Source organism: Pithys albifrons, chromosome 14, assembly GCF_047495875.1.
Source record: "Pithys albifrons albifrons isolate INPA30051 chromosome 14, PitAlb_v1, whole genome shotgun sequence".
Taxonomy (NCBI): domain Eukaryota; kingdom Metazoa; phylum Chordata; class Aves; order Passeriformes; family Thamnophilidae; genus Pithys; species Pithys albifrons.
In genome coordinates this window covers 16,112,534-16,234,429 of record NC_092471.1, presented here as the reverse complement: position 1 = coordinate 16,234,429, position 121,896 = coordinate 16,112,534, and the positions used below count along the sequence as shown (strand labels likewise).

The 121,896-nt window shown below is 50.8% G+C and overlaps 2 protein-coding genes across 17 annotated transcripts; both read right to left on the bottom strand.

Annotated features, from left to right (window-relative positions):
• Positions 1 to 439: 439 nt before the first annotated feature.
• On the bottom strand, positions 440 to 77,875 carry DLG3 (discs large MAGUK scaffold protein 3). 14 transcript variants are annotated; one of them, XM_071569137.1, is made up of 24 exons: positions 77,567 to 77,875; positions 75,487 to 75,618; positions 67,298 to 67,446; positions 65,547 to 65,702; positions 38,785 to 38,838; positions 30,859 to 30,909; positions 27,700 to 27,824; positions 27,071 to 27,240; positions 26,596 to 26,732; positions 26,135 to 26,279; positions 25,836 to 25,995; positions 20,972 to 21,128; positions 20,513 to 20,615; positions 14,985 to 15,099; positions 11,192 to 11,368; positions 10,423 to 10,498; positions 9,735 to 9,834; positions 6,834 to 6,875; positions 6,061 to 6,111; positions 5,164 to 5,265; positions 4,820 to 4,992; positions 4,155 to 4,264; positions 3,086 to 3,177; positions 440 to 1,414 (listed from the first exon to the last, which is right to left on the bottom strand). In XM_071569137.1, the coding sequence occupies exons 1-24, from the start codon at positions 77,580 to 77,582 to the stop codon at positions 1,308 to 1,310; spliced, it is 2,700 nt and encodes an 899-aa protein (XP_071425238.1). In that variant the 5' UTR covers positions 77,583 to 77,875; the 3' UTR covers positions 440 to 1,307. The 14 variants fall into 14 exon arrangements, with proteins under 14 accessions (XP_071425238.1, XP_071425251.1, XP_071425243.1 ...); XM_071569150.1 differs by lacking the exon at positions 77,567 to 77,875 and adding an exon at positions 71,276 to 71,386 and having other exon boundaries at positions 75,469 to 77,479; XM_071569142.1 differs by lacking the exon at positions 75,487 to 75,618.
• A 97-nt stretch (positions 77,876 to 77,972) lies between these two features.
• GDPD2 (glycerophosphodiester phosphodiesterase domain containing 2) lies at positions 77,973 to 95,248 on the bottom strand. 3 transcript variants are annotated; one of them, XM_071569152.1, is made up of 16 exons: positions 95,188 to 95,248; positions 86,587 to 86,735; positions 85,395 to 85,498; positions 85,228 to 85,321; positions 84,928 to 84,987; positions 84,476 to 84,574; positions 83,994 to 84,087; positions 83,403 to 83,548; positions 82,847 to 82,929; positions 82,165 to 82,315; positions 81,412 to 81,627; positions 80,416 to 80,567; positions 79,915 to 80,062; positions 79,594 to 79,676; positions 79,128 to 79,156; positions 77,973 to 78,824 (listed from the first exon to the last, which is right to left on the bottom strand). In XM_071569152.1, the coding sequence occupies exons 2-16, from the start codon at positions 86,698 to 86,700 to the stop codon at positions 78,772 to 78,774; spliced, it is 1,626 nt and encodes a 541-aa protein (XP_071425253.1). In that variant the 5' UTR covers positions 86,701 to 86,735; positions 95,188 to 95,248; the 3' UTR covers positions 77,973 to 78,771. The 3 variants fall into 3 exon arrangements, with proteins under 3 accessions (XP_071425253.1, XP_071425252.1, XP_071425254.1); XM_071569151.1 differs by lacking the exon at positions 95,188 to 95,248 and adding an exon at positions 89,324 to 89,407; XM_071569153.1 differs by lacking the exons at positions 77,973 to 78,824; positions 95,188 to 95,248 and adding an exon at positions 89,324 to 89,488 and having other exon boundaries at positions 78,831 to 79,156.
• Positions 95,249 to 121,896: the final 26,648 nt, after the last annotated feature.

Genomic DNA, 121,896 nt, shown 5'->3' with positions numbered 1-121,896 from the left:
TACTGATTTGGAAAATGTGACTGTCCATCCAAGGCACAGCTGGGGGCTTTTCCTGCCAGTGGCTAATGCAGAAGGGAATGCCAGTGTGCTGCCACAAGCTAGAATGGGTAATTTCACCTGCACCCACAGGTACAGGGCCAGTCCAACATCCTAGGTTTTCCACAGCAACACAGGACAGTGAGTACATTTGTTCCATGTGGCTAGTAGAATATTTCTTAACTAAACACCACAGATCTAGAGTCTATTTACAATAGAGCCAGCTTAAAAAATAAGTTAAAAAACTGGATTTTATACCCATTCAGTTCATTATTAACAAGAGAAAAATGGAATAATAATAATAATTAAAAAAAATCCAACACAACAACACAATATGGTTTTGGTTTAAAATCAGCTTAAAAAAATAGAACCAAAAGGAAACCTCTCATGCAAACACATAAGGTGGTGTGTAAAACAATGTGCAATTTAATATGTAGTATCATCCATTCTCTTGCTCTGCAGCCTCCTGCTCAGTTTGTCTCCCAGCCTCTCTCAGACCAGCTGCAGCTCCTTGCTCTGGTCCCTCCTGCACAGGCAGTACCAGTCTCTGCTCTGCCTCAGACCCAGGGTGGCTGCAGGGAACTGGTCTGGATGGGAGATGCTTCCAAAGCACCTGGTACCATTTTGAGCTCTTCCTGCCCAAGTGGACTCCCTATGCCCAGTGGTTGGGACAGAGGAACTGAAAGAACCTTGCAATAACACAATACCTTTTCAGAGAGGTCCCTCAGGTTTCCTAGTCCACATACATATATATATATAATATATATATAATATCTCTCTATATATTATATATAAATTACATATACAGATAAATAAAATGCTTTCTGCTGCCCATCTGTCGCACTGTTCAGAGCTGCTAGACAGTCACACTTGGAAAAATGCCCCTGGAGCTCTGATACCAGCTCATGTGTTCAGAGTCCACTGTTTCACTTGTTCCTCACATTAGTCCTTAGCCGCTTCCTCCCATCTTGATTCTTTGTTTAGTTAATAATAATAATATAATAATAATAATAAAAACCGACGTTGAATGGGTTCTCATCTGTCTCTAATGGAGCAGTGGGAAGGTCCATGCAGGAATGGTGGGAACAGTCACATGATGAATGATAAGAGTTCATCCCAACAAAAGAAACAGGACTAGAAAACTCAATTTTGCGACGATCTAAAAAAGGGGGCAGGAATAGTTTTCATATCCCTTCCCCTTGGGGCAGAGGGCTTGGATGGGTGGGACTTCAGAGATCTTCTGCTCACAGGGAAGCAGGAGGGGGACATCTTCAGAGCTTCTCTGGGGATGGGACCCAGATGTAGTGCCCGGACTGGTCCTCGATGATCTGTTTGATTTTGCTGTAAATCTCTTCAAGAGAGTCTCCTTGTACAATGGCTGGAAGAGGAGAGAACAAGCAAGACCTTGAGCACCAGGCAGCACTGCCCCTTCCCTGCCATCAGCTACAGCAAGGCCTTCCCTCTGCCCCAGAGGGGCTGGAGGGCGGGGCTGGCAGGGACTGAACCAGCCAGCGTGTCAGAGGAGCTGCAACAGGCCCACTGCGACACAGAGGGTTAAATCAGCACCTCCCCGGGGATTAACCAGTGCTGATCCTGCCTGGCAGAGCTCCTCCATGTGTGCAGGGCTGGCTGAGTTCTCCACACCAGGCTGCTAATCAGCTTTGCAAACTGTGTCAGGCACCGCGCTGGGGCCGCGGGCGGGCCTGGCACAGCCACCGCTGCACAGCGGTGAACCGGAGTGAGGGGACGCAGGGCCGGGGCAGGTCAGTCTGCCCCAAAGTGCTGGGTCTGTCTGCACCCTCTGCCAGCTCCTGAGGGCTCCTCATGTTTGCTGCTTCCTCTGCTGCAGGGGGGAATCGTGGGCTGCCAGGCTGGGAAAGGCCAGGGCACGGCCGGCGCTCACAGCCAACTCCTGCTCAGAGAGCGGCAACATTCTCGCTGCTTAGCACAGACACAGCACGAAGCACTTCACTGTGCTTCCTACATCACAGGAACGTGCACGTGGAGGGCCAAAGCTTTCCTGTAATCCTGCCTGCTTCTGTACTCTCCAGCGTCTCTGTTCCCTCATTCTAAGTTCCTGGCACAGAACCTGTGACAGTGACCATAGCTGCCCATTATCTGGTTCTTTCAATAACACATTTCAGCCAAGAGTGTTTCTTCCCCAGGTCAATCTCAAACCCGCTCTCCAAGTGCACAGGGGCTGCTGCTCAGGACAGGAGGTCCAGGGAAAGCTCTTACCCTGTTTCTACCCAGACATTTGCTCATATGAGATCAATTTTTGAAAAAGGTTCTGCTTGGGATTTTTCCCAGTAGCTGTTAGGTGGGTAATGCAAGGTTTGGCAGGGTTATGACTCCTCAGCTTTAGAAGAAACAGTTCCTGCACTAGAGAAAAGATGGAAGACCAGTTTCTCTGCATCTTTGCCTGTCCATGATTTTCCAGAATTAATCATGGTACAAACATTAGTTCCTTAATGCATGAGGATGCCTCTGTCATGAGCAGCTCATCTCTACAGCCACCAAGTGCCAGCAGCCCCTGACTGGCTCTTCAGCAAAGGCTACTTAGGAAGTCAGCCAAACTTCCAGTCTTTTTTGGGAGATGTTTTGTAATAACTCAGGACTGTCTCCACTATTTAGGTCACTAATTTTTTATCCTTCCTCTTTAAAAATGACTCTTTTTTTGAAAATGTTCCCCTTTTCCCCAGGCAGGGAGTTTATTGCCTGTAGACTTGTGGTACCCCAAATGTCTGCTGGGCTTCCCCTGCCTGGGGATTCTTTTAGTATTATTAAAGTTGGCAATAAGCTTTCACAAACTCGGAAAATCCTGCCTGACAACTTGTCTCCTTCTCTACAGCTGGTTTACTCTTATCCACTGATCCTGGAGCAGTTTTCCCCTTGCAGAGCCCTCCTGGCAAAGTGCCATTTCTTTTTTGCTTTGATGAAGCTGGACATTTTCCCATGACCCTGCAGTAAGACAGTGCTGGTAGAGAGGTCACAGCTGCCAGATGGAAAAACGAAATAAATCAGATGCAAGCCTGCTCAGGACACTCACCTGTAAAATACTCTCCAAACTCTTGCTCAAGTTTCATGGCTTTATCAAAGACCTTGTTGGCCTGTTCATATGTCTGTCTCCTGTTCATCTCCCTGCCATGCACAAAAAAACAGAAACTTGTAGCTCTTAGCAATGAACAGAAGCAAAAATAGCCCAAGGAGACAGGGTGCCTGGGAATCCTCTGCTCACAGGAATGGAAGCTGTGCAGGACCCAGCTCTCAAAGGCAGGGCCCTCCCTTTGGCACTTCATCTCAGCTTCCAATGGTTCTTCCCATTGTCACCACCTCCCTTGTCCTGCCTTCACTGTAGCACAGAAGTGAACTCAAATCCAGACAATTCCCTAAATTTGCAAGATCACTGCAGAAGCCTTCCTGCTTTTCCACAGCCTGTCACCAACTCCTTGCCTAGGTTTCCTCATCTTCATAAAACACCTAAATAAGCAAATTGACCCCTTTTGCCTTGAGAAGGGGTTTCCCAGTCCCCTGGGTGCCAGCAGGGTCTCTTCTGACCTCAGAGTCAATCTCAAGCTGTCAAATCTCCTCACAGATAATGTTCTCTGCTGCTGCTGCTGCTTGAAGAGATGCAAGCTCAGCTCTTACATCCTTTCCAGCCTGCACCCAGGGCCAGGAACAAGAGGACAGGGAGAAGGTCCCCCTTAGACACACAGCAAGCATCTCCTCCCTGCTTCCCAGGGCTGTCCAGGCTCAGCCCCCATCCAGCTGTGATGCAGCACTATGGGCTCTCAGCAGCTCTTCTGGCTGGACTTGGGGCCCAGGTGAGCAGCTCACACAGGTGCATTTGGGAGCATTTTTGCATTTCCTGTGGATTTTCTTTGGGATGAATGAAAGGTATTAAGCCAGAGAAATCCATGAGACCTGGATGCACTGTAGCATTATATGTGGAGGAATACCATACAGACAGCAATGGGCCCAGCTCTACTAACAAGGGACAACTTCAGCACCAGAAGCAACCTCTGCTGCTTTCTAAAAAGCAAAGGCAGGAGACACAGACCCCCAGTGTGCCAGAGCTCCTCGCCCTGGAGAGACACCGAACACGGTGCTGCACTTACATGAGAGCTTCAATGGATTTTGGTTTGATGAAAATGGCAATGGGATAAAGTTGTGCTTGTCGCAACCTCTTGATGGCATTGCCAGACACATCCAGGATGCAGTGTTTCCCCTGGAAAGGAGACAGTTGGGATCAGACCTGCCCACACAGTCTACTCTGTGCAGAAAACAACTTGCTCATACAGATGTGCTTACAAAGGAGAGGAGCTGCAGAGATGAAATCCCAGTCCTGAGCACAAGCCAGCTCCCAGTGGCCTCAAATTCCTGGCTGCTCAGGGCGGGACAGCAGCAATGCAAAGGGACTGAATTTTGGGATGTATGAAACAATTTACAAGCCCTTGGTAACTCCAGCACTCCTGCAGAGGAATGCTGCTGCTTCAAGGGCAGCCAGGGACCTTTGTCCTGTGAGCTCCCAAGCACAAAGCTGGTGGCACCAGTGCCGGGCTTTTGGGTGCAGTTTGGATGACAGAGGTATGACACTGAGGTAGAGTCACAGCTGAGAAAATCAGCCTCATGGCTTGGCAGGACTCAGGGCAGGAGAGGCTCGTGCCGTGCTTGCTTGATGTGGTTACAGCTCTTCTCACACAGGGAAAGGAGGGGAACTGCCAAACATGTGCAGGTTTGGGCTGGATGTGTCTGAGTCCCAGGAATGCCACCTGACACTCACCCTCTCTGCCACTGCTCGCACTGACTGAATGCTGGTCCCATAGAGATTGTCATTGAACTGCCCAGCCTCTATGAACTTGTTGTCCTGGATGTCTTTCTCCATCTGTTCCCGGGATACGACAAAGTGGTAGTCCTGTCCATCCACCTCGTTCTCGCGCCGAGGCCTGGTAGTGTCTGGAGGAGAGTGGGCAGCAAGAGTGACCCTGAAGTGACACATGCCAAACCAGGAGGGAGAGAACCCACCGGTGCTCCCAGCCCCCTCCCCATGCTGTGGATATCCACAGGTAGCAGAGTCCCCCGCTCCTCTCCATCCAGCAAGGACACTAAACACCAGCTGGGACTTACGAGGCACGCAGGAACCAAACTTGTGTGGGAATTCTGAGATGAGGTCATCATTAATTCGGTCCTTTGTCGGCCCCAGGATGATCACCGGCCTCGCATAGTGAACTGCAAACAAGAGCCACAACCTGAGGCCCCACCTGTGCTGTGGGCAGCTGACCCCACCGCCACTTTCGGCATTGACCTGCCCTCTCCCTCCTGGCAGTGGGTGCTCTTGCTCACATGGGCACCCAAAGGTGCCTCCTCCATGTGAGTTTATCTCCTCCTGGTCACGGTCAACATCTCCTTCCCATCTGACCCAAACCATCTGTGTGGCCCTGGGGAAGGTGCTCCAGGGTCACGGATGAGCAAAGCTGCTCCCTTGCTTGGGGCAGGAGCCAGGCAACCACGACAGCTGGGTGAGGATGCCACGGAGCTGGGGGAGTAATGGGAGCCTAAGAGTCAGATCCAGCTTCTGGCAAGGAGAGACCACCAAGGCTGGGAATATTCATCCTGCAGGGATTGAGCATCAAGCAGGGTTACAGGCTGAGGGCTGGGGCCAGGGCAGGGGCATTGCTCTGAAGCAGGGACCTGGTCTGAGGCAGGAAGGGATAATCCTGTCCTCAGCTAGGGACCAAAGCCCAGCTATTTTAGCTCTGGATCTCTCCCTTGGTCTTGCAGACCATGTCACAAGTCCTTTCTGTCGATTGAAAAGGGGCAGTCGAGGCCAGGGCAAGCCCAGCCAGGCAGCATGCACTCCTGGCTCCCCTGCTGCATGCAACACACAGGAGACTCCACCTGTGTTCCCCCAGTGTTGTGTTGAATGGCAGGAGGGGAGGAGGGCATCTCAGTCACCCTGGCTGTGCTGGGGACACAGGTGGCCACGCTGGAGCGGGAACGGGGCAGGTCAGCACCAGGACTTACTTTCTTGCCGCGTGACCGGCTCATATGACAGGATGGTGTCCTCTTGTCCTTCTGCAACAGAGTCAGGGAGAGGCAGGTGAGCACTCACAGCAGCTCCCCAGACCCTCCACACCCACAAGAGGCTGACTCCTGCCCCTCCAGCAGCTCTGGGGACACTCCAGGCTGCCCACATCCTTCCACTCACGGATGTGGAGCATGATGGGCATGCAGTCAGGCCCTCAAGCCACTTTAATTATTCATTTTTTAATTATTCATGTCCCAGCTCTGAGTCAAGCCTCCTCTTTCCCTCCCCACCACTGCAGGCTCTATGCCCACTGGACTGCGCTATCCTCCCTGCAGGGTGGATGGCAGGTGTGCTGCAGGTATTTAGAGGACCTGTTGGGGACAAAGGTAGAATCTGCTTCAGCTGGATCCCATGCTCTTGAGGAGTCTTGGGCTCCAGGAGTCACATGTGCTACAGACCTGGCCTCCAGCCATTGCTTCCTGCAGCAGGCACCAAGGATGGGCGATCACCACAGCCTGGGAAGCCACCACCCAACCCTGGAGCAGAGAGCCCTGCCTCCAGGAGTGGGCAGTGAAGCAGGCAGGTCTGCTCCTGCCCCCCAGCCCCTGCTCTCCCTGGCTCTGAGGAGGGAGCTGGCTGCAGCATCTGTGACACCAGCAGGAAGGACCAGCCTCCGAACAGAACCACCACAGGGACAAGACAAGATGGAAGTGCCACATTCATACACACACACATACATGGGGTGGGAGAGCAGGTGAGACACACTTACTGGAACTGCTCTCGCTGTCACTGGTGTTTGATGTCACGCCCTCTGCAAAGCAACCAGAGAGATCCCCTTCAGAAGGAGCATGGGTGGGAGGCACAGGGGCACCATGGCTGTCACCCAGCACTACTGATCCAGGGCAGGACAGCACTGGCCTCCCAAAAAACCTGTGCCCCAGCACCCACTGGGATAAGTCTGCGCCACATGGGCAAGGGCGGCATCTTTCACCCTCTGCTGGGAAACAGGACATGCAGGGGATGCCTGGCTACTCTGGGAGAAGGCAGGGATGCCAGGAAGGGCCTGCCTGGCAGGTGTGGGCTGATGTGGCAGCACTGGGCTTCCCAGGCAGAGGGAAGGTGAAGTGCACAGGGAGGAGGGTGCTGGCAGGGGAGCAGGTGCAGCATGCACACAGCAGGCAGGGAGGGCACGGCTCCACGCCGGCACAGGGAGAGGGGAGCCTATCTCTGGGGATGGGGCTGGGACGCACAGAGACGAGACAGTGACAGGATAAGACAATTTGGGGCTTTGCTTGCACAGGCTGATCCTAGTGCTGCGACCACCTCACAGAGGCTTGCTGGCCACTGCCTGAGTCAGGCTCTGCACTGGTCAGGGAGTGATGAGCTTAGTGGGGGACTCATGCCCAGCTGGGAGAGCCATGGGGCTCCCACCAGTGTTGTTTTGCAGCTCTGGGTACTGGTAACTCTGAGGAAAGTGGAAACACTTCAAAATGTTGTCATCAACCCCTCTCTGAGCAAGCCCGTGATGGTCACGGCCACCTCCCACCCACACTCCAGTGCCTCCAAGTGCTAAAGCAACATCCAGCCCAGCTAGGAGCGGGAAGAAAAGGATGAGGAGGTACAGCTCACCTTGGGTGCAGCAGACAGCCCTCAGCTCAGTGCACTTAGGGCATGGCCAACACCCCCAAGCAAGCTCCCTCATCCTGTCCCACGTGCAGCACTGGCACCTCAAGCCCCGCAGCCTCTGCTGGCAGACCTGGGGTCTCCATTAGCAGAGCAGCACCCGTGGGGCTCCTCCTGCCCCACACCCAGAAAAGCACAGCTGCCCCAGCCAGAGCCCGGCCATTCCCCAGGCACCACTAGCAACAGAAAGGGAACAATGTGCATTGGAATTCAACTTACTCAGGTTCTTTGCTCCATAATAATCGTCACTTAACCCAGGGAAGTCCTGATTTCACAGACAGCAAAAAGGGAGAGAGGGGGAGAGAAGAGAGCGCAGGAAAGGGGAGTCAGAGGGATGGGGGAGACAGAGCCAGACCAGCATTAGTGACAGGAGTGCAGAACAGCCCAGAGCTGCAACTGCAAGTGAGGTTAAATGTTTTCAGAGCTGATGCCATCAGCCCACTGCCAAGTCTTGCCTTGTGCAGCTGCACCCCCCGCCCCAAGCTCACCCTCTTTGCTACAGAGCCCCCAGGGGCCACCCTGGGTCTGGGGAGGGCAGGGCAGCCCTGGCTGGCATGAGCAGCTACAGCCCCAAGCTACTGGTACAGGCAGGGGCGCCCAGGGTGTTTCTCCTTGCAGAACATAATGGCAGGGCACAGTGGCTCTGTACTCCCCCGGCACAGCCTGGCCACTCTGGGGCCAGGCAAAGCAAGCCAGTCCTTGCAAGGGGCAAGGGGACACGATTTTCCCCACCTGTGTGTCAGCTGGCCCACACCCCAGTGCTTGCAGGGGCTGTGAAAATGCGGGCCAGGGACCCTCCCCTGCAAGTTGAGATGGACAGTGGCAGAGCACAGGGAGGGAGCTGGCTGTGGGTCTGTGACGCAGGCTGGTTAAGAGTGTGGACTGCCACATTCCCACACTGTATGTCATGTCACTGCAGGGATGGCCAAAAGCAGGGTCTCAGTGAGCCCCCAGCTTCACCTTAGAGTTGACTGGAGTCTAGCCATGTGGAGACACTACTAGAGATACCCAGACACACAGACATAACCTTCAGCACAGACCAGAGACTTGTGCTGGCTGCTAAGATCACTGGAAGCTGGCACCAGCCTGGCACAGGCAGCAGAGGGATGTAGGCAGCATTCAAAGCAGCCTAGACCTCCTGCCTCTGTATGATACCCAACACAACACCAGAGGGGAAGGAATATGCTTGCTGTGCTGGCACTGGGGCAGAGACACTGCTCTGCCTTGTCCAGAGGTGCCAGGACTGCCACAGCCTGGATGCTCACAGAAGGAGTGGATGCAGTTTACCACCTAGGAGGAGGGGCTGGGTTTGGTGAGCAGCTTCAGTGCTGCCCACATCAGGATTTAGGGCAACAAGCTGAATGTTCTGCCTTTGCTGGGAGTCCCAGGGTGCTGCCAGACAAGAGCTGAGGACCCTCCAGTGTCTACAGCCAGCTACCAAAGACGTGCCTCAGTCATGGGTGGGCAGTTCCTCTACCAGCAGGGTCATGACTCCCCTGTGCACACAGGGTTTTACCAGCTGGAAGGGCTCTCCAGTGGGAATATGGATCTGCAAGTCACTTCTAGGGGAGATGGAGCTGGAACCTTCCTAGGCCCTCAGCCTTGACAGGAACAGGAGAAGCTCTGCAGGAGGTAGCCAGCCCCTCGCTCAGAGGGAAGCAGCCCTTGGCAGGCAGAGCGGAGGAGCAGAGCCCACAGCAAAGGGTGGAGAGCAGGGGGAGGCAGAGCAGGGAGTCAGGTGGGTGTAAAGTTGGATGAAAAGATGAAGACATTGAACATGAGAGAAAGGAAGAGAGTGCCAGCCTGCAGCTGTTGCTTTCATTTCAAGCTCTGGTTTCTTCCTAGCTGCTGGCACGACTGTGGAGCACAGACCCAAAATCCAGGCAGGTGCCAGGACTCCTGGCTATGGAAATGTGCTGAATCTGTCCCCTCAGGGAAGGTCACCTGAGGGTTGCAGGCTTGCCCTCTCTGGCCAGCTGCTACTTACGTTCCTGTCCGCTGCTCTCCTGGGCCAGGTTCTCTTTGCTCTTGTAAAATGGAAACTTTCGAGAGAGGCGAAAACTCTTTTTACGTTTCGTTTTGATCGACTGAAGAACGTGGAGATGGAAGGGAGGACAGAAAAAACAATGGTGTTTAACGCATGTGGGAAAAATGAAAATGAAGAGACAATGAGGAGCTGTGTCAGGGCAGTTACCCTCAAATGAAATCATGGAGATTACATGAGAACTGTAATGCAGGAAAAAAATTAAGCATGGAGAAAAACGTGTGGTAGGGATGCTGGGAAGCTGATGGGGCAATCAGCAGCTCTGCAGGGGTAGCCAGGCAATTCTCCCTTCCTTGTCGGCATATTAAGCTTTGCTCATGAGGTGTGAAGGCAGCTACCTTCATGAGCTGTCTGCAGGCAGCTCCCAGCCATGGGCTCTGCTACCCCACCACTCCAAACAGGAGTCCTTCCCCAGTACTTCTGCACCATCCTGGGCTCTTCTGCTCAATTCCTACACAGTCATGAAAGGTTTGTGCCAAGCAGATGTGGGCCTGGGACAGGTCCAGTCATACTGCTCATTGCTTTGGGATTGTTCCAGCTGCCCCACTGGGAGCTCTGGCTGCTGGGACTCATCCTGCCCTCGCTAGTTACCAGTTCCAGGTGCCCTGCTGTGCCCCAGATAAGCACTTACCCTGTTGGATTCAATCATGCCAGTCCTGGCGTGGAACTTCACTGTTTTCAATCGCGCTCTCTCCTTCTTTTCCACCCTGATCAGAAGTTAAAGGGAAGAAAGAGCTGCTAGTCCCATGCACGTGCCCTCCATGCTGCCCACATGGTTTCTCAGGCAGCAACAGGCACCCTCAGTTGGTGGCCCCATTGGCAAAGGGCAGCTCCTTCCCAGGGAGGGACAGATGTGGAGCTGCCTGCCCAGGGTCTGCCAGTGTCTGCAGGAGCAGGACAGGGGACAGGCCAGCCTTCCTGAGAGGGATGGAGGACAGACATGAGGCTGGCTTTGCAGGCCTGAAGGCAAGGGCAGCCAGTTCCTCTGCTCTCTGCAACTTCCCAACTCGCAGAGCTGGGACCTGGCTGGCAGAGCTGGGCAGATTGACAGAGGACACAAGGAGCAGCCCACAGTCACTGCTGCGAGTCTGCTCTCACTTGGAGCCCTGGCCTGGCTAACACCAACTCCCCATCCCCACAGGGACCACAGACGGGGCTGAACACTCCTCTCCTCACCTGGAGTCTCACCCAGCTTTGGAAACCACCTCGCTAGGGAGACCTGCACCCAGCCCCAGCTTGCAGCCAAGGTGCCCTGCACGCTGCACAGCCACAGAGGAGCAGATGGACTGGGACCCAAGGAGATCCCAGAATGAGAAGAGCCCTAAGGGCCACAGCACTAAAGGAGGCTGGGGAGCTCCAGGATGCACCACGTGTGACAGCTCCTGCTGACAAACACTGACCTCTTCTTGCTGGGGATGACCCCGATCTGCTCGCTCTCGCCGTGGGGTGTGACAAGCCTGGCTTGCCACCACTCATCATCGGAGGCATTGATGACGTGCAGGATATCTCCGTAGGAGAAGCTGAGCCCCTGGCTGGGCAGGCAACTGTCCCGGGTCCGGTCATAGTCAAACAGGGCTCTGTGGAGGAGCAGAGAGGAGCGATGCCTTCTCTGAGCACAGCAAGGCAGCAGCTCTGCCAACCTCCTGGGGCACTGCCACCTGCATACCTCAGAGGATTTAAACCAGAACTCCACCAAGGTGAGCAGCACTGCCAGACACCAGCACACCCCTCTGCTGGTGGGCTCAGCACAAGCCCTGAAGTGTGCAATGCAGGAACAACAGTGCTGGACCAAAGCAAGTGGCTCCTGACCTCAGCTGCAGGACACACACGAACCACAGATGCACTGCAGGCGTCTGTGGTTAGTGAGCAGGTGAGCTCACGGCAGCAGCCTGCAGGAGGACTGCTCCCCACCAGCCCTCTGTGGCTGTGGCACCAAGGAGCAGGATGGGGAACATCACACCCCACTGCTGGGTGGTTGCACAAGCAAAGACCACCAGACCACATGGCTTTGAACACACTTTATGTACAGGGGTACGTAGAGTTCAGAGCCCGTGAATTAGGAATGCATCTGAGGGTATATATATAACTGCTTCCATAACTGATCCTTTTCAGTCTTCTAAATACCTCCCATGAGAACAGTTTATTTAGCTTAAAATTATCTTCAATATTAAACTAATCAGCTAAAGATTTTTTTTCACTAGAGGAGCATTAATACTCTTCCTGCACACACTTAATTGCACACAGAATTGCAGCCTCTACCATAAGTTGCTCTCAGTGGCTTTGTGTGCAACTCATTTTACTATGTCAGATTTCAAACTGTGTCTGCTTTGATACATCAGCCTTTCAAAAAACCAAACCAAGGGAAGAGACACAAGTACCACTGCCGGCAGCACAACCTCTGTGTTTGCTCTTGGGACACTGGCCCTATGCACTCCCAGCCCAGCATGAGCCCAGGCACCGCAAACACTGGCTGGCTGCTGGTTTAATCCTGGTACTAACAAGCCTTCCTCATGCAGGAGAGACATCCTCTGCCCTGCTCATTAGCCCCTTCCACTGTGGGGACTCTGAAGGGGGTCTAAAAGCACACAGTGTAAGCAGAAGGGCTGAAGGACTATGTGGCAGGTTCCCATGGAGCAGCAGAGCTGGGATGGCACTCCTGCCATAGCTGGGCTATGAAATCTTTTAGGTTATTTGGGACTGGGTCTTGAATGGTAGTGAGATGAGGTGCTGCCCTGTGGCCTGGGGAGGGTTCTTTGGGACAAGACCAGATGTGTCCTATGCACCCAGACACATTTAGCCACCAAGTCAGTTCTCCTTTCCCAGCTTATTCAGGGCTGGGGCTGCTCTCGGACTTAGTCCCTCTGCATGTCAGTGCAGTGCACTGGAGCCAGCAGCAAAGCACCAATGGACGCTCTGGCTGGAGGTAAACAAGCCTTGCAGGCAGGTCCTGGCCAAAAGATAAGGCTGCATGTGGCTGGCAGGCTGATTTGAGGCCAGAGCAGCCGGCCAAGGCCCCAGGGAACTGGTCAGGCTGGTTCCCAAACCCAGGGAAGACCTGCCCACTCCATGCACCCTGCCCTGCAGAGCAGTGCTGGGCTTGTGGCTGCTCCCACAGCAGCCACCAGCATCCCATGACAGGCACACCAAGATCTGTGCAAGGGCTGGACACATGCAAAGTCAGTACATGAGGTATTTGCTTCCCCAAGGGATGATACTCGTGGAGACCAGTCCCTGGCTGTGTTGGTACCCAGGACCCACCATGTCTGGGTGCTCCCCAGGGTGCATGGGCCAGACGGTCGCTCTGCTCTGCCCCCAGGCCAGCTCACAGCACAAACAGCCAGGAGAGCAGATGGTTTGGCTGGAGGGCAGGGAAGCACTGCCAAGGACTCCCATGGCTTCCTCCGGGTGCCCAGGCACAATGCCTGCCTGACCTCCATCCATACCCAGCACAGTCCCAGTGCTGGCAAACTTGGCCCTGCAGCAGTGCAGGCAGATGACAGGGAGAACGTGAACCTGCCTTGCCCCTGCCCACACTGCACAAATGCAGCTTCTGCACCCCCAAACTGGCTCCAGCACCCCAAAATCAGTTCCAGCAGGCACTTGGGTGCCCAGCTCCAGCCCACTGACAGCCCACAGGATGCAATGCAGCCACATGGGGCTGACTCAAGCACTTGGGTAGCAAGTCCTGTAATTGATGTCCTGTCCACAGCACAGCAGCTCAGCTGGTTTCGGGTAAACTGTGCTTGAAACTACCCCGCCCAAAAAGGGCTGGGGCAGCCTGGGCACCCAGCAGTTCCTGCAAGCACATTTGCAGGGTGTGTGTCGACCAGAGCTGGAGTGTGTTGTGAAGGGCCACACTGGGGGAAAGCTCTCCCCTGGGACACTCTCTCAGCAAGGCACTGCCCACTCCACCTGGGTATGTGGGAGGGGACACAGCACTGGGGAGGCCTCCAAAGCCACATGGAGAGATGTACCAAGGGATAAGGGATGCTATGACCACCATGGAGGCAACAGACAGCTCTCTGGTTCCCAAGAATACTCCAATACATACAGCACCTTTCCAGGGAGGGAACAGGCTCAACTCAATCTGGACCCTGGCTAAACCCTCCTCCACACATGAGGGTGTCCATAGGACAGCAGGGGAATGAAGGCAGGACTAGCAAGATGATGTTTATTCAACACAACACCCAGCTTGTCACACACCCCCAGGAAGTCCCAAGATACCAAAACCAAGCAAGCTGCCTGCAGAGACTTGTGGGAAGGTGTGAATTGAAGGAACCCAGAGCAGCAGCTCTCCCCTCCTTTCAGGCCAGGCTTGCATCATGTTCACCTTCCCCGAAGACCCTCAGGGACAGCCATGCAGTGGGAGATGCAGGCTGAGGCTCATGCAGACTCAGCCCTTGCCATCCTTCTCACAGGGAAGGAGAAGCATGCCCTGCTCCTGCCAGCCCCACCTGCAACAGGCTGTGCAGGGTGAGGATTTACAGGATTATTTTAATTACCAAGTTAAAATTACTCATTAGCTGTCACCCCACTGGCACTGTGGCAGGCAGGAGGTGGCAGGCAGCAAGCAGAGGCTGTCCTGGCTGCACAGAACTCACAGCAGCTAGAGCTGCATGGCTGTTTAACCCCTGCCTGTCCCATGACTGGCTCCAGACCACAAGTGCATGGAGGGCTCAGAGCAGTAATCCTCCTAAGAGCTCATCTCCCATCCAGCCAGATCCTGCCACAGGAATGGCAGGAGGCAAGGAGAAGCCTGTTAGCTAGGAGTGTTTCAAGCAGAATGCCCTGAAAGCTGCCACGAGCTGCCTGGGGCAGAAGCAGGTCTGGATGCCCATCATTTTCCTGCTTTCCAGTGGTCTTTAGTGGGTTGGCCTGGCCACCAGCCCCCTAGAGCTCTGTAGAGACATCAGTGCTTTCCAAAATGGAGCAGCCCTTCCAAGAGGCACTCAAGTGCAGAGCTCCCAGCACTTGCAACACAGTCCAAAAGCACCACTCTCCCTGCAGCACCCTCTGGGCTTCGTGGTGCACCTGTGGCACTCACTGCCCTGGCCTCTGAAACACTGTCCTCAGAGGTGCTGCACAGCCATCTGAATGGTGCTGAACCACCCACCCCTGCTCCCATCCTGGGGGGATATACCATCCCATCCTGCTGCCAGAAGCCAAGGGAGTGGGGGTGGCGCTGAGCCTTACCGGACATAGAGGGATCTCTTCTCGCTTGTCCGGAGCGAGCCGGAGCCAGAGCTCATGCTGCTGTTCATCATCTGCTCCCGCAGGTCATGGATCTTTGACTCGAAGCGGCTGTACTCTGTGGGGAGAGGGGTGGTCAGTGCAGGCAGAGTTGCTCCCGGGCTGAGCCTCACACTGAGCAGGGCACAGCTGGTGAGTGCCAAGAGAGATCTGTCCACAAGGCATCTTGCCCATGAGCCTGTCTGTCCCTGCACACGAGAGAGGGCAAAGCTAAAAAGGTTACAGCCCTCTGCAGGAGTCCAGGCAGGGCATCTGGAGCAGGCAGGGTACCAGCTGCTCCCAATCCGACCCCAAACACCCACACAGGCAGCTTGGGCAAGAGCTGTCAAAACCTCCACTGCTACCGAGCTGCAGCAACACGAGGTAATGGCTTGCTAGGGCTCAGCAAGCTGATTACCTACAAAGCAGTTCAAAACATGCAAAGAGAGTGAGAGCCCCTCCAGGAGGTCATCACCCACCAGCTGGAGCAGCAAGGCATGACTGCAGTCATTGGAGGAGGCCCCACCTACCCCTCTGTTGGCAGCAGAGCCCCTCTCCCCAGCAGCCATGGGGAAGGAGAGCAAAACGCAGTCCCCACCCTTGGAAGGGGAGCAGGGAGGATGAATTCACCTTTTGCTCCTACATCCCAGCGGCAGAGACCTGCAGGAAGAGCTGGGGGACTCTCCAGAAGCCACTGGCAACTCCCTGCCAGGAGGCTGGGCAGGAGCAGCCGTCACCCCAGCACCCGCCCTGCGCCGCGCCAGCCCGACCTTCAGCCGAGTGTAAAGGTCGGACCTACACACGGAGGGTGGAGGCACCAGGGCCTCCCTACCCAGGGCCAAAAGAACCTTTGCCAGGGTGACAAGCAACTGCAGCACCAGGGAAGCTGCCAGCACTGCCACAGCCCACACCATTAGATCTCCCCTCATACCCCTAATTTTGTCCCTTGGGCATATGCTGCAGTTACAGGTGAGAGAGGACCAGCTTCATCTCTGCTCTAAGACTTTCCTAGAAAGCCTCATCCACAACCCAGCAGTTTAGAGGTGGTTTGGGTTTTAATTTTGGGGAGGGGATCACAGCAGCTCCACTGTGGAGGCAAGTGCTCACTGCAGAGCCCCACACTGTGATGCACAGTGTGGAACAGAAACACTGCTAAGACAAGCTCTGTGGGCTGTGTTTGGGAACCAGCCCCTCTCCTGTGGACTCCCAGTGCAGACAAATGAAGGGTTGGGATTATGGGATAATGTAGCTGCAGCTCAGCATTTCCTGACTCTCCAGCCGGACCTCCCTGGGGCATCCCCATCCTGCACCCAGTTGCCAAAGATATATTTTTACTCAAAGACTGGAAAAAAAGGCAAGACACACAAAAACTACCACATGGCATAGAGAAACTCCCCATGAAGCCCCTTCCTCTGCCACACAACACCCAAAGGTGCTGCAACACTGGGCAGGGTCAGCTGCTTAACATGGAGATCACCCAACCCCTGGCTGCCCCACTGCCCCACCTGCCTTCCTGCTGGCAGAGGAAAACACAGAAGCAGCAAGGCATGGGCAAGGCTTATTTAATAAGGAAACTGAATTCTGACACCAAAGCAGCACCAGCATTTTACGAAGCTCCCAGCAAAGGGAAGTGAGCTTCATTCTGCTCCACACCTCTTGCCCCACATAGCTCACTTTGCCCCAGGATGCCCAAAAGCTCTTATATCCCAGAGGAGCATCTGTCAGAAGCAGGTACAGCTGCTTCGTACACCCTCTTTGGTACAGAAGGGCTATTTCCCCCAGAAAGCACCACTACAACCCCTGTCCCCAGCTGAGGCCTCCCAAATACTGCTGAGGGGAAGCATTTTCTGCACACCTCATGCCTAAGGGACCACTGCTCCCACCACACAGTCTCACATTCCTCCTGTGCCACTCTCCTCCACAAGAAGCCTGGTGTGGAGGATGCACTTCCCAGGATTGGGCAGGAAACAAAAGGCAAAAGGAGGTTTATCTACCACTACCATCAGGGCAGGGGTGTCAGGAGGGGAACCTTGGGGTGTAATTGCCCTGCCAGCAACTGCATATGCATTTCCTGCATGCAGCCCAAGGGCAGAGCTCTCAAATGCCCCCACATCACCTGGGGCATTACACAGAAAGGGACTTTCAAAATTTTGCAGAAGTGGCCATACTCTTTGGAGGGGTGGGAAAACCCCAACAGCATGACAAGAAGCACAAGCCAGGCTGGTTGTGGCAAACTGAAGGAATGCACAGGGGCTACTCTGGCTTTATCCTCTGTAAGTGAACACAGTCCTGCCCTAGGAAGGGTCTCCCAAGGAGACACCAATCCACACTTGCCTCGACTGTGGGAGGGCACAGAATGGAGAAAACAGCAGCCCCAAAGCAAACCCACCACCTCCTTCCCAGACAAGAGGAGGCAAAGTTACCCTGGAATCAGGTATGGGATACTCCAGCTGTCACCAGCACCCTCTTTGCTGAATGCTACAACAGTCTTGGAGATAACTACCAGCAGACCACCCCCAGCAAGCACCACTCCTCCCTTTGCTCCCCAGCTTTGAACCACTGTGCCTCTGCATGCCGACCATCTCCTGTGCAGCTGAAGGTCTCCCAGGAAGCTTGCCCAGGGTGCAGCAGGGAGGTTAGCCATGGCTGATCCCCACGGGATTGGGTGTTGAACATGTTCAGGACATGCTTATCAAGACTGAGAAGTATGTAACAGGTGACCCGGCACCTCTTGCTGTGAGTGCCATCGCGACGCTGCGTCGGGATGTTTGCTCTCTTCACTCAGCAACTCGGTAAAAACACTGCTCTACCCTCCCACTGCTCTTGTTTTTCCAGGGTGCTCCTGGAGCTGGGCCTGATTCTGTCCCAGGGGGTGAGTTTGGTATGGGGAGCACACTACAGCCCTGCAGCTGTGAGTGCAGACTGCAGACCATTATCAGGGGCTGCCTGCCTGCCCCAAGGACTCCCAGAACCAGCACACACATATGACACACCTGCCAACATGCCCAGCAGAGCCAACAGTGGGGCTGCAGCTGATCTCTGGGCATCAGAAGACAGCACAAAGGAGAAGATGCTGGCAGAGAGGGGAGTTGCAATGGAAACCAACCCCTGATCATGAACAAAGCCCTGCATGCACATGTGCCCTGCTCGCTCCAGTATCCAAACACTCCTGCCCAGGCCTGGGCAGGCTCTGCTGGGTGATCAGCAGAGCTCAGAGATGCTCAGCCAAAGGCTTCAGCTCAGGCATCTGCAAAAAATACCCACAGCTTCAGTTTGGCATTTTAGTGCTGGGTTAAAGTAGAGATACCTCCCGCCGGAGGCCCAGGTGAGCAGAAGGGAGCACGGCCACAGGAAAAGCTTGGAAGCTTTTAGAAGTCATTGCACAGCCCTGGCACATCTTCTTGAGCAGCCAGCTCAGAGAAATGACATCATGTGAGTTTTGGTATTTTCAGGTGAGAAATATCAAGGCTTTGTTGCATGGGGTGTGAGGAAGGGGATTGCCAAACCCAAGCACTGGCCTTAGCAGCAGGTAAAGGTTGGGAGAGAAGTGCTCAAAGGGAAGAGACTTCACAAAAACTCAGAGGAACCATCACTCCTCCTCCTCCTCCTCGACAGCACAGCAGTGGTCAAAGGCAATGCACCACGTGCCCTGAAGAAAGAGAGGACAGCAGCTCCTCTTTCTAGCCTTCCTTGGTTTGGTCTTTGCTTCTTTCCCCTTCCAGTGCCTGGCAGGACACCACAGGGAGGGCCCCTCAGCTTCTGAGACCTGCACAAGCAACCCCTCTGCCCCCCTTGGAGCCCCAGTGAGGCTGGACACAGAGCACATGTGCCCTCATCCAGCACTCCAAGGCAAGCCCTACCCATGCTCAGGTACCAAAGACAGGTACCATCCTCTGCCCCTGAAGTAGGAACTTCACAAATTCCCTTTCCACCAGCATCTCCTCCCTTGGGCATCCTACAGTCCAGCTCTCCCAGTCTTCCCACAGTCATGATGAACACAGAGAAGCCAAACATTTGGGACCACACGTCCCCTGGAGGGAGCCCAGCTTCACCCACACCCAGGAGACCTTTCTCCACGGCCTTCAAGCCTCTGGAGCACTGAGAGCAATTTCCAAGATACAAGAGCCTGTATTCCCACAGCACCAAGACTGCCTTCTGGGATGGCTGCAGCCTGTGCCGGGTGCTGCTGCCCACACACACCAGGAGCCATCCCGGACCCGGAAAGCCACCAGCTACACAGCATTGACATTTCCGCCTCAGTCTAAAGGGGTTTCAAAACATTTTGTCCTGTTTGACATTTAAGAACCACTCTTGGTTGGTGTATTTGCCAAAACTCAAGTGGCAAAGGGAGCCAGAAATACAAGAACATTAAGTGCTTCCTGGAAAGAAAGCAAGCAAGCAAAAAAAAAAAAAGCCAAAACAAACAAACCCCATAGCACAGCCCTGAGCAGCACTGATGACTCGGCGCCCCAATGGCCTGTGCCACGGGCCGGGGGAGGCACAGCGGGGACAGACACCGGCAGGACACTGCGAGCGATGCCTCTGAGGAGGCACAAGACAAAGGGGTGGCAGATTGGCCTCCCTGGAGAGGGCCAGAGCCGCTGGGGGAGGACGCCAGTGGGGCTCAGGAGGGATGCCTTTTCCAAAGGACAGGAATGTCCGCATCCCAGCACGTGCACGGGGGGGGCCGGGACGCGGCAGCAGCCCCGGAGCATTCCCGGGCCCCTCGCTGGCTTTGGGGGGATCCTCCCAGGGCTCGCCCTCCCAGCCCACGGGCCACGCTCCAGCGCTGCCGTCCAGGGAAGGTCCGGGCAGGCAGCTGCCAGTTCCCCTCCTGCTGCCACCGGGACCCCTCGCGGGACCGCCGGCCCCGCCGCCGCCGCCGAGGGCACCAGAGCCCGGCGCTCACGCCCCGGGGCGGCGCGGCAGGTGTGATGCTCGGAGGTGGGGACGAGCCCCAGCCCAGTCCCGACAATCCGCTCCCAGTTTCGCCCGCACAGCGGGCCGCCCCCAGAGCACCCCCGACCGCGGAGTCCCCCAGTGAGGTCCGCGGGACCCCACGGAGCTGGGCCTCGAGGCGACGCCCTCGGGCAAGCGGAGCTCTCCCCCCTCCCTCGCAGACGGCCCGTACCGCCGAGCCCGGGCGCGGCGGCGGTGCCGAGGGGGCGGCCCGGCCCGGGTGCCGCGGGGTGCTCTCACCTGCCGGCGGGGCACGGCGGGCCCGACCCCGCTCCCGCCCGGCCCTCACACAAAGCCGCGCAGGCACGGCCGGCGGGACGCCGAGGCCACGCCCCCCGCCCGCGCCGGCCAATCAGCGCCCGCTCCGCCCCCGGGCCCCCGGCCCGCGCCCGTCCGAGCCACGCCCGCCATCCCCCGGCCCGCGCGCCCGCGAAACGCCCCGCCCACTCATTTGCATACCCCGCCCTCCGCCCGCCCTGGTCCCGGTTCCCAGTCCCGGTCCCGGTCCCGGTCCCGGCTTCCCGAGGCGGTACCTTCGGGCCGGTACTGCGCGATGATGGTCACCGTCTGCCCCGCCCGCTTCAGCGCCGCCGCCGCCTGCTCGTGCGTGGCGTTGCGGAGGTTCACGCCGTTCACCTGCGGGGACAGAGCGGCTCCGCTGGACCCGACCCGCGACGAGTGCCCTGCGCCCCGCGGGACCCGCGGGACCCGCACCCTCGGTCAGTCATCACTCTGCCAGCGTGTCGCAGCACCACGCCTCGTAATGGCGTTCCAGTGCCCCGATCTCTCGTACCGACATTCCCGGTGCCTGCCCTCCCTACCGGGCACCAGGGCTGCCCCCACCGCGGCCACCCCGGGGCCGTCGCCCCACCCGCACTGGGGATGTATCCCATGGAACTGTGTCTGGGGTGGGAGGGAACAGGTAGATCCTGTGGGTGCCCACCCCGGACTGGGCGAGGCCATGGAGGGGCGGTGAGGCTCCACCTACTCACCGATAGGATACGGTCTCCCCTCCGCAGCTCCCCGCTGAGGTCAGCAGGGCCTCCAGCCAGGATGAAGGACACAAAGATCCCCTCGCCATCTTCCCCTCCAACAATGTTGAAGCCCAGGCCAGTGGAGCCTTTGTGCAGGATGATTTTCCGGGGCTCCCTGAAAGGACAGATATGAGACAGGGAGATACCAGGGTGAGGAGCAGCAAAGCTGGTAACAGGCTTGTCTGTGTCCAGGCTTTCTGGCACATCGATGGGGCTGGAGTCCCTTGAGTGCAGCCTGGTGTGACTCAGCCCTCAGCACTGGGGAGACTGATAAACCAGAAGAGGTGAGGGCCAGTGTGACATGAGACAGAGAATCCACAGTGAAATCGCACACAGAAACACTGAACTGCTTGGTGACATCAGTTACTGTAAGCCTGGGCAGTGAGGATGGCACAGCCATGCCAGGAGAGTGGGAACAAGCCCCTCCACAGCACAGCAAGTGTCCCTGCAACCCCCATGCCACAGACCCTGCACAGTTCAACAAAGTCCTAAATTTTTTGTTGATGACTTAATTCTTTCACAGCTCAAACAACAGGCAGGCGAAGGCAGAAAGACTGCCTGGCATCACAAAACTCCTGCGTCAATTTTCATCTGGGAGAAAAAACCCAATGTGATGGGAACAATGGCTGCTCCCAGTGCAAAATCTGGATTAAAATAAGAAGGAATAAATGAGGCTAGACAATTAGCACAGGCTGGTGGTGATTGTCTGACAACATGACATTGGGGACCATCAGTGTATCCGTTGTGGCTGGATCCTGGGCATTTCCTTGGGTACTACAGGGATCAAGGGCCTGATCAATCCTGCACTTGTCAGGTATCAGAAGAAAATCTCTGTGATGCAGTAGGAGAGATGCTGGAGCACCAGGCATAGCACTGACTGAAAGCACCCATGGTAGACCCTAAAATGCCATGGGCAGACTTGTGCTAAGGGGACTCTGGGGCACTGGAGTTGTGGGGGGCTGGCCCAGCCTTCCCCTGACTGCCAACAGGCAGGGAACCAATGGGGCTCAGGAAACAGGACCAGAGGGGGGGACTCAGGGGAAGGCTGGAGCATCACTGCCATCACTTGGGCAGATGGGGGAAGGTTTTGGTGCTTTAATGGATGCAGATGACAGTATTTACCTCCAGGGATATCTGCCAGCACCCCAGGAAAATTCTTCCACCATCTTTCCCTGTGGGGGGAGTCCTGATGGGCTGAATTGTCACTTAGCTCCAGGCAACTATCTCATAAGGAGCAATAGGAGCAGGAAAAGGATAGACAGAAGCGCAGGGTGCTTTATGAGAAGGTCTCAGTGAGCTCCTGACCTGCCACTACTAAGCCCAGACCCTCAGCCCAGCACATCCCAGCTCTACCAGCTTCCCCAGATGCTCGCCTCCCTGTCCCCATGTGTCTCACCAGGCACAGCATCCCTATCTCTGATCACATTTGCTCCTCTGTCCTCACTGCTGTCTGGAAGGGGACAGGGCCAGATGTCCCCTGTAGAACATGCATGACAAGACATTGATGGTGAACACTGTGGTGTGGCAGGCTCTGGCAGCACTGGCCAGGAGGCACGAGGGGCAGGAATGTTCCAAATGCTCTGTGCAATGACTGTTCCACAATGCCTGTTTCTGCCTCTCAACAGCTGCTGTACCAGTGGCTTCCCTGACCCATATACAGGGTTTTTTCTGGAAGTGTTGAAAGGATGCAGCCTTTGGTCTGCTAGTCCCTACAAACTTAACTCCTTCCTGCCTCTCTGCAGGCATTGGCAGCATGGTCATGACTTGAGGGAGCACTGAAGCGAGGACAAATTCTCAGCCTGGCTCCCCATGCCTGTAGCTCCACACACACTGCATCGCTGCAGCCCCTTGCCTTTGAATGCAGAGGCATGGCAGAGTCCTAACTCCAACTATGCAGTTCTGAGGGAACAGAGACTGAATCTGCCTTGGGACTTTCAGAAAATATCTGCAATGTCGTTATGGCCTTTGGATGCATTTGAGGTCTGAGCCAAGCAGGGCTCAGGACTCCGCTGGACCATAGCATGGGTCTCAATGCACCAGGACCAGGAGGATACCAGGGAAACACCATGGAAACATTGGAGTCCAAAGATGCTCAACCATTGGGGTCAAAAGATGCTCAACCCCAAGTCCTCAAGAAGCCACCAGTGCTTGGCTCAGGGGCTGTTTTGAGGGGTCAAGGAGGGCTGCAGCTATCAGTCCCTCTGCAGCAAAGTTGTGCTCAGGGATAGAGTTCTTTCAAGGGAAGAAATAGGTCATATTTCTGGGTCTGCAAATCCTGCTTCCACCCAGGAGATGAACTTGCTCTGCCCTGTGGGTTTTGCTTCTGCCCAAGCAGTGTGCAGGAATGACCACCCAAACTCAGACTGGGGGGAAGCATGTCCAGCACCCATACTTTGATGGAAAGTAGAGAGATACTACAGGGAAATAAAGCCCCAGACAGGTATATCACAGGTCTCAGTCATGACATGCACTCTTGGCTTCCATCCTCCTCCCATGAGGCAGGACACGGATCCTGCAAGCAGATCCCATGCTGACTGTCACAGTGTTAACACTGGGACCTCAGCACAGTGGCTGCAGGGATCCTGTGGGGCTGTGCTGGGTCTGGGTTGGAGTGTAGAGCTCATTGAAAAACATATTGTCTGGACCCCAGCACTCGGTGCTGCAGGACATGAGGGTCACTGGAGCCATGTCCACATCTAAGCAGCATTTGTGCTCATGGGAGGGGAAGAGACTGGATACTGGACCTCTGCTTTTCCTAGGGAATGGCTGTCAAGATCTTCATGGGAGACAGCTACTTTTTCAGGGGAGCTGCTGCCTTTCCCCACTCCAGTAAGTCACATTTGGACCACACTGGTCCCAGTGCACAATATGGTTGATGCACAAGCCAACAGACCCTCAGCAATGATGCTGTCCTGAGGAGTCAGTGATGCTCATGAGGCTTTCAGCACTATTTTGGGATGGATGAGGGAGGTGCTGACCCCACCACAGGCTGCCAATCTACCTGGGGAGCAGGGGGCTGTGGCTGGGCACAGTAGTCCAGTGGTGCCAGCCTGTCTGCAATGTGACCCTCTACAAAGGCAGCACTATCCTCTAGTGGCCACCAGCACGTGCTGCACCAGGGCCATTGCCAAGCCATCACTGTGCCACTGCCATTGCCAAGCTACTGCTGAGCCACTGCCAAATCATCGCCATGCCATTGCCATTGCTGAGCCACTGATGAGCCATCACTGTGCCATTGCCACTGCCAAACCACTGCCGAGCCACTGCCAAATCATTGCCATGCCATTGCCATTGCTAAGCCACTGCTGAGCCATCACTGTGCCATTGCCACTACTAAGCCACTGCTGATCTACTGTGGAGCCCTCACCGTACCACTGCCACTGCCAAGCCACTACTGAGCCACTGCATAGACATCACTGTGCCATTGCCACTGGCTGTGTCCAGCCTAGGCTGAGCTGCTCTCTCCACTCTAGCCTACAACTAAGAATGTCTGCTCATGTAAGAAGGGGACACCCTGGCAGGACCAGGGTCCCTGGTGTGTTTTCCAAGCGCTGGGACTCAGTCCCTTCTGTAGTGCAATGTAATGGCAGAAAGCACTGCTCCTGCCTGTGGCATCATCCCCCAGTGCCCTGACAGCATAGGAGTTGCTACACCTGGTGAGGATGCAGCACCAGAAACAGGCTGTGGAACCGGCATCGCTGGTGCTGAGACCAGGTGGGAGAGATGGGGCATGAGTGGAAGCCAGTGCTGCTCAGGTAACTGTGCAGTAGCACCCAGCCATGGCTGAGCACCAAGAAATGAGAAATAAATGATAAAATTGAGTTCAGCCACTCTCCAGAAGGACAGAACACCTGACGGTGAATGGAAAGTCAGGGTCTCCAATTCCAGCATCCACCAATGGCCTGCAGAATGGAAGAATCCCAGACAAAGGTAGCTTCCACTGTGAACACAACCTCAGAGTCAGCCTGTGACCTTGTTCCTAATGCAGAGCCAGCCCTAAGTCTAACTCGAGTGTTGGTCCTTAGAACAAAGCCTAAGCCCTACAGTCCTGGCCCTAGGAATACCAAATCCAGAGCAGGTGCAACATTGGCCCCAAGGCTGTGTTTCTAAGCAGAGGGAAAGCTGTAAGCCTGGGCAAGCAGAGCAAGATCTACCAGGTCTTGCTTTCTCGTTCTCAGCTTGAGGCTTTGAAAATTTTATACCACATTTAGGCTCAGAGCAATGTCTTCTTTGTGCTCCTCTTTATTTTCTGGGTTCTGGAAACAAACCTGCTCATGCAGAGTAAATTATTCTAGTGGGGTAAAGGGGGCTGTGCAGGGGCTGTCAAGCCCAGGGCTTGCAGCCATTGAAACGGCACCTGGTGGTTTGGGATGCTGGTCTCAGGGGGTGTGGGAGGAGGAGCCCCACTTGTTTGCAAGGTTGTGCTCCACCCAGCCCTTCATGCCCATCACAGCTCCCATTAGGGGCATCCTGGGATCCTGTGGCACTGCTGGCCTGATAAGGGCAGGGAACACCTTGTATTCCAGGTATTGTAAAACAAGCAAGGGAACAAAGCTGAAACACAGATACGTAAAGCTTGTGAAAGAGCAGGAGTGGGAATGGTGAGGGAGCAGATGCAGCAAGCCAGGGACTGACACAGCAGGGCTGGTCCCAGGGGGGTGAGCACAGAGCTCATTATGGGGCCTCAAGCTCTGCACTAGGCACTGACAGGTTTTCAGCTGAGGATCTGCACCAGCAGTGAGGATGAGGTCGAGCCACCAGAGAGGGAAAGAAAGGGACGGAGAAGGATCAGGCATTAGGGATGCTCATGCCTAGCACTCACCTGGTGAAGTCATCATCTCCGATCATGTGTCGAGGAATAGGCGAGTACCGGGATGGAGTCACCTGGGGAGGGACGGGATAGGGAGGCTTGCTCTCAACGCTGCCCAGGTAGCCCAGACCGGAGTTATGGCTTATGTGGTTGTCAGCCAAGCCTGAGAAGGCTGCAGGGGAGGAGAAGGTCATCAGGAGCAGAAATCTATAGGCAACGGATATGGAGACCAGCCCAGCATTACTTGCCACCCCAGCACATTCCATGCCCCCCAGGCCCTGTGCTCAGCCAGTGCCCAGCATTGTACGTACTGCTGGCGTAGTCGGGGGGCGCATACATGTCATTGAGGTGGATGTTGCCAGGCTTGGCCACTTTCAGGTACACCATGTCTGAGGTGTTCTTCAGGGCAGCCACTGCCTCCTCGTGCCGCACGTCCTGCAGGTTTGTGTTATTCACCTGCCGGAGGGAAAGGGCTGGGTGACATGGCTGAGCAGGAGAGGAGGGACCAATGCAGTCCTGTGAGAGGGGAGCAGTTTTCCACAGGGTAGGTCCTGCAATAGCTACAGAGACAGGGTCCCATCTCTTTGGGTTTTGCCCTCCTGCCTGCAGCCAGTACTGTGCCTGCCCCTCCCAGAGCACCATGCCAGTGGGAACCCCAGGGAAGGGGCATGACGCTACGAACAGGAAGAGTGTTGGGGTTCAGGATGAACACTGCAGCATGGTGGAGCCTGCTCAGCTTCACTTTACAGCTGGCTGTGGCCATGGGGCTTACCGCAAGCAGCCGGTCCCCGATCTGCAGGCGCCCATCCTTTTGGGCAGCACCTCCCTCGATGATCTTGGTGATGTAGATGCTGTTGTCTCCAGGGATGTGCTGGTTCCCAATGCCCCCTGCAATGCTGAAGCCCAGGCCTGAGGGCGAATGAGAGGGCAGGTGAGGGACAGATAGATAGACACAGTTCCAGGCTGGCACCCAACCCCTCTGACTCCCTACCCTGTCCCAAACCCAGAGGCAATGGGCCACCCTGTTGCTGCCTGGAGCCAGCCCAGCCACCACTCACTGCACTGTCCCATACCCTGTGCCCCATAGCATCCCACATTGCTGGCACCCTGCAGCATCCTGCACTGTGGCAGTGCCACCTTGCATCCCACATGATGCTGTCCTGCATCTCAGGGCATCTCACACCGAGGGGTCACCCCATGCCGTCCTGTGGGGCACCCCAGTCAGGCGAGCAGAGTGAGGGGCTCACCTTTGGGGCCCTTCATCAGGTTAACCTCCATGATGGTCTCTGGCGGGGGCTGCCGGCGCCGCACCACAAGCCGCACCACAGGACCTGCTTCCTTCAGGGCCTCCACAGCTTTGCTGTGCACAACCTCGGAGACATCCACGTCGTTTACCCGCAGCACACAGTCATTCACCCTGTGGGCACAGCATGGCCCTGAGGGTGAACCACCAGCCCATGCCACCCTCCCCATGTCACATCTGCCACTCTCCTCCAGCCACACAAAGGAGAGCTGCTCAAGCTGGCCAGATCCTGCCCTGCTGGGGTGAGAGCAGCCTCCCTCCCAAAGTGGGAGGTAGTGGGGCTGATGCTCATGGTGAAACCCTGGTAGAGATGGGATATGAGAGGAAAGGCTGAATCCTGCCCTGGGCTGTGGTGGGAAGGAAGGGAGCAGGAACCTGGCACAGAGAGGGGAGGAGAGGTGGCTACAGACAGGTGGCTGGTGGCCAGGGCTGAGGGGCATCCCTACATTGAGAAGATCTGGCTGTGGGGAAGAGACACAAGGGGACCAGCAGGGGAGGGGCTAGTCCTAGAGGATCCATGCAGGGATCCCAGGTGACACCCTGATGGAGCTGCTCCCCCAGCCTTGTACTCACCCTAGACGGCCATCCATGGCTGCCGCTCCCCCGGGGATGATCTTGGTGATGAAGATACCCGGGTCATCTGGGACATGGGGGTTGTCGATTCCTCCTGCTATGCTGAAGCCGAGGCCGGAATTACCCTGCGGGAAATCAAACGCCGCGTCTTTCCCCCATGGGCAACCGCTCGCTGCCGGCGCTCCTGAAATGGTTCCCCTCAGCTGCGGGACTGTCTGGGGCACGGGAGCCCTGACAGCATCTGTCCCACCCCAGGGTGGCTGCCCCAGGGGGCAGAGGGATGAGCGGCTGGAGGAGAGGCCAGCGTTCATCAGCCAAGCGCTCGGCGCAGCAGCGTGGAGCACTGAACAGATGGAGTGGGAGAGTGGGAGCTGCTGAGGACCTCCCTCACCACCGCGTCTCCACGGAGAGGCTCTAAGGCAGGCGTGGAGCTGGGGGAAGAGGAGGTGGTCCTTGGCGGAGAAAACCTCCCCTCCCTGGCTGCTCCCCAGGAGGAGACACCGATGCGGCAGCCCGCACAGACCAGCGGGGATTGTGCCAGTCACCAGCATCACACCCCTGCCTCCCTGCACCCTGGGATGTAGCCCTAGCACAGAGCCATGCTGGGGACCAGCAATGCTGGTGCCAGAATTTGCAGGATTGGGTGGAGGCGGCTATCAGGATGGAGTGGGGTTTCCACTTCTGCCTCCTCTTCCCCACAACATGGAGCATCACTTGAGCTTCTGCTGAAGTATGCCTGGGGGGAATGCAGGAGCCACAGCTTATCTCCAGCCCATTCCTCAAGCACCTCAGGACTGAGTGGCTGTGGCCCTGTGCCGCCTCTCCCACTTGCAGAATCCTCATTAGTGACACACTCACAGGCATTGCTTCCAGATCTATGCTTGATGCAAGTGGACAATTCCTGCCTTTTTTGCTCTGCCTTGAAAATCAGATGGCTCCTTGCCTTGTTTTCTCATGTGGAAGAGCTGACACTTAGTCACATACTATTGTGCCTGCCTCTCATACACAAGTGGGCTCAGGCCAAGCATTCTGCTGGCTGCCCATGGCCTCAGTGCTCAGTGTTAGATCAGACAATGGGCTTCTCTGCCCTTCTGTGGGACCTGTGGCCAAGAGGGCCACACTGGAGCTCAGGCTTCTGGGATCACTAAGAACCAACAAGCAGCTGGGGCTCACACATCTCCGTGGCAATCTGGGCCCAGCCTCAGCTCCTGCAGTGATGCAGAGGTCTCTACTCTGACATTATGACACTCATGACACATCACCAGGAACCACCAATGCCTCTCACTCTGCAATGCTCCTGGATACTCTCCTGCTAGCTGGAATTTGGATGGCATGAGACAAGGAGGCACTCAACAGTAAAGGGTCTAAGGCTGCTCTCTTTCCTCTAAGCTGTGCCCAGCTCAAAAAACCTCCTTACTCTTCATGGAGACCCAGCCTGGCCACAGCAAGGCAGGTGAGAGTGCAAAATGATCTCCAGGCATTTGTTGTGCCTGTCTGTGGAAGGCTGTGCTCCTTTGTTAGCTACAAAACCTGGAAATCATCTGGGTGCTGTTCATTTTTATTTTGATAAACTTCAAAATGGAGTTCAAGGGATTTCTTGGCTGGCATCAGGGTTGGTGTAGACACAAGGGCAACTCCTGCTGCTGGTGGGTAAACCCCAAACCATGTCCCTGTGCAGATGGTGTTTCCTCAATTATTGCCCCTCAAATGCTGATGCATTTACCCTTGTATTTACAACAAAGACAAGGATTAATAACAGTGACAGACCAGCAATTTTGGGGTACACTGAGGTCAACTTTAGAAGCCAAACACCCCAGCAAGGGGACAGCCTCACTAACAGGCACCAGAGTGCTTCTCTTGCATTAAGACAGGGTTGTTGGATCCCACTGGGAGCCAGGTTAAGGGGAAAGGACCTGGGTATGGTCCATGCTGGCCCTGGCTGCTAAGCACTGAAATTTTCTTGTTTCTTGCTCCCTCGGGCTTTGAACTGGGGGCATCAATGAGTGTGGGGCATTAATGGGAGCCTCTCTGTGTGGTCCTGCCAGCTCTCCCCCTATTCCCTCAGACCTGAGGACAGAGGGTGCTCTGAAGAATCCCTGAAAACAAGGCTTTTGCCTCTGACTTGGGCCTGGAGTGAGAATTGCTTATCCCAAAAAGGAAGGATCCCCTGGGCTGGTTTCGTCAGGCATGCCGGGGAAGCGGTGGGTGAGGCGGCAGCCCCAGATAACCTTCCGTCCACCCACCTCTGTGATGCACAGCCAAGGGAAGGAGGGAGATGACTAAAGGCAGAGAGGAACAGAATAATGAGCGATGTGTCTCTCCCTGCAATGCTGGCCACGTGGCGAGGCTGAGCTGCCTGGCATGGCGCTGAGGAGGAGGCAAGGTGTGCTGTGGAGTGCTGTGGGCAGCCTCCCACCCCAGCCATCCCGGTAGCAGGGCTGTGCCTGTCTCTTGGAGTAAACCTTGGCCCAGCTTTTCCCACTCCCTCTCCATCCCTTCACCCCTGTCACTTCCTGCGCACCAAGGGAAAGCCCTCTCTGCCCTGTGTGGTGTTGACTTGCCCCTGGATAAACATGGAGGGAGCTAATTTTAGCCACGGATGGTGTGTTGCCAACAAAGGAACAGCTTGAGCAGAGATGTCCCCCATTGTGGTTTGTTTTACTAAAAAACCTGTTTTTACAGCTTAGCGCCCCAAGGCTGTGTACCCCAGAGTGCTGGGGAGTCTGGTGGCAGGCTGGCATCAGTGCCCTGTGCCCAGCTGTGCGGTGCAGCTACCTGAGTGCCAGCACAAGCAGAGCTCCCCGCACCTGTTTTCTGGCAAAGGCAATGACAAAGAACCTCCCCCTGTGCTCTGCACTGATGAGTTTGTGTGGGTGAGGGTGTGAAAGAGGGATGCAAGGGAGAAGCCCTCCTCTCTGCCTTCTGGAGGGGTCTGCAGGGGTAGAGGGAAGCAGCAAGCCCACCTCTCCCAGTTGCTGTGGGGGCCAGGCAGGCAAAGCAAGTGTGATACTCACAAAAGCCTCTAGAGAAAGCAGGGAGCAGTGACCAAGCCCTCCCCATCAGCTGGTGCAGGGATGTGTGGGGTGCTGGCTGTGTTGGTGGGTAGGCGAGTGGGAAGAAGCAGCAAAGACTGCTGGCGGGTGAGTAAAGAATACTTACCCTTTCCAAGACGATCTCCTCATACTTGAACATCCCATCACTGCCATTCATCTGGAGAGAGGGAGACAGCGTGTTACGACTGTGTGCTGGTCCTTGGGGAATTAATTTTTACCCTATGACAGCTGAAGAATCCAACCTAAAAGCTGCACCATCACCGCTGAAAAAAACCTTAAATGCAACCACTTGAGCCTGCCCTGGAATTAAACCATGTGCTGCTTTTCTTTCTGGGCATAAGCCAAAGCCCACTGACTTTAATGCACTTCAGTGCAAAGCCTTTATTCTCCCAGCTCATTTCTCCAGCCATGAAAAGGAACACAACTGAAGGCACAAAAAGAAATAACACCTTTGTTACGCACCATATAATTAACCTCAGAAATTCACTGCTGCAGGAAGAGAAGAGAGAGGGTCGGTCCATTTAAAGGGAAAAAAATGTCTGTACATAATAACATAATAAACACCTTTAGCAGCTTATAGTTTTTAAATCTTTAAGTAGCATGACTGTATTAATGGCAAATTCAGAATAATTTATTCTACCACATTCGTTGGGTGCAAAGGAAAGAAGGTGTGAGAGTGGGGCACAGTAAGAGGTGAAAACATTGTGCTGCCCTTATATGCAAAAATGGTGTAGCCCGTCAGTGCTGTACACCACACTGATCCCCACACTTGAAGGTCTCCCATACCCAGAGTGTCAAAGCAGAGCTCTTGGAAACATAATGGACAGGAATAAAAGGGATGCAGCTGTAGGCTCTAAAATGGTAAATGCACAGTCAAAAAAATCCATTTTCCTCATTACCAACAGTGCACAGGAAAACAAAGCAGCAGTTTCATTCCAGGTCATCAGGATCAGGCCATAAACAGCTACTAAGGTCTAAAATTCTGCAAGATTTGCAAAGCAATTGGCTATTGGAACATCCGGAGCTGTTACACACAACACCAACAGTTTCACAGAATATCCTGAGTTGGAAGAGAACCACAAGGGTCATCAAGTCCAGCTCCTGGCCCTGCACAGGACCATCCCCAAGAGCCACACCATGTGCCTAAGAGCATTGTTCAAACACTTCTTGAGCTCTGGCAGCCTTGGGTCTATGACCACTGTCCTGGGGAGCCTGGTGCCTGACCACCCTGTGGATGAAAAACCTTTTCCCAGTATCCAGCCTAAACCTCCTCTGACATTGATTCAGGTCATCCCCTCGGATCCTGTCACTGGTCCCAGAGAGCAGAGATTGGTGCTACCCCTCAGCTTCCCCTTGTGAGGAAGTTGTAGATCCTGATGAGGTCTGGCCTCAGTCTCTTCTTCAGGCTGAACCAGCCAAATGACCTTATCCTTTTCTCATATGGCTTCCCCTCTAGACCCTTCACCATCCTTGTAGCACTCCTTTGGACACTCTTGAACACCTTTATATCCTTTGTATATTGTGGCACTCAAAACTGCCCCCAGCACTTGAGGTGAGGCTGCCCCAGTGCAGAGCAGAGTGGGACAATCCCCTCCTTTGCCTGGCTGGTGATGCTGTGCCTGATACCCCCCAGCACACAGCTGGCCTTTTTGTCTGCCAGGGTACTGCTGACTCAGTTATTTTGGAATGGACTGAACTCAATCTCATAATTTGAGTCACTCTGGGAAGGAAGTGATGGAAGTGATGACAAGGCAGACATGATGGGACCCCAGACTCAGCAGGGAAACACCTCTCCCATTATGCAGCCCCAACTCTGTCTGTAGCCTCTGGATAATATGCAGGGGTCCTCATCTGAATTTTACATCTGCCATTACCTGATGGCTCATAGATCCCATGAAGCCACTTTCTATACATGGTCCATATCCCAAGTTGGGGCAGACATGGCTTTGTTTGGACACAGTTCTCTTTGTCCAGCACCAGATGCTGGTTGTGTCCTGATTTCGTAGCTCCTTGCTGTCCATCCCAGTGGAGGCACAGCCCTGCCATCCTCCAAAACCTGACAGTGCTCGGTCATTAGATGGAGGGGATAGCAACCATCATTTATATTAAAGCCATCATCAGACACCACAGAAGGAAACTCAGTGAGGCAACAGCAAGGCCCTGTTGGCAGGTACGAGGAGGAAACAGGAGTTTTTCCAGGTGGCAATAATCAGAGGTCCAGGTGGGGGAGCAGTTCTGCAGGCCAGGATCTGGGATGGGGCTGTGCCATTTGTGACTCATGCACCCTTGTCCCCTGCCTGGAAAGGCCAAAGCAATCCCACACCCTGTTGTGAGTACTGCACTTCCAGCATGAGCTTGGGGAGAGTCCAGAGCAGAGAGATGGGATGGAGACTCCAGGGAACACAGGTTGAGAAGGTTGTCCCTCCTTGGATGTGCTCCGTGCCTGGTGCCTCTCAGCCATTGGAAGATTTCAGGGCTGGGACATTCAGATGCTCCAGTAGTAGAACTCTCCAGTCCTCCCAGCACATTGGGAAAGGCTTTGGTCAGCTCTTAAGGAAGGATCCCAAGGATCCCTCGGCAGAAAAGCACCAGAAGTGGTGGGATTAACCTGGAGCAGGATCCGTGACAGTCTCAGAGGGACAGGGATGTGTGGCCAGTGCCATCTTCTGCCACAGTGCTGCCTTGGGCTGTGCTCTTGTGGGCAGGGGGCCATCGCTTCCCTCCAGCACGATTTGCCTTTCCCTCCTCTCATCCTCCCGTACTGACTAATCCCAAATGCAGCTGTCTCACTGGCCCGTGCCGCCCTCACAGCCTCACTCACTACAGCCTTCGGGCTCATCTCATCTCTCCAGTTGGTATCCCGGTGCGTGGGGTGCGGCGTCGCCTCCCTCCAGCTTTCCAGCAACTCAGATTCCTGGCACCCTTTGCTACTACACACATTGTCCTCTCTGCTTTGGCATTCAACACAGTTGCCACACAGCCAGCCATATGCACACCCACGGCCGCAGAGGAACAGTGTACACATCCCTACAGGATGGGGATCTGCAGAAGACTTTGACAATCTGTGAGCCATGGCGAGAGCCAGCAGTGCGTGAGCTGGCAGGCATCGGGGGTGCACAGGCACCCCAGCACACCACCCCGCCAGGCACCCCGCTGCCAGACGGGATATCCCCGCTCCCCAAACCTCAGGGATGCCAATGCTGAGCAGTGTTTTGCATTGCTCTCTGAAAGCCAGCTCAATGCAGTGTCTGCTGGGAGCAGCCTGCTCTGGCCAGGCACGCTGGGGTCAGCCAGGCCTGGCCATGAAGTCCCAACTCTGATAATGTTTCCAAAATCCACGCAATGGAACGCCAGTTAATTGTATAAGGAAGCCAAATGAAGAACTTAATATATACCACGTAACCAAGGGAACGAGCCAACAAGGCAAACGTTCCAGCGTCGGAAATCGAATACCAGTCACTTGCTGACGGCAAAAACCTCCCCATGACACCCACTGGAGCTGCCATGACCTGGCTCTGCCGCAGGCTGTTCCTCCTGTCTTTTGCCAGTGCCCTGTGCTCTTGCCCAGCTCCTGTTTGGGGCCATCTCATGTGCTGTGTGTTCAGCAGGAAGATGCCTGGCTCCGTCATCCTGAGACAGGGAGAGTATACCCCACCCTGTTCCCCTCTTGTCATCTAAAGCTGACAGAGTTGTCAAGGGCTAATTACCTGTTCCTTGCATATCCTGGTCTTAAGAACCATCTGATTCCTCATGGAAAAGAGTAATGGTATTTTTTTCCAAGCCCTTCCCATGCAACAAGCCCACCTGAGGGCTCAGGATGAGGCATCTTTGCTGTCCTTCACTTCCCTGTCATGTTTTGAGCAGCAGGGAAATAGGCACCAATGACGGCATTTAGATCATCAACAGAAGGCTTCAGAGTTAACACTCATTTGATAAACTGAAGAACACACACCTTCCAGAGCTTCTGCAAGCTGTCTGCAGGCTCTGCTGGCCAACACTGCAACAGCGCACGTGGAACACGCTTTGCAGTTTGCTAGAGAGTCAGATTTGGGGGTGGGGTTTTTTTGGGCAGGGAGGAGAGGGGTTTGCTTGTTTTTTAAATAAAAAAGAAGGCCAAATTTAGAAGACTAAGATGAGGTTCCTCAAATGCAAACCAAATAGCCCACCAGGCTGCAAAAGAAAATAACCTGCAGGAAGGTTAATGCAGCCCCTTTTGGAGCAGGATTGAGCACATATCCTGGTGTTAGGATGTGCACTGGGACCTGCTGGTGGAGCAGATATGTATCAACATAATGAAGAGGGTCCAAAGGCTGGAGAGTCAGGCCTTGCTGGTGCAAGGCAGACCTGGGGGTGGAGGGCACCTGGTAATGCCCTACATCTGCTCCAGCAAGAGGAAAGGGGAGCAGCAGGAGCAATGGGCATGTCCCTGCTGGCGCAGGCATTGGCATTGCTGATGAGGGAGAGCTCTCCCTGCCTGCACATGGCAGGGGGCCCAGGGAAAATAGGTCAAGAGCTCCCTTCCTTCACCTCCCCACATCCACATGTCCTGTTGCAGCACTGAGACCTACTGACTTGCTCTCAGCTAACCCCTGCCCTCAGCCCCCTTGCACGCATTGCTCATGGTGTTGGCCTTGAACACAGAGTACATAAATGCCCTATTTCTGGTCAGTCTTTTGCCAGAGGGCCATGAGAACCAACCTGCTGAGCTTGGGCAGAGGGAAGGGCTTTGCAGCATGACAGCCCAGTGACAGCTGGGACGACTCTGCAGCCACAGTGTCTGCAGGAACTGGCAGCGGGATGTGCCACTGCCAGCGCTTGGGGCCAAAGTGTGAGGGTGGCAGTTTAGTTTTGATTTTTTCTGCTTTTTTCAGGCTTACAAGCAAGTTATGCCCTGTACTGGGCCATGGTGGCCATCTCTGCTGTTCCCCACTCTGCAGTGACGACGTCTGGGGACCCTGACAGCAGAGTCAGCACTGCACCAGGAGGCTGCCTCTGAGCTCATTGGTGGCAGAGCCTTGGGCTCCTGTGGTGCTCACGGGTTAGGATCAGGCCTGGGAAGCACTTTGGTTCCTCACATCTGCCTTTTAGAAACTGAAGTGATGGCACCTCACTGCTGGGCAATGAGGCTCCAAGGACCCAGCCTCTGAAATCATCAACTCCTCAAGGGCTTTGGAGTAACCTTCCCTGCTTACGTTGGGACTGACTGGAAGCAAGAAGTTGTTTCAGCTTTAGAGAGGCAGCTCTGAAATGCAGAGATCCCATCTGCCACAGGAACTCTGATTCTCCATGTCCCTGCTGCATACCTGCAGGGCAAAATACAGGGGGTGACACTGTGAGCAATAACCTGGAGCTGGCATGGGTGATTTCCCTCTGGCACCCATCTTTATCTTTGAAAGGATGCTTTTAATTCTGCAGGCCTTCTTATAATGGTTTATATGTGGTTTTACACCATGGGGATTGCTGTGCTCTGTACAAGCCACTGGTAGCAGAGCTGAGACCCAGCTACCTCAGTGCTGTGGTGCTGCTGGTGCTAAATGCTCTTGGGGATGGAAGTGGGTGGACAGGGACATTGAAATGCAGAACAGACTTCTTGATAAACAGTCGGGGCCAAATTCAGCCCAGCAGCTAATCCAAAGCAATCAATGGAGCTAGAACAGGAAGGAACTAGACTACATCCATCTGTTTATCATTAAGGAAAGCATTGAATAGTTAAGTAATTAAAGACTGGAAGATGTGACTTTAACCCTTCCAAATGCATACTGTACCAACGGGCCTCAGCTTTTGGGTTTGTGGAAAAACAAGCTCACAGATTTGGCATTTTGGTGTTTGCGGCAAGCTCCTGGTGTGGCTCCTTCACTGACCTTGTAAACTGCTGAGGTTTTGGGGGGTGTTTTCTCTGGAGCCTGAGGAATCCAGCACCCCAGAGAAGGAAAAGATGGATCAGGGCTCATTTCTCTCCTGGTATAACATGAAGTAGAAGGCAAGAGGGTTTCCAGGCTGGAGGCTGAGAGAAATCAAAGTGAGGTGTCTACCCTGCCCTGGGCACAGGCTCCTCCAGACACATACCTGGGTATGGAGCTGGTGGTCCACACTCTGTCAGCAAATGACAGCCACAATCTGGTAGTTCTTTTACCCTTGCAGGACCGTCCCTTCTGGCCTGTGCTGCTGAGGTTGGATGGATGAGATTGGTGACTGCCATCCCCAGGGTGATGGTGGTGTCTGTCAGAGGTGCAGAGCACCCCTTGAAATATGGCCAAACCCAGCCCAGGGGCTGCAGGAAGGGAGCTCTCATGCAGCACAACAAGAAGGAACTGCAGAAGGGAGAAGGGCTGGACAGGGATATGGAGATGGAGGGAGAGGGAGGACTGTAAAGTTAATGAGCTACAGTAGAGGCAGGCAGCCAGGAGGGCAGGAAGGTGGAGTCCACTGCAGTGGAAGGACATGTTTGCTGGCCCCACGGATGGGCTCCCTGCTGCTGGCTTCTGCAAGGCTTGGGAACCTGTCTGGGGTGACAGAGCCTGTCCCTGGCCCTTGGGCTCACCTCTCATTGCCCTTAGGCACAGGCAGGGAGGAGAGAATGGCACTTGCGAGGAATGTGGTGCTGGTGCCTGCAATGGTGAGCAGGCAACGTTCCTCCAAAGGTACAATGTTTTGTACCAAGGGCGTGGTACAAAAGAGATGTGAAAGGAGACTTTTCATCCAGGAATACCTCCCTGCCCTGCCCATGGCACACCTCTCACTTGCCCCAGTTCAGCCTTGTGGTGTGTCCCTCCTCCCTTTTTTCAGTTCCCTGTAGAACAACACGAGCTGGGTGAGTGCAGACAGGAGGCTGCAACATGTCCTGCAGCCAGGGAGCCCAGCACACTGAGAGAACCTCTGACCCACAAACACCCTGTCTTGCATGTGTTTGGGGAAGGTAACCCTTGGGGACTGCAGCCCTCTTCTGCAACATTCATACAAGGCCAGGACCACCATGATGAGAGATGCACCGCTGCCTTCCTCCCCAGTGCCTGGTGGCCTCAATTCAAGTGTAATTAAACCACACAGCCAGGGTTGCAGAGGTCTCAGCCAGGCTTCCCTTCCTTTCTGTAGCCCTGCCCATCCAGCCCAGCCCAGCTCTGACCTCACTACAGGCTGTGAGGTGAGATCTGCTGTTCTTTAGGAGGAAGATTCAGCCCCCAGAAGTCACCTGCAGCCCTCTACCATGACTCCAGAGACAAACCCACCCCAGTTCTGAGTCCTGATGCCTCTTCACTAACGTGGAAGTCAGCTGAAGTTTCATGCATCAGAAGAAAACCAGATGCAAAGCACCCAGTTCTGCCAAGCTGTTAACTGGGCTCCCTTTGGGCAAAATAAAAGGGGAGCACCCCATGAGCATGAAACCAGTTCTGCTGGCCAGAAATTCATGCTGGCCACCCTCCCCCTCCATCCCCCTAGCAGGGATGATTTGCAAATATTCTGGGAAGGGATGCAACAGTGTGCAAACCCTCTCTGCAACAAACTGGGGAGGATTATACTATGCCAAGAGTGCCAAATGCACTGTGGCTGCAAACATAGGCATCAAGCACTGCTCAGCTGCTGGCAGCCTTCACTGGGAGAGGAGCAGCATCTGATGGGTCCTGCTGCCCCCAAGGAGTGTGATGTAAGAAACCACACAGAGAGGGCTGTCTCCCTCCTGAGGGGCTGGGGCTGCCTAAGGAGGCTGAGGCAGTGCAGGGAAGTGGAGGAAAAGGCTGTACAATTAACCCTGAATGCAGCCACCCCAGCAGTTCCTCTGCTGAGGCCTTCTGCTTTGTACCCTCCGTGTGCTGGAGTCCCCAGCGTCACTTGCTGCTGGCCTTGGTTCTGCACAGTGTCATCCAGCCCCAGGGAGGTTTGGGGGTGAGATGTGCTGTGGGGACGTGGTGCAGGTATCAGGCTCCTCTGTCACCTCACCAGGGCCTCCTTGCATTGGAAAAGTCTTTCCCGCATTGCTGAGCAGGGAAAATGCACCACTTGATCAAAGGAAGCAAAATGAAACCAGGAGACTTACAGAGAGCCCTTGTTCCAGCGAGTCTGTATTCACGATAATGGGAGCAGGGTTGGCCTGTGAGGAGACAAAAGTGGGATGTCACCAAGCTGAGCGATGAACCCAGCCCTTTGTGGTGCTTTGCCTGTCCCCTGGCCATGCCATCACAGATGCTCCAGGCCAGGCAGCAGAGAGCAATTCAGGAAGGGATCTCTTTGGCCCTCCTCCAGGTGCCCAAGACCCCTGGGACAGGAGCAGGGCCACAGCACAGCTCGGGGCACTGGTCCCCTCCTCAGACCTGGTGTGTCCCAAAGACCCCATGGCCTTGGCTGCTGGGAAGGAAAGAGTGAAGACTGGAAACTCTCTGAACCTCATGCCAGAATTCCACAAGAACCAAAATTTACTTGAAATTCACACTACTGAGGGGATAGGAAACAGGAGGAATAGGGAAGGAAGTCCTTCAGAGGGAGGGATATATTGCCAGCAGATCAGGCCTTCAAATACCTTCCAACAGCTGCTGCACCTCCTAAACACAGGGACACCATCCCCTGAGAGAGGTGACAGCATTTGGTCCTTCATCCTCGTAACTCCTTAGGAAAAGCTGCTTGGCAGCCTCGGCTCATCCTCCACAACACCACAGGGCTCTCCATGAACCTGTCTCCGGATCCCTCCTCCTGGGCTGCCCTCTGCCCCTCGGCTCGGTGCCCATCGCAGAACAGACACGGGCAGAGGGCAGCTCGGGCAGGGCAGCAGGGAGGGGTCTCCCGGGAGAAGGGGACTGGGGAAGCTGCAGCGCCCGCAGCCGGAGGGATGGGGGCGGCCAGAGGAGGGACAGGATGGGACGGCCGGAGATCAGGGACGGGGCGGACGGAGGAGGGACGGGACAGCCGAAGCGGCCGGAGGGCCGGGGCGGGACGGGACGGAGGAGGGGGCGGCTGGAGGGCCGGGACCGGGCAGCAGGGGGTGGAGGAGGGACAGGGGTGACCAGAGAGGCGGGATGTTGATGGGGGGCGACTGGAGGGCCAGGACAAGGAGGGCGGCCGAGGGGGCAACTAGAAGGGGCGGCTGGAAGGGGCGGCCGGGCCCCGCTCGCCGCCCGCGGGGTCCCGCCCGCCGGAGCTGTCCAGCGCAGCCGGCTGCTGAAGCCGCGGGGCTCCGCGGGGCCGCAACCCCTGCCCGGGGAGAGGCAGATGAGGAGGGCGTTTGTCTCTGACAGGGAGAGGAGGGAACGTGAAGGAGGAGCGGCCAAAAGCGAGAGACTTGAAATCTGAAGGCCGACACTCCTCGCCGGCACGCAACAAAGAGTGGTGGAAAATCTGGAAGGTCAGGAGTGAGTCGGGACTCGCCACATCATCCCAAGGCTCGTGAGAAGAACCAGAGTGAGACACGCAAAGAGACATGAGCTACAAGGGGTGGTGAAGTGAATCGTCTGCCTTTGGGCACCAGGAACATCAGAGTCAGGAGCCAGCAAGCCAAGGTGTGGGCTAGTGCAGCAATTAACAGCGTCCACTGTCTGTTCATTAACAGGGCTGTTGGACTGCACAGCCCAGGGGCCTCTGAGTCTCTGGTACTTTCACAGGAGCTGGCTACTCCCTTATTGCCCTCCTTTGGGTTTACCCATCCCTGACTGACACCAGCCTCCTCACATAACCCAGCACAGCAGTCCCTACTGTCTCATGTTTTAGCTGATCGTATTTCTAGACTATTCACTGTCATCAATTTGTTGATGGGAGAGTTAAGGGTCAACAGGACTGTTTTAAATCCTAACCTGAAAGGTTCTGCTTTCATAAAAATGGAGCAGGAGGTAGTTAATTTGATTTATTCAGATGCTTTCTGATCTTTCCTGCAGCTGTAACTATTGGTTACAAAATCATAGTTTTTATGGCAATTAATTCTCTAACTCAGCCAAAGCTGACCACTTCCAAACACTCCTGCCAAACCCCTCCCTCACACCTAAGGGAATCACAATTTTCAGGTTCAGTGTCTTTGGATCTCCAAGGCCCAGAAGCAATGTTAAACTGGGAATATCCCCTCCCTGGCAGTACACAGTCCTTGTATTTAATCCAGATAATTTGTGAGATAGAATACATTAAACCTGGCATGGGCTTTTATTAGTCCCAAGTGCAATTCTAGGAAGGGATTCCACATTTCAAGGCAAAAAAGTAGCTCTTCTACTGCCAGCAATTAACAAACGGTGGCACACCAAGGTTGGAACATCCAGAGGCCAGCTCTTATTAGATGAGTTTCCAGGAAGGATGCAGAAGAGGCAGCCTAAATGAATGTAGCCCGTCACGTGCCTCATGATTTATAACAAGAATTCAGCTCCACAAAGGATGCTTTGGATCTCTCCCAGGGAGAAGTGCTGTGTATCATAATGTTAGAGAGGCTTTTGCAGGTCCAACCCGAGTTCTCCACTGAGCCCCACTGCACTCTTTGTTGAATTAATAATAGCCCAAAAATCACACATCACATTGCCTTGCTCACACAGTGGTGAGCCCTAAGGATATATTTTGTTTAGCCTGCTCCCTGCACACTGAGCATCCTTCGCAGCCATTCCACACTAGTGATTTTTTACATCTCAAAATACTGCTAGGAGCACAATTTCCCACTCAGGCTCCAGATGGGACCCAGGAGATACTGAATGTGAGTGGCTGCTCTAAAACAAAGTCACACGTGGTTAGGAAGAACTCAGACCAAGAAATCTCCATTTGTTTCCTGCAGCCAGCTATTCCAGCTACTACAAGAAAGGTGTTTAGACTTTAGTTGTACTTCCACTTGCAAATATTCCAACATTTGCACCTTGTCTGTTCTACTGAAGAGTCAGATAAGACCTAAGACTCAGAAGCAAGCAGAGGACATGACAATAAAAAGCTTCTGCCTCCCCCTGCCAGGCAGGCAGATGTACCGAGCAGCTCTGCTAGCCAGGGGAGCAGAGAGAGCGTCATAATTTTTTGCTGGGCAGCAGGAACGTGCTGGTGAATTAACCATGTCCTCAATTCTATAGGGAATGGTAAGTAATTTATGCCCTAAGGAGCAGGGGGTTGCTGCATCCAGGAAGGAGAGGGAACAGGGCTATGCATTCAGAACACATTCAATGGGGGCTGTCAGATCTCTTCCATCTAAACCTCTTCATCACACTATTATTTACCAAGCCCTGTTTGTGCTTGGGGGGTTTAAAAATGGAAAGAGAAGAGGTCCAAACCCCACAGTGCTCACTTCACCTGCAGAATCACCAAAGTCCAGTGGAGCTGGAGGTACCCAGAACTCCCTCCATCAGACAGAGGCACAAGGGGCTGTACAGATCCTGGGTCTCAGAGGATTCAGTCTGCAGGGACTCAAGGAGGACCTTGGGGAGTTAGTGGGATCACTGCACAGATGCAGAGAGATTGATCCAGGCACAAAGCCAGCAAGGCAGAGGACAGCTAATGGGAAAATCTGGTCAGCAACAGGAGTCAGAGGGAACAGTGGTGAAGGGGGATGAAGTTTGAAGGTCAGGATTCTAAAGCTCTCTGGTCTCACAGGGGCTGAAAGAAGAAGAGCCTTGCACTCACTGAGCTCTACACAACAGTGCTGGTGGCAGCCACAGCCCAGGTGCTGGTGGAGGGAGCAGCAATCTGCTCCATGCAGTCCCCAGCAAGGGGCTGGCTCCCTGTGGAGGCCCTGGGACAGCCTTGAACCTGTTTGGGCCAGAAGTTGCTGTGGTTAAAGCCAGGAGGAGGCTGCAGGTCTGCATGCCAGGCAGAAGGGATGTCTCCCCCCTCACAGGTTTGAGCACTACCACTGCAGCATGTGCAGGGAGCAGACAGACCAACACCAACGCTTGGAAAAATCTCAGGTGGCCTTCCAGAAACACCTCCAGATATCTCCTCTGGGTAGTCATCTGAGAAGGACTGCTGCTGTGTGGGCTGTGTTTCCAGTGGGGGACAGGTCTTGGCAGCCATGAGGCACTAACACAGTCACCTGGGGTCAGCCAAGCCCCAAATATCTGCAGGTATCACCCTTCACCTCAGTTTCTGTTGCTGTTGTCTGCTTGTACAAAGGTAGGAATTGCAAATAATGATGTTCAAAAACTTTCAAGCCAAAGAAAGGCTGCAATTACATGCAAATGGTCCACTAGCCTGCTGCTGAGGACCATAGTCCTGCCCTCTGGCATTTCCCCAAGAATTGCTCCCAGAGCTGGCACACAGGAGCTGAGCAGGGAGATTCTGAACTGAAAGTTCAAGATAATCTCTCCTAAACTGAAATCCCAGAGCTTTGCCATAGCTTCACGTCCTCCACAGAGCCAGCATGGGGGCCAGCCCACAGAGGTCGGGAATTACGTATCTCCTCCAGGCAAAATACATATGCTACAGATGTCCCAGGCCAACGGCAACTGGATTGTGCCCACATATAAAACCATTTTCATCTTAACCAGCAACAGGGTGCAAACAGTAGCCAGCATAGCTGACAAATACGAGGCCTAACACAAAGAGCTGATCTCCACAGGAGGCTGATGTGCCCCATGTGTCATGCAGGAAGGAATGTCCAGGACAGAGTGACTACTTGTGACACTTGGTTAGTGCATGAGAAGCAAAGTACTAATTTAACTCCTTTATTTTTGAAAATTCCCTGGATTGGATCAGAGTGAAAAGTCAATCTGTCTTTTAATAGCCTGTGTTTCATACCATCTGAGGTATAACAGAAGCACATAAAAGGAAATTACTCTGGAGATAAGTGAAATTCAGTCTTTACATCCTTTTAAAAGCTCTCAAGGGCAAAAGCCACAAGCGGGGAGATGCCCCACAGAACCACCTAATCAGGGTAGACACGGAGCTGCTTGTAGTCTAGCTCCATCTGCTTTGAGTTTTTTTTTTAAGAGTGTTAAACCATAGAGAAAGCTGTGCATTTACAGCTCTGAAAGCAGCTGCTCTGTCTCAGGTCTCCACTGTGCTGGTGCTAACTGTGAATATGCAGGTACCAGTTCTGGGGTGCCGAGAATGGTGTGATGCTGCTGTGGCACCGGGGTTGGCTGCAGGATTCCCAGGCACCAACAAGCTCCTGCTGCTCTGGGGAGTGGGTTTGCACCAAGATAATGAATTAATTTCACAGGAATGAGCTCAGGTCCTGCCAGCACAGCACACACGGGGAGCTCGTGCTCACCGTCACTCACCCTGATAAGCACTGACACGCTCATCTGCCTTGTGCCAGACTTCCCTGTCCTTTGCACAGATACTGGCTTTCCCAATGCTGGGGCCACCTCCTGCACCAACCCAGAGCCCAACATGTAGCTCCCAATGCACCCGAGATGTCACAGCTCCTCCACAGCAACCTGTGGGTACTTCTGAGGTCAAGGCTGGACAGAAAGCCACTCCTGAGGCTCCCTGTGCCTGAGGCAGGGAGGGAATGAGCCCTGGCTCTGCTCCTGCTGGAGAGCAGATGCATGGAACAGAAAGGTGCTGGCATCATCTCTGCAGGCTGCTCTTGGACCCCCAAAGGCCCCCTTGGCTTTCACCTGGCCATGCTCAGTGAAGCCACCTCACAGGCCTCCTGTCAAAAAGGGATGTATGGCACATCCCCTCCCAGACAGAACCTGGCTCCCAGCTGACCCATGAGATGTAGAGCTTTTCCTACATCTCAATACCAAATCCATGTTTTGAGCTTTTTATCCTTTCCCTTCTCAAGGGCAGAGGCACCACACTGCTGCCAGGGCTGGTCCCATTCCCACAGATCCTCGTGCTCAACACTCTTTGCTTTCATGGGCTTTACATGGTGGCCAGAGCTGAGGGTGCTTGGGAGCACCAGGGGGGTGCTTGGGAGCACCAGGGGGCTGCAGGGCCCTGAGGGAGAGCTGAGCCCTCAGGGTTCCAATAGGCTGGGACAGGGAAAGGGTGTAAAAGCAAGCAGAATCTGGAAATTTCTGGAGACTGAAGCATTTCTTGGCCAGAGATGAATCTTCCTTCCCTTTAATGGGGCTGGATAAAGTAACTCTGCATTTTTTCTCACCTCTTGCAAGAGCAATTTGTTGGCTGACATGGTTTGGGCAGGGGCAGGCACACGACTCAACGCTGCCTGCACGAAGGGGAGCAACAGGCTGAGCCTGGCCCTTCCCTCCTTCTGCACAGCTCAAAATGTGGCATTGGTGATGTAGGAAATGATGATGGGGCTGACTATGGAGCTTGTGGGTGCCTAGAACCCTGTGCCACTCTTATCTAGTCAGGCACCAGCTGCTGCCCATGCCCCTGTGCTCGGCTCCCAGCCAGCATGGTGGGCTGGAAGCAAGATCAGCCCTCCTCTCTGAGTTGCTTCTGGAAGACATCTGAGCTGGGACGTTTTTGGTGGCACGAGCAGGCTCTGGGGCCGTGGCAGCAGAGCCCCTGCCCTGCAGCTGCACCTCGGCATGGGCTCAAAGCACCCCCAGCCATCCAGAAATGGGGAACAGGGGACTTGAAAGGTCCCTGGTCACAAGGCTGTTTGGCAAAGCCACTGAAGTGCCCAAAGTGTAATGCGAACACAAGCAGCTACTGAGGGTTTGATCTTTGTTTTGGTGCCTTTTTTTTTTTTAATGAAGAGTAAGCTTAAATAGGGACTGGAAAAAGCCTTCACTCAGCAGGCAAGGAAGAAAGCTTCCCAAACAGAAGCTCTGTGGAGTCTCAGTTTCCATTTAGAAACCATTAAGGCCAGCATGTTCATACTTTAAAGTTAGACATCCTGTTCCAGGCTCAGCCCACTAAAATAAGTGACCCAATTTGCAGAGTAGCTTCCCTCTGACCTGGCAGTACCAAATAAAATTGACTTGATTCCTTTTTTTCAGAGGAATTGTTGTTATTATCTGAAAGAATCACATGGTTTTATCTTCCTCTCAGCCAAATACATATGTATAGGGGAAAATAAGAGGGAATTAGGTACAGTGTTAGGGACATTTATTTGGTTCCTGGGATTCAAATATCCTGTTTTCTTCTCTTCAGTAAGTTCCAATGCACACCTAGTTAACAAGTGTTAGGAAACATGTTTCTGTGGGAAAAAAGCAAACCAAGATCCACCAACAGATCTTCAAGTTAAATTCCAGTTAATACAAAGCTGACAAGAAGATATCTAGGGCCTTGTCTGGGGTGCTCTGAAGCAGCACATGTTCCCCAAAATAACTACACCCTCCAAGCAGTTCTTCAGCAAGCCCCATCCAAGTGAGCTTTGCAGACTAAACTGTGAATTCATTTCAAATTCAGGTATTCTGAACTTGTTAAATGCTGTATTAAAAGTTTTCATCTCTAAGTCCCTGATACATGCTCACAGCATATTGCTGGATTTGCAACGAGGGCCCTTGAGGACTCCCTACATCATCCCATCTTTGCATGTGTTAAAACCAGCTGCGAGCATTAACACAGCCCATTGCACCCACAGTGCTGGCACAACCTTACAGCAAGGGCTACACCCATTCTTGAATCACAGCTGCAATGCTGAGCTACAGGCGTGCTGTCCCTCCTGCCATCACACGGGGTTTGGGGTGGCAGGCAGAGCTCCCACAGCCTGACAACACGGAGCTTCTTATGCCCCAGTACAGGCCACTGCTGGACCTGCTCTCCCCTGAGACCCAGAGGCCATGGTCCCCTTGGAGAGCATCCTGCACGGAGCTGTGCACAGCGGGCGCCCGGCACACAGCCACGGCCCTGATTATGGCCTGATTAGTCTTAATGACTTCCTCTCTCTAAATGAGCATTTACAGCTATGGAAGGAGCAGAAGCTTCTCTCCTCCCATAATAGCATACCAGGTGCTGAGGGGCTTACCTGACAACCCTGCAGGGGCAGTGACAGCTTTTGCTTCACTTCCACCTCTCACCCTCCTCCACACCCAGAGTACCTGGATTGGACCTCTGGTATGACCATCCCCTGGGTTTCCCTCTCATACAACAAGGATCCTCCACCCTTGAGTACATCCAGATTCCATCTGAATCCCTGGCACTGGTCAGAACTGGGTTCAGGCAGGTCCCAGTTGTGTAACACCCAAAATCACGGTGGAAGAGCCAAGTAGAAAGCACAGCCACTGGGGCAAGGGTTATCCCTCCAGCAGGGATAACAGCAGGTCATGCCACGGTGGAAGCTGGAGGTCTTCCTGCCACCTCCAGGTTCTTTACAAGGAGCAACTTCCTCCATGTTGGATACATCCCTGCTGAAACCTGCCCATGCTTGGCACTGGATGCCTCACCAATGCACTCTCTGCTTGTTTCTCCTCCTCCTCCTCTAGCAATGTGGCAGGACCACATCCTCACAGTTTTGGCAGGTACTCTCCTCTTCCTTCACGTGTTGCTTTGAGGAAGTAACTCCCAACTGTGTGGTTTCAGATGTTGCCTTTATAGCAGCAGCATCTACATCTCTACTACAGCCAGTTCGAACACCAGCTCCAGCACCTCTCCCTATGCTGCTTCAGTGATCCCTCCAGGAGCTCAACATCCCAAAACCAGCAGTGGGGTGCAGCTCTAGGACTGTGGTCTGTGCATCTAGGCTGGCTGGCAGGCAGCAGTTAGAAATCCAGCTGGAGAGGAGCTAAGCTGTCTTTCAACTCACTTCTCTAATTCCAACGTTATCCCTTGCTGTATTAAAGGGATGAGTTGGAAGAGTCAAAAAGCACAAGTGCACAGCTCCTGTCCAAGGGATTCACATGCTCAAAGAAAGGTGGAAAAGTCTTATAGGTGAATAAATAAATTAAGGAGACAGATGTCCTCAGTTGTCCACTCCTAAATGAATTCAATATGTTTTGTAAAGGAGCACTGAGAACATGTGACCTTCCTCAGTCCAGTCCAGGGAATGGGTGGCATCAGGACGTGGGATACTCCAGGGTGGGTGAGTGGAACTGGGTCACTCATCATCTGTGCATTAAGGCATAAGTTTCCCCAGGAGAGACACAGGGGCAGGGGATGACTTTATAAAACATTATCTAGGCCTTGATTTCAGCTGGGGGACAGGAAAGGAACATCAAGACCATGAGAAATATTGTCTGCTTCCCAGGTCTGTGGGGCAAGGGGCCGAGTGTGGGTGCAAGGTTGGGTGTGAGGCTGGGTTTGGGGGAAAGAGAGCAGCTCAGTACCTGGTTATAGCAACTCAACTGGGTGATGACGGCAGGATCACCAGATGGAGATGCCCAAGAAACAAGCTGAGAGGTGAAATCAGATGGAGGGGGATATATTAGGAACAGACACGCAGATTTACACATCGTCAGTGAGGAGGTGACAAACAGGTCTTTTGGAAGGGGAATCAAATTCTCACGAGGGAGTGGAGTGTGATGAGGAGTGTTGGAGAGGGAAGACTCTCTGGGACTCCGGCTGGCAGGAGGACGTGCTAGAAGTGATGCTGGAGGTGGAAGGAGGACAGGGGGACCACCAGTGACCACAGAGCAGAGGCTGAGCAGATGGATGGGGTCAGGAGCAGACAAGCACTGTGTTCAGCAATGGAGCCAGACACAAGTTTCACTACAGTTGCATCTACATTTAGGTTGCCAAAAATACCTTTCACAGATTGGCTGTCTTTAATTAAAAGGATGTCTCCTGTGCTCCTGGCACGATACAGAACTCATCCTGCCATGTGGGACTCTGTGTGGAAGCTCTGCAGGGTGGCTTTCTCATGGGACAGCTCTTCTTTCCCTGCATCCTCCCATGTCCTGCCAGTGCTGGGCGGCTCAGGCAGTGGTGCTTCCCTGAAATGCCCCCCCATGGTGCAGGCACAGAGCAAAGAAGGAAAACTTCACCCCCTTCCTGTTTTGGCTTCTCTCCTTCCCTCCAAACACGGAGAACGCCTTCCTCCTCTCTCCTCCTCCACGTTTCAGTGCAAAGATTTAGCTAATTTCTTCTATGAATAGCACGGGAGTAGCCATAGCAACATCACCCTGCCAACCTCACCACCTCCACTGCCTCCTTGTCCCCGGCACCCTGTTCCTCTCACCCTCCCTCGCACCTCCCCAGGGAACATCTGGGGCTTCAGCCATTTCCCACAAAGCAACCTGAACTTGGCTTTCTGCCTGCCCTCTCTGTGTTTTCCCTCCTTCCTTCCTTCCAGCCATACCTGTTCATCACTCAGAAATCCAGTCTGAACCCCCATGACTTCTCTAAGGCTCATTCCCCTCTGCCACCCATGCCCCAAGAGAGAGGAGGTCCAAATCCTACAGAATCCAAAGGCTCAGCGAGGGCTGGTGGTTCTGCCAAAATGTGCTGTCCTGTGCCCACCTACTGCATGTAATTTCCATGGGAGGAACATAACAAGCAGTGTTTGTGCATCAAAACCCATCGGTGAACATCAGTGAAACACTCACTGCCAGACATGCAGGGTGGCCCTGTCCCACTCCTCCACCTGCCTGGCCATGGAACATCTCTGCCAAGGGTGGGAGCCACACAAACCGGGCATGCTCCAGGCACTTGGAGGTGGTCAGAGACTCATTGCAATGCTGTTCTAACTCCCCTCTGCAACTCCCTGACCCCCCAAGAGGGAGAAAGGGACCATAGAAAGAGGGAGCAACACAAGTTCACATTTCTGGCCAAGCAGGGCCAGCAAACCTGGGGCAGCACCCAGGGTAGAAAGCACTTCCCAGTCACATACTGGGGAACTGCACTGCCTTTGGCCCCTTCCCCAGATGCCCCAAAAGCACATGAAAACACTGGTGAGACCCTTGGGACCCTTATGAGGGGCATTGCTCTGATCAACATCTTGCTCTGTCCAACATCAGGACCTTGGAGTGAACTAAGACACAGGGCTGGACATTCCCTGTGGGAGGGAAAGGTGCTGGCTACTTTTGGACCCTCAGCACAAGGAGCAGGGCTGGAGAAGGGGCTTGGGCATGGCCAAGCAGATGAACACCCCTCTCCTGAGATGCTGTGGGTGTTCACTGTGCGAAAGGAGGAGTTTGAGCAGTCTGCTCCTCTAGTGCTGTGTATCAGGGATGCTTCCCTGGATCATGCTGCTGTTCCTCCCCCAAAGTCCGGAGTCCTCCTGTCACCCCAGTCTGGCAGGGGAGGAATTGAGTCCCCCACCAGCAAGCAAGGGGGGAAAAGGAGGGCATAGGGCCAGTGAGAGATATGGTGGTGGAAACAATGGAGGACAGCAACGACAACAATTGCAGGGACTGGGAACTAATGAACAGGGAACACAGATAGATAAGAGAGAAGCAATAGAAGAGATCTCAGAGGGGAGAAGAAAAGAAAAGCAAATAAAGATGGGAAACCTGGAGCTCAGAGATTTTCTCCCTCCCTCCAGTAAGGATTAGGGGTTCTCAGTTACTGGCATTGCCTGAGCAAGCTAATTTGTGTCCTAGAGAAGGGGAGAGGCAGGAGGAGAGAACAGAGGGAGCACTGGAAGTGGGAGGAGGTGCAGGTTGATGTTGGGACCGCACTGTGTGTTGGGCAGCACGTGTGGGAATGTCTCACGTGCCATGGAGCTGCACAGAGGGTATGTGAGTATGCCATGATGTCAGAGAACATACGCCACCATATGCAACTGTGCACACGTTTCTGATGTTGGAGCACCAGCACATGCATCTCCTCTGCTTGTGTGAAGAAGTAAGGGGAGAAAAAATGGCTTAAAGGAGAGGTAGTGAAGCTCCTCAGGAGGTGAACAGATCCTCGCTTCCTGGGAAAGCCTCCTGGCCTGCGCACCCCTTCCCACCTTGGCTGCTGGAAGTGCTTCCAGGGACAGAGATCTCATTTAAAGGGGCAGCCCTGCCTCTAGCTGAGGCTCTCCTGAACACAGAGGCTGCCTGCAAAGAGACGGCTTTGCATCCACAGCATCCAGCCAAATCTACCCAGAGCTCAACATCTCTCAGCCTCCCAGAGTCAAGTCTGCTTGCCTGAGCACAAGCCATGCCCAGACGTTTCCATATTACTACCTTTTGTCCCTCTGCCCACCACGGGACCAGGAAGAACATGGATTCCTCATGGCTCAGGCACTTGGCACCCTTGGATCAGAAGGAGAGCGTTGCCGAGGTATTTGCTGCAAAGCTTTACTCACTGCATACATTTGCTCCACACCAGGGAGCGATGCTGCCTGCTCTGATACAGGCAGCGCACATACCACACACGTCATATTCTACATGCAGACCCCGCTATGCTCACACAGCCTCAAACACTGGCATCCTCTGTTGCTTGCGATGCCGCGAGGAGCTTTTGATTTTTTATTTATTTTTTTCTTTCATGTTCGGAAAGGCTAAGGCAGAGCAGAGATTCCCAGCGCGGACCTTCCGAGCAGCCCAAGCTCCATGGCAGCACCACAAAGAGACAATGATTTCTCTTCTACCATTGCAAAAACATGAAAGGCTTCCCTGCCCAGGCTGCCACGGCAGCAATGCAGCTGGCATCACTTCCTTCTCACACTGCTTGTAATCATCTTACCAGGAATCTTGGGCCGGACCTTTCATGCAAGCAGGAGCAGAAAGGAGAGAGCAAACCCGCTTCAATTTTCTGCTTCTACCCAGCTCTCTGAGCTTGCTGCTCTGGATGGAGGGAAGGAAAAAGACAGAGAAGGAAAGATGGAAGAATGCTTGCCAGGAATCAGCAGGCAAGAGAGAGCTGAGGCTGATTTTGATGCAGAGTCGCAGAGAAAGAGATGGAAAGTAGAACCAGGCTGATAGGAAGGTGGCTGGGGTTTTGAGTGCCTTCTGTAAATATCATCTGAGCTATCAGTTTTGAATCTAATTATTTCAACCAGAGCTACAGACTGAGACAGTAATGAAGAAAAAGCAGAGGAAGAGAAAAAGAGGGTTGTGTTTGCTGAGCAGAGAGGAGGAGAGAATTCCCATTGATTCCCGTGTGTCTACCTGCTACAGCAACTTAAAATAATAATTAGAAGAATCAATAAGAAATCATGTGAGGTTTGAAGATAATGAATGAAAGAGACAGAAGAAGCAAACTGAAATGCCTTTCTCTCAAACAGGGTAAATTGTTTTTCAGGCAGGGTCTAGCCTCCATTTTAATGCTTTGCAAACAGATCCAACCATTTTCTAAGCTGGCTTGTGGGTTCAAAACCAGACTGGTCTCTACATTTAGGGTAGAAAGAGAAACATAGCCTGAGAATGGGTCCTGGAGAACACTAATAAAATGAATGTGTGTGGAAAGAAATGGAGGCAGTGAAATGGGACAGAATGCACACAGCACGCCAGCGACCAAAGCAGGGTTACGTAATAATCTCGGAGAGCAGGGACGTAGCAGCAGAGCGAGGAAACCACAACTCAATGGAGAGTGGGTGACAGTTTGGGAGCGCTGGCAAGCAACACTGCGAACCCACGAGGCTGCCCAGCGGGCAGCACGCACCATGCCTGCTAAGAACAGTATGACGGGATGCCCTTGGTACTGCCAGGGCTTCAGGCAACGGCATCGCAAGCAGCAGGGACCTCAGGTGGGGTGTCCAAAATACATCATGCCCGACGCCCACCTTGTGCCAAGCGAGATCCATCTGGCCCAGCTCGGCCCTGGGGAGGCAGCTCCAACGCTGAGCTCCTATGCTGGGCAGCACCGCAGCAGCCAGTCTGAGCATCGGCAACACAAACCCGACCGACTCCGACGCCAGCCCGAGCAAGGATGGCCAACCGCAACAACGCCGGCATCCAGCCCCGGCAGTGCCGGCATCCAGCCCGGCCGCCCGCGACGCCCCGGCGGTGATGCTGCGTCCTGCCACGAACCCGCCACGAACCCTGGGTTACCCCAAGAGCCGCCTGCCCCGTCGCGTCTCGCACCGGGGAGCCGCTGCCCGGGGCTGGCCCGTACCTGCTCGTACCAGTCGCGGCTCGTACACGTGCACTCGGGCCACCAGCCCGGGCCGCTCCCGTTCACCTTGGACGTGCTCTTCCCCGCCGAAGGCGGCGGCTTCAGCGCGGCGGGGTCGCGGGCGGGGGGCCCCAGCTTGGCCTTGCCGCGGGCGGCGGGCGCGGCTCCCCCGGGCGCGGGCAGGGTCTGCGAGCCGTACCCGCCGTAGCCGTATTGCTCGTGCTGCCACTCGCCGTAGGAGGGGGGTTCCATGCGCCGCAGGGCCGCCATCCGCGTTACCTCGTAGCACTCGGGGCACTTGCAGCAGTGGTGGTGCTTGTGCATCGCTGCCCTCACACCATAGAGCCGGCTGGGTGGGAGGGAGGCGGCGCGGAGGGGCGGAGGGAGGGAGGGATGCTCAGGGGGTGGCAGCGGCCCCCGCCCCGCGCAAGGCGCGCCTGCCGCCTCTTCGCCCGCTCGGCGCCCCCGGCCCCGCGGGAGGAGAAGGAGGAGGAGGAGGAGGAGGAAAGGAGGGGGATGGTGTTACAGTGCGGTGATCTCCGCGGGGGCGCGCATCGGCATCGTCCGCAACGCCGCTCAGTGCCGGGGCCGCTCCCGGAGCGGGGCGCGGGGCAGCAGGTCCGGCCCGCTCCGCTGCATGGGGCGGCTCAGCCCAGTCCGGTTCGGCCCGGTCCGACTCGGCTGGGCTCGGCTCGGTGCGGGAGCGCGGCACCTGCGGCGGCGCGGAGCATCCCTCGCCCCCTCCTCTCCCCCGCAGCGGCCAATCCGCGCCGGCGGAACCTCCGCGCCCCGCCCCGGCGGGGGCGCCGCTCTCCGCGCTCGCCCCGCGCACCGGGCAGTCCCCGGGCCCCGCCGCCCCCGCGCCGGCGGCATCCACGGGGAACAGAAACCATCCGCTGCGCTGCCTCGGGCATCACCTTGTGCCTGCCCTCATTCCACTGCTGGCGCACCGGGCAGCCCTTGGGCAGCGCCGTTCTTCCTCCAGCCCCAGCGCGGCGGGGGCGGCAGCCCGGCCAGCTTTGTGGTTGACACCCGAAGGGGTTCAGTTCACCTCAGCCATGGTGCGCACTGGAGTATGGAATCATTTTTCCGGATCTGAACTGGTCGCTAGGCTGGGAGCAGCATCTCTTGTTGCATCTTCATGTGAGTTCTCACCCTGCTTTGCTGGAAATGTTACCAAATGCACTCCAGTACAGCACCCTGAGGATGCTGCTGTTGCCCTGTGAGCCACGGTGCACTGGGGGAAACACTAAGGGCCTTTGCTGGACCTTCTACCTACTGTCATTCCACCTACTGATGGCAAAAGTGGAACAGAAATGCCTGCTGGTGCAGCAGGGCAAGGGTGCTGCTCCCTTGGGTGCTGAGCTCCCAGTGCAGCTCAGGCAGTCCTTCACCTCTTAGACAGAAGTGCAGGAGTGAAGAAGTTCAGAAGAGAGTCATCCAGAAAAATTGAAGGGGAGAATAAAAATCCATTACAAAAAGCAATACCTGACCATTTAGAACCTGAACCCAGCCTCCTAATGCTTCAAGGTTGCAATAAACACTGGGGTGGGTGAAAAAGTACCTAAAGCAACGGTACATAAATATGTAGAAGAGCAATGAAATGTGCTCAACAGGGCTCCCGCAGGGTATGGGTAAAAGACAGAAGCAGGAGGGGGGCACAAGCTGAGTCAAGACATGGCAGTGCAACACCCCAATTCAGGCTGCAAGGTCTGCAAGGCTCCTGTTGACCTCCTGCAGCTGGTGCAATATGATCTTGGGCACGAGCAGGGCTGTGAGAGAAGGAAGTGCATGATGGATAGTCAGACAAATGCCCCTGCCCACTCCTTATCTCTTTAGCTCCTTAAACTGCAATATAAAATTACTTCTGCACTTCACGTCTGCAGACAGAGGTGCTTCTGCAGTGTTTGCTCCCAAGCAGTCAGGTGAAGTGGTTGCTTCTGGGTGAAAGGGAGGGGGTAGAAGAACCCCATAATCAGGATTTGTGTTGCCCCCAAGCACCATGTTTCCCACTGCACACTGCAGAGCCTGTCCTCTCCAGCTCACTAGGACAAGGAAGCATGGGATGCCTGCATGCAAAGCAAGCTTTTCCAGAGTTAAATCAATGAAAAACAAGGGGTGTGTGCATGGCAGGAAAGCATGCAGTGTTGGCATTATTAGAGAACTTTACACTTCAGGTTTTAAGGAATTAGGATCGTGTCCACATCTTCTACTGCTCCTTGTGCCATCTCCCAGAGCACCTGGCACTGGCCTTGAGGGGGGATGCTGGCTGACAGCCCCTGTGCTCTGGGAGATGTTGCACCTCCTTGACAGCCTGTGTAGACCAGGGGGGTGAAGCATATTACCTGTGCGGAGAGGGCATCCTGCAGCAGTGAGGGCAGAAGTGGGAATGACAGGAGGGACTGGGGCTGGATTGAAACTGAGATAGGGGATTGCTGCACCAAAGCAGAGCAAAAAGCCTTTCAGAAATAGGCAGGTGGTTGGTGTCTCCCACGTGAAAGAGAAAACACAAGAATTCCATCTTGGCTGCCCACCACTTCCCACCCTGTGGCACTTCTGAGACCTGAATCACTTCCTCAATGAGAGGTGCCTGGTAGCTGTAACAACCATAACTAATTACTGCTCCATCCCAGCTGCAAACCTCCTTCCCATCATGGTTTCCACCCTGGAATGACATGGTTAGGTTGCAGGGATCATGCAGTGGCCACCCAGTGAGGTCCCCTCCACCACCATGAGCCTTCTCCAAAGCCATCTTTGGGCAAGGTTAGTCAGGAGACCCATGTCTGGATGTGGCTGACTTAGGTGGGAGGAAATCACCAGGGAAGGGCACATGCAGAGTGTGTAACTCCAACTGCTCACACCTGTCCTACTCCAGATACATTTCCTTTCACTCTGTCCTGTGGTGGGGGCAGGCAGGGACATGAGCATTCACTAAGGGAGGAAGTGCAAAAGCAAAGGACATGAGCAGTTAGGGAAAAATGCTTTAATAAGGTGATGAGTGAACAATAAAGAGAAGCACTTGATTTTTTCCCCTCCCATTTTTTTTTCTGTATCCTCCACAAGGAAAGTATCTGGTCTTCTCCATGCTTGGTTTCTGGCAGCCCTGCTGAAGGGACAGCCAGGGGCACCCTCACATGGGAAACACCCTCTCTGCTAGCTCTGGAGTGCCAGGATCGCAGCCTCCACCTCACACCACTTGCCAGCTTGAAAACTCAGGGACAGCTCCATGATCTAAAACATTCTGCTGCTTTCCCCAGCTCTCCTATCTATTAGTGCCTCATCTGCAACAGAAGGGCCTTGAGCCTCAGCTGCTGCAGCTCTGACAGAGCTCTTCCTTACCACTTGGATCTCCACTCCCCAAAACCCACGTCCCATTTTAGCTGCCACGAGAATTGTTTAATTCCTACTCCTTTGTGATGGACTGCTAGCCCCAATGTAAAGGAAAAAAATAATCCCTGGTTGCTGCCCCTCCTTGAAACATTCCCTAATGCTGTGCAAGGCTAGGGACACCTTACCAAGCTCAAGAGGAGGCCAAGGCTGGCTGGCCAGGGGCATCTGCATCCAGTACTTCTCCAGCTTATTTTAGTGAGTAGTGTCATTTTGGCTACTGGTAGTGGCTCTTCCAGAGACCAAGCAGTGTGGGTGCCTGCACTGGGGTGCCCAGACCTGGGTCTGGCAGGCAGGCACAGTGCCCAGCACTTTCAGGCATCTGTGGGCATCTCCCTGCAGTGATATGGGGATTAAGGAGGGCTAAAGGAACTGGGAGGTGATTTCCAGGCAGGTGCCTTCATGGAGGGAAGTGATTCAAGGAAACCAAGGGCTCTTTCATCCTCAACCCTTTTCCTACCAGAACTCTCCTCGTCTTATTTAAATTCAGCTTTGGCAGCTGCTCTTTTTACAGGTGCTAATTACAGCAAAGTATCAGAAATCCCCAGAGATGATGCTATTTACAAGGCACGAGGGCGGCACGGAGCTAAGGTTTTATCCAGTGTCACCGGCATTGCAGCCCCTGTGGTCGCTTCCTTCCTCTCGCATGAAGTCCTGCGGGAAGAGGAAGGCAAGTGTGAGGGACCAGGAGCTGGGGGTTTGTTGCACCTACAGCCTTTCTAGGAGCAGAAGGTGGGGCAGGCTGAAAGCAGCCAGTTCCCTGCAGAAACAACTGTCACACGAGCACTGTCATGCTGCTCCTTGACTTTCACCCAATAGAGGTCAGGTCCTGCCAGAGGAAGCAAAGCCATGAGCCTGGGTGCAGATAGGGAATCTTTATAATGCTGGAGGATGCATGGGGAAGGTACCTTTTTCAACCACCATCACCTGCAAAAAGCTACCCAAGATGCACAGCACAGGAAGGCAGCAGGGTCTGCAGCCACTCAGCTGAGAAGAGGGAGCAGCGGGAGGGAAATGTATCTGTAAGGACAGGCTACGGGAAGACAAGCAGCAAAGATAAGAGCCAACTGAACTTGTCTCAGTCTGTCAGTCAGTTCCTTAGCACTACCACAGATCCTAACCAGATGGGATTTGCAATTTGCTGTGTCTGGGGCTTGTTGAATGGATCTTGAAGAGGCACTCTGCAGGGGCTGCACAGCTACTGGGCAAAGGGGGCTGAAAGTTCCCGTGAGCACTGGAAGGTTTGCACAGTCACAGGTGAGTGGGGAGGGGCAGGATAACAAATATCTTACTCTGTGATTGTTCCTTCCTGACACCAGCAGCAATTCATGCTGAGAAATGTGCAGCTGGGATAATAATAAGCAGGCATACCAAGGGACCGATAGCTCTCAGCACTCTCAGGGCAGATGCCCAACAAGTTATTCTCCTCTAGGGCAAAACCATTTTCATTCTGTTAATGATTTGATACATTGCCCAGTTCCTGTATCCTTGCTTGTGGAAGCAATGGCACAAGGGTCTTCAATAAACACCCTTGGCTGGTTTCTGCAATTGACACCATGGCCAACTAAATGTCTTCCATGGCTGTGCTGGCAGGGGAAAGGAATGATGGAGACCTGAAGCAGGTCCCTTCAGCAAAGCCTAGCCTCGCTCCCTGTAAAGGAGAGCCTGGAGGCTCTATTTAATAGCCATCAACTGCAGCAGGCTTTATGGAATTCCTGACACCTCGCAATGCCCATAGCTGCTCTCCCTGTCACCCCGCAGAGATGCTCCTGCCTCGAGCTGGAAGCATGGGCTGTCTGTGCGATGTCTCCCTCGTGCAGGGGGGGAGCCTTGCTGCTGCATGGCCATGGCACTTCCAGTACTGACATGTCTTGTCTGTGGGTGCCCAGTCCTTGTGTGTGCCTCATTTCCTTCAGAATGGAGCACATCTGCAGCCTGATGAAGCACATGAAAGGTTTGACAATATGATCAGGACACAACTTCACCCCTCCAAGCCAGAGTCAGAGTATTTCGGATCTCGTGTCTTTAAGAATGCCAGTTGCTATTTCTTTTTTGTCAGGTACCTTGATGTCCAACTGGTTATGCCTAGTGCGACACAACCAGACATCCTGTTTCTCTGCATCTTTCACCGGCCCAGCCACGGGGAGAAAAATGAATGCGGGTGTCCCTGGGAGCCCCGAGCACCCACGGGGAAGGGGAGATGGGCGCCTGGCTGGCCCGGCGCTGCCTCTTTAAGGGAGAAGGCGCTGCTCGGAATTTTATGAATGGCTGGCCCCGCCCTCGCACCGCCCCCGCTCCGCTCGACCAATCAAGGCGCGCGCCGCAGGGCCGCAGCCGGAGCACGGATCTCTCTTAAAGGCGCACCGTCCCCGCCCGCCCGGCGCCTCTGCCACCGCCACGACACGAGACGGGACCGTTTCGGAAGCCCCGAGGTGACCTTCAAAGCGGTTGCCAACCGCGGGGTGAGGAAGTGTTCCTGAGGTACAAGCACGCCCATGTCTTCCTTAAGAGTGACACACTAGCAACACAAGTCCTGGAGGATGGATGATGAGGGATTAGGTGCCATTTCTCTAATCTGTGCTTCAGGGTTTGGCATGGACATGGGATGGTCAGGTTCCAGGGACTGGACATCCACACTGGCCAGAGCACACAGCTGGGCTGAGTTCTCCCCAAAGACCATGAGCTGCCGAGCCATGGGGTGGGGGGAGCAGGCAGCTGGGACAGTGGTTTCATCACCCTGCTCTTGTTTTGGAACAGATCAGGAACGTGGGACTGCTCCCACGGCTGCAGAGCCCCAAAGCTTATGGAACCTCCCTGTAAAAACACCCCGTGGGATTCAGCTGTGCAAAATCTACCACTGCACAGAGGGGAAATAGCTGTGCAGTACTTGCCAAGGGAGCAGGAATGATCAGTGCAGCAACAGGACTGCAATACACACATGAAGCTGCATGGCTTCAGCATGAAACCCAGCTCCAGGTCCAGCCTGGTCTCCCCTTGCACTGCAGTGCAGTGCCCCCTCCTTGCTCAGCCACAGCTCCTCCCGCAGTCTGCTGTAGCCCAGGCAGTGAAATGACCTGATCTAAAAATACCCCTTAAAAGGAGGGGGGGGGGGACATTGTCCTGCCTGGCAGGACATTGCCATGTTTCCTGGACACGTGCAGGTGGGAAGCTGGTTATGAGGCTGGGGAAGTGATGCCAGCCAGGCAGGATGGTCTCTGTGCCAGGGCTTTGGGCACAGGTGCTGGTGTACCTAAGCAGTGCCAGCCCCAGGAGCTATCCAGGTCATGGACTGCAGGAGGCCTTTGCCTGAGGCTCAATACTTGGAATAATTTTTAGGTGCAATGCCAGTGAGACTGCTGCAAGGTGCTTTGTACCTGCAGGCTGCAGGGCTCAGGCAGGTCCTGTCCTGGGGCAAACACTCTCTTCCTGCAACAGGGCAACAGATTGGCTCCAAATGCTGGCACTGATGCAGCCATGCACAGCCTAAATTCCCAGAGCAGGCAGAGCAAAGCCAGAGGAGCCAGCACACAGTGCTTTCAATGGACCCACCCTTGGATTCACAAGAGGGATGATTTCCAAACCCATGCTCAGTTACTGTCCTCCCCCTGCATTTCCCCTAGCTCCTACCAGTGCCGAGGATAATGCATCTCTCCGTGTAGCTTGATACTGATCCTCCAAATCCTAAAGACTATAAACCTTCATGAGCAGTTATCATGGCTGCTCTATTTATAACAGTGCTAGTACTGCCTCTGCCACCAGAATCCTGATCTCTGTCCAGCCTCATGCCATTAAGATGCAGTGACATTCCCTCAGCTCCAGCACTCCAGATAGAAAGCAGCTGGCCTGCCAGGCTCTGCCTTCAAGCTTGGTTTGTTTACTTAAAAAATGGTGAGTAGAGCCTGTTTGTTTTGCAGAAATGCACCTGGGACATTTGTCCTCATCCTCCTGAGTTGCTGGGTGGCTATGAGGGTGAGTGGAGTATGGATGGGTGGAGGACACGGTGGCACATCCCGTGACGTGGGTATGGAGGCTCTTGATAGCCCCTTGTGGGTTTGTGCTACAGGAGATGGACTCCAGTGTTTCATTTTGATTGCAGCAGGAATACGGTCAGTCAGCTGACAAGGCAAAGGAGGAAAGGAGGAACCTGGGTGCTGCTCTGCAGACCCTGCACCAGCTCATTTTGTAAGCTTGATAAACAAAGCAGGGACCCAGCAGGGACAGTGGAGCTCTTGGAGCTGACGGGACTGGCTCCTGATCAGTCCCCATCCTGCTGGAGATGCCTGTGAATTGTCTTGGTTCTTGCTTTTAGGGCTACATATGAAACCCATCAGTGTGAATCTCAGCATGAAAGTTGCTCCAGTAGCTGTGCTCCCTTGGGGATGGGCAGATACAGACACCAGATGAAGGCAAACAGAGCTGAGGCATTAATCCGGAGGGAGGATGGATGGACTCCAGGCTTGTCTGGATGTTTCTGGAGCCTGGCTGTCTCTGGCTCCCCAGAACCTCTCCCTCACTGCCCTCTTTCTGCCACTACATGGGGAGTGCTGCATGCAGCACAGACCATCAAAATAACTTCAAAACAATGACAATGACTTGGATGAATGGAGAGACCAACTGCCCCACATCCAGCAAGACTTTCCTATGCTGCACAGACAGAAATGCCTTTGTGTCTAACAGGGATTTTCCTTTTGCTCCTGGTTTTAGACAAAAAGCCCACAAGTAGAGTAGTAATAGGTAGCTATGCATGAGATTTTGGGTTGACAGCCTGGTGGTTCTACTGACTTCTTCATACTTTGCTGAAGCTGTATATAGAAGTGGGAGAACTGAAGTCTAGGCATGTTCATCTCTGCAGCAGGAATAGCAAGAGCCTCTAGTAAAGCTGAGGCCATTCAACCCCAAAATGTCCACCAAAGTGACAGTTCTTACTGACACAGCCCTTGCTGACCCCCACTGTGAGCAGCATCATCACTGGGATACAGGCAGCCAGCTGCCCAGCTGGTTGCCCGTGCTGTGCAGGGCTGATGTGTGGTTCAATCTGTGTGTGTTACTGCAGACAGACACCCTCCTGGGTTCAGCACTTTGGCTTTCGAGCCTGTGCCTACAACATCAAAACACTAAACTGCTGGAGAGCATCTGAATGCCCTGAAGCGACCTCCAGGCACAGAGTGGCTTGAGTGATGCTGGGGCAGCAGCCGGGGCCTCTGGGCTCTGGGTTGCTGCTTTTCTTTTCTGCTTCTCCTAAAATAAACATGCTCTCAAACTTGCATGGGAATGCAATGGGGAAGGGGGAGTTCCCTCAGGAGCTGGTTGCTTCTGTTCTCCCATTGCTTGAGCATTAGCCACTTCCCAGGATTTTGGGGTTGCAGGGCTGATGCTGGGGGGCTCAGGTTGAGGTAAAGCAGCAGTCAGTCTGGTCTGCAGCAATGGCTTCAGCTGCCTGCCCAGTCAGCCCACAGAGAGGACACGGGTGGTGGGGACAGCAAGCAAGCATGCTGATGGGGGCTTAGGGGGTCTGCATTCAGTGTCAGACATTCGCCCACAACAGGGACCTGTTTAATTTCCCTGATGCTCCATGCAAAAGCAAACAGATCCTTGATGCTCCCCTTGTCACACACCTTGCAGAGAAAATGGAGAGTAGTGGGGCTGCAGCCAAGACAGGGCAGTGAGGAGCTCACAGCAGACATCTCTGCAGCTGCAGCATCTGCCACACTGATCTCATCCTGACCTGCTGCTCCTGCTAGGCAAAGGTGCAGAGCATGGGAACGCCCTTCTCCTTCGCCAAAGGCATATCGGGAAAGAGGAAAAAGCACTCGAGAGAAGGACGGTGGAAGCAGACAGTCGGTCGCCACGTTGGCAGCACGGCTTGCCTTTCTCTGCCAAATTCCCCAGGGAGCTCCACGAACCTGTTTGGCTCTCGAGCTGTGGGTTATAGGGCAAACGGATGCATCTTCTTCAGCAGCAGATGCAGCAGGGAGGGCTCCCAACACCCTGCCAGGGCATTTCTTCCAGGGCTGTATCCTCCCTGGGACACAGGGAGAGGAATGGGACATTTTTAGCCTCAGCCCAGCAGGGCTAAAGCACAGACTGCACCTCTCATGCTGCGGGCACGCTCAGCGGCACCCCACACACCTCCAGCCTGTGGCCCCTGCCAGCTTGGGTTCCTATTCACCAGTGATTTCAGAGCGCACACGGACTGCCTGTCCTCGGAAGCAGAATCGCTCGTACTCTCCGCATCATGTTAAGACGTGCTGTTGCTCAGTGTCAGCTGCAGGGCTGAGCAAGGACAGAGCTCTGGCGCTGGTGTCGAGCAGCAAAGCAGCGAGCCCTTTGGCAGGTGGGAGGGATGCACGGGCAGGAGAAGGCGGCAGGCGCGGCGCTCACTGGCGCGGTAACAGGGATGAAGTCAGAGTGGCTGCAGAGCCTTGCTGGGAGGCAGGAGAGGGTGGCAGGGGAAAAGAGCAGCGCTTCCTCGCAGGCGCACAGCTCTACTCATCAGCGGCATTGTTCCCCTTTCATTTATCTTTACAGCTGGCTGCGCTCTGCACAGCGAGCTGGCTGCTCTCTGCTGGCTGCTCTCTGCTCTCTCCGAGAGCTGCAACATTCTCGACAGCCTGTGAGCACAGGCGAGTGGCATCGGCCACAGGAGCATCCTCCTGAGTCTTCCAGCTGCAGACACACATAACCCCTGAGCAGCCTTGCTAAGGCTAGGGGAAAGGTTGAAATAAAAGATTCAGCAAATAAAACCCCACAAGCCCCAGAGCTCAGGCAAGATTGTGCCTCTGTATGCCTCAACAGGGCATTTTAGCTGGCAAAGTCCCTTTGCTCTTGCCCCGTTGAGGGCTCAACAACCACTTTCCCATGGAGGGATGGTTTCAGCCCACTAAACCTTGACAGGATGCATATGTTGTTAATGTATTTACCGGCACCACTTCCTTCGTAGCAGCCATTTGCACACTGCAGGGCTACTCAGAGCACACCCATATCCTCACCAGCAGGCAGAAATTTCCTGTTCCTGGAAGCATTTGTGCAGAGGGGCAATTTTTTTGTCATGCATCTTCCTGGCTAAAGCAGGTTACGGTGGCTTTTGCTCTGCTAACACTGCTGGGGAGAACTGAGGGCAGGAGAAAGGAAAAGCCACATAAAACTAATTTACATCAACAGATGCAATAAAAGCATTGCACTTACTTCAGGTAGGATAAGCCAGTTCATCATCTTGCCTTTTATCAGTGGCAGGGTGTCCACTAGGGCTCTTGTTTCTGGGCTGATAGCACCAGAGAGGCAGCTGCTCTGCCCTGCAGCTGGTGCTCCTCTGCCCTGGCATTAAATATCACTTATTATAAAAGCTTCTCTGATTCTTCCAAGTGCCATTTTCCATATCTCAGGTGTTTTTCTGAAACCCACTTTGGAAAAGCCAGTAGCAAAAACCAAGCATTGCAGGCTGGAAAGCAGCAAGTCCCCACAGAGCTGGGCAGGAGCTGGGTGTGTAGGTGTTATCCAGCCCTGACACTGCCCTGCGTGCTGGGGCTCTTGAGAAGTGACACATGAGGTGGTGCTGGCAGGAGCTGAGGTGTCCTCCAGTGCTTTCATGCAGGAGTGAGGGATGAGAAACAGGTCCCATGCTGCAGTGGATGGGCAGAGCCTGCCCCCATGCAGCTGATCTTGTGTCATAGTCCGAACTGCTGACATGGAGGACTGCTGGAAATGCTTCTCCTTCACCAGGGCAAGGCCTGTGTTCAGCAGTGAAGGTGACATCTTGGGGAAAGACTCACCAGTGTTAAAGGACCCCATACTCCAGCCCAGGGGCTGCTGCAGAGGAGCAATGCTTGAGCCTGCAGCTCTCCAGCACTGCTTGGTTCCAGTTTTCAAGAAAGCTTCTGGGTCTCCACAGAAAGCCAAGTTCCAGGCAGGAGTACAGGCATGACTAAGCCTGACACTAAACGCCACCATCCTGACAGCTTTTCACCTCCAGGCCCCTACTCTGCCTGCAGCCACGCTGCTAAGTGGCCATCCTCTGGGATGAAAGAGGCTGAAGATGAGAGCCCTGCCAGAGCACAGTCCTCCCAGAGTCCCATCGAGCCCATCCAGGTCCCCAGGGTTCCTCCCTCTGGAGGCAGTGACTCTCTGCACAGGGCTGGCAGCTCAGTCCCTGCAGATGGGTGACCCCTAAAGCGCCAGTGCCTGGCACTGAGGCCTGGCCTCATATTGACACAGGCTGGGAAAGAAGGAGGCTGAAAATTAAAAAAACTTCACAGAATGACAGGAATTATTTCAGGTCTGCAACAACCTGCCTCACAGTGAGTGAGTGAAGAAGCCAATCTGTTTAGTTTATCTAAGGGAAAGTTAAGAGGGAACTTACATGCATCTATAAATACCTACATGTTGGGAACATTTCTGATTGCCAAGGTCCTTTATCCTAGCAAACAAAGGCAGCAAAATTTCCTGGCGCTGGGAACTAAAGCAAGAGAAATTCAGGCTCACAGTAAAGTACTGATTTTAATGTGAAGAACAAATAACCATCAGGCCAGCCAGGCCAGGGAGAGAGCATATTCCCCATTGCACAAAGCCTTAAAATTAAAGCTAGGTGTCTGCTGCTAAAGGAGACATTGCAACTCAGCCAGACATTTGGGGCAACTAGGAATAAAATACCTCAAAATCTGACTGTTTCCAACTGCTCAGGCTCTCACCCCTCATGGATTTGCCCTGTGGCTCCCCTGTGGTGGTGGTTCCCACCCACCGGCAAATGGAAACCAGCAGCCAAGCTCATCCTCATGTCATGTTCAGAAAACCACTGTCCCACCCTTCCAAAACCAGTAAAGATGTGTTGAATGTTTGAAAATGTAGAGAGAAGCAAGAGGAAAAGGAGAAATTAAACAGGAAAGGGAAAAAAATGGGGTGTTACCCATTTTATTGCAGACCAGAATAAGAAAAGAAACATTTAAAAAAGGACAGAAAAGAGGCAGTGCAATTTTTGTATTTAAAATACTTTGGAAGAAGGCTTAGAATTAGCAAACAAACATTATTTCAAACTATGCCAAGAAAAACAACATTTTCATAAAATTTTAAATCCATGGTGAGCTCCATCCATCCTGGCCACTTCATCCCTCCCAGAAGTGCATTTTGCCCTTCACTCATCCCTAAAACTCCCTGCAAATGTGTAGCCCAAACGATGCACTTGCAGCAGGAGGGAGCTGAGATTTACGATGCACATCCAAATAAATGGTGTTTCCAAGTAAACAAGACAGTAGAGAAAAGCTCCCGGTAAGCTGAGGAACGGACCTGCCATTTAAGAGCTCAGAGAAAAAAATATGGAAATCTGCAACGTGGGAGCGTGCCAGCGCTGGGGGCGAGAGGGACGGGGCTGGGAGGATTTCCAGCTCCACACAGCCTGTGTTCCTGCACCAGATACACCTGCCCTCCGAGCCCTGAGGGCTAACACTGGGCCACGGTAAATAACAATGCAGGGAGATGATTTTGGGGCTGTCCAGCCCCTGGCATAGGTGACTGCTTGGTTTTTTTAGTGTTAGCACCACCAGAACAGCCGTGAGGAAACACTGTCAGCTCCAGGGGAGGAAAACACCTCCACGGCAGCATCCCTGCAGTGCTCTGAGCACATGGCCCCGGAGCTGTCCCTCAGTGCCAGCCGCTGGCAGGGTGGGAGGTGGCGTGGGGCGCACGGAGGCTCACCTGGGGCAGGGTGCTGTGAGAGCTGAGCACCAGGCTGCAGACACTGGCTGGTGCCTCTGTCCTCCGTGCTGTCACCCTCACCAGTCGTGGTGGTGTCACCGGTGCACTGTCCCCAGTCCCCGTGGGAAGCCTCTGCTCATGGTCCCAGGAGGAATCCTGAAATGAGATGGGGGGTACCTGTGGGTAGGGTAGGCCAGCTGTCTTCAGGCTCCCACTGCTTCTGGAAGGGCCAAAAGGAGCTTTTCCCCATGCAAGGGGCTCATAGTGAGCATCCCACCACTGGTGTCAGCCTGCCTGGCCCTGGCCCCGGCCCCTGGGGCAGCTGGCTCACTGCAGGCTTTCTGGGTGGGGGCTTGGGGGCTGTCCCACTGCTGCATTGCACTTCATGTTTCAGCAACACAAGGTAGCTCAAACACAACTTTTGGAGAAAGAAGAAGGGATTTGATGGCGTCAGTGCCTTGGGCTGTGTTCAATGCAAGGAAGGCCCTAGACTGGCTGCTTTGCTCATTCCTGCTGCAGACAGGGATGGTGGAGGGAGCAGGGGCACCCTTCACACCAGCTGTGCCAGGCCCATGGCCACTGCCCTGGTTGTTTCCACATTGATTTTTAAAATTCTTTATTGACTGTTACATCTCCTCGGGGACCCATGGACTGGCCTGGCTGCAGAGACTGGTGGCTGCTACCAGCAGAGTTCACTGGAGGGTGGATCATGGCTACAAGAGACCCAAAGAGCCAAAGCAAGATCCCACTGCCTGTGGTAAAATGTCACTAAAAATTAATTTATAAACGCGTACTAAATTTGCAGGTTTGCCTTTAACTAAAGGCACTGACAAGATGAAGGGGGTCAAGAAAAAATGGGACTAAAATGGTTCCTTAGTCAGAGGGACACAGGGACACAGATGTCTCCTGCACTGATTCTGGGCAGTTTTGTCCCCCTGTTCTTGATTGTTAAACTCCTTTAAAGTGTTCTTCCTTTGATGATATCATTCAGTTCCATCTTCCCTGTGTGACACTCAAATTTGGTGTCCCCTCAGGTATATGATGGGGAGCCAGTTCAGTCCATGAGGTAGCGAATGGTGTTTATCTGATAGGACTATTTCACTTAAAGGAGAAATTTTTTGCATTTCTGCACAAACATTCCTGTATCCCCACATCAGGGAGATCCCAGAGCATCCCTTGGCAGGGCACGAGGCAGTGCGAGGGGGACGGGAAGACAGCCTGAAAATACACAAGGCAATTTTATTTACCTTGGTGTCTTTGAGATGAGACCCTACTGCTCAATTCCTACTCCCCACCTGGTGCTTTATCTTTCAAAAGCCTTTAACCAGAACAGCCTTTAAAAGGCTGTTGAAAATTAAAGTGAATGCAAATAAGAAAGACAGAAGTTATCTGAGAGCTGGGAAAAAATCCTGAAAAGGGAATCTTAAAGGACTCAACCTACTTCACTTATCAAAAGCAACCCACGAGGTGGCTGGATCAGAGAGCTGAAATGCCTCCATGGGAGACAGCATCAGACAGGAGCAACTAATCCAGCTGCAACAGCAGAGCAGGAACCAGAGCTGGGACTGGAGCTGTTCGCATTAGCAGTCATTCAATTAACACTTGTGAACCAGAGAAATTGCCACATTAATGAGACAAGCTATGACAGAGGTGTGGAAACAGTCTGGATGTGAGCTGGGCAGGCTGTGGTGGCCTCAGTGCAGGAGTGTGCAGGGTGTGACCCTGCAGCATCCTGACAGAGTGGCTCTTACCTCAGGTGGGTTTTGGGGCTCTCTGGGTGTCACCACAGAGCTGGGCTCGCTGGCCTCATGCTGCTGCCTGGCTGTGCCATGATGTGCCTCCAGGCTTGGAGATGGCAGGGGTGCGGAGCGCAGTGTGAAATCATAGAATTCATGGATATCTGCAAAACAGCAGGAGAAGCATCCACAGGACCTGGGAGGCAGCTGCCTGCTGCCAGCTCCTGTGTGGTGTGCAGCACCTGTGCCCTCCCACTGTGCCTCCAGAGCCTCTGAGAGAGGCTGGCATCCTGGAAGAGGGCTCTGCTGGCTCCCCAGGCTTGCTGCATTGCCCACCACACCCCCTCTGCACGGCAAGAGGTGTAGAGGAGTGCCTGGCTCAGTGTGCAATGCCCCATGGCTCTGGAAGACATGGGCATGTCCATGGAGCAATGGCCACACAGTCCACAGGGTCTGAGAGAAAATACGCACAGCAACATCAATGCAAAACTCACCCCATCCTGCTCGCCAGGCTGTGTCACCCCCAGGCACAGTCCCAAGTCCTTTCTGCTCCAAAAGGCCTCCTGCACCAGGCAGCCCCTGCCTGCCTCCCTGCCCTGACACAGATGGGCATTTCCCTCCCCATCACTGCTCCCCAGCACCCCTGGCCTGTGGAGGGGTTGCCTTCCCAGGGGGACAGGCAGAGGGCACAGGGCACTAGGAGAGCAGGCTCACTGTGAAAGCTCTAAATCTGATGACAACAGCTGTGTTATCTCATCTCCAGCTCCTTCTTTGATAAATTCCCTCTTCCCATCAGGCACAATGCTACCCTACGTACTGCCACAAGCAGATGTCAGATATTATTCTGGGCTCCAAGGACCAGGGTCTGCTGCTGTAAACCACAGTGGCTCCAGAGAGAGGTGTGGGAATGGGGTGACCCAGGCCTTGCTGCTCCAGAGACAGTTATGGGGTGACAGCATGACCTGACAGCACCTGCTCAGGCATAGCTCCAGAGGGGCTGTGGGAGCCCAGAGCCTTTCCTACCCCTGCCAGGAGGATTTTACCCTCTCCTGGTCACACAGAGGATTCCATGGAGCAGCAGGGCTGCAGTGGGCTTTGCTCCTCCCTTGGGAAGCCTCCACTGCTGTGCACTCAGGCAGCTGCTGGCCCCTGGCAGCCCACAGCTCATCTCCAGAGCCAGCACCAACATGGGAGATATGAAAGTTAATATATCCATTGCAGAAGGGTTTAATTTCAGAAAGGGAATTATATAAAAAGTGAGAAATGTTTTTATGAAGAAACTGAAAGGGTAACAAAAATTTGTGGGAGGCTCTGAGCCTATTTAGAGAGACCCACCGGCATAACAGAGCAGGCAAGCAGTGTGTGGCTGAAGGATACTGTAAAGGGAGGGAAGCAAGGCTTGACTTTAGGGAAAAGGAGGCTATTGAAAGTGAGAAGACATTCATCTAAACAGCTGAAGTTGCATCTAAATGAGAAAACCAGAAAGGATGGTAAATGCTGCCAGGTTAGAGGTAAAGCTCCAAAAGGTCGGCCAAAAGAGTTTGGTAAACGCCTTGCAAAAGCCATAAAAAAGTAATAAATCCCTTCAAGCACCTGGGAAACAGGAAGCCTGGCAGAGTCAGCAGGGCCAAAAAGTCACGGCAGCATAAATAAGCACTTAGAGCAGGAAAAGCCTCAGCAGGAACCTGAGTTCATTTTCTGTACCTGCGTCTGCTCTGGAGGAAGCTGGAGAGCTCCTCTCCCGTGAGTGACCCGAAGGGCAGGCTGTGGGGCCCAGCCTAGGGGGGGACATGGCCCTTCCCATGGCACTCCCTGCGAGCTCATGGACAGAGTGGCTGCACCAGCCCCTCTAATGCAATTTCTCACCTGAAAGTATGCCTCACCAAGGCACCATAGGGTATTAAACGCCCACATTATTAAGATTTCCAAAGGAAATCTGGTGAGCATTTGGCAGTGTAAGCAGGGACATGCTGACCACTGCCAGAGGCTGTTTCCCAGATATAGCAAGATGCTCTGCCTAAGCATGGATAGGGCAGCTTGAAATTTTTCTTGCAAGTTTATCAGTGCATGCCTGAGCAAAGAGGGTCTGCTGATCAGTGATAAGATTGAGCGAGGAGGGTCTGCTGTTCTTATTGCTGAGAAATGCTGAGACCAGCTTGACCTAACTCCCAAACCCCACCACAAGGACATGCAAGACTAGTGCTCCCTGACAGAAGCTGGGAGCAGCAAAAATGTGCAGGCTCTGATATGGAAGTGAGAGTCAGGAGTGGTGAGAAGAAGAAACTGAAGAGCTGCTCACACCTTTTTCAACACAAAGCATATTTTGCTGATTAAACCTGATAACACATAACCTGAAAAATGCAAATAACTGACAGTCAATCACTTTATACTATAAAAGGCCAGTTCTACTTTTGCACAGTGAGGACTTCTATCATGCCTCCCTAAGGCCTGTGAAGATCCTTCCGTTGAGTAAGAAAGCCCCTCACAGTTACTCCTCAAGGCTAAGTGAGAGATTTGCACATGGTCATTGGTATGGGTGAGTAACAGCAATCTCTACTTAATAATTGTTCACCTAGCTTGAATATAGTTGCTTTAATATTGCTTCAAAAGCAGTGCACCACACTAGTAGTTGTAGCTATCCATACTGCGTAGTAAATAATTCTGATTAAGCTCTTTTTTCTAATCATCATCATAATAAATGTAAATAAATAATTTAATATATTTATATAAATGTATTAGGTTTGCTATCCTTAATATTGTGGGACAAAGTTATGTGAAACTTGAATTACACCTGTATAATCTCTGATGTAAATCATTGACAAAGTCTGGGGCTAAGATTGGATCCAGCTGCACCCAGGCTCTTCGCTGAGGAGTTTAGAAAGCAAGGAGGTCCTTTCTGCTCCGCATGACTCAACAGGAGGGCTTCTCTAATAAACTTTGTCTGAAGCTCCCACTCTGCCCACAACACCAAGGACACTTTCACAGAGCAGGACAGCACACCCAGACACAAGTGTCCATTCTCTCTCCCTGTGCTTAACCACATGCCCAGTCACTGCAGCAGCACATTCATGTTGCAGATGGGATGAGTACAGCATTGACTCCCATCTTCCAGCTCCCTGGGGGTGCCTGGTCTGGTGACCTCCCAGCTGTAGGGAAAAAGCTGCTATAAATTTCAGCTGCAGGCAGACCAGCTGGGTGCCCACGGGGAGCCCAGCCAGGCTTTGTGGCTGCCGGAGCCCAGGGAGCACCGTGACACTGGCCAGTGTCAGTGCTGCTTTTGGAGCTGCTGTTTTGTGCTGCCAGGCTCTGTCCTGTGCCCCAGGAGACATGGGGCAGCTGGCAATGATGGGAGCAGTGGGAGTCCCCAGATCTACACACTGCACCTGGGGTATCCCTCCATAGTCCCCTAGCTGCAGAACACACTGCTGGCAGCCCCTGAAGCCCTCCCAAATCAGACATGAGGTCACAGCAGTCATTGCACAGCCAGACAAACTGGACTTTGTTTTTGTGCTAAAACATCTCTCCCTCTGGTTATAAAAATAATAATTGCATAACAGGATAGCAGCAGCTCCTGGCTGCATGGATTGCATTTGATTCACACAAAAGTTTAAAAGAATGAAAACAGGATTAGAACAGCCCCATTGTGGGGGTGCAGTGCTGCTGGCATCCCCCTTTGCCACCCATCTGCTGCAGGAACACAGCCTGGGGCAGCCAAGCTGGCAAGGCGCCTGCAGAGCAGAAAACTTGTGCCCTGAAGCAGCCGCTCTCCACCTCCAAAACCCTCAGCCCAGTTTAGGTGCTTGCCAGAAGCAGGAATTGCTGCTGGCACCAGGGATTAGAAGAGTTTCAGGATTGGTGGACAGAGTTCAGGCAGCAAAGGACATGGCTGTGACAGAAGTACATTTTAGGATACATGCATGTGTCATTAAAAATAACTTAAATATATGCCTCATTTGTAATGAGCGTCACAAGTTGCATACAAATCTGCCTCACTTCTGCACTTTAAGAGCAGCACTACCTGAAAAGCCTCAGTAAGAGCATGTTGTGGTAGCAAAAGGTGATGCTGCATGTTCTGTCTTATAGCCCAGTTTCTGTGTGATGACACTGTAAATCCATTCTGGATCTAATAAGGAAAAGTAACAAGATTTACAGAGATTAGAATTTTTTTAACAATTTCCTCATGAGGTTAATTCGTCAAATAACTATCATTAAATATTTCTATAGCACCAGCATCTGAGGGCTAATGCAGCATCCTTGTACCAGCCAGCACATGCACTTACTGAAAATGACATTTCTTCCCCAATATGTGCTCTATCACCACAGATTTACCCCCAGCAGAAACCCCAGGCTTGTACCAGACCCTCAGCTATGGCCCCACTGCCACAGCAGGGATTCACAGCTATGGCTGCCACAGTAGATCTTTCAAGCAAGATACAAGTTTCCATCCTTGTGATTGGCAAATATGCAAGAGGAGAAGTCCTCAGGGTTGGAAATCCTCCAGATTCCACCAGTTTTTCACCCTGGCTCCTGCAGCCACCCAGGGAGGCCACAACCACTGTTCTCAGCAGCGCTGCTGGCAAACCGAACTCCCAGCTGGAGTTTTGCATCCAGGGAAGCACTGCCTGCCTCTCCAGACTTCACCACAGCTCTGGGAGGAATTTTTTTTGGGGTAAAACGAGCTGCAGGGGAGGGTTGAGGTCCAAGCAGCTGATAGAACCTCACTGAGATCTGCACCAGCCACTGCTCAGACAGGAGATGAGCTGAATCCCAGAGGGATCTGGGGAGGAGCACATCCCCCATGGCTGCTGGCAGCTGGGATGGCTGGACATATACAAACCCTGCCTGTCCACCCAGCTTCTCCCCCTGCAAAGGGCACAACGGCCCCTTTCAGCACTGGCTCTGGGAAGGAAAGGTCATGGAGCTACTTTTGTGTGCAAGCACCATCCTCCTCGGTGGCAGGAGAGGAGACCAAGCATCTCCCTGAGGGGCTCCCAGTAGCAAAGGGAAAGCAGGACCACCATCGTCCCAGCCCAGGCTCCTTGAGCACCCGTTTGCTGGGCTGTTTCCCTGCAAGTCACGCACTTGGCTCCACAGCCTCAGACACAGAGAGAGAGGGGCCAGGAGAAGGGAGCCAGCACAGTCTGTTTTCCCTCTGTGCCGCCAAGGAATTTCTTTTGTGCGGAGCAGGGTTTGGCACATTCCAGTGCAGAGCAGCTCCTGCATCGCTGTGCTGTGTGACCGTGGCACCCTGTGGGTCCTGGCAGAGTCAGTGTGCCCCAGGCATGGGCAGCTCCAGGGACAGGGAGGTGGTCACAAGGTTTTAAAGGGTTGTCCTGTGCTCAGAGGAATCTGGCAGAACACAGTGCATGTGCAGAGAAACACTGGGCACGAACACAGTGACAGATCCAGCACAACACAGATGCATCCTGGACACAACACAAGCTTTATCTGAACATCCCAGCAGATCCTCCCCTGGAGATGGACAAACTGGGATTTTAGGAGTCCCCAAAACAAATTAATCTTTTAAAAACTTATATGGAAAGTCATATTCCTGGCATTCTTCACATGGACCAACTTGGGAAACTCCATGATGTATATTACTTTTGATAGCTTTTCTATGGCCTATTGCATTTTGATGTTCAAACACCATCCAGCCAATGCATGCCTTAGAAAAGCACCACCTGCAGGAGTGGACAACCGGATGACAGGGATGGACCAGGCTTGCACATTCATCATCCCCCAGAAGTTGAAAAAAAGCAGGGCCACATTGCTGACAGGCTGCAAAGGCCTCTCTACAGCCAGAAGCATCTGGCATGGCATGGAGCAGTGAGATGGGAGCCTCTGCACTGAGAAGTGTATCAGTGGCTCTTTTGCAAATCCTCCTCCCTTAGACAAACATTGAACCAGTGTTATGACTCCAAGAAACATCAGGCAGAGACAGAGCAGCCCACTGGGAAAAGGAGGGGTGAAGAGCAAGTAAAATAGAAATGTTCTATCACCATTCCAGAGCTGTCACTGTACTCCAGCAGGTCTGGACTGTGGACATGAGGCAACCCAGTGTGTGCCAGCTGTGTGTGGTCACAGCAAGCACACAGCCAGACACAATGTCCATGCTGGGACAGAGGAATTCACTAACCTACTCCAAGGGAAGGGAGCAGGGGCCGGAAGTAATTACTGCACATTCCTAGTTTAGGTAAACACTTCTAGAGAAAGCTTGCTCTGGCACGGGGAGTTAATATCCTGTTAAACCAGTTGAAAAGGTCACCAGCAATCAAGTGACACTCCCGACACTCCCTCGTGCCAGAGCTGACAGGGCACTAAGACAGAGGACTGAGAGCAGAGAGCTCTGTGCAGCATCTGCCAGCCAGTGTGTGGCTGCAGCCAGCTCAGTGCACATGCAGACGTGTTCTCTGCAGCTACACTCTCTCCACAACACTTCTGCACCAGTATCAACAGCCCTGGGCCTTGGGAGAGCTGCTTTACTGCCTTCACACAGCCCTAGGGAAGACAAAAGCAGTCAAGGGTGTTGAGCTCATGTCAGGTTTCCCAAGGTGATCACAGCCCTCCTTGGGATCACTGCCTCCAGGGTGGGGTGAACCTTGGGCTGGGGACCATTTAGAGAATGGGTTGTATAAATTAAAGAGACAAGAAAAGAGCTGCACACTGGCCCCTTCAGCGTGGGGGCCCACCTGCCCTGGAGAGTCCTTCCTTGTCACGTGTCTCTGCTGCCTCTGACACAGACATTCCAGCACAAGACCTTCAAAAGGACACGGTGGAACTGAAAGCCTCCAGGTGATGCTCCAACAGCAAGAAAGAAGAAAGGAAAGAATAAAATAGCTCAGGACCCACCACTCAGTTTCATTTTCAATGGAAAACCTGAAGCACAGAGTAGCTGCTGCTGGCAACTCATGCCTCTGCACACACAGAAGTGGGTCCCTGGCTGCAGAGGTGTGAAGAAAAGGTGAGAGCTGCCAAGAGACAAGAGAGACGGTGAGGGGGAGCACCAGGGCTGAGACAGCCTTGAATCAAAGTGCACTGAGACATGCCACAGACCACATGTGGAGCTCTGCATGCTGGGGCCCCAGTCTTTCTCAAGGGTGTTTCTCTGCGGTGTTTCCCTTCCTTCCCACCAGGAAAACTCAGCTTCTCTCCCAGGAGACCCAGGAACAGAAACCACAAAGGCTGCATGTGTTTCCTAAGGCCCACACAGAACACAACTTAAGGAGTAGCTGAATGGGAACTCCTGCCCCTCTTCACATGCTTCAGCTTCTTCAAATGGTTCTCCGGTTTTACTTCCAAAATTAGTGCCCTAAGTCAACCTGCACAGCCAGGATCTGGTCTGATTTGCCAGGGAATGGGGTTGAGAAACTTGAGTCCAAACCCATTGAACTTTGTTTTTCTTAAAAAAACACTTTGCAAAGAAAGCGCATTTTCAAATGCTCCTGTCCAGCAAGATAGACATGTGCCTTGCACAGAGAAGCTCCAAAGTCCAGCAAGACTCCAGCTGTATTTGTCTAAATCCACATGGAGAACTTTATGCAGTCCTCAAAATGCTATTTTCTGCTGTCAAGCCCCAAGATGAGCCACACTGTTAAGTCTGTTTCTTGTGTGAAATGGAGCTGCTGGAACAGTGTGTTACTCACAAGTGCTTATAGGTCTAAGCACAAGAAATGCCAGAATACCCCAAAGGAGCTTGGTACATGTGGATTCTCTCTTAAAGATAGAAAAACTTAGTTTCCCTTCAATTTTGCAGCAGGAGTGGAAAGCAGCAGGTTGTGATGAGGCTGAGGGCACTGCAGGAGTGAGGGACTGTGGCAGAATGTCCTTGTACAGCAGCAGAACTAGAAACCCAGTGGTGGCTGAGGACACACCAGGCCTGCACTGCACAGAGGGTGCTCACAGCATGGCAGGACCCTTTAGCAGGTGCTGGGTAGATCTGGCATGGCCGATGAAAAAGGCTTTACCCTTTGTCCTCGATCATCCAACTGAATAATCACATCACAAACACCCGGTGATTGCAGCCCTGACCCCAATATCTCCTGCCCAAGTCCTGGAGGGAAAAGACAGCCCAGCTCCCTGGAATTATGTGCCATGTGTTTGCATAGGATGCACCCGCACTGGTCAGTGTCAGGCACCTGTGCAGGATCAGGCCCCAGGAGGTCCCACTAACTGCAAGGCCAAGGGACTGCAAGGCAGGAGCTTACCCAGCAGAGCCTGGAAGAGTTCACTTTGAAAGATGTGCGAGACTTTTCCAATGGAGGCCTTTAACTCCTGCTCCTCCGGGGACCTCAGGGTGCTTTGGTATCTGGTCAAAATTTCCACTGCCCGTTCAGTGTCTGCAGAGATGACACAGGAGTAACAAGGCATTAACATTGAAAGATGTTAAGGGAAGGCTCAAGTACAGGCTTGGATAATGCCTCCAGTTGTCTTCTAGTTTGTCTTTTAAAGAATCAGCCACAAAAGCAGTCTCCTTAGCTACACCTGGAAGAGCTAACCCTGTTGAGAGGTGGAGAGCTGGGCAGGGGCTGGAGGAGAGGTGATTCTGCCACAAACGCTGAAGATCAGAGGCTAAAATCAGGTCAATACACCTCTGAACCCTATGGCACTGGGCAGCCTTAACACCTCTGCCATCTCCCAAGCAGAGAAGCCACTGAAGAACTGGACACACCCCAGTTGCACAGGCCTATGAATACTAACACAGGAGCTGCAGTCTCCCACATGGGGCCAGATGGCTGCAGTAAAGCTAAGCATAGGCCCATTCTCATAGTGCAAACAGCTCAGCTACACAAGTGGCAAAACTTAGGTTTCTACAGGGTGAAGCATAGGAATTGCTTCATGTGGGTCAGCAGGAGACCAGTGGAAAAGGAACACGATATCTTGGGGTCAAAGAAGATGCTGGCCAGGAGGGGAGCTGGAGGATGCCACGAAGCAATGCTTTAGTTAAAGACTGGGCTCACTATAACTGAGAAAACTCTGGACCTGAAATAGTGGGGCTGTGATCTCTGTGCCTGGACACCTCCAAGCTTCTCTGGGCAGACAGCCAGAGCTGCCAGTACAGCCCAGCCTCAGATGTGACCCACATCTCAGGCAGGTGGGGAACTCCTGTGGACCTTGAGACTGTCCCAGCCCTATCAGTGGACATTTCCTTTTGTCACCCAGGCAGCCCACAGACAAAGAGCGTCTGTGTGAGGAGGCAGAGAAGCTGTCCCGCCACTGCTGGAGACTCATCTTTTAAGCCAGGAACTCATGCAGAAAGGATGACCCTGCTCATCATAGGGCTCTTGGCACTGAATTCAGGTCATCAGACAAGAGGGCCTGTGTCTGCTAGGGTGTGTGACACCTGGTATCCCAGTTCTCCCAGCCACCCAGCTTCTCCTTGTCTGAAAGGGAAAGGGGGTCCTCCTGCCTGTGTCCCCAGCCACACTAACTCATCATGGGAGCAGAACAAGGAAAGAAGTCTGGGGAAGCGTGAATAACTCCTACTCAGAGTTGGGTTCCATGCTGGCTCCAGAAAAGCAGGGACTTCCCTGAGCATTATAGGGACCCTAGCCCTGTGCTATCACTAAGAGCTTCCTTTTCTGCAATACAAGACAGTGGCTTCAGACACTGCTCAGCATCCCATGAGCAGGGTTGAGATATCTTTGCATGCTCATTCCTGACTTTACCTGCAGAATCTAAAGAAATAGATGAAGAACTGGGGCCACCACATCAGGAGGCAAAGACTACAAACGTGGTGTGAACAGCACGCACCCTGCACTGCCCTCTGTGCTGCTGGCCACCAGCATCGAGTGACAGCTGGCTGGAGCGGGGGAGCACTGGCTCTGGACAAGCAAACCTAGGAAGTGCTGTGCACGGGGGTGAGACCAGAAGACCCTTCTTACAGCACTCCAGAAAGAGTACGTGGTGTCCAGGACCCATATCACCATGCCTCAAGGTACCACTTACAGAAGATCCCTCCTCGCAGCACACCCCCCGCCATGCCCTCTCTCCTCCCCACAGCACCCAAGGGCTGTGTCAGCACAGCATCCCGCAGCCACCCACTCCGAGCCACGAGGATCCGTCCACAGCTCGAGGAGGGCGTGAAGTGAGCACGCCCCGTCCTCGGCTCAACCTCTGGCTTGCACGGCCGCCCGCAGAGGAGTGCGGGAGCTGCCCGGCAGGAGCGCGGAACGCCGGGCGCGGTCCGAGCGCCGGCCCCGGCCGGGCAGACACTTGTTGAGCGTGGGGGCGCGGTGCCCGGCGCGGCGGGCAGGCCAGGGCAGGGCAGGGCAGGGCGCTCCTTACCTTCTCGGCGGATCATCGCTCCGCCGTGGCCGACGGCCGCTCCGCTCGGTGCCAGCCCGCGAGCGGCCGAGCCGCCGCCCGCCCCGCCCCGCAGGGACCGGCCGGGAGCCGCGCCCCGCCCGCCGGTACCGCCTCCGGGAGCGCCCCGGCTGCGGGAGCATCCCCGCCCCGGAGCCCGCCGGGCTGCGGAGAGGCTCGGCCGGCGCCCCGGGAGCCCCGCCCGGCTCGGCCTCCCCTCCCTGGCTGCCGGCTCCGGTTCCCGGTTCCGTCAGTAGGTGGCACGGAGGCGCCACGGAACGCGCCCGCCCCGCCGGTGCCGTCCGGGCTGTGCCTGCCCCTGCCCCGCGCCGGCAGCGCCTCCCGCAGCCACGACCCGCCGTGCCCACCGCACCCCTTCGGGTCAGTCTGCCGCTCCTCTGCTTTATTGACATAAATAGGTAGCAACAAGTAAAACTGTCACGATACCCTCCTCTTGCCGTGTTCAAGGCCCTGCTGCAACGTGTCATGCCTAGTCCCATCGCTCCCTCTGCAGCCTTGGAGCGGCAGCAGGAGCGTGACTGTGGTCCTGCCAGCCCCAGAAACCTCCGACTCCCAGCCCTGCTCCTTTTCCCCCCAGAGCAAGAGTCATTAACTGCTGCAGGGAGTGCCAGGACCCTGGCTTGTAAGCATGAAGCCAGCACCAGCAGGAGCATGATTTATGTCCAGCATGGGGGTCCAAAGAGGTCACCTCGCCCTTCATCTTGCAAAAAGCAAGCACAGCCTCCTTGCTACTCCTCAAGCCGTGGGGCAGGGCAGCCCCCTGGGGAACGGCACGTAAACCAGGTCCCTTCAGCGGCTGCAGAGCTGCTGACAGGCAAAGACTGACTTTCCCTTGCACCAAACAGCAACCCAAATCCCAACCACTGTCCAAACCCCAAAGTACAGGTCTCAGCTCCAACACTGCTGGATAAGTATTCCACCCCTAGGCAACCCCTGCAAAGCTTCAGTTCCTCGCTGTCAGTGGGAAACAGGAACTCAGTTCTGAGTCTTTTCAGCTGAGGGCAGCTGTGCACCATGAAAGGTGCCAGGAAGACTAATGGAGAAGGAAGGCTCAGGAAGGAGTCTGCAAAGAAAAGGAGCCTTGAAGCTGGTCTGAGGAGTGCTCCCTGCTTGAGCTGTGCAGGGCTCTGGTTGCCCCTCCCCATGGCTGACGCAGGCAAGAGGGGTCACTCTTGCATCAAGCTGTTGATCTTTGTGAGCAGCACATCCGTCTCAGACTCTGAGGAGAGAGAGAAAAAATAGTCATCGTGGGCAGCCACCATCCCATAGCAACAGGCAGAGCGGCCTGAAAAGCAGGTTTGAGGACACTTGGAGGACGTGGGATTTCCCCAGTATTGTCCCCACAGGGCTGTTTGTTAAGGGCAAGGCAGGAACTCCCTGGGCTGGGATTCCCTTTCCTCCCCCAGCCATCCCAAACCGCTCTGTCATGTTTGGCTGGAGAAAGCTGCCTGTCTGTCAGGGAGAATCCCACAGGCACAGCCTTGCTCTGAGGGAGGGGAGCTCTCCTCTTGTGCGCACTCACCCGCTGTCCGTCTTCTGTGGGAGCATTTCCTAGGAGATGGAATAGGATCGATGTTAGCATGCAAGTCTGGCCTCCCGCCTCCCTGAGCTGCCAGCTGGAGGCTGTGGGGCCCCACAGTTCCACAAGAGATCTGCTCTCAGTGCCTGCAGTACTGATAAAAGGGACCAGGGTCCCCCAGCTCCAACCCCCCGAGCCCTGAGGTACAGAGCGGGTCAGGAAGTGTGAACTAAGGCATCCAGCAGCTTGAGGCAGGGTCAGGGCAGATTTTTAGCTGTAGCCTGGGGATATAAGCTGCCTCCACACACTGTGCTGCCCTAGCCAGTCAGAAGTGGACCCCCACAATGATCTGAGTTCAGAGAGGGATGGCAGCAGATAAGACCAGGTTTGGTATGTACCCGTCACCCAGGGCATAATAATACATCCCCCAACAGACCTGTCTCAGGAGAGGGAAAGAGATCAAACATACTTCAGCAAGAAGAAGGCCCAGAGGATGATAAGGAAGGAAACGCAGTCCACAACCATCCATATCATGAGATATGTGCTGCTGGGCTGCAAGGCAAGGAGACAAGCCACTGAACACCAGCTAGGGGTGGTGTATTGGTGGCACAGCCCAGCCTGCTGTGCCACCAGTCCCTTCTACAGGGTCACATGTTCCCATGCCAGTACAGCACTGAGCAGAAGTCACCTTCCAGGTAGCTGGCTGCACAGGGCTGCTGCAGAAAGGAACACACAAGTGTATGGGGACACAGTGCTGGGGGACAGGGTGAAGGATGGAGGGGTTACTTACAAACAGCCAGATGGGGTGTTTCATTTCCTTCAGCACCTGGCAGGCATTGGTGGTGACAGAGCTCACCCCAGAGCACCACAGCACAGAGAAGAGCCAGGGCTTGTTCACCACATACAAGTTGACAGAGATGTTGTCCTGGCGGTACTGCCTGCATGGGGACAGCTGTGGTCAGAGGAGCAGACAGCAGAGGGCTGTGACTCCGTGTACAGCCAAGAGAGAATTGTACATCTGGGATATGATCCAGCATTTTCAGCCATGTGAAGTGACTGTCTGGAGATCCAGACCCAGGACAGATTTGCTGGCAAGCCAGAGGATTGCAGCCAGCTCCATCCCCTGCACCAGTACTGCCTTGATAAGGCACACTTGTCCACAAGGCACTCACCCAGCCCTTTCCAGCAGCACACCAGCACTCAGCCTCAGCTGGCCCTCACCTCTGGCCCCTGGGACAGAGTTGAGACAGTGCCCAGACCCCCACAGCTCCCAGGTGCTTGGGGTTCTCACCTGATCTCCTCAGAGCTCATGTCCTGGTAGGGCAGGTTGACATGCAGCAGTGGCTCCTTCTCATTCTGGAGTCTCTTCCGGCCATAGACTTGCTGAACACCTGGGGCTTGCTGTTTGACCTGTTCCCTGAACCCGTCTGGAAGCCAGAGGACCTAGGAAAGAGCCAGAGAGCACATGCAGAGGAGATGTGCTCCACAGAGTTTGCCCTCTTCCAATATTTTCTTGCAGGTTCAGGCACACATGACCTGCTTAGACAGCTGCTTCCTGACCCCAGCTCAATGCTCAGCTCCTCCATGAGGATCTCAGCCAGGACAGTCTCCTACAAGCTTGCATCAGTCAAGAAGTAAGCACAACAGACCCCACTGAGGTGAGAAAGCAGTTCCAGTCTAATAAAGCTGCTGCAGTTATGTCCTTTCTGGGTCCTTGAATGGATCATGCAGTGCACCCTTTTGGCCCCAGATCTGCACCAAGAATGCACCTTGGAGCAGCACTATAGTAGAAGTCTTTGCTATGTCCCCTCCCACACTACATTCCCAAAAAGCCAAGAAAGGAAGGCAATTTGAGTGGTAATTTATCCCTTAAGGGCAGCACATAGCCTGTGCTGCAGAGGTTGGACAAAGCATAAAGGGAAGGCAGGAGGTTGCAACAGAGTCTAAGAGCTGCAGGGAGAGGTGTGGCACAGTGCGGAGAGGTGGAAGGCTCAGCACTGTATTCCTGCTCATGCTGGTAGTGTTGGTCCCCTCCCTAGAATGAGTCATAGTTTACACACCAAGGTGACCAGTGCTGGGAAACCAAAACATTTGGAAGACTTTGAAGCTTGGCAACTTTTCTCAGCTAGAGAACCCCACACCTGGACAGGGTTGCCCAGCAGAGATCATGTATAGTGTTGTGGCGTATGGGGTGTCAGGGATGCTCAGCGAGGCTGGCAGGGCACCTCCTGCGATGGGAGGGGTGTGACAGCAGGGCCTGGCAGTGGTGGGGCGGTGACCAGCTCACCTGCTGTAGAGGGATGCCTGACTGTAAGATCACTCCCAGGGTGGCATTGACAAAGTTCTGGTAGTCACTGTGGTTCTCAGGCCGGAGGTCGAACATGATGGAGATATTGCTCTGCTTGGCTGCCTCGAGTGCCTGTCCCAGGGATGGGATCCTCTGTTTAGTTGCCTGCTCGCGGTCACCATCGGAAAGACTCTCCACAGTGGGAAATGGCTTCCGCTGTAAGGGTGAGAGGGGGGGTTAGTCATCATAGGCAGACTCCCTGTAAGCTTCCACCTCCCAGACTGGTGCCTGTCTATGGCTCTCAGTTTCCTACAGTGGCCTCTCCATGTGATTTTCAGTGCAGACAGGAACAGGGATCCTTCCTACACGGGGATCCTTCCTGTGGTACCTCGACTCTTGTCCCTGCTAACAGCACAGTTCAAGCAGCCTCAGCACCTGTGGGCATTTCAAAGCAGCTCAGGAGAAGTTAGTCAGCTTTTGACAAGAGCCTCGCCACAGCTGCCTTCAAATTCAGGCAGGCTGTGCAGCTCAGAGCAAACACAAGACATGTCCCCTCAAACCAATCTCCTCTGTGACTCAGCTGAGTAGTCAAAACAAATCCCAGCTTGGGGCATAACCGCACCCAAGAGATTTGTGCAGGCTTCTGCCAGGACCTGTGCTCCAGAGGGAAGGTTCTGCAGCCCCAGGGCAGGGCTAATGCTTCACCCACAAATGCACCCAACCCCTGACCAGCCACCCAAAGGGCATCCTGACCTCCAGAAACCAGCTGCCAGCATCCAGCTGCTGGAGATCTGTCCAGTTGAAGGCAGTGCTGTTCAGGGCAGCCCTCTCAGGGAACACAGCCTGCACATTTGTGGTCCTGGTGAGCGTGTCATCATGCATGAGGAATGGAACCCCATCAGCACTGGCAAAGAAGCAGAGAAGGATGCTCTATGTTGTAAGCTTTTTGTCTCCTATTCCTGCACTGGTGTTTCTGCCCCCTCCCAGCCACCTGCTCGGGTAGCCCCCACCCCAACCTTATTCTACTTGGCCTTTACACAAATATGTGAGTGTCCAGAAAGTACAGAGCACCTAGAGACCAAGCCAGGAACCAAGAAGTTCCTTGCTCCCTGCAACAGCTGTCCCATAGCACGATTACATGAGATGAAGAAGAGCCAGGCTCTGTTTTCCAAATAGTACCCCTCCCCTGATGGAGTCTCCCTTCCTGGAAGGCAATTTGCATGGGAAGGACAGAAACCCAGTACCTCTCCCAGATCATTGGGACATCAAGCTGGAAGCAGTCCCATATTGGGAAGGTGGGAGTGGCAGAGCCTTTTGAATAGGGCTTCCTCCAAATGCAGGCTGTATCAGTCCTCCAGGTGTGTTCCAGAATGCCCCATGTGGAAGGTGACATCCCAGCAAACACAGGCCCCTTCCTCCCTTTGAGCCTCTTTACCTCACCATGACGTCTGTCTCAAAGACTTGCACATCACAGTCCACCGCCTTGTGCAATGACATGAGAGTGTTCTCAGGGGCCAGCTGGAAAAAGGAACAGTGTTAACGCAGAGGGCATGGGCAGGATGGTGCAGGAGGCAGGCACTCATCCTGCCTGGCTGCACCCAGCAGCTTGGCTGGGCTCTAGGGCAACCACAATGAGATGGCATGGTTGTGGAAAGGAAAAGGACTGTGGACAGACAAGCCAGAGCTTGCCTTGTTCCTGCTTCCCAGATCACACTATACAGCCAGGCTTTCTGCTGAGAGTCACATCTCCTGGTCCAGTAGTGCTCAGGAAGCACCTCCCCTCCTCACTCTGTTCTCAGCCATCCTCCAAGCCTGACCTGCCCTGGCTGCTGTGGGGACCCTGCTCTGCTGGGCTGGCCAGAGCTCATCCAGGCCTGTGGCAGCAAGGATCTGGTGTCCCATGGCCAGGCACTGCCTGGCTCTCACTGGTGGAGCAGCCTGCCCCATCCACCCTGACCACTGCCAGGGTGCTGGTGGTGCTGGTCACTCACCATGGGTGCTCCTCGATGGCCAACAAGGGCGGGCTTGGGAGGCAGCTGGTTCTCCTCCATGATGCAAGGGGAGGTGATTCCCAGGGGAGCCAGATATACTGCAATCATCACTGTGCAGTACACAAGCAGCAGAAACACCTTGAGACCTGCAGGCAGAGGCAGAAGATAGAGGGGCTGAGGTACAGAGGAAGAATTTTGCAGGCTGTTAGGAATAAGCCAAGGCTGCTTCACCTGGCATTAACCTGTGGTTGCCCTAGGTCAAGCATTGCATCCCCTGCCTCTGGAACGCTGCAGATTTATTTTTGACCTACTACATATCCTTGCATCTCAACTCAGCAGTTCTGCAGGGCTTGGACTGCCACTTGTAGCCCTCCTTCAAGTGTAAAGCAATGAGGGCTGAATCTGCACCAAGGGCTGGGCATGAGAAAAAGGAACTAAGACCCGGTATTAGTACCAGCCTGAGAACTGGAGACCTGTTCATACTGCAGTGATGCTCTCTGAGGACCACTCTGCAAACAGTGCTGCTCAGTTGGGTGGCAGGAAGCAGGGCACTAGCTGAGGGAGAAGGTGGAGACCCTGGAGAGGGATTACCTGTGTTGCGGGTGCGGTAGATGAAGCTGGCCAGTGGCCAGGCAAGGAGTGTCATTCCCCCCACGACTCCAATGTGCAGGAAGGGACCTGTTGCCTGGGGAAGGAAAGTCAGAGTGTCAGCCAGGACCAGACCTAGCCCTGTCCCCAAAATACACATGCTCCAATGCCAGGGATCTGCCACTGCAGCCAATACCACTGGAAGATCCACAATGCCAGGGAGGGAAGGACAGGCTCATGGGTAGACTGAACAGACTCCCTACTCTGGTCCAGCTACCATTCATCATCCTGATGGCAGCTGCTCCAGGCAGGACTGCAAGAGCAGGAGGAGGACCTTCCCTGGGCAGGCGGCAGAAGTCAAGGGTAGGAAGTTAACCCACAAAGAACACAGCCATGCTGGTGTCTTCAGTCACCGCCCTTCAGCTCAACCCCACAGGCCAAGTACTGGGTACAGCGGGGGAGTCTCTGGTATCGAGGTGACTCACCTGCAGGGAGATCTGTGCACTTCTCCATTCCTCCGCCCACTTTATTCCCAGTCCTGTGAAGGCTGCAGCCACCACCAGGGCAGTTAGAATCAGCAGGATCTGTGGGGCAGTACACAGTGCAGTTATGGCAGCACAAGCATCCTGCAGGCCAGCTGCAGGCCAGGCAGAGCCCTCTACATCCCTTCTTTATGAGTCCCAGGTCCTGAGACACCAAATCTCCCATCTGGATTTGCAGCTGAGCTCTGTACTCTGTATTTTGAGCAATGGGAATATTCCCATCCCAGAGACTGTGTGTCTGAGGAACTAACAGCTGCAGCCCAGCTCAGTGGGGATATAGAGCCACTCAGCAGGGATGTAGCAGCCATACACAGCCTCAGTAAGCTAGTCACAGCTTCTGAAGGTGCAAGGGCAGCCAGGGCAGGCACCATCTCCCTGCAACCCCAGTCTCTCACCTTGTGCAGCCAGTGTAGCTTCAAGGGCTGGCCACAGAGCTGCAAGCACAAAGCAAGGACCTGCAAGAACAGGAGATGTCAGAACTGGGCAGCACCACACAGTTCAGCCCTGTAGGGGCACAGGACTCAGCCACAGGAACTATGGTCCCCTGGCACAGGCAGGGTCTCTGGCCATGCTCAGGCTGACCCAGCTCCAGATGCTGTGGGCTCCTCCTGGCCCTGCACAGCGCATGGCATCCAGCCTGTGCCCAGCACAGATTCCATGCCTCCACCAGCCCAGGCAGGATCAGTGGGGCTCACCAGCAGTGCAGATGAGTAGGTGATCAGCACCGCCGTAGCTATGAGCAGGACCAGAGACCAGTCAAACCACAACTTCCCCTGCTTGAAGATGAACCTGCCAGCAAAGGGAATGGTCAGAGGGGCAGGGGTGACATGGAGAACAAGGCTGGATGTGAAATTCTACTCACTCATTGAAGTTATGGAGATCATTGAGGATGATGATAGCAAAGTAGAGCCACACCAGTGTGGCGAGGAAGACGCAGAAGAGGAAAAGGAACCAGCAGCAGTCACACTGAAAGCCAGAGATGACAGCTATACACACATCTGCAGGGCACCTAGCCCCTGGTCAGACTGCTGAGACCCCTGGGCAGCACCCAGCCAGCAGCAGGGAGCACAGGGGGTCACAGCCAGCACTGGCCCAAGGGACCAGGCACTTGAGCTGCCCCATGGAAAAGGACCAGAGCTATGCAGAAGAGTTCTTTCTGCTGGACCCATGCTAAAGGAATGAATCAGCATCTCCTACAACAAGCTAAAAAACTGCCTATGCCAGGCTGAAGAGGACAGCCCCTGTAGCAAGACTGCCTCTGTTGTCATGCAGCATTTCCCTGGGGGCAGGCTGGGACTCTGCACATGGGAAAAGGCCAGGAGCCAGGTTGCATTCCCTTCTAGCTGGGGGACCCATCTGCTGGGCAGAGAGGGATGCAGTGCTTCAGAGCTGCCGTTGCAGTGGTGAACCTACAGACTGCTCCTGCCTGCCCAGCTGAAGCCAGGTCCAGCTATGTGGTCTCCAGCTCCTAGCCCCACGTGTGCAGGCAGGTGAGGGGTGCCACAGGTGCTGAGAGGGACACCTAACAGCCCAGACCTGTTTGTACATTCCAGGCAAGACAGAACAAGCAGCAGCACACCCACTCCCATGGGAGTCAGAGACCTCAGAGAATCCCAGGGCCTGACCACTCCCAGGTTACAAATTGCTGGGGACACCCTCCTGGTGGCTGCCACACCCAGCCCGGGAACTGTGCCTCCCACGTGCCTGCCCAGGCACACCAGGACCTGCTGCCACACGCAGCCCTAGGGCTCCTCTCTAGACGCGTGCAAGCCCTGACACACATGTACAGTCTTTAGCCAGTGAAAACAGACAGCTCACCCTCTTGCCTTTTCACTGCTCCAGGCTAGGGCAGTCCCTCGACAGAGAGGGTGCCAGGTAGCACCCCAACTCTCTCAGGCCTAGCCCTGGAAAGCAGGACCAGCGGCAAGAGGTCAGCAGGTCAGTGTCTGGGCTAAGCATCCCAGCCAGAGCCCTTCCACACCACAGCCACCACTCTGAGCCTCCCATCCCGGGTTGGCTGGCTAGCCCCAGCTCAGCATCACCCATGGTATCACCTTGGTGGTTCTCAGGCCCTTCCTCTTCTCCTTCTTGGCAGTGATCCACTGGCAGCTGTAGGGGCAGAGCAGGCAGGTGGCACAGGCAGCACAGCAGCCAGGGGGGTCTGCCATAGCATCAGACTGTCCCAGACCAAAGGTCAGGTGTCCTGTAGGAGATACACACAGTGTGTTGGCAGAGACCTCCCAACACACAACTCCATGGTGATGCGGCACTGAAGCACACTGAAGCAAATGGTCCAGAGTCCTGGGACATAGTGGGGCTGCTGGTTGTGTTCCCAGGGAAGGCATGGTGCCAGGGAAAGAAGCAGCACAGGGTGCAGCCCGACCTGTTCAGCAGGCTAGAGCCCAACCTGTTCAGCAAGCTGCCCTGGGACCCTTCACTCAATAAGCTGGAGCAAGCCTGGAGCTGGCAGGGAGCAGGACCTCCCCAGCCCAGGATTCAGAACTCTGCCTGGGAGTCAGGACCACTATGCCAGCTTCAGGGGCACACAGCCTTGCCAGACAGCTGGACAGAACCTTGCACTCAGACTCCCCAATTGCAAGGACCATGAAGCCCTGTGGTGCTGCCTGGGATTCCTGCTGTGCAGCTTGGGGTATGTGCAACAGCCTGGAAATTTCCGTTCTGCTCCCTAAGCCCAGGTCCTTGCTGATGCAGCACCATCTTGGCAGCCCTGTAGCTCAGCTGGGACAGCAGTGAGTCCCCAGCAGGACTGGAGGAGCTGCAGCTGATGATTGTTGGTTCAAGTGCTATGGGAGGGGATGTGGGTGAGCAGCAGCTATGGGGGAACCCATTTCCACAGTCACAGAGACCCAGAATGAGAGCAGGGCCACTTCTGAGTTCTCCAAGCACCAGGGAGAGGGCCAGGATGCTTTGCTGTGATCCCCAGATTCCTGTTGCTTTTCTGGGAAAAGCAGAGAGCCCCAAATGAGACCTCCCTTTATCCACCCTGAGAAACTCCACGTTTACTATTGCTTGCCCTGCTGTGGAGCTGCTCCTCATCCTCATCTCAACCTTTCCAACCGGCCTGGCACTGTACACAACACTATCACCCTGTGGATTAAGCCAGGCTCATTTCACTGTGACTACTGAAGCAGGCATGACAGCCAGCTGACCACATCCTCTCCAATGTTGGGAGCAATGGTGTGGCTAGTAGAGTCACATCCTATTCCAATCTGGGCTGTGGAGAGAGGGAGCAGGTCCTCCTAGGCCCAGCCAGTCAGACGAGAGCAGCTCTGCCATGCCCTAGCTATGTCCAAGGTCGGCCTGGTCTCTTCTTGTAACAGGGCAGCACATCACACTGTCACCTTGCCCTCAAATGCCACCACTATGTGCATCTCCAGGGCTGGGATGAAGAGTCTTCCTCAGAACGCCCCCCCCCCCCCCCCCTCAGTGTCTGCTGGGGCACACACAGGCAGGTACCAATTGCAGACCAGGACCCCCAACCTGCCCAGTCAGCTTCAGCAGGCTGGGGGAGGTTGCAGGAGCTGCCATCTGCAGGTTCAGCCAGCCAAGGCACAGAGAGTGCTGAGCAGCACAGCAATGCCCCACATCCACTGAGACCAGAATCAGCAGCTGTGACCTGCTCAGTGATGGCACTGAAGGAATCAGCCTGAACACAACCCTTCTTGATGCCCAGGGGCTCTGGCTGAGGGCTGATGCCCCAGCTGTCCCCAGAAGCAGAGCCACCACCTCCACCAGGGAGCAGTGGGCTCAGCCAGCCCCCGCTGGGACTCACTCTGTCCCCGCTCACACAGGCAGAGCACCAGTGCCAGTATCTGCTGGCTGGCTCCCATGCAGGGTACAGAGTACAGCAGGAGTGGCCGTGGGCACCAGCTGTACTTCAGTGGTCAGCTGCTTCAGAAGGCTGTTGCTGTTAGGACTGGAGCCTGGCAGAGCAGCAGCACAGGACTGGACACAAATCCACCCCAATGGTGCTATCTGGAGGCTTTGGAGTGAAAATACCACCCTGACTCCCAGCTCAAAGTGGAACTGCAGCAGTGGCATCAGTAGTTATGGTGTGACACCCTTGTACAGGGCACAGGTCCCAGACAGAGCTGGGCTAGGCACACAGCAGACCTTGCTCAGCCTCTGCTCCAGCTCCAACGAGAGAGCAGCACAGTGGGAGCCAGGGGTCCACCAGCGCTGGCAGGACCCCTCCTTTATCTCCCACCAAACAAATTCCACAGCACATCCATGGCTTGTGGGAGGCACAGGGGATTTGAAGGGATGACAAACTCATTGCTACAGTCAATGACATGGCAGCGTATGTTTGCAGCCCTGCAAGAAGCTCTGTGCCCCAGGGGTGCTGACACAGGACAACCAAGTGGCCACGTGCAGGACAAGACCCCTGCCCTGGTGGAGCCGAGCCAGCCTGGGCCGTGTGTCACCCGGCAGCTCAGCAGGAGCCAATGCTCTTCCCTGTCCTCGCAGGAGGGATGGCAGAGGGATGGCTCAGCTTGGGGAACAGGGTGACCCCCAAACAGCAAGAGTAGCACAGCCAGGCACAAAGCCCCCACTCCCAGCCTCATGCCCCAGCAGTCAGCCCTGGGCTCCCTGTCTCCACTCTCCAGAGTGTGGGAACAGCACGGGCAACAGGCAACCCCTTTCCTTTCCCCTCTCTGATTCACGAAGGGTTAATTACGCCCCGTGGCGCTCTGCCAGCTCTCCCGCAGCCCCCGTGGCAGCACGGGACGGCATCCCCACGACAAGGGCTGTCCCCCCGGGCTGAAATACCTGCTCCCTGCGGATGTCGGGCTCCCGCAGCTGGGCCTCCGGCGGGCCAGGTGAGCGCGGGGCTGGACTCTCCCCGGCCCCATGCGTGGCAGCGCCCCGCTCCCACTGTGCCCACACCCTCCTGGGTGTGCCCGTGACCGCGGCAGGTCCGCACAGGCCGGCAGAGGCGGGCACACTGCGAGCGGAGCGGAGCGGGGGCCGGGCTGGGGTCAGGGCGGGCCCCGCGGAGAAGGGGGGAAGGGGCCTGGGGGGCGTCACACGTCGCAGCGCAGAGGAGTTTGCAGGCAGCCCACGTCCCGGCAGACGGAGCCTCCGGGGAGAGCTCCCGGGAGATGCAGATGGAAGGCAGAACTTCATGCATCTCTGCACTTTTGGAGCAAGGGGCTGTAAGAGCCCCTCTGTCAAAGGGGGACTTTTCCCAGTTCTGCAGAGGAAACCCGGGACAGACGAATCCCGGGTTACCACAGCTGACATTCAACAGGGTATGTTTTGAAGACTGAAGTACAGAAGCAAAAGTAATTTCTTGTCTTGAGCCAAGAGAAATGCTCCAGAACTAACGCATCCAAACTTTGCTATAGCAGCAGATGAAAGGAGGCACTAAGGCAGACCTGATGCCATGTGCACATGGATGGGCTGAAGCCTTCCATCTCCCCACTCCCTCCTCGTGGCACAGCACAGCTGTGTCCCCCCACCCTCTGCTCCAGGTCTCGATAGAGGCACAGCCTCTGGTGAGCCAGGATGCACGAGGGGCACTCAGACCTTTCTGTGAGAGTGACTTGATCCGTCACTGCCTGGGATGTCAGGAGACCCCTATGATCTGCCACTTGGAAAGAAGCTGAAAAAGCTGTTTTACAGGGAGGTGATGGCATCCTGCAGTGACATAGGAACTGCCAATTTAGGCAGAAGCCACAATACTCAGCCACCAGCTGATCCTGCCCCACACTACTATTAGCAGCTTTAGCACAATTCATTGAACAGCTCCGTGAAACATGCTGATTAAGGTCTTATCAGTGAAGGGTCTGCAGCACTGCAGGAGAGGTTGTGCTGTAACACCCATTGCTCTGAAACATGCCTTAGACAAGCAAGCAGTCTTGTACCCCAGATTTTGTCAGCTATGGACAGGTGGCACTGAGGTTCACCTCCCACATCCACGTGCTCTGCCAGCTGTGACACATATCAGCTGCCTGGAACAGCAAACCTGTGGGCTTGAGTCATCCCAGTGGACCTGTGCCCTGGGAGAGCTCTTGGGATGCAGAGTCCATTTGATGGGATTGAAGACTCACTGCCCGGGGTTGGGTTGCAGGTTATAAGGAAACAAAGAAGTGAGCACTAAGAAGGGATGAAGGGACATTTAAGCCAATAAACAACTTTGGCAGTGGCGAGAGGAAAACTAAGCATGAATAAAGAGACCACGGTGACACTGGAGGAGTGGAGGTTGCAGCAGAGCTCCAGGAGACTCAAAAGCTGTGGACTTTAGGGGTGCGAGTCAAAGCTGACTGGGGAGACGCCCCTCAAGCACGTGCAGATAGAGCAGCGGGACCGGCGAGGACCTCCCGGAGTGCTGATCACCGTCTAAGCGCGCCTGGCGGGAGCCCCCGTCCCTCTCGTAGGCCGAGCTGTTCAGAGCCGGGAACCCGCACGCCCGGGGCCGTCCCGCGCCTGCAGGGCCCACCTCTGCTCACCAGAGGGCGGCAGCTCCGCCCGCAGCCCTTGCGGGCTCGGGGGCACGGGCTGCTACAGAGAAGGGCAGCGCCGCTATATCCCGTTTTTTATTCCCACTCCGTGACGGCAGTCAGTAGCCGGACTGAGCTGGGTGAGCGGCGTCGTCGCGGTGCCCGTAGGGCCGGGAGCCGCGCTGGGTACGAGCAGGCGAGGGGCGCTCCTCTGCAGTGCTGAACGCGGCCGTGTGGCGGCGCCCTCGGCCCTCGGTGAGCAGAGCCGAGCCCGGGGGCATGAGCCCCAGTGGACACAACTGCTGAGCTTAGGGAGGAGACACCGAGCCCATCGCACTGTTGTAAACAGGGGTATCCTAGACATGCATTGCTCTGCCCACTCAGACACTTGTGAACAGTTACAGCTGACAACCAGAACGCATCATCAAGCTCACTTGGCTCCACGTCTTGCCACTAAGTCAGAAGCACCAGAATTAGTTGGGAAGAAGACAAAATAATGTTTCTGTCAGCACAGCTGACCGAGCTCACACAGGTGAATGAGCTCACATGCAACATCAAATGTTGCATTGCTCCTAGTGTGGTTTGTATCTTGGCTTCACTTGTGAAGTCTCATCTGTGAGTGTTCTAAATTATATCTAAAAGTCATATATATAGGGGTGTGCATATATATATGTATTTTCAACATATGGAGGTGACTTAATGCCTTTGTGTTAGGTTCTTATTTGTCAGCTGGACTGATGTCACAAACCAGTCTCTTCAGAAAAAAAAGCTTTTGTTTCAGTTACTTCTGTGTTTTACTACAAAAGTAACCCTACAAGAAATACTGCTTTTAAGTTTGGCTGTTTTAGGGAATGTTTTACCTTCATGTAATCTCCCATAGGACTCAAGACCAAGAATAAAAGAAGGTAATACAGGTTGCTGTTACTATTATTCCTCACTCTTTCAGTTTGTAATAGACAACAAAGATTCAGAGTATCACTATTTCTCTGCTGTCAACACTTTAAAACCCAGTGGCGCAGACTGTGCTTCTACCCCAGCTAACAGCTGACCTACATAAACTGATAGACAAGGCAAAGCTCTCTCCATCATGAATCTAAAAATTCCTACTTGCTCTTAATCTACAGTAACACAGAATTTGCTACATTGTAAAGTTGTCTTTCATAGGCACATTAAGAATTTAAGTTGTTTGAAAGAACTAATAAGCAGGTAAACTGCTTATGTAAGGGAAGGTATGTGGTCATGGCACTCAATGATTAGGTGTACTTTTTCCTGAAGGCCAGAAGCTTATAAGGAAGTGGACTGGTTAAGGAGATCATAAATGCAGACTGTGAGAGTTTCATCCATCATGAGACAAACCTCTGTGGATGACTGTAGTTATTTCTAATCTTAACACAGTTTCTATGACTCAGGCAAATTCCTTGATCTAAACTTTTCACAGGTGGCCCTTACAGTTTTCATTTCCTGAGTACTTGAAAACACCATGGGATGGATTTTCAGGAGTGCTAATCATTAACTGTTGTAATTGAGATCAGTGATAGGAGCCCCGAGGATCGAATGCTAAAGAATGTTGAGAGCTCAAGCTGCACAGTAACAGCAGATCTCAGGCTGGGCACTGCACCAGTGCAGTGTTAGCCCCACTGTTTACATGGAATCCAACATCCCTCAAGGGTTTACAGAGACACATTTATTAAAGTACAGGGAACACAGACTTTTACAAGGGCATAGGAGATCATAGAATGGCCTGGCTTGGAAAGGACCTTTCAGATCATCTCATTCCACCCCCTGCCGTGGGCAGGGAGACCTTTCACTAGACCAGGTTACTTCAAGCCTTGCCTAACCTGGCCTTAAATGCTTCCAGGAATGGGGCAGCCACAGCTTCTCTGCACAATGTCTGTTGGGGCCTCACCACCCTCACAGTAAAGAATTTCTTCTTGACATCTAATCTAAACCTACTCTCTTTCAATCTGAAGTCACTCTCTCTTGTCCTCTCACTTCAGGCCCCTGTAAAGTCTCTCTCGAGCTCTCTTGCAGGACACCCCCAGGTACTGAAAGGCCACAGTAAGATCACCCCAGAGCATTCTCTTATTCAGGCTGAATAATCCTGACTCTCTCAGATTTTCTTCATAGCAGAGGTGTTCCATCCCTCTAAACATCTTCATGGCCCTTTGCTGGACTCACTCCAACAGGTCCATGTCCTTCTTCTGCTGGGGCCCCCAGAGCTGGATGCAGCACTGCAGGTGGGGTCTCACCAGAGCAGAGGAGGTGCAGAAACACCTCCCTTGACCTGCTGCCCACGCTGCTTTTGCTGCAGCCCAGGATACAGATGGCTCTCTGGGCTGTGAGCTCATGTTGCCAGCTCATGTCCAGCCTCTCATCCACCAGCACCCCCAAGCCATTCCTGGCAGGAAAAGCAAAAGGTAATATGTTCAATAAATTTTATACTGCATACATACAGTTAGGAAATTATTTTTTAGGCACAGTGTCATGTCATATCTGAGTTAAAAAAAACAATCAAGCAGGCAAGTCTTCCTTTCATGAAAAAAATTTGTTAGCAGATTTTTATATTTATGTTTGAGAGCTGGTCTGTAAGATTTACATGCTATACTTCATTCATGGATTCAAGGACTGAAATATTTGGTTTTGCTCAGATATAGCTCTTTTCTGTTTAGAACTTGAACTAGTTTAGAGTTTGAAGATGTTTATCATTTGTCATTTCCTAATTGCCTTATTGCATACTTAACTGAAGTCACACAATAACAAACTGAAGGCAAATCTTAAGTATTTCATTTATGATGCAGCAGAAGGGATGCTCTTGGAATATACTCACATGCAATTTTGCATCTTAAGCTGCTTATTTTTGTATTTTATATCATCTATGCAAAGGAAGTGAGCTAATTTAATTATAGCATAACTTTTCTAGTTAGTTCATGTCCTTTAGAGGGATAATTAACATTACTGGAAGTTAAGTAGGCATAACTTACAGAATGTGGCAACACTGATATTCTATAGACCTGCTTCCACCTGCTCTGCATTAAAAAGCTCTTGGCCAGTAGCCTGTGTTATTTTCTGACCAATATTTGTAGAGGCTTTTTTCCAGAAAAAAATTATTATATTTACATTGTCAATAAAAGATTTTATCTGCCACTTACTTCCATTGTTCTACTACACAAACTTTTGTGGGTTTTTTTTTACTGTTATTTACTAACTTTTAAGACAGACCATTATTTTTACACTGGGATAAGCCTTTACTATGGAGTGTTTTCTCCTATCACATCCCTAATTCCTGTTCAGAGTTAGTTACTGTAGAACAGCATTTCCCCCACCCCTTTTCAAAAGCAAGATTGCTCATGTTGAGCTGTGCTCTGGAACACAAAATTTACTTGTTGTTTAAGCTGCCTTTCTCTCAGGGTTTCAGAAGCCTCCCATGAAGTCATTACCACTCACTGATATTACTGTTAAGCCACATACTTTGTTACAGCATTACTGAGGAGTTAACAGCTGCTTAGATAGGACAAGACTCTGCATTAGCATTTATATCAAAAACAAGCTTAAGCACCTGACAAAGAGAAACTCGACTCTCAAACTAGAACAAGGACCCATTAGGATACAGCCCAGGCTCCAAAGCACCTTACCTGTAAATGCTGGCTTTCTATCCAAGTATTGACACAGACAGTGGTTCAGGTCAGTCCTTCCTCAAGCAGTGCCCCTTCTGAACCCCTACAAGTCTTAGGATTCATAGGATTCTATCCTCTCTATAAACATAGGTAGAAAGAATAAAGTCCACTTGTATGCCTATTTTACTATCACTTTCTTATTCTCAGAGAGCTTATTTGAGGATAAGTGAGAGTTCTGTGACTCACAATGTCCTGCAGTCAGCAGTATTCCCACTGTACTTACAGTGCTACTTTATTTTTCCTCTCAATACCTAAAATTTGTTATTAGACAGCTTCACAGAACTATTAAAGCCTATCCTATAGCCTTAAAAGAAATAATTAATTATACTGGATGCTCCCAATGAAAGCAACTTTCTTATGCATGGAGCCACATCACATGTTTTAAAGTTATTATAAACTACAAGACTAAATATTAAAACTGACCTCCCCCCAGAAAAAACTAAAGCAAGCCAACCAACAACAACCACAAAACCCCCACTCCTCAAGCCAAGAAAAAGCCCCAAAGCAGCACACTTACCAGGCAGAAACAACTCCTTCTTTCAAACACATCAGTTTATAGAAACAACAGCTGTTTGCCATTGCCAAATTTATAGGACCAGCCTCCAGAGCTGTGCTGAGGGTGAGTTTATATAAAGGGCCCTTGGTAGGGAGTGGCCATTAATGTGAGGGGGTTGTGGTGCTTGTAAGTCTTTAGGTGATTGGTGGTGTAGCTGTGTTATAGTGAAGTCAGTATGTAGTGTTGTTAAGAAAGTAGTTTTTTTTTATAAAGGTAATACTTTGGGTCTAGAATAACTAATTTAACTTTATTTGTTCACTGTAACTATAGTTTCCTGGCTGTTTTCATTTTTGACTTATTTTCTTATACCTACTTAAGGCCCTTTTCAGCTATAAGTATCTTTGCATATAGGCTCTTCTAAATTAATTAACACAGGAAGATATTACAGTTGTTAAAGAAGAAAGGCTTTAATAATCTGTAGGATCTATTTTCATACTTAACTGTTATAGACACCTACTGTGAGTATCTTTTAGGGGTCTGTTTTAGTTGTTATTGTGGGAACTTTCTTCTCACCCTTTAACTAGTACAAAGGGTTGTGGGGGATTTCTAGCTAGTGCTCTGCGTTTTTATTATTTTTTTCTGTATTTTCTCAGAGTTACTGTGTAAACAGTATTTCTGGGGCTTAGTTTCTAGTTGCCTGTGGTTTCCAATGTTCAGTATTTATGGATGAAATACTTAGTTTCGGGCCAAAGGTGTCTTCCTCAGACAGCCCAAGGTGTTTGTGCAGTTGTGACAATAACATTTTCCTGATGTCATATTTTGGATGGGGGCAAAAAAAGTGGTGGGTTTTTTTTAATTGAGTTTGGGAAAGTGCAAGTTGAACCTTTTGTTTTGTGAGACCTTCTTTGGAACCTGGCCTGCAAGAGATACTTGCTGCTTTTTCAGGTGGAGGGGTTGACAATATGGAGAGGCTTGACATATTTTCTGAGCTGCTCTGATGAAGAGTTACCACTAGAAAGCACAGAAGGAACTCTCTGGTGGTGGAAAGGCTCAGCTGTAAGGCAGAACTTCACAATGTAAAACCTGTAGGCTGCCAAAGGTCCTTCCATGACAGTGCTTTGCTTCTACATGAGGGACTTGCTGCAAAGGGTTGGTTCTGGAAACTGGGGCTGGGTCATGGAGCTTGTGCAAGTAAACCCTATCCAGAATTGGTGTTTCTCTATCAGCTTGAAGTGGCTGCACTTGTTTGAACCTTTAGAATAACTAAATACACTTTCCAATGATCAAATATACTCCACTGTGGGGATGTATTAGCAGCTTAAATAATTTTTACTGTAATATATTGAGTTTATGGGCTATCTCTGTTAGAGGTGCATTCTTAACAGCTTAAATGATTTTCAAATAGGTAGGTATGTGAGCCTTTCTTTGAAGCTTATTAGCTCACAGCTTATCTGGAAGCCCACCAGCTTCTTCCTACAAAGTCTTAATTAATGATTGGAAATAATCATAGAACAAACAAGTCCTATTTCTAGGTGGTTCTTCTTTAAAGTCAGCAAAAGCTTCACAGATTCAGGTGTTACTAAGGCAAATTATTAAGTCATAGTAACTTTGGAGGTAGTGGTACTTAATCCAGCAGGTGTATGTCTTTGGGGCTTAGTGGATTCAGGTGGGTAGGATATATAGGCAGGAATATGACACTAATGCCTACCTGTAATGAACTTTGTGCTTAACTTATTTGCTTATCTATTTCCACAGATTAGAGTGTTATTATAAGCAATTCATTTACTATTTGCATGGCTCTTCAAGGTATTCTTTGAGCTTTGTAAATTGTCAGCAGCTTTGAGTTGTTTATTATTAGCTGTCTGTTTTTTAGGTTGTTATTTTGCCTGTTTGGAAGGAATTTCTTTTGGTAGTGCTGGTTGATGGCTTTCTGTGGATCAGTTTGCATCTAGACATGGATTTGAAGAACTGAGTGATGTCTAAAAAATTACTCATTGTTCTGCACTTGTACTTCCTGAGTGATAGTTGCTACTTTGGTCCTTTCCCCCCCAGCTTTCTTACGTTTCACTCAAATGCAAAGCTCATGCAGTTATAGTTTGTGCACTTAAATGTGCCAATTGCTTCCACCCACAATGTAGCTTATGATAAAATTCCCTTTTATGCCTTTTTCTAAGTTAATTTTGGGGTTTGCTGTTAAATATTTGGTCCTGTGTCTGGAACAGAATGTATTTTGCATCAGGAAATAAAAACAGACTTGTAGTTCTAGTCTCCTCTGTTGCAGCAGACATGCACTAATACTCACTAAGAACTTGTAGGCATCTCTGTGTAGTGCTTACTAGAAAAGATAATTACATAGATTTAATGTCTGTTTCTAGAACTTACCTTTATCTGAAGAAGGTGCTTGAGTGCTCAGCAGAGGTTCTGTTCTTGTTTGGCAGAACTGGACTGGTCTGTCACTTGAGTTTAGAATTTGTGAGGTTGATGAAGAGGGTGATCTGCCTTCTTGATCACTGCAGGATGATGCTGGTGTGGGAGGATTTGTTGCATGAAATCCTTAATTGCAGAGCTGGGAAAGAAAGAAACACACCTGGAAAAAAGTTTTAAAGAGCAAGACCTCAGAGAACCTTCAGTGGTTGAAATGGGCATTGAGATGAAAAATGCCATTTAGAAATTCTCAGGTGTCATTGTAGCTACCATGACAACTTGTACCTGACTTCATTAGAGCTATAGGATACATACAGCTATAGAAGGAAGGTGATTGTTGCCTCAGGTACTTGCACTTGCTTGTCTTGTCAGATACAGTTACTGACAGATGGCTGTGAGGAGCTGAGAATATGCCTAGCTCAGCATGAAGAGCAATTGTCTTGGCACTTGGTCTGTTTTGTCACTGTCAGACTTTGTCTCTGGGCTCTGCAGAATAATACAGAAACAGAGCAAGTACTGCATGTATTTGAGACAGTCTCCACATAAAAAGTCTGGATGGGAGAAAATAAAACAGGATCTATTCAGGATGTGAATGGAACAAGCCCAAAATAGGGATGCAGCAGTGACTGAAGGTTAGCTGAGAGTTCTAGTTGTGTGATAAGATGTTAGGAATAAAACTGCAAAATGTAGATAGATGTTGCTGAGACCTTGTTTCCAGGTGGAGCTGTGTGTGACACAGGCAACTGGGGGCGTTTGCCAAGAATTCGTTAACTTGGATCAAAGCTGCTGGCTAATTAACATGTATCTAGCAGTGTGGTGGGATTTACTTAAATAATAACGTATATTTAACTACTTTGAGTGCGTTATGTAGGTGTTTAGTATTATGTTGAATTCTGAATGAGCCTCCCTGGATGTTAGTCAGTTGATAGAGCTAGATAAAGTGACCTTTGATTCTGTGAGATAATATGAATATCCTTTTTTGTAGGTTTTTTCTCTTGTGTGAAACCTAGATAAGTGTTGTGTTTTCTGTTTCTATAAAACACACAAACACCCCCACCAAATGCCAAAATATAAACACACAACCCCAAAACTTGCTCTAAGTCTGTTGCAACAAACACAGAGGTGGCAGGTCGCAAACAGCCTGACTGCAAATGCTACTGCAGGTGATTTTGTTGTTTCAAGAGCATAGTTGCCATTCAGTCACAGGGGGATGAAGCATTTGGAGGAACTTCCTAAATGGCAGGGAAGTCGAAACCCAAATGGTTCTTTCTGGCTCTTGGTTAGTTTCCTGCCCCACTGTCTTGTGTTAATGAGGTACTAGCGTTGTCCTTTCCTGCTCTCTTTAGACAAGTGCCTGCTTATCCCTTTTACAGACCCCAGGGAATCCTATGAGGAGTGCAAATGGAAGTGATGAGAACAGAGGTGCCTTTTTTTTTTTTTGTAGAAGAGCATAGGCCATTCCTGGTGGTGTTCCAAGTCTGGGGATCTTTTTTTGCCAACCTGTGTTGGCAGTGAATGCAATAAATTTCCCTTGCTGCCTCCTGAAGTGTGTGGTATAGGTACTGCTTGTTCACCAGGCAGCTCAGATCTGTTGAGCTGTTAGTTTTCACCTCTGAGAATGAAATTTTGTGCTTCAAGGCCAGGGCCCTAAAAATTAATGACATCTGCATCCTAAATTATTCTGTTTCAGTGTATAGGAAGAAACTCATCTGAGATTAAATGGAATGCAAAATAATGTTTAGCAGGGAAATATATGGATTTATGGCCAGTGATCAGAATGAAAACAGTTTCTGATATTAAAAATAAAGTGTTGTGTTGAGGAAACCTAAACAGATACTTAATGGTGCTTGTGTATACAATCTGATACATGCAAATGACGTTGCCAGATGGCACAAGACAAACTTGCATAGATTCTAGCAAAATAAATAACACTTCTTGCAGTGAAAGTCAGCAACAAGCAGAAATACTTAAAATGCATTCCTTTACAGTAATAGAATATTCATAAACAAATAATAGATTCCAGGGTAATCTATCACTGCCAGAAGGAGGTGCCAACATCTGAAGTATTGAAAAAACTTCTGTTCTTAGTTATTTAATTTTTCAATTCATCATTAAGCAATAAAATCAAGAACTCAAGTCCTCATTCGACAGAAGTTGTAACCTTAGTCCACTCTACCTGGATGGAAACCCTCTATATAAGTGTGGGTAGAAAACCTCAGACATGCATAACTAGAAAGAAGTATAAGTAATCTTGGAGAGCTTCCAGGCTCTTAAATTAAAGATCTAACAGACTGAGATACTTATTCCCTAGATGTTTGCATCAAAAGGCAGATTATACTGGTTCTTCTATCTTTGAGAAAGCATTTGCTCTTAATGATAAAATGAAATTTTTTTGTTATCCAAAGGTTCTCTACTTCAAAGAGCATCATGCATTATTGCTTGCATTATTACTTGATTGCACTTGCCTGGAAATTAACAGGTTGAAACCACTTAAAATCATATGGACTAAGGAGAATACTTGCTAAGCTCAGTTATTAATCTATTAAGGAGTAGAGTATTTTATATTAAAAATAATCCTGGATAAAGTTTTTTTTCCTGTACAGTATGTGATAGGCTGGTGTAGCTTTTTTTGAAACTGTGAGTAATTGCAGAGGTATTTGGTAGTTTCTTCATGTGAGTTAAAGTCTTCATGCACCTTCCTGCCCTGTCCCTGCATGTGGATATGTTGTGCCATCAGAATTAGCAGGCTGGGCCTGATGGAAAGCAGTGCTGTACAGAGAGGTGTGTCCCAGCTGATGCTGCTGGAAAGTTGAGCAGGACTGACACTGTTCCTCAAGGCCCAGGAGTGGCCTTACATAAGAAAGAGTGGGGTCCTGGGGAAAACTGTAAGAATGAGATAGTTTGAGTGACACCCCAGGGCAGGAGTAGGAGCTCTGACCCAAACTCAGAACACAGGAGAGGACTTGCTGTAGGCTCAGGTGGACTCTGCAGTCAGCCTTTAGCTGATCATATGCCCCTGTGTACTCTGAGCACCTGTTACAACTTTGTGAGATGAAATCTCTTTTGATTCATGGAGTTTCATCATATGGGGGACCTAACTCTCATAATTTCTGAAAATTATCACAGCACCTTAAGACTGAATAATTTTAATGAAAGGATCCTCAAACTGGAAGTAGATTTTGTGGTAGGGAGTGGCTGTGTTGAAGACTTTTGTTAGGCTATTTTCCTGTTTTGGAGTCTGGTGCCTTCACACCCATTCAGTGAGTGGCTGTTACTGAAAGTTGGAGAAAGATGATCTTTCATGTCTCTTCCAAACCAAACCATTGTATGATAAAGACTGTAGGTGAGAGAAGTCTCACAACATATAATTAAACAAGTGTGCAGGCAGTCTTGAGGGACTACATGGGAGTACAAGCTACTGCTGGTAGTATGTCCATATGGGAACTGCAGTGCCAGGGAGTGGCTTTTTGGGAACAATACTACTGGCAGGTGAAGCCAAGTGTCCTGCTGCAGTGGGCAGATGGTGGTGATTCACTTCAGGACTCATAGTAACCATTGGGGATGCAGGCATTAGCTAGGATTTATGCACTAGATAAGATCAGCATCTGATCTTTAAATCTGTTTAAATGCCTAAAGATCAGAGAAAGTGTGCTTCAGAACACTGAATTTCTTAGTCACTGAAACCATCGAGACCAGTACCTTTTGGTACCTTAGTCTAGTCAGGGGACAGTGCTTGTCATGCAGCACTGTGTTCCTTTTTTATAATCACTCTTTGAAACAAAGTGGTGCTTCTTGATACTGTTCTTGTCAGGGCAGCTGCCTCCCCCCCATCACAATGACATGAGCATGGAAATCCTGAGTGAGATGTCAGCTGAAAGTTGCAGTAGTGCCAGTAGCCAGCATTGCAGCAGCTCTGGAAGTACTAGTGCAGCTTACCAGTGTGCATCCTCCTCATCTGCATGGGCTGTAACAGCCAAAGTGAAGGGGCTTTGGTCCCAGCAGTGACAGTCTGGGATGGTGTGAGTGTGGCTGCTGGGTGGTCAGACAGGAATGGAAGCTGAAGGGTATATTGTCTGAAGGGTGGCTGAGTTTTCCTGTTTTGCTCCATTTTTCTCCTTACCTGTCAGTTCCATTTTCCTGGTTCCTGCAGGTATCATGGTCTTAGAAGCATATCCCTAGGAACAGCCTCTGTACTTGGGCTCTTTCCCCTTGGGTGAGTAAAGATCCTTATGATAATCCTTGTCTTCCACTGGAGTGGAGATAATTGCCAGCACTATGGAGTAGCTTTCATACTGGAAGTGTACCTTTCATGTACATGTTATACACCAAGTAGCATTATTTTCTCTGTAAATATGGTAGTGTCGAGGATAAGAACACCTTTCATCTCCTGGAGTTCCCTATATAGCCCCATTCCTTAGGTGTACCTCATAGGCAGACCACCTATACTTAAGTTTTCCTGCATGCAGAGCCTCATTCCCAGAGCATGTGCTCTCCCTGGTGTTCACAGAATGACATAAGCTAATTATTAATGATATAAATTACCTTGGAACCAGCTGAGCTATGAACCCAGGGCAACAGTGACTGTGTTACACTAGGGTCAGGACATAGTGGTGAAAGATAGTGTAATAATGTGATGATAGTATAAAGACTAAAAGTACCTGTGATGTACTAGAGGGCATTAAAGAGGCAGCAGAGGAAAGGTAATAACCAGAAAAAGGAGCAGGCCCTACTTGTTTCTCTCCTTGGATTTGCTGTCAGGTTTGGGATGAAGCAAAAGGGCTGGAACTTACTGTTTTGCCACAAACATCAGGCCTGAGATACCCCACTGTTTTATTTCCCTTTCTTTTGTCTTTTAGTTGATTTGCTTCTTAACCTTGAACATTACACCTGCTGTTATGCACAGTTGCTAAACTGCTGTTCCATTTACCCCAAATACAAGATGTTTTGAATTATGTTGGAATTGTTCAGTTAAACCCCTGTGTTGTTTCTTAGCTTTTCAGCAGTGCAAGTTGCTCTCTGGCTTGCAGTGGGGAGCCACATTCAGGGCAGTATTGATGTGGTTTTTTCCTATTTGCAAAGCAGGGAAGACACAGCCAGGCATTTTAACCTCTGTTCAATGAAGACATTGTAAAATATCATAACTGGGCAGTCTTCAAACACCACTGGTGAGAGTGTCTTGGGGATTTCTGAGTATATGGTTGTTGCAGGAGTCTCTTGAGTAAATAGTTAATTGTATTCTTACACTGTGCCGCTGGACTACTGAATAAAACAACACAACTATGTGCTACTTTGATATTTTTATTAGCATTAGCAGGAGATTTGGGAGCATTTACTTATTTGTACTTTATTGTATGTTTGTACTGTGCCATGCTGTGCTAATTCAAAATCCCAGAGTGAGTAAAAAATAATGTAGTACTCTTTTCTAGAAGAGTCATTGCATTAGGCACTGGACTAATCCCACCTGAGATGGTGAGTGGCTCTGAGTCATGAAATTAAAATGGAAATTTGATGAAAGATGCTGAATTTACAGAACTAGTTGCATAATGTTTGTAACCCATTGCTTATAAGCCAGACTTTTTTTCCTCTTGAAATAAATAGAAAGGTTTTCTTCAGCTCTTCCAACAACCAGTGATTAAATTTATAGAAGGGCTTTTATATTTCTCAGCTCAAGCTGATATAAGAAAATATTTTATCACTGACTGGGTGGTCTTCCATAGTACTGAGCTGTAGGACAGTTTTGAGTATCAGGCCAGCTGTTGTTTTTATTTCAGACTAAATCTTCCAAAAGTGAATAGCATGTAAATTTAAGTTTCTTGCCAGGGGACTTTGGAAGGTTTTGTAGGTTTTTGTTTTAGTCCTAGGGCAATATATAACTTGGAGTAACTACCATGAGAATGCAGAATAGGGAACATGCATACCCTGAAAGAGTTACTATTATATGCCATTACATTACACTGGCTAAGGAGGAAATTCAAGTGTGACTTCACTTCAGAGTTTGTTCCCTCTTCTGGAAGTTCAGGATACTTCTCAGGATAAACAAATTCTGTCTTGTTAATATTTTCCCCCTCTAAATAAATTCTTGTTAATGAAAAGATTTTTCACCTCATTGTCACATGGAAAAGATGGAGGTTCTGAAGTGAGTGTCTAGAAGTAGGTGATAGTGGAGTATGAAACTGCATAGCATGTTCTCATGCCACAAGTACATAAATCCTGGAGGGAATGGCTGAGTTGCTGCTCACAGGACACAGTGGGGTAATGGCACTTCCTGGAGCGTGCAGGGGGGATGGGCAATCTTACCCTTGTTTATTCTTGCTGTTTCACTTGTATAAATTATACTTAATGACAAAACTGGAGTGAAGAGTATCTTCAGGAGGTCAAGGCAAGGGCAATTATGGCCTGTATAGGAACTTCTGTAAGCAATTAGCCCATGCTCTTCTGTTTCCAACTGCTTTGCTCTAATCTGTGAGCAGTGCTTCAGCTTCCTGGGCTGCACCAGGACACCTGAGAGCTGGTGTGCCATATCCTGCTGGATAGCCAGACTATATATAGTCATAGTACAGGCCAGAGCTGCTCCTCCTTAAAACCTTGCAGGCACTACTGAACAAACTCTGCTTCTTACAAGGTATCATACCAGGGGATGACTATTGAGCAATATCCTGCCTCTAGCTAAAAGCTCCATCTGGGTATGAACTCATCAGAAATGTGTCTCGGAGGATCTTGTCTCATGAGAAGTAGTGGCTACTGTACCCCTACCTAGAGAAACCAAGCAGATACCTATTTCTGTAAGAAGTGTCTGTAAACAAATAATTCTCACAATCTTTGCAGAGTGTTGAAAAAGGTGACTTCAAACTTTGAGCAAAGCCTTAGTCCTGAAAAAGAACCAAACTTCTTGGGACTGAGATATTTCAGTTGTTTTATTTGGTGCACAGTCTCTCTCTCTCTCCCCTGCTAACCTAAGGCAGCAAGTTCTATAACCAGGTTATAAGAAGTCTTCTTCCAAAAAAAGCGGGGGGGGGAGGGGGTTAACTAAACCCCAAGGAACAACAAAAGTCCTCTGCTGTCCTTTAAGGCATAAATACCCCTATGTCTTCATTGCTCAACAGAAATTGGTCTGTAGCCAGTCCTTGTGACATCTCTTTACTGCTCTGTCTTATCCTCTTGGATGCTGCCTTACAGAGAAGGGCAGATTCTCTCCAGGACCTTTGTATGTCCCTAAGCCTCTCTCCACACCTGGAGAACACAGAGTGAAGTGAGGAACTGAGGAATATAATCTTAGGTTGGAGTGTGGTTCTTGTAAAAGCTGTGTTGGGTTATTCTGGGAAGCACATGCCTTGTTGGTGTGAAAGATGGAGTGCTGTGCCCATGAGCCTGTTTAGGCACCTTGTTGTGTACCATGTGGGGAAAAAGTGAGAAAGTTGTCAGTGCAGTTGTGTCTTTTATCTACATGGTGATGACACTTTTCTGTTGATCAGTCTATGTTCAAAAGTAAGTTATTTCTAACTCCCATTAACAGGAGTCTGAAAAAAGCTGAGGAAGGAAAGCAGTTACCTAATCTGTGGTGTCAGTAAGAAGTTAAGGGACAGCTTCTGGTTTGGGTATCATTCCAGGTAGTTTCAGTGGAGAAAAATGTTCTCTTTCTGTGCATAAGGCTAATGTGTGTTTCAACACAAGACATCTCTTATAAAAAGGACTATAACTCTCTTGTATAATAAGCAGTTTTGCCAGCTTGGAATACTCTTCTCTTTGGGGACCCAGTTCTCTCTGTGAAAATTTTTGTACTACATGTCACCTGAAGAATGAGTTATTTTACAGGGTTTCATTTAAAGCCTGTAAATCATACAGGCAAGAGAAAAACAATATAGAGCTCTTTCAGGAAATAAAAAGTACGAGTGACCCAACATCAGTCTCTAGGGAAAGTGATCCGATGGGCCAGCTACCAGTGGATGTGTCAGCTTAGTTTGTGTGCACTGAGGTTGCATGCAGTTTGAATGCTGAGGTGCCAGTAGTCAGCATCCATCTGTATCTGTGAGAATGGCAGGAGGGGGCTGGCTTTGCACAGGTAGGAAATTTCTCAGTGTAACTTTATTGTTTCTTCTTCTTTGTTGTACTTTTGCTAGGCCCAGTTAGTGCCACTCTTCATCTTCCTTTATCCCTTTCCTTTTAAAAAACATGCCCCCCTGCCCAGCACAGTGAACTCACCCTGCATTCTACCTGAACACTTGTACATCTCTGGTAAATCCCCTGAGACTCACTGCAACAGCAAATACAGCAGAGCAACATTGCAGCTGGAAAACCTGCTAGTTAAACATTCATCAAGCATAATAGGCTGTAATTGGGACAGAACTGGTGCCAATTTTCATTTTTTTATTTAAAACATGCTTACTCAGTGTTAATGGTAGCAACCAAATAGGCTGTGACCTGAGCGAGGTGCTCATGTGCAGATCTTTGACTCACCTGTTGTAAAATTAAGGCCATTGATTATTCATCAAAGCATTAGAGCATGTTCTTTGCACTAGCCTTGTGCATAACTCCATTTCCATTTAGCATGATATGTGCCTGAGGCACATTTGATAAGCAGAGAGCACAGGCTGCCTAACTGCTCCTTACACCTGTGGAAACTTTCCAAGTGATGTCCTGAACAGGATAGTGAGGTCTGGGTGAATTTATTAAGAATAAAGTTTCTTAACATGAAGTGGCTATGTGAGGAAGCAGTAGTTTCAGTGGAGTCCTTAATGTAGGGTATTCCTCTATTCAGCACACAAAGATAATGAACTCTAACAGGTACAGAGAAAGATGACTAAGGGAATGGATTGCCTACTTCAAAAGGTGCTGGAAAATCTTGGCTTGTAAAACTTGCCAAAAAACCTCCCAAAAGTGAGGAGTATAAGTGGTTTCTTTGGTACATCAAGGAGTTAAGTACCAGAGAGAGAAGAAAGAACCAGTCACATTGGAAGACAGTATTTTGACAAGCACAGGTGGATACAAATAAACAGGGTGTAATTAAATCCATTAATAATTAGCCCAAAAATAGATTACCCCAAGAAGGTCTGGGAAAGGCTTCTACTAAAGGCCATGGAGATACAAATGTTGACTGACTTTGAGACAGTATTTGAATAGTTCATGGAAAGGAGGGTATGATATGATGCCTGCAATAGTGGGGGCTGATTCTTAAGGTCTGGAAAGTTCTGCAGCTCTTTATTGTGACAGCCAGTTCTGTCGGCAATCTGTGAGCTAAAATGCTCTCTCATGATCTTTGAATCAGAGCTGAACTGAACTCTTCAGTGGGGGCTGGGAGAAAAATGTGAAAATTTAAGTGCCTTGCAAGTGCTTCAGTTACTCTTAAAACAGGCAGTTAAAGATTGTCAACCACATCTGGGAAACAGCAGCTGTGGGAGATGCCAATATCTGTCTCATTCCCAGTAATTTTTTGAAGTCCCAACATAGAATAACACTGCTTGGAACTGCATAATTCCTCTCCCTTTAAGCACAGCTGAAAACAGCTGAAGAGTTGCTTTGGTGACAGTAAATCTTGTTGTGTGATGTCCTTTCACAGCGTTTTGGCAGAGGACAAACAGATTCTGAGCTGCTCCCCAGGCTCACAGGTGCTTTCTGAGCCTCTGACAGCAGCGCCCTGGGGGCTGTGTGGATGAAGGGCAATGTGGTGACTCGGCCAAGTGTGTTTGCTGCAGCTTCATCCTGAAGTGACTTGCTGGGCTTGAGTTCAGTTCAGCCTGTAGGTGTGCTGGCAGGAAGGCAGGAGGATGGGAAGATTGTAGTGTACAGCACAGGACCATGATTATTCAGCAGATGTTGTCTAGGAGGTGTTGCTGCTTAATGCACTTCCTCACTCTGTGACAGAAAAACAAATACAAAGGCTCTGGCTAGCTTAGATGCCTAATTAAAAAGTGGGAGTTTTACAGTGGGAAGAGAGACAATCAATTAAAAAAACATTCTTCTGGTCCAAGCAGTCACTTCTGCACAGAGTGGATACCAAGAATGTGTCTACACTGTGCTGCATGGTCTCATCTCTCAGCTGCTTTTGGCCATGCTGATTTTAGGCGATGAATTATTTATTTGTTATTGACAGACATGTTTTAAATCTACTTATATGCTTATTTTTTATCCAATGACTTAATTCTGCACAACTAGTAATGCCATGAAGTTGTACCTGTCCTTCAAGGGCATGTGTGCCATGAAATATCTGGCTTTTATAGCTCAGTTACATCTCAGCCCTTAATTGCTTTTAAAACTGCATTTAAATATTTAAAAACTGCAGATACTACTTTATTAGTGAACTGCTTTTGCTGTCTGCAAACATGCATGTTCTCTGATTACAATGATCAGTCTTCAAGACTAGAAGCTGCTGCTGTTTAAAAAAGATTAGCATACATATATATTCATAGACCTCATCCATTTCACAGGCAGACCACCATGACAAAACCTATTCAATCAAAAAAGGAATAGGGATAACACTGATAAATGAAGTCAGTGACAGTCTGGGGTGGTGTGAGTGTGACCATGGCAGTGGTATCTGAAGGCTCAGACAGGAAAATTTGTTGCTTTATTCCTCAAAATATTTTTTTTTCTGTTTTCAGGTATGATACAGGGACCCCTCAAGAAAATGGATTTTATCCCTTCTCTATAAAATCATAATGGTCTTTACTAATTTTAATCAGATTTGTACTGACTTTGTATTTTATATTAATCTTGATTTTAGCTTGTACCTTAGTTTATCAAGCTATCTTAACCATGCATAGCTGTAGACAAAGAGGAATTTAACCCTGTAGCTGTAAACTGAACTTTTAAGAAATAAACTAAACCCTTGTTTAGATTAAAAGCTAAACTGTAAGAAATAAATCATAAAACCTGTCTAGGATGAGGCTTGAAGCTGTAACATTGTTTAGTAAAAAGAAAATATAGGGCTACAGAGATAAAGCAGCCCATTAGATCTGTTAAGTCATCCTAAAACACCGCTTAACTTTGGGGAGAGGGTTATCAGTTGTAACTAAGTATACAAACCTGGAAATGCAAAATTCTCATTGAACTTGTCTTTGGTGGACTTATCCCACATGTTCCCAGTGCTGAATTAAAGGAAGGATTTTGTTCTATTCTATTGGGTTTCATTGTTTCTTAATTCAGGTACTTCCAAAGGGCCCTTGGCTCCCAAGATCTGGCCAGCTGCACAGGAGTGAGGTATTCTCTATTCCATTTAATAAAAAGAGATATATTTGCTGTTTGTGGCTTTTGCTTCTCATACTGTGGCAGTGTCAGTAAAGATAGTTTGTGTTACAGGAATGTTATTTCACTCCTGAAGCTGTTTGGGATTACACCCTCCTCTCCTGGCAGATGCACCACCTGTGTTAAGAACACATCAAGATGCTTTGCCAGGATTTTTATACAATGCTAAGGATGTGGACTTTCATTTTTTTTCTTTATTCAAATGTGGCTAATATTTTTCTAATAGGAATGTGTTGATACCAAATTTTGTGCTGAAGAAATCAGTCTGAAATCTACAGTGTATTTTTGTGCATTCTAACAACTCCAGCTTTCTCAATGAGAACAGCAGAAAATAATTAATAGGCAGCAGTGGGAGTCTAACATTGAAATTATCTAGCTGTTATGCAAAATATCTTTGTACATATCTGGTAGAACTATTAGTGAAATAACAAGGAATAAAAATTATGCCCCACAATTGCAGAATTTGAGAACAGAATGGTAGGTAGAAACAGATGGATTCTTTTGTTTGTTGCTGCTCATGTAAATGAAAATTTGAAAAACATCTCAATGAAAGATTTGTGATTATTGGCCTGAAAGTTGTGACAGACTAAGTATAATAGGGCAGTTAGCTCTTAAATGTAAGTGGAAAGAATATTTTCATGGGATTTCTTTGCGTTAGGCTGTTTTAGAAGCTTTGAGATGTTGTACAAAGGGCTGGATTAATTTGATTACATAGATTGTAATGCTTTGAGCTGCCAGGTGTGTGCTGTAGAAGATCCTGCGGTGCTCTGTCATAGCTCCAAGTAATGCTATACCCCGTGGGCAGTGGATGGTTCTTTTTTCAACTGCTATTAGATATCTTTTGATTTAATCAAACAACTTCAGTAGAAGCATAATGTGGTGCTTTTTGATCAGTGTGCTGGAGGGCTGTTATTCCTTAAATAGATGAAGACACTGTACTACAGGGCTACTAAAACCCATAATTCTGCCTTAACTTTAAGCTTGCATATAATGCAGATCTCTAGGACTCTGGCTTTGTGGGAACAGCTGAAACTCTGTCTCAACATAGCTGGTAGTAGTTATAGCCATTGCATGTGTCAAAGGAAATAGGAACAACGAATGAAATGAAAAACATGTTATTTGTAAACAGAATTGTGGAAAAGAACTTGCCTTCTAGCTTGTTTGGATTGTGCCATGTAGGACCATATGTCACTTGACCTTTATTTCCTTTGGCTAAACAGCATCAGTTATAATGAAAACAAGTTCAGAAAATGGATCAAATTGCAACGCAGCTTTGGTTTAAAAAAAATCAACAAACTTTTTGGCTATTATCTGAAACATTCTTGTAATTGTACCTGTGTATTTTGTACTGCCTTGTTTTCTGTGGCTGAGTTTTTCTGCTTCATATATATGGAAACTTGAGGTTGTAGGTGCATATAGGAGGACTCTGTTGAGTAACTTGAATTTTGTGTGGGCAAATAGTTGAGCAGCACCCTATGGTTAGAATCCATGTATTTAGATTATTAAATATGTTTCTATTATGGGATTTTTGTGGATCAAATATATGGTTCTGGAACTGGGCAAAGCTCATCTTTTTTTGAAGTGTTGCTTAAAATATGTGGCCTGTGGTGTGGCTTGTGAGAGCTTACTGGAAATCATGCACCTTCCTGTCCATAGAAAGCTGCTGTGTGACTTCTTACTGTTCCTTGGGGTGTTGTTGGGACCAGAGGAATGACACAGATTCTGAGGAGCAGCATCTCTCTTCTAAGTGTTGTGTATGAGTACAATTTGTAATATCCCACTGATCCTGCACTGAACTGCTGTGTTGGGGCTAATTATGTTCATGGGACAGAAGCTATCCCTAGTTATAAATACTTGCTGTTTTGGTGAAATAGATAATTCAAGTTTTTATGCAAGAACAACTGTCTGATTCTTATGAGTTGCTTCTTAACTGATGGGAAGCAATTGGAGTGTCAGCAGAACAGTAATTAGTGGTGCTACCTTGATTCAGCAGTTGCGAGGCTACTGTACAAAAAGGTGAAACTTGTCATCTGCCTTGCTGAAAATTTTGTGCCTTTCAAAGGGCAAAGTGGTTCACAGCACAGGCTGAACTGCTGTGCTGAAAGAGTTGTGATGAGCAGCAGAATGTCCAGCTGGAGCCCAGTTACCAGTGTGTACCCAGGGGTCAGTGATAGGGCCAGTAGAGTTGTTCATTCCTGATGTGGATTATATGACAGAGCGCCCCTTCAGCAAGTTTTCTAGGGATATGAAATTGAGAGGAGTGACTGGTGTGATTAGTGAAGGGCCATGGAGGTGAAGGGATTGAAGCATCTTGCATACACAGAGGCTGAGAGAGCTGGGCCTGTTCAGCCTGGAAAAGAGGAGGCTTGGAGGGATCTTATCCATGTGCATAATGAATGCCTGATGGTGGGAGATGATGATAGTCAGACTCTTCTCACTGGTGTACAGTGAGGCAATAAATAATGAAACAAGAGGCAATAAGCACAAACTGAAATACAGGAAATCAAACATAAGGTTTTTTTTTTTCTGTGAGGGTAATTGAACACAGGAGCTGGTAGCCCAAAGAGTCTGTGGAGTCTCCATCCTTGGAGCTGTTCAAAACTCACTTGAAAAGAGTCATGACCCAATTGCTCTGGCTGATCCTGCTCTCTGCAGAAGATCTAGAGGTACCTCAGCCATTCTTTGATGCTGCCTGGATACAACCATGGGCCTAAACTCTCCTGTGAAAGGTAGCATTTGAGTTGATGCACTAATAACTTCAATAATCCTCTGTTACTGTGTTTAATCATCTCTCCTTAGATTTACAAACAGCCCTTTATGTTCATGAGTGACATGAGCCTATTGTCTTACTGCTAATTATTCCCACTTGTTAGGAAGCAGTGGAACTTTATCAGTTACCAGTTAATGAGCATTGCCATCGGAAGACTTCTAGCAGAAAGGAGCATAAGCTCCTGTATGAAGATAAAATTGCAGTGACCATGCAAAATAAGAATTTCATGATATAGGCATGACATGTAGGGAACTGTGGTTGAAACCTGACCCCTTTGAATTATTGTGTGAATGACTTCCAGGATTGCATTTATTCTTTTTGCTTTCTTTTAGAATAAAGAAATGAGATATTAAACTGCTGGCTTATACAACCCCCTATACTTTCTTTCTTAGTAATCATATATTTTTCTGTGCGAGTGAAGGATTTTTCAAGGAGTTTGTGGATGGTGAGGAAGGAAATACAACATGCTCCTGGTTCTCTGGTTCAGCTGTAATTGTTGGTGTGTGAATGCAGACACTCAGAGCAGGTTGAATGTGATGGGTCTGCAGAGCTTTCCACTTGGTGCCTGCAATCTGTTGAAGAGCCTGAAGAGGAGCAAGGACTTGTGCACTAATAGGTTATTTCTCATTAAATTAGTGTTGCAGGAATACTAGACCAGATGAGATTTCTTGGATTAGTTAGGGAAACCTTCTGCAGCAGTTCTCATGTGTCTGCAAAACTGCTGTGTTGCTGTGGTGGAGCTCTTTGGTCTTCTGGCAGCTTCACTGCAGATGGTTGGGGAACTCTGCAACTTTTAGGGTAAATCTGATCAGTCTGTATTTGCACAGTTGTCTTCATGCAGTACATTATCAGAACACTTCTTAACTGCTGCATTTCCTTCCTTGTGCTTGTCCCCCAATCAATTTAGAGGGGAAGTGTATTGAGTTTACATGGCAAGCTTTTGCTAAAATGAACAGATTGATGTTTGCTGTTCCAGAAGAGGTCTTGTGTGTGGACTGTAAAAAGGTTGTCTTTAATCCCTCTTTTATTATCTTAATATCTTCTACACTTTAGTACATTTCTGTGGCTGGACTAGTGCCTCTGTCACTTCTCTATTTGGATTAGGGTCAGGCTGGATGGAGCTTTAAGCACCCTGGTCTGCTGGAGATGTCCCTGCCTGTGGCAGGAGGGTTGGAACAAGATGATCTTTAAGGTCCTTTCTGACCCAGGCCATTCTATGATTTACTCAGCAGTGTGAAGTAACTTAAGATTCTGGTTTTGCTGTTCATTTGTTGACTTCTGATGTTTATTTTAAATGAGTCAAGGGCACAAAAAAAAGTCTTCCCGGATTTAAATGCTGGGTTTGGATACAGCAATTCAGATTTGGTACTGAAATGTGTTAGAGGCTTAGTTGTTTGTTCTCTAAATTACCTAGGAATGACATGGAAGTAAAACATCTGGCTCTCCAATCACTACTTAGGCATTCGTAGTCATCTGTGAGTTATTAATTTCATCTGGAAATTATCCTCTCAATAGAGGTTTTGAAATAATGCTAATGAAATTGGTTTTGCCATGTGCTAAATATTATTGCATATCTGAAACTTGCGTCTGAGCTTTCTTTTTGTTTTTCTCCCCATTAAAAAGGACCTTTTCATCTATCTCAAACGAGGTACATTCCCACTATGCAAATTACATCAGCTTTTAAAGATTACTTTTTTGATATAGTGCCTGGATGAGAAAGGCGTTTTATTGCATAAAATAAAATACATCAGATGTGCATTTTAAGTGTATTCAGAAGTTTTCCCAGAGGCTGTGGGTTTATGTAGTTTGTGTATTGTGAGTAAACACATATGCTTACCTTTGTTTGGCAGAGTTTATTTTTACTGAATTTTTACTGCTATGCTTAGCAAAGGCTCAAATAACCAGAAAGTCAGTGAACTTTAGTAGCTTTCCACTTAGTGGAGCTGCAGTAGGAGCTGAGGCTCTTGCTGTGCTTTTTTACAGCTGGGTGGCAGCATTTCTACAGCGATTCGTTTGTATCTAAGTTAAGTGCTCAATTTTTTTTTTTCTTTTAAGGGATCAGATGTTATATGGTTGTTTCTCTCAGCTGTGATTATCCTTTTTAGAGCAACATAAAACCCACCAAATGTTTATGTGTCTGTGATAGCGAGTTCTGGTGCTGCTGCTGAAAATACCAATAGGTGCAACGTTTTACAAAATGAGCAGAACTTTATAAAATTGTAATGCAGAGACTTGTCCATTCACCTTTCTGTCTCCTGCTGTTTGGTGTCTTTCCTTCCATGCAAAGTCTGTATTCAGGATTCCAAGTCAAACACCACTTTGCTTCATTTACTCACATCTCTGAAGATGAAATCAAATGAACTGACTGCCTCACTGATCTGAATTGATAGAGTTTCCCCCTCTGCATTTTCCATTTATATGTGCCACTGATCACCTTCTACATTAGCAAATTAAATCTTAATGTTAAGTCTGAATTTTGCAAGCCTTAACTTTTAGCCTTTAGATTTTGTTATTATTTGCATCAGAAGGAAAAATTCCTTGCAATTAGATTTACTTCATTATGAAATTATTACAGAGCAATCACATCTTAAGCATTTTTGCCCCTTGTCATGAAGTTTACTTTTCCAGGTTATTTTTGTCTGTCCTTTGCACTAATTTCTGTCTTATTCTGTCTTTTGTGTAACTCACTGTCTGAATGGAAGTGGGTTTTCTAACGTTTTACTGGTGCTATATCCATAATCACTGTCATTACCCAGCTTTTAATGGTTATTTTCCATTTTATGAAGGGTGCTCCAGACATACCCTGAGGTCAGGCTGAACCAGTTATTGTGTCTGTGTGCTCTAATCCTGCCACCCCTACCCAGTGCTTGACTGTGTTAAAATGGCTTTAGTTGGGTTGTGACTTTTCTGTAGGCAATTCAGATGGTCCTGTATCGTTTATTACCTTCCTTCATTTTTATGCTACTGAACTTTGTCTTAACTGCAAACTTTTTCAGCAAAGATTTTATATCACTCATAAGAATATTGAACAGCTCTTGATCAAGCCTGTTCCAGTGCCCACCCACCCTCTGGGTGAAGAAGTAGCTGAACCCCTGGCTGTGGCACATGTCCTGTAACCATTTGTTGACTCGTCAGATTGGACTGACCTTTTCAAAAACCTTCCCTTTGAATGTGAGGATTGATGAAAAGGCAACTTGCAGTCCAGAGGCACTTATCACCACTCCTGGAGCTCTGTAATCCTTCTTGATACCCCTCAGACTGCACCTGGTGCCAACATTATATGGAATTAAATCTAATAACTCAAAGAAATTAAAATATAACATGTCAAGATAGCTTGCTCTACCAGATGGGTAATCTTGTCAGCTTTACAGGTTTGTTTGAGAAGACTTAGAAAGTCATTGAAAGACTATGAAACACTATTGACTGTCATTAATTACATTTTAACTTCTAATTCTTTTTTGTTATGAGATTCACAGTAACTGTTCTGTGGGAGTAATGTCATGTTATCCACACTGTAACTCCATGGGTGTCCATCTTGCCATTTTTACATCTTGAAACTACCCAGGGAGTCCTTTGAGACTTGTGGAATTCTGCAGTTTGTTGAATTTATTAAGCATTGGAGTTTGGAATGCTTCTCTGTTTATCTAAATAGTGTTTTACAGATTGATAGATGCACCAGCTGGAAAATGCAGAGTCTAAATGGGTTCTTCCTTCTGTTACAGACAGTAATCTTTGTATTACACATGGAATAGGCTGGGTATGTGCGCCTTTAAAAAAAATCCACAAATATCTACTGCAATTATCCTTAGTCTATCTCCTTGTTTAGGATTTTATCAACTGCATTTAGCAATCTGTTTCTGACTTGAGGTTTCTTTTGTTCTCATTGTGTTTTGAAATGCTTTATGTCCCTGAACTGCATCAGATTTATTTTCTCTAACCACATTGGCTATTGACACCTTATTGCACTTCCTTTTGTTTCCTGTATTGGTTGCATGTTTGAACTTATAAGTCTTATTTGACACTTTTAGTTTTCCTCTTTCCCCATACTTAATGGGTTTTTAATGTTTTCTATGCCATTTTAACATCCTTGGGCAACAGAAAGATTGAGTTGCCAGTTTCTGTCTACACTGATGTGTTTGTGGCTTTCTAACCCATTTTCTACTTTTGTTTTGTCTCTTTAATGGCAAATAAATGACTATTAATGCCCTGCAGAAAAATACTGAATATACACAATACTGCTCAGCTGTCCTAAAAAAAATTTCTCTTGCACAGACATATGATTTATTTTTTCTTTTATTAACTCAGCAGGCTAGGATTGTGCTTTCAATTAGAATGGCTTAGCTGAAGTAATTAGGATTTGTTGTAATCAGCATGGATAAACTTGATAAAGAAAGAGACTAAATTATCTCATAGGGTTTTGTCTTGACTGTTTTTGTTAGCAAATCTAGATAAATAGCTTGAAGCAATTATTTCTGAAAAGTGAGTTTGGCTTCAGGTTACTGCTGAACACTGACGCTGCTTGTGGTATATTTAATATGCTATAAAACACTGTCTTCTCTGTGATACACTGGTCATCCCATAGCCTGTGGCTCAGTACAGAATACTTTGAATAACTCTTGAATTAAAGGTCTTAGAGCAAACCTATTGCTTTGTTCCCATGCTGTGACTGATTCTTTGTCTTGGCAAGCCCAGATTTGTTTCTTTTCCCCCTCCATTATGTTATCTGCTCAGGGATGCTCTGTGCTCCAGCCAGTCACTCCACTGCACAGCACTTTTCCCTCGGGAATGGATAACTTGTTTTACTCTTCTAACTGCAGCAACGTGCTGGGCACCCACCATCAAGGCAAGCAGGGCTTGCTGTATCCAGAGATGGACCCAGTTCCATGAATGTGGTGGGACTCCAGCACGGCAGCTGTGGGGCGCACTGGGTGTCACAGAGCAGACACAAAGTCATGGCTTTGCAGGCCATCAGGAAAGTGCCACAGACTAGAGAAGGTTTGTGTGCGCTGGGAAAGTGGCCTCTCTGGGCTCTGTGGTAGTAGCTGATTGGTGTGGCACAGAATGGACAAGAGAGTCCTGTGGGAGCACTGTGTGTAGGGGCTCTGTTTGCAGCCAGTGGAAATGGATACTCAGTGGAAAACAACTGCTGCCCAGAGCATGATGTCTGAAATGTTTATAGCTTGGACATTTAAGATTGTGTGGAGTTTTTTTTAACGGGAGGGGTGGTGTGTTCTTTTGTTTTTTGTTTTAGGTTTTTTTTTCAGATTAGCTCTAGGCTGGGTTTGTGTTGCAGCTGCAGTGGATTTCTACACTATGTTCAGCTGAAAGGGAGTCAGTTCACATGCTTGGAGATGCTGCAGTGTGCGACAGAGCACTCTAGTGGGGGTGTTTGTGAGGTTCACTTCAGAAGTGCATTTCTGTGTCAAATGAAGCACAAAGGTATTCCCAGTAAAGTTACCGGGGACTGCTGCAGTGTGCATGATTACCAGGACTAATTTTTCAGGCTACAAGAGATTTTTCTAGTACTCCTGTGTGACAACCACAGTGAAAAACTGAGACTGTTCCAAAGTTTTTCTGTTCAGGCTAAATTAAGTTGAAGTTTGTATTTGGGTGTTCTTGTCTGAATTCATGAAACCAAATTGCAGGAACATAAATATTTGGTTGTTGGATGAAAGTTCCACTAGTTTATAATAATACTGTAAACCCATGGCAATTAATCTACTTAAAACCATATTTGCTTCATAGATATCTTGTATATACATTACTTTCAGTTGTACTCCTACAAAGCATCACATTCAACATTCTCCTTTTAGAGTACACAGCAGCTCCCAGCCACGCACACTAAGACATCATTCCCAGATAGAGTAATTGTGTGAATGTATAACCGAAGATGCAATGGATCTTTTACACAAATGTTATTTCTTGTTTCCTTTCCTGCAGTAAATGAGTCCTTGCCTTCAGGAATGGGTGTGACCAAGATGCAGACTGTGGTAATGGTGCAATAAACTGCCCATAGAGTCCTCAGTTCAAGACTGGCTCAGCCTTATTCCTCTGTAAACATACCATGAGATCTGGGTTCTGGTGTGGTGGATTAGCCTTGACTGGCTGCCAGATGCTCCCCCAGCCCCTCTCTCACTCATCCTCCTCAACAGGGCAGGGGAAGGAAGTAAGATGAAGCAGCTCAAGGGTCAAGGTAAATACAGGGAGGTCACTCACCAATTACTGTTACAGGCAAAACAGACTTGACCTGAGGAAAATTAATTTAACTTATTGCCAATTAAAAATAGTCTAAGATAGTGAGAAACAAATCCAAAACTAATAACATCATTTCCCATATCCCCCCAGGTTCAACTTTACTCCTTCATTCCTGACTCTTCTATGTCCTCCCAACCTGAGTGGCCAGTGGGATGGGAAAGGGAGTCAAAGTCAGTTTTTAAGGCTTCATCTCTGCTGCTTCTTCCTCCTCATGCATTCCCCTGCTCCAACATGGGACCCTGTCAGTTTAAAGGGAGATGCGCTTTGACTCGTCAGTTTCTCAAACTTGTCTCAAGTTTCAGCCTGCTGCAGCATATTTCTGCATCTCCATGTGAGTAGAATTAATTTTAAAGAAGTAAAAGTAAGTTGGAGTTTCTCTCACTGACAGTTTAAAAAATCAGAACAGTAAATCTGATTCTAGTGAAGTGGTTACAAAACTGAAATAAATTTACAGGGGAAAAGAAAAAGCATCAAACAAAAGCAGCTGTTCTGCAGAGAATATGCCAAGCATTGAGCTGTTACCTCATACTCTGTTTTTCTACAGTGCCTTTTGGCAGCATCTCAGCCCTCAGTTTTTGGGGCTCTGTCTTTTAAAACATATTCTGCTCTGGTACCTCTCTCTGATTGCACTTGAACGTTATCAGGATGCTGTTGAGCACTAATGAGTCTTCAGAGCAATATGTAGGGAGTTCCACTTCCCTTTTGTTCATGCTAATTAAGTTAGGGAATTTTTTTATTGTGGCTTGATTAATTCTGGGAATTTGTAAGACTCTAAATGAACACTGTTTATCTGGGACTGAGTTATCTTTTGATATGCAAACACACTTTGATATGCTGATTTTCATTAACATTGTTACCTTCCTCTTTGGGAAGGACTTTGAATTACAATTCCATCCAACTCCTCTCTGAACAGAATTTGTGACTTCTGTTGCTCACATTTTATAATTGTATGCAAATTCCGTATTGTAGAATATTCTTTTTAGCCCAGCAATAACAGGAATTTTTTGTTTTCTATAAGTCTGTGATCCATATTAATAAAACAGATGACCAACATGGCTCTGGATTCTTAAGCAGAGTATGTTTATGTAATTGAGAAGTTAATGGATGAATGATAGTAATAGTCCTATAGTCACATTAATTTTTGGACACATTTGAGACTCAGGTAACTATGATCTGTCATATGCTAAAAAGTTCTGAGAAAATAATGAAGTATTAACAAAGTAGAGATGTGGGGATGAATTCAGTATGCAACAATTTAGTTCAGGTCTATATCTCTGAGGGACGTTTCTCCTGACAAAGAGGTCTGCATTTTGCTCTTTGGACCGTTTTTTTTTTTTGTCTTTTTGTGATTGTTTTTAAATGCAGCTTTTTGCACCTTCACGGGAGCATACCCCAACCCCTGGCACTAAGTTCAGAGTATTTTTATTTCTTACATGTGTTTTATTTCTTACATACTTTTGCTACAGGATTACTGGAATCCCAATTTGAATTTTTATTAGGATTGCAGGAAGCAGTGCCTAAAGATGCTGTGTATAGGTTTTATGTACACTGATTGTGATTGCAGTTCTGCTGAATCAATGTACAAGGTTTCTTCCAAATGGCAGCTATCTTTTCATTCATTAAAATACTGCTGTGCCAGTTTTGGCTCAATATCCATCTTGCTGTGTTACACAAATGTTTTTCCCTCTTTTTTTCAAGTCTCTTGCATTTCTTCTTATAGCTTGAACTGTGCTGTGGTGCACTGATCTGGTGACACACAGCTAATAGGGACACAGTTGTTTCCCTGCCCTTGGGGTAATCTCTCCTAGGATATGAGCCTCCCATCCTGCACTCTTTTTAGGCAAATCCAGCATGATTTTTACTGGAACCAGAAACTTTTGGTCAAGGCCAGCAGTGGTAAAACAGACAAGCACCTGGCAGTGACTTAAATTTGTGGAAGTCTTGCAAGGCTGAAGAGGTGAAAACCTCTCATGGAGTTTGAGAAAGGCCATCGCAGATGCTGCTTCTCAAATGGCACCTCGGGCCATATCTGTGAATTGGATATCTGTGTTGGTACACAAATTGCAGTGGTGGTTTGAGTGTTGGTGTTTTTTCTCAGCTGCCAGTTGTGTAAAAAGTTCAGTACATGCCTTGGCATAGCAAGATAGTAACAGGTACATTTGTTTAGAAAATGTTTGTAAAATTATGCACAGAGCATTTACTAATGTCAAACGAGTATTTTCTTTCTGATACTTGCCCTTCTTTTTCTCTTCCAGTTTTCACGGTGCTTTTATAATTTCACTGGCAATATGTCACGACATACAGAGATGATCTGCATCCTGCAACCCTTGATATTGATTGGTTTGACTCAATTATGCCTAAGTCTTAACTCATTTTTGTGGGAATCTGAGTAAAAGAGTCTATATACATATATTTAGTGAATAAACAGTTTTATAACACCATATATTTGTTTATTTTTTCACAAAGTGTTGGGAGTTCCTAAGGGATCTATTTACTTTTTTTTCTAAACAGATAAGACAGAATTTATGTAAGAAAAATATGAACTCGGTTTCTCTGTAGCTGACTTGCCTTTGCATAGTGCCTCTCACTGAAAACACATATGGAGGACTGTTCATGATGCTATTTTTACTCTTGGTTTGTCTTTTAGTGTATGTTGAGTGTTCTGTGATAGAGTGCAGAGCTAGATAATGTGTTCAGTGTTGTGAGTATAAATGAATAAGGATCTTGTAAAGCTTTTGCTTTCTAATTATATTCCGGTTTAGCCCACAGTGTGTCCGTACATCTCTGCCTTATCCTGAAAGACACCCTAAACACTAGAAAGTGCCAAGCAAATTAAAGCACCCCATCTAAGTAAACAACCACATGGCAGAGTCCGTATGTTCTAAAATTAGACTTATATGTGTTTAAAATAATATATTCTGCCTCTAGAATGGGAAATCAAACCAATTCCCTCATGTGGAAAGAACCATATTGCATTTTGAATGACTATTAACATATTAATCACTTCCTATGATATCTTTCAACTGAGCCTTTTGAAGTCATTCCTGGAAGAGGATTTGCTCTAAAATAATAGTATCATAGACTTTAAATGTGTACTGCTTTCAGTTGTGCTGGTGTACCTTTTAAGCTGTCTCCTAAGTGAATGTGCTGTCCCCAAATGAACTCTGCATCTTGTATGAGAAACTGGGATCCAAGCTTTGCGTGCTTTATGGAGGTGACCTGCTGCAGATTGTGCTTCAGGACATGTGTGATTCCCCAGACACTGCTCTCTGCTGCCCTTCAGTCCTGCTGTTCCATGTCCTTGCTGGTCCCAGACAGGGTTTCATGCATTTATAGGGAGCAAAACTGCTGATCCAGGGACAGAAGGCAGAGGCTGAGTCTCCTTCTGTCTCTGGGGTTTTGTGACAGGGCACATGAAATGATGTCACTCTGTGTTCTTAGGAATGTGCTACATCTTTGAAGAATTAGGGCTTGGTTACATCTGAGACGTGGATGTTTTCTGGGGAATGAATCTGTGCCAAAAGTCACCGACTGCAACTTGAGGCAATGACAAGTATGAACTTGAACTTTTTTGGCCAATTTTGGGATTAGGAAGGCTGTTACATTTGGATTTAGTTTATTCTCATTTCTTTAGGAAAGCAGTTTTATGACTGTAGGACAGATTAATCCAGTGAAGAGCAAGAGAATTTTGGTCAGAACAACTGATGCCAGTGACCAAGTTGAGTGTTCTGGGATGAGTAAAAGTCTGCCCAATACACTTAAAAAACCTAAACCTGTACCTGCCTGTTAGCCTTAAAAAATAAAAATGTATGGAAAAATAATTAGTGAGGGTTTTTTTTGACATGTTCTATTGCTGTGACTTTGATGAACAGCATCTACCTTTCACAAGCAGATGTACTTGTGCCCTGGTGCCCCTTGGCCTGTCATGTGTTATAAGAAACTTTTAGGTAGAAAAGGTCTTGAAAGGCTTCTTTTTTTCAAAACACATATACCTTTCAAATTAAATAGCATATATATCTACTTGTCTCTGTGGAAAATATTCT

What these genes read in the sequence shown, in the direction of transcription:
- DLG3 (XM_071569150.1), bottom strand. Translation starts at nt 75,655, where the DNA reads ATGTTAATGCCTTGTTACTCCTGTGTCATCTCTGCAGACACTGAACGG. An exon ending in AGCCCCAAAACCCACCTGAG is followed by an intron (nt 65,703 to 67,297) that starts GTAAGAGCCACT and finishes ATCTCATTTCAG; the next exon opens with GATTCCTCCTGGGACCATGA. An exon ending in GCCCCCCGACTACGCCAGCA is followed by an intron (nt 25,996 to 26,134) that starts GTACGTACAATG and finishes CCTCCCCTGCAG; the next exon opens with CCTTCTCAGGCTTGGCTGAC.
- GDPD2 (XM_071569153.1), bottom strand. Translation starts at nt 86,700, where the DNA reads ATGGCAGACCCCCCTGGCTGCTGTGCTGCCTGTGCCACCTGCCTGCTC. An exon ending in GATCTCCATAACTTCAATGA is followed by an intron (nt 85,322 to 85,394) that starts GTGAGTAGAATT and finishes CTTTGCTGGCAG; the next exon opens with GTTCATCTTCAAGCAGGGGA. An exon ending in GCCATCGAGGAGCACCCATG is followed by an intron (nt 82,930 to 83,402) that starts GTGAGTGACCAG and finishes TCCTTTTTCCAG; the next exon opens with CTGGCCCCTGAGAACACTCT.